At 56.1% G+C, this 128,704-nt stretch overlaps 16 protein-coding genes across 42 annotated transcripts in view; 8 read left to right on the top strand and 8 right to left on the bottom strand.

Moving 5' to 3' along the window:
• The window catches only part of DKC1 (dyskerin pseudouridine synthase 1), a 9,917-nt gene extending 9,030 nt beyond the window's left edge, over positions 1-887 (bottom strand). Inside the window, exons 1-3 of one of the 2 annotated variants that reach the window (XM_038184193.2) lie at positions 838-887; positions 491-552; positions 274-360 (exon numbers count right to left, since the gene is read on the bottom strand). Coding sequence is in view for 1 of the 2 variants with exons in the window: in XM_038184192.2 (XP_038040120.1) it covers positions 274-360; positions 491-552; positions 670-685 (165 nt within the window). In the remaining variant the exon portion in view is untranslated. Of the gene's footprint in view, positions 1-273; positions 361-490; positions 553-669; positions 768-837 lie in introns of those variants that run through there. The other variant, XM_038184192.2, reaches the window with a different exon arrangement.
• On the bottom strand, positions 866-2,070 carry LOC113844695 (40-kDa huntingtin-associated protein-like). Its single transcript, XM_027464896.3, has one exon. It carries the CDS (start codon positions 2,037-2,039, stop codon positions 975-977), a length of 1,065 nt encoding a protein of 354 aa, XP_027320697.1. The 5' UTR covers positions 2,040-2,070; the 3' UTR covers positions 866-974.
• Positions 2,071-2,204: 134 nt separating this feature from the next.
• Positions 2,205-9,030, top strand: LOC101799758 (probable G-protein coupled receptor 34). Of its 2 annotated transcripts, XM_005027827.6 has the most exons (2): positions 2,205-4,782; positions 5,853-9,030. In XM_005027827.6, exons 1-2 carry the CDS (start codon positions 4,426-4,428, stop codon positions 6,879-6,881), a joined length of 1,386 nt encoding a protein of 461 aa, XP_005027884.5. In that variant the 5' UTR covers positions 2,205-4,425; the 3' UTR covers positions 6,882-9,030. The 2 variants fall into 2 exon arrangements, with proteins under 2 accessions (XP_005027884.5, XP_071899164.1); XM_072043063.1 differs by lacking the exon at positions 2,205-4,782 and having other exon boundaries at positions 4,790-9,030.
• A 106-nt stretch (positions 9,031-9,136) lies between these two features.
• On the top strand, positions 9,137-16,364 carry TRMT2B (tRNA methyltransferase 2 homolog B). 9 transcript variants are annotated; one of them, XM_027464891.3, is made up of 12 exons: positions 9,139-9,375; positions 10,218-10,272; positions 10,803-10,922; positions 11,329-11,428; positions 12,002-12,072; positions 12,531-12,677; positions 13,122-13,216; positions 13,761-13,975; positions 14,105-14,206; positions 14,380-14,499; positions 15,174-15,273; positions 16,041-16,364. In XM_027464891.3, the coding sequence occupies exons 1-12, from the start codon at positions 9,209-9,211 to the stop codon at positions 16,273-16,275; spliced, it is 1,527 nt and encodes a 508-aa protein (XP_027320692.3). In that variant the 5' UTR covers positions 9,139-9,208; the 3' UTR covers positions 16,276-16,364. The 9 variants fall into 9 exon arrangements, with proteins under 9 accessions (XP_071899158.1, XP_027320692.3, XP_071899160.1 ...); XM_072043059.1 differs by having other exon boundaries at positions 9,140-9,375; positions 15,089-15,273; positions 16,100-16,328; XM_013107143.4 differs by having other exon boundaries at positions 9,142-9,375; positions 16,100-16,364.
• Positions 16,365-17,437: 1,073 nt separating this feature from the next.
• On the top strand, positions 17,438-20,388 carry TMEM35A (transmembrane protein 35A). The gene is made up of 2 exons (XM_013107148.5): positions 17,438-17,762; positions 19,855-20,388. The coding sequence occupies exons 1-2, from the start codon at positions 17,643-17,645 to the stop codon at positions 20,239-20,241; spliced, it is 507 nt and encodes a 168-aa protein (XP_012962602.2). The 5' UTR covers positions 17,438-17,642; the 3' UTR covers positions 20,242-20,388.
• Positions 20,389-22,519: 2,131 nt separating this feature from the next.
• Positions 22,520-40,851, top strand: CENPI (centromere protein I). 5 transcript variants are annotated; one of them, XM_027465227.3, is made up of 21 exons: positions 22,521-22,671; positions 24,036-24,354; positions 24,629-24,766; positions 25,705-25,823; positions 26,435-26,542; positions 27,759-27,807; positions 29,466-29,512; positions 30,252-30,341; positions 30,709-30,837; positions 31,337-31,486; positions 31,754-31,874; positions 32,080-32,171; positions 32,476-32,593; positions 32,692-32,756; positions 33,242-33,339; positions 33,758-33,893; positions 35,682-35,806; positions 37,036-37,084; positions 37,229-37,462; positions 38,900-38,941; positions 39,724-40,851. In XM_027465227.3, the coding sequence occupies exons 2-21, from the start codon at positions 24,165-24,167 to the stop codon at positions 39,853-39,855; spliced, it is 2,232 nt and encodes a 743-aa protein (XP_027321028.3). In that variant the 5' UTR covers positions 22,521-22,671; positions 24,036-24,164; the 3' UTR covers positions 39,856-40,851. The 5 variants fall into 5 exon arrangements, with proteins under 5 accessions (XP_071899156.1, XP_027321028.3, XP_027321029.3 ...); XM_027465228.3 differs by lacking the exon at positions 22,521-22,671 and adding an exon at positions 22,678-22,964; XM_013107146.5 differs by lacking the exon at positions 22,521-22,671 and adding an exon at positions 22,972-23,093.
• An 8,983-nt stretch (positions 40,852-49,834) lies between these two features.
• Positions 49,835-70,136, top strand: DRP2 (dystrophin related protein 2). Of its 8 annotated transcripts, none has more exons than XM_072043180.1 (24): positions 49,835-50,184; positions 57,192-57,345; positions 60,292-60,425; positions 61,081-61,237; positions 61,667-61,787; positions 62,024-62,292; positions 62,436-62,582; positions 62,832-62,910; positions 63,226-63,286; positions 63,393-63,454; positions 63,638-63,712; positions 64,139-64,340; positions 64,478-64,563; positions 65,131-65,288; positions 65,397-65,563; positions 65,707-65,818; positions 66,227-66,363; positions 66,583-66,648; positions 66,852-66,917; positions 67,194-67,337; positions 67,427-67,664; positions 67,761-67,881; positions 68,004-68,090; positions 68,214-70,136. In XM_072043180.1, exons 2-24 carry the CDS (start codon positions 57,238-57,240, stop codon positions 68,342-68,344), a joined length of 2,928 nt encoding a protein of 975 aa, XP_071899281.1. In that variant the 5' UTR covers positions 49,835-50,184; positions 57,192-57,237; the 3' UTR covers positions 68,345-70,136. The 8 variants fall into 8 exon arrangements, with proteins under 8 accessions (XP_071899281.1, XP_021133368.2, XP_071899285.1 ...); XM_021277693.4 differs by having other exon boundaries at positions 49,836-50,184; positions 68,691-70,136; XM_072043181.1 differs by lacking the exon at positions 49,835-50,184 and adding an exon at positions 56,249-56,339.
• Positions 70,137-70,150: 14 nt separating this feature from the next.
• LOC101801601 (uncharacterized) lies at positions 70,151-75,026 on the bottom strand. The gene is made up of 6 exons (XM_072043187.1): positions 74,453-75,026; positions 73,565-73,744; positions 73,212-73,400; positions 72,958-73,134; positions 72,707-72,848; positions 70,151-72,397 (listed from the first exon to the last, which is right to left on the bottom strand). The coding sequence occupies exons 1-6, from the start codon at positions 74,546-74,548 to the stop codon at positions 71,055-71,057; spliced, it is 2,127 nt and encodes a 708-aa protein (XP_071899288.1). The 5' UTR covers positions 74,549-75,026; the 3' UTR covers positions 70,151-71,054.
• Positions 75,027-75,159: 133 nt separating this feature from the next.
• On the bottom strand, positions 75,160-80,231 carry TAF7L (TATA-box binding protein associated factor 7 like). Its single transcript, XM_027464933.3, has 11 exons — positions 80,071-80,231; positions 79,763-79,841; positions 79,505-79,638; positions 79,005-79,131; positions 78,722-78,780; positions 77,631-77,703; positions 77,126-77,242; positions 76,581-76,769; positions 76,383-76,495; positions 76,053-76,112; positions 75,160-75,510 (listed from the first exon to the last, which is right to left on the bottom strand). The coding sequence occupies exons 1-11, from the start codon at positions 80,134-80,136 to the stop codon at positions 75,466-75,468; spliced, it is 1,062 nt and encodes a 353-aa protein (XP_027320734.1). The 5' UTR covers positions 80,137-80,231; the 3' UTR covers positions 75,160-75,465.
• Positions 80,161-83,841, top strand: LOC110354169 (magnesium transporter NIPA2). Of its 2 annotated transcripts, XM_027464929.3 has the most exons (6): positions 80,247-80,394; positions 80,862-80,918; positions 81,379-81,516; positions 81,612-81,702; positions 81,845-82,005; positions 82,496-83,841. In XM_027464929.3, exons 1-6 carry the CDS (start codon positions 80,247-80,249, stop codon positions 83,125-83,127), a joined length of 1,227 nt encoding a protein of 408 aa, XP_027320730.2. In that variant the 3' UTR covers positions 83,128-83,841. The 2 variants fall into 2 exon arrangements, with proteins under 2 accessions (XP_027320731.2, XP_027320730.2); XM_027464930.3 differs by lacking the exon at positions 81,379-81,516 and having other exon boundaries at positions 80,161-80,394.
• An 883-nt stretch (positions 83,842-84,724) lies between these two features.
• TIMM8A (translocase of inner mitochondrial membrane 8A) lies at positions 84,725-85,941 on the bottom strand. The gene is made up of 2 exons (XM_038184388.2): positions 85,767-85,941; positions 84,725-85,555 (listed from the first exon to the last, which is right to left on the bottom strand). Exons 1-2 carry the CDS (start codon positions 85,887-85,889, stop codon positions 85,394-85,396), a joined length of 285 nt encoding a protein of 94 aa, XP_038040316.1. The 5' UTR covers positions 85,890-85,941; the 3' UTR covers positions 84,725-85,393.
• Positions 85,942-86,037: 96 nt separating this feature from the next.
• BTK (Bruton tyrosine kinase) lies at positions 86,038-95,558 on the bottom strand. 2 transcript variants are annotated; one of them, XM_027464928.3, is made up of 20 exons: positions 95,491-95,558; positions 94,645-94,712; positions 93,433-93,615; positions 93,232-93,330; positions 93,052-93,120; positions 92,509-92,590; positions 91,047-91,175; positions 90,878-90,945; positions 90,255-90,436; positions 89,853-89,915; positions 89,660-89,714; positions 89,307-89,389; positions 89,080-89,207; positions 88,729-88,803; positions 88,152-88,323; positions 87,673-87,889; positions 87,182-87,246; positions 86,597-86,715; positions 86,323-86,480; positions 86,038-86,239 (listed from the first exon to the last, which is right to left on the bottom strand). In XM_027464928.3, the coding sequence occupies exons 3-20, from the start codon at positions 93,571-93,573 to the stop codon at positions 86,168-86,170; spliced, it is 1,977 nt and encodes a 658-aa protein (XP_027320729.1). In that variant the 5' UTR covers positions 93,574-93,615; positions 94,645-94,712; positions 95,491-95,558; the 3' UTR covers positions 86,038-86,167. The 2 variants fall into 2 exon arrangements, with proteins under 2 accessions (XP_027320729.1, XP_027320727.1); XM_027464926.3 differs by having other exon boundaries at positions 93,052-93,117.
• A 1,127-nt stretch (positions 95,559-96,685) lies between these two features.
• On the top strand, positions 96,686-99,196 carry RPL36A (ribosomal protein L36a). The gene is made up of 5 exons (XM_038184581.2): positions 96,686-96,809; positions 97,044-97,149; positions 97,268-97,335; positions 98,899-99,021; positions 99,132-99,196. The coding sequence occupies exons 1-5, from the start codon at positions 96,807-96,809 to the stop codon at positions 99,150-99,152; spliced, it is 321 nt and encodes a 106-aa protein (XP_038040509.1). The 5' UTR covers positions 96,686-96,806; the 3' UTR covers positions 99,153-99,196.
• A 1,373-nt stretch (positions 99,197-100,569) lies between these two features.
• On the bottom strand, positions 100,570-104,841 carry GLA (galactosidase alpha). Its single transcript, XM_027464924.3, has 7 exons — positions 104,645-104,841; positions 104,080-104,254; positions 103,801-103,978; positions 102,498-102,589; positions 101,765-101,926; positions 101,297-101,494; positions 100,570-101,112 (listed from the first exon to the last, which is right to left on the bottom strand). The coding sequence occupies exons 1-7, from the start codon at positions 104,803-104,805 to the stop codon at positions 100,849-100,851; spliced, it is 1,230 nt and encodes a 409-aa protein (XP_027320725.3). The 5' UTR covers positions 104,806-104,841; the 3' UTR covers positions 100,570-100,848.
• A 2,555-nt stretch (positions 104,842-107,396) lies between these two features.
• On the bottom strand, positions 107,397-114,536 carry LOC101800655 (glycine receptor subunit alpha-4). 3 transcript variants are annotated; one of them, XM_027465335.3, is made up of 10 exons: positions 114,199-114,536; positions 112,413-112,546; positions 112,141-112,208; positions 111,725-111,948; positions 111,523-111,605; positions 111,154-111,294; positions 110,855-111,069; positions 110,447-110,596; positions 109,885-109,989; positions 107,397-108,497 (listed from the first exon to the last, which is right to left on the bottom strand). In XM_027465335.3, the coding sequence occupies exons 1-10, from the start codon at positions 114,285-114,287 to the stop codon at positions 108,210-108,212; spliced, it is 1,497 nt and encodes a 498-aa protein (XP_027321136.2). In that variant the 5' UTR covers positions 114,288-114,536; the 3' UTR covers positions 107,397-108,209. The 3 variants fall into 3 exon arrangements, with proteins under 3 accessions (XP_027321136.2, XP_071899110.1, XP_027321137.2); XM_072043009.1 differs by lacking the exon at positions 114,199-114,536 and adding an exon at positions 112,649-113,647; XM_027465336.3 differs by lacking the exon at positions 109,885-109,989 and having other exon boundaries at positions 114,199-114,535.
• A 7,020-nt stretch (positions 114,537-121,556) lies between these two features.
• Positions 121,557-127,756, top strand: PLP1 (proteolipid protein 1). 2 transcript variants are annotated; one of them, XM_038184032.2, is made up of 7 exons: positions 121,557-121,714; positions 122,969-123,155; positions 123,661-123,817; positions 124,723-124,891; positions 125,057-125,130; positions 125,274-125,339; positions 125,757-127,756. In XM_038184032.2, the coding sequence occupies exons 1-7, from the start codon at positions 121,711-121,713 to the stop codon at positions 125,826-125,828; spliced, it is 729 nt and encodes a 242-aa protein (XP_038039960.1). In that variant the 5' UTR covers positions 121,557-121,710; the 3' UTR covers positions 125,829-127,756. The 2 variants fall into 2 exon arrangements, with proteins under 2 accessions (XP_038039960.1, XP_038039959.1); XM_038184031.2 differs by having other exon boundaries at positions 123,661-123,922.
• Positions 127,757-128,704: the final 948 nt, after the last annotated feature.

The raw sequence follows: 128,704 nt of genomic DNA, 5'->3' as shown, positions 1-128,704 counted from the left end.
ACACAGGAGCACAGGCCCCCATGAGACCGAAGTTAATTTAATGAAGTTTTTTTTACAAGTGCTTGCAGGAGGCGATGAGGTGAGAGCAGGCACCCAGACACCGCCACCAGCTCTGCAGCCCGATCCCTGCACGCACGTGGCGGGGCCCTGCCGCAAGCACCGCACGTGGCAGCGAGCAGAGCAGCGCCGTACCCGAGCACAGAGAGCTGGGGGCGGGCAGGCGGCCAGGCCAAGCCCTGATTTCCCCCCGTACCCCCCCCGTACCCCCCTTACCTTCAGCAGCAGCGGCCACTGCGACGTGTCCAGCTGGGCCACGCGGGACTCGGGCTTGATGAGGAACTCCTCGGTGTGCTGGATGTCCTGCGGGCACAGCAAGGGCTCAGCGGGCTGAGAGGGGCCCCCACACACACGCGTGGCCGCCCGGGGAGGCTCCCAGGGGGCTGCCCCCGGGGCTCTCCAGGCCCCGCCGCCGCCCCCACCCCGCACTCACCGCCACGTCCTGGTCCAGCAGCGGCCGCTTCTCCTTCTTGCGCTTCTTCTTGGCGCTGCCACCTGCGGGGCGGAGGCGCTCAGGGCAGGCCCAAGAGGGCCCCGCTCAGCCCCAACCCGGCCCCGCGCCCCCCCCAGGTCCCTCCCGGCCTCCCCCGCTCCCCCCCCCCCGTCCCGCACCGTCCCCGTCCGCCATGGCCGCGCCGCGTGCTGGACCCGCGCCGGAAGCCGAAAGGGCCGCGCATGCGCGGAGCCGTGGCCACGCCCCTCCCGTGCCCCCACCCCTCTGTAGCCCCGCCCCCTCCGCCCTAAGCCCCGCCCCCTCCGTTAACCCCTTCCCTCCCGTACCCCAAGAAGCGGGCAGCGCACACACGGGTTGGTGCAGCCAGCGCCAGCTTTAATACAGCCCCGCGCCGCGTCCCGGTCCGTGGAAAAAACAGGAGGAGGAGGAGGATGGGGAGCGCCTCGCAGCGTCCCGGCGGCGCTCACAGCCCCTGCCCCGCGGGGCTCAGCATGTCGTGCAGCACCAGGTGCAGCAGGTGGTTCTGCTCGGCGCTCAGCAGCGGCCACAGCTCGGCCTGCAGCGCCTGCAGCGCCGCCGCGTCCTTCTCCTGGCAGGCCAGCACGGCGGACTGCAGCAGCAGGAACAGCTCCGCCGGCAGGTAGCTCGCCGCCGCCGGCAGCCCGCCGCCCGCCGCGCCGCCCTCCGGCGCCTCCCAGCAGTACTGCTCCAGCGTGCGGGCGTGCTCCGGGGGCAGCTTGCCGGGCGGCGGCTGCAGGAGCAGCAGCAGCAGCACCCGCGACACCTCGCAGCGCACCAGCGCGTCCAGGAAGGCGCCGCCGGGCGCCGCCCCCCCGGGCCCGACCCCGGCCCCGGCCAGCGCCTGCGCCCGCGTCAGCGCCGCCAGGGCCCCGGCGTAGTCGCGGCCCAGCAGCAGGCAGGAGGCGCGCTCGGCCAGGCAGCGCAGAGCCTCGAGCGGCAGCCGCGCCGCCGCCAGCAGCTCGGCGGCCCGCTGGAAGTGCGCGGCGGCTCGGGCCGGCCGCCCGGTGTCGCGCAGCGCCGCCGCCAGCTCCAGGCACAGCCCGGCCGCCAGCGCCGGCTGCCCGCGCTCCAGGTGCAGGCGGGCGGCGAAGGCCCCGCAGCTCTGCGCCGCCGCCAGGTGCTCGCCGAAGCCGCCGCGCAGCGCCAGGCGCTGCCGCAGGTCCCGCTCCTGCCGCAGGAACAGCCGCGCCGCCTCGCCCAGCGCCGCCGCCTCGGCGGGGCCGTGGAACAGGCTCTGCGCGCAGCGCGCCACCGCCAGCTGGCACCAGGCCGCGTAGGGCAGGCTCTCCTGGGCGCGCAGCTCCCGCGCCAGCGCCGCGAACTGCTCCGCCGCCTCCGCCACGTTCGGCTTCCGCAGGAACCGGCGCCGCAGCTTGGCCGACACCAGCCGGTACCGCGACAGGAAGTCCCCGTCCCCGCTGCCACCACCGCCGCCACCGGGGCCCGGCCCGGGCCCGGAGCCGCCCGCCCCGCCGGGCCCGGAGCCTCCTGCCGCCGCCGCCAGCATCGCGTGCCGCCCGGAAGTGACGCGCACGCGCCGCGCCCCCGGGGCTGCTGCACGGCCGGCCAATCAGCGCCCGCTCCGGGGAAAGGGGGGCGTGGCCTCGAGGAAAGGAGGCGTGGTCTCGTGAAGGATGGGGCGTGGCCTCTGTTATGCCCCGCCCCTTTGTGGGCGTGTCCCCAGGAGGCCCCGCCCCCGAAGCCCCCCCCAGCCCCGACGGGGCGCGCAGCCCGGCCCCGCTGCCCGGGGGCACCCGGCGGGACCCCATGGCCGGGACCCCCGGGGCTCCTCGCTGCGGCTCCCCCGGGCCCCAGGGCAGCCCCGCAGCCCCTGCTGCCCTCGGGGAGAGCCCCATGGGGCCCTCCGTGCCCTCCTGCTGCCTCCCTGCCCCTGCACGTGGCGTCGCGGAGGTGCGATGGCAGCAGGCGCTCGGTGTTCTGCTGTCCCCATGAGCACGGTGCGGTGACACGAGTCCCGTGGGCACCCCGGTATTGGTCCCGTCCCGAGGGCAGCGCAGGTGTCATTGCCTGAAAGTGAAGTGAGAGCTCGGCGTCCCGTACGGCGCGTGCAATAAACACCCCGGGGTTCTAAGAAACCTCCCGCTCTCACCCCGCTCTCTCAGCTCAGCCGGCGCACCGCAAAGCCGGCGAGTGAAACCGCAATGCGATGGATACTGTAACTCATCCCTCTGCCGCGCTGCAGGGTGAGTCGAAAATTCCCCGAGGTGACGACGCTGTGACATAACGACCTGCGGCCTCCCCTGCAGGCCACCAAACCCACAAGGCTGCCAGCACCTCGCTGTGCTCTGAAGGTGCACGCCGTGCCTCCTGCACCTGTAACCACACAGGGGCCGTGGCGACCCCTCCCTCAGCACCGCAGACCCCATTTCTCTTCCCCGTCCCAGCAGCCCCCTCCGCCCTGCCAGCCTCCTTCCCCTCTTGCTGCAGCTCGAACCTGGCCGCGTTTCGCAGCCCCACAAGACAACTGGGGTTGTTTAAATGCCCGGCCACTCCAAAGGGCTGTGCAGGAATGGAGGATGTGCTTCCTGCCTGCGTGAGTGCTGTGACCTGCAGGTATGCCTTGCAGTGACTGACAGCAGCGAGCTGATACTGTCGAAATGCCCTTTCAGATCCCCGGGCTCTCTGCTTTACAGTCATTTCCCCACTCGCTGGCTGGCAGGTTGGGTTGGCTCCGTCTTGCGTAATTACTCAGCGAGGGCTGGAGGTGAGGCTGATGCAGCACAAGGCACCAAGGTGGGGAAACCTGGGGCTCAGCAGCCTCTGATTTCCACTCTCTGGGCTCTGGGATTCCCACGGCTGGAAACAGCTGCCCTCCTGACACATGTCCTGCTCCTGCCCAGGGCAACCACATTTCTTTCACCCCGTTGGGAAGGGACGATGCTGCAGCCAAGTGTCTGAGGAGCACAGCTGAGGGGTTTGGAGCCAAACACCACACACAAGCTGGTAAATCACACTGCATTTCATTCCTGTTTCCCAGAATTTGGGGTGCCAAGAAGCAAATTGATGCTGGGCTGGGGGATGGCATCGCTGCAGGAGGGTGGCTTGCCCTGGCAGTGCCTGCCCACAGGCTTTCCGCACGTGTCCCTTCCCAAGACGTGCACGTGTGACTCCCGTATGGTGGCTTCGGCTGCTGCTGAGGGGTCTGAACATCAGGGGATCCCTCGTGGTGGGTCTGTGGGAGCCCCGCACGGCTGACATTTGGCTGCCTGCAGCCTCAGGACTGAGTCACCCCTCAGGACCCGCTATGTGCATTGCCCTTTGAGGCTCACACCGAAACATGAGTGGTAGATGAAGAGACCTTGAGAGCAGGTCCCACCAGGCAGGCGCAGGGCTGAGGGGCACATGGAGCGGTGTGGTGATGGGGGACAGAAATATTTGCAGGAAGACATGCTGCTGGGGCCTGCTGTGGGGCTGGGAGCCGTGCACCGCTCCCTTTGCTCTCTCGGCCCCAGCCAGACCCCGCTGCAGCGGCTGCTGAAAGCTCACGGGAGGATTTCTCCTTTCCACTGCCATCCCCGGCCCCCTCCTCCCCTGCCCACCATGGCTATTTGCATCTGCGTGGGCGAACTTCGCGCTGCTTGCCGAGCTAAATCCAGTGGGGTGGAAACTTTTGCGGAACGACCTGCTGCGGGCACGTGGCAGCGGTGTCAGGGTGAGGGCTGGGGGACGAGCCGCCCGGACCCTCACCTCTCAGCCCCCATGGGCTGTCCCCACCACCCCAGCTGGGGTGGGAGACTTCACGCAGACAGTGCCAGGGTGGAAAAAACGGAATCTGGAGGCATTTATTTCAGCATCTGCCCACAGATCCTGACCCTGCAGGGGTAGGAGGAGGGCTCGGGGCATCTCCCCTGCTCCTGCCTGTGTGGGTGGTGATGTGGTGCTGTGCTCACCTCCGCTGGCACCCAGCATCCCTGCTGGTCCCGAGGGCAGTGGGTGCAGGTGCGTGGAGCCCTTTTGTGGGACGTTTTCACCCCTCCAGCACCAGAAGCCCCTTTCTGTCTGTCTCCGGTGCACCTGGGTGTGTTGCAGAGCCCGCACCAGCAGGAGCCCCCCAAAACACTCCCCTCACCCCTTCAAGGGGGGAAAACCCCGCGTGGGAGGAGCAGGGAGAGCGGGGTGACGCTTGTCACGGGTGGGAGGTGTGTCACCAGCCAAGGGCTTATAGGAGCGCCGGTGAGAGCAGGAACCTCCGTCACAGCAGCCGTAGGAGCAGAGGAGCGCCAGGCAAGGTGAGTGGCTGCGGGTGGCTTCTCTTCTCGCCGTCAGGCACTGGGGAAGCTCTGCTGCAGCTGCGAGCACGGGGGGCAGCGGGGCACCGAGGCAGCCAGCCGTCGGGGTGTGGGAGAGCTGGGGCTGAGCAGGGCGGTTGCTGTGCGGCGAGTGAGGAACGACAAACGCGAGGTACTCGAGCCGTGGTGGTTTTAAAGCGCTGCGAGTCGCAGGCAGCAAACCCAGAGAGCTCCGCTGCCTCCATACAAACCTGTCAGCTGCTGGGGTCGTGTGGAGGGAGCAGAGAAGTGCGTTAGGAAAGTAGTGGCTGTCCCTCAGCGTCATGGCAAGTGGGAAGGTGAGGATGACACCGGGACATGCACGAGCTCACGGGCGCATGAGGTACTTCTGCGGTCAGTCCCAGCAAGGCAGGTGCTGGTAAAGGATGTCCAAGCGCCTGGCACTGGGTCCCTGGTCAGCACAAGCTCAGCAGAGCTCTGCTGACCTGTGGCTGGTGTGAGAGCAGCAGTCTGGGGCTGGTTTCCCAGCCTCGGCGGGGTGGTGGGGAGCTCTGACCGATCCCATTAGCAATGCCAAGATACCTGTGAGCATCGTGCTGCCTTGTGGCCTGAATTCATGTTGGCTGTACCCATTTTGTCGCTCGGGGGCAATCAGAGAGGTGCTTTTCCCCGCAGAGGACTGCCAGGTGTTGCTGTGTAGCCCAGCACACCACAGACAAGCCCGGCCAGCAGCCTGTGAGGAGAGGACAGGAGCCACTTACTGGGGCAGGGGCTGGCTCTGCTTTTCCACCAGGGTTTAAGATCCCCAGTGGATATTTCCCTACAGGCTGGGGAGAAAGCAGTGCCTGCTCCTGGCCCAGAGCCAGTGACAGACCTGTGCAGGAGCCTGCTTCTAGCTCCCCAGCCCATTTTCCCTTTGTGTGACAGCCTGGGGGACCACAAGGTTGTGGTTTTGGTGACCTGGGGCACCCAGGAACCGCAGGGGGCTGTAATACCCACACACCCCAATGCCTGCAGGCCTCCAGCTCGTGCTAATGCCCGTTCCAACTCCCGTGCGTGTTTCATTCCAGGCCCGTGCGCTCGTGATGGACTCCCTGAGCACTGTCCTGCCCACCAGCGAGGTCACTGAGCACAGGCTGGGCAACTCCTGCTCCCAGATCCAAGATGAGTTCCTCTTCGTCACGCTCCCCGTGATGTACTCGCTGATCTTCATCGTCGGGCTGCTCAGCAACACCCTCGCGCTCTGGGTGTTCTCGTGCGGCACGCAGCGCAGGACCTCCATCACGGTGTACATGAGGAACCTGGCGCTCTCCGACCTCTTGCTCTCCCTCTGCCTGCCCTTCCGCATCGCCTTTCAGAACAAGAGCGAGCCCCGGATCTTCTGCAACGTGGTCGGGGCCTTCTTCTACCTCAACATGTACGTCAGCATCACCTTCCTCAGCCTGATCAGCCTGGACCGCTACCTGAAGATCATCCGGCCCCTCCAGAAATTCAAGATCCACACCGTGGCCTGCAGCACCGCGGCCTCTGGGTTGGTTTGGTTGGTGCACTTAGCCTTCATGATGCCTTTCTTTTTTGAGACCAGAGAAGAAGGGCCCTGTGAATATAAGTGCTTCCACTTCAGGAACAAAAGCACCACGGCAGCAGCCTTTAACATGACCGCAGTAGTGATTTTCTTTATCCTGCTGCTGCTCTTCCTCTACTTCTATGGCAAGATATTTGCCAAGCTCCACAGAGTCTCCTCGGTGAACGCTCAGCAGCTGAACAAGAAGACCAGCATGAGAGCCATCACCAAGACCTTTGTAGTCCTGATCATCTTCATCGTATGCTTCACCCCCTACCACATCGTCCGCGTCCCTTACATCCTCGCGCAAGTCGAGGTCATTTCTAGCCTGCCCTGGAAGCAGGGCCTCCACCTCGCTAACGAGCTCGTGCTCTGCATCTCAGCTCTCAACAGCTGCCTTGACCCAGTTGTCTTCTTTTTCTTGTCCAGCAGTTTCCGGAGGGCTGTGCTCTGCACCTTCCAGGGCAGGCTGAAGAGAGCTCTCATGAGGAACCAGGGCAGGCTGAACCACAGCAGGTCTGTGACAGAAATATAGGCTTTACAGCGGGGCCGAGGTTTTTCTCATGGGATTTTCTCATCACGGATTTGCTCTGGCTGATGGTGCTTATGGGACAAGGTTTGCTGGGAAGATGGAGGAAGAAACTGGAACTGCTTCATGTTTCTTCCCCTCACGCCAGCAGGGTTAGAGCATCATGGGGGGGGAAACAAAGAGGAAAGGATAACTGGGACCTTACTTTTTTCCTGCCCCGGCTCTGCTGGCATAGCTGAAGGACGTTTCCTAGGAAGAATGAAGCTGGAAGAGCCAAAGGAGAGCCAGTGTTGGCCGAGGATCTCCAGCCAGCCCAGGGAAGGGCAGGGGCAGAGCCCTGGGCAGAGACAGGCTCCTTCAGTGGAGGGAGCGGAGGGAGGGGAACAGGAACCTGCTGCGAGCCTTGTTAATACACATCACCTCCACACCAGAGAGACGAGAAAAGGGAAGGGGAGGGGAGACAATGCAGTGCAAAAGCATCAGGGAAAGGTGAGGGAGACACTCACCAGAGCATTATTTGTGCAGCGGGTGAATGGTTTGCTCCGCGACGGAGCCCAGCGGTGTGCAGCTTGTGTGACAGGCATGCCAGGAAACGTGCAGACCCTGTAACCCCAAACCATGGCAACGATAACCGTAACTCTCTTCTTACCACAGTCTGTGTAACTCCGGCTCGGCCTCACCTCTCTAGAGATTCAGACAGGCAGCTCCAGGCTTCCTTAGCTCTGTTTCTTTGCCCATTTCGCCAGCACGTTCACAGAGGGCTGGCAGCCTCACCCAGCCATAGCACAGCACCTGCTTGGCACTTGGACCATGCCAGGGTCATTGCTACAGGAAGGGGTCCAATGGGCAGAGAGGATGCAGCACAGAAGTGCCTGTGCCTCGTCTGAGACCCATGAGCCCCAAATGTGAGCTTCTGCCTCTGAGATCCTCAGCGCAAGCACTGCTATTTTGCATTGACTCTGAAAAAGGAACCTGCAAGGGATATGGAAGGTTTCCTGCTTTGATTAGTCTTCAGCATCCATTCCCTTCCTTCAGAAGAGATACTTCTCTGTATTTTTTTCCTTTTATGTGCTCTCACCACGTTTGTTCACTTATTCTTAGGAGACTGCAGGCTTGGAGCAGCAGCCTGCTGCACTCACTCCTCAGGTAGAAAAGCCCTGGCCATAAAAAGCCAGGAGGATTTTCATTCAGACTGTGAACTTCTTTAATTAACTGTGGAACTCAAATACTTGAATAATACTTGGGAGAATAAAATGTTTTCTTAAAGACTGAATACTCTTGTCTTTCTGGTCAAGGTGTGAGCAACCCCAAACCTCACGGTAGCTTTCTTGCTTTGTTGAAGGAGCACCTTAAGAACCAGAGGACACCCCTCGCTGTCCTCTTTTGTCTCTGCTACTGAGCACACTATGAGCAGGAGGAAAGGATATTTTTTTTTTAGCAGAGGTGGGGGGAAATACAGAAAGCCAAGCTCTTCCTGTGGAAAGCTGCACATAAATGTCACAAAACTGTTTTCCTTTTCCGATCAGTGCTGACAAGAGTCAAAGCAGAAATGCTGCGTGGTTCAGAAGCCTCAGCATCGAAAGGCCAGCATAAGTGTGTGCCACACAGCCTGCAGGAAGGCCCCCCCCAGTTTCCTGCAGGCAGTTTCCCCCGATGAAGCCCCATCCCTCGACGCCTCCCCGCGGGAGCAGCAGCACAGAGAGCAGAAACCCTCGCTGAGCACAACGCCAGCATCCCGTGGTGGGGGCAGAGGGCTGAAAGGGCTCAGCACAGGTTTCCCTGGGGGGTGAACGAGCCGGGTGAGGGTGCAGGAGGGAGACGGGGGCCCTGGGGTCCAGGAGGCAGGAGGAAGCGTGCGGGCTGACAGCGGAGCAGGCGGAAGCCTCCAGCCTGCACTAGAGAAAGCCGCAGGGCTGGCGGTGGCTGCGCTCACTTCTGAGAAGCAGGGGCCTGTGCCGTATCCTGTTCCCCCCGCGCTGGAGGCAGGCGGGTGGGCTTGAGGCGGGCGGCTGCTGCTCACCCCCTGCCCTTTTGGGGGGCAGCAGCCGGGCACGCTGCTCTGCCCATGCGGGGATGCGGGCAGAGGGCACCGCCACAGCCCTGATGCGGTGTGTGCATCCCTCACGGGGCTGCTGGTTGAATTTGGGGCTTGAAACAGAGCTCGGGGCAGTTACGGGGGTGCACAGCCCCAACAGCGGGGAGCGGGGATCGAACCCGCGACCCCAAGCACCGGGAGCCGGGATCGAACCCGCGGCCCCACGGCCCGGCCGCGCCCCCTCCGCCCGCTCCATGGCGCTGCCGCGGGGCATGGTGGGAGGGAGGGGGTGGGCGCCATGTCGGGGGGGCTGTGGTGTGTGCTGAGCCCCGTGTGTCGGCGCCTGGGGCTGGGCACGCAGCCCGTGCTCCCCAGCAGCCTGCTGACGGGGAGCACAACAGTAAAATGGAGAAAGGGAAATGCTGGAGAGGGCTGCAGCCTGCCGGGCTCCTCCTGGGGAGAGAGGTAGGGCTGCTCCCTTTGGTGCACGGTCATGAGAAGTAGCTGGGGGGGAGAAATCCCACTCAAAAACATCCCAGTGAGGAATAAAAGTAGCTTACCCAGCTGTGGGGTGAGTTTTCCTGAGCTCAGTGAGCAAGAAGTTGTTGGGTGCTTACAGTAGTTTGGATTATACCTACCTCACCCTGTATTCTCTGATTTCCTTTACAATAATTTGGGTTATATCCACCTCACCCTATATTCTCTGAGTTCCTTTAAAACGCAGATTTGGCATGTTTTTGGTCGTGCCTGCCTTGCTTTAGGTACAAGCAGTGATGATTTCCAAGGCTTATCCCTGAGCTGCCACTGGAGGGGCTGTAATTCCCTTTGTACTCACATAAACCGCATTTTATTGTGCTGAATTTAATCCAGCACAGCGTTAGATGTAACAGTGGCTGGAAATGTGAGCAGATGATGCGGGATGGAGACATCAAGTGATGAGAAAAGCGTCTTGCCCTTCTAGGGGAAACCTCCAGGGAGATGGAGCTGTTCCTGGCCCCGTCCTCTGAAGGGGACTCAGAAAGGCACCAGGGTTACTCAGGGCACCCAGGCAGTGCTGGCCAGCCCCCTGCCCCAGGCTCAGTGTCCTGTGGTTGTGGTTCCTGGGTCCTTCCAGCAACGAGTGCCCTGCTCAGGGAGTTTGAGCGGTCACAGCCAGTTCTGGTGCAGAGCCCATACCAGAACGCTCCTGCCCATGTGCAGCAGGCACACTGTGCTGTAAGGAACGTCTCGTTCCTCACGCAGACATGAGCCTGGTTGTTTCAGGAGGTGAGCAGCTCCGGGCACTAGCGCTGTGTTGTGCTTTCCAGGTTAGCAGACGCAGTGACACCATTGTGGAGACTTCCCTACCAGGAGCAGCTGCAGGTAGGATGTGCTGATGTGGACTTTTCTTTGTTGTGTTGCCCCAGCTGTCCCTACCACCCCCGTGAGCAAATACCCCCAGGATCCATCCCTTACTGCTACAGCCTGTTCTGACCCTATTTACCACTGCTATTTACCACTGCTTTCCTTCCGGAGTTATTCTGAAGGACAAAAGGTGCTCCGTGGTTCTCTGTGGGTGGTGTACGTGATAACGAGCAGCACGGGAGGGGTGTACTTACAAAGTGATCCTGTCCAGTGCAGGACAGCTGGGTAACTGGGCCTTCAGGGCCTCTGATGGTTCCTTTGGACCAAGAGCTTCAGACCTGTGCTTGGTGACCACAGACGCAGCTCCTCCTCTTTCTTATCATTGCTCCAAGCAACTGCAGTGTACAGCGTGATGAGACAGGTAGAGTTCCTCTAGGGCTGTGTCTCATTACAGTATTCACTCCTGCCTCGCATTGGCTGGGTGATGAACAGCTGCCCACTGCTGTGTGGTCCTGTGAGAGTGTTCCTGGCTTAGGACTCCTCTGCAGGTCAAGTACGAAAACCAGAGGAAGGTTTTACAGACACTGGCATCGCGTCTGCAGGAGCTGGGTGTAGATGTGCAGAAACCTGGTGAACTCTGCTGTCCTCTCCGTCCTGTAGTCCCTTCAGTGAGTATCTTGTGGGAATCCCATCAGCCCTGAACCCCCAGCAGTCCCTCACTTGGCTCACAAAAGCACTTAATGGGGATTAGTTGGTTCTAGAGAATGTCCCCAGAGCAGGCTCTGTGGCCCTTGCTACTTTCTGCTTTTCTGCCTGCCAGAGAGTGAAACAAACCCAGTGGTTAGGAACTCTTTCATGTCCTAGTCCTCCCTGATAAACCTTTTGTTGTTAGAGAACACTTTCTTCTTCCTAATGTAAAGTTTTGGGGTCTCATGCGCACACTGGGTTAATGAGCTTTCCGCACTTGTGTTTATCTTCCTGTGTTACCAGCAGAGCATCCAGACTGGGTTTTGGCTTTCCTCCATTACCTTTTTTCCTGTAATACAAGGCTTTATTTTTTCTTTTCTCCCTTAGCCTGTCATTAACGGCTACCGAAACAAATCTACTTTCTCTGTGAACCGAGGACCAGATGGAAACCCCAAAACTGTGGGATTGTACGTGGGAACTGGCAGAGGTCAGTGCAGGACAAGGAACTGGCTGGAGACCCGTTGCGGTGTGCAGGGTCCTGGGCAGTGCTCTGCTGGAACAGCTCCCACCTGAGCTGTGCAGCAAAGTGCCTGAATCCCATGGGATGCCAGCAGAAACACCATTAAATCTGGAGCAGCAATTTTAAAGCCTCAGTTCGTTACCTTCTTAATAAATGCCAGTTTGTAATTTACTAAATACAACAGTAAACAAAACAGCTCTGGTAGCAGCCCCCTGGAGATTTACCTTCTTTTTAATTTGCTGTTCCTGCATTTTCAGCCAGCTCCAGAAGCCTGTGCTGACCAGGGAGAGAGTGGGTGTTTGTGCACCTCTACAGGCAGCAAAGCATTCTGACAGGTCCCACAGAATGTGGTTACTTGAATATCACAGGGGCTAGTGGGGCACTTAAATACCTTTTTTCTTTTTTTCTTTCTATTTTTTTTTTTTTTTGCATGATGGGACAAGTCAGAGGAATGACTTTTCTACAGCTTGTCACGTCAGATGCTACGCTGTTTTACTGTACCCTGAAACGAAACAATTAAATACCTGTCTCTCTTTCCAGCAAGAAATATTGTCTGTGTGAGAGCTGACCATGTGAAGAATATACCCTCAAACCACAAGCACGTAGCCCAGGTAAAAAAAAAAAAAAAAAAAAAAAAAAGCCCTGTCTGTCTCTTGACTGGGGAATAGAAAGAGTGCCATAACTCTTACTTGGGAGAACATCATATTTATAGTTATGCTGGGTTTTCAAGTCCGTTTTGATGTTCTGAAGATTTTCAGGCCTGACTCTGGCTGATGGACTGGCATTTTTTAAGACTTAATGTTGGAACCTCGAAACTGTCCCCAAGGGTGAAGTTAATAGTTAAGTCCTAATTAATTCCGCAAATCTAGTAAAACACACAAAAATCACAAATCATCAAAATACCGTATTTTTCCAGAACTTGGAAGGAGCTTTTACTTGATATTTAAATGAAGTAGGAAAAAACAGTTGATGCTGGGGGAACAGTCGTCTGTTCGGGGTGCACAGCATCATGCTAAGATGAGGGCAGTTTTCCTTACCGTACTATGGGCTCCCTCTCCCCTCTTCTCAGTGCTACGAGGAGTTCATCCGTCGCTCCCCCCTGGACTCCTGCATTCTCTTCCACGAAGGTGGACACTGGCGGGAGCTTGTGGTACGCACCACCAGCCACGGCCACACCATGGCTATCGTCACCTTCCACCCCCAGCAGCTGGGCCAGGTGAGTGTGAGGAGAACAGGCCCCTAGAACAAGCACCTTGGGGATCTGGTCCTGTTAATTGCCTGACTGGAGATGTCAGTGAAGTGCAGCCTTTTACACAGAAGATTTCAAAGCCCTGTGGCTTTGAAGGCAGCTAACGCTGGCTCACTTCACCTGCATAAAAAGCTAATGCAAGGCAGTTTTGTATTCACAGGCCCCTGGACAAATCTGATACTGAGTGAGAGAAGTCAGTGTCAGGGTCCTCCAGCGTGACAGGGCACATGACACAAAGGAAATAATTGTAGTACCTGTCTAAGATCCCTAAAACCCCAGTTCAGCCTTGCACAGGGTTGTGATGGTGCCAGGCTATTGGTACACTTTTGGAGCTTGCTGGGTGTATTGCTAGGGAAAAGTGCCTGATCAGATTACCCAAACACTCCACTTTTCCTTTCTCTCTCTTAACAGGAGGCTCTGGCTACTCAGAAAGCATTGCTTAAGGAGTTCTTCGCTTCTGGACCTGGAGCAGGATGTGCCTTGACTTCACTTTACTTCCAAGAGAGGTATATGTGCTGACACTTGTAAAAATTGCACTGTGGTGTGGAGGAAAGGCCATGGGGAAGACTGAAAACAAAGCTTTTTCCTTTTTCTCACCCCTCTCTGATGAAACTCGAGTTGCTTCAAGAGAATGGCAGATGTTTGGATGTCTCTTGCAGACATGATTTTAAGGTAGTCACATCTTGTGTTTATCGTGAAGCTTCTGAAATACTTTAATACAGTATGGTTCTACCTAATGGGAATTTAGATCCTGGGAAACTACAGGAAAAAAATAAAGTGACTTTCCCAAGACAGTAAATCATGTTAGCAGCAAAAGCAAGAATACATTCTAGGGCTACTGCCTTGTACGAAGTCATTTTAATCCTATTATTATAGGTTGTGCAAGTTAAATATTCATTACAAAGAATCAAAATTCTTTCCATGGGCTTAAAATGCTTATTTGAAATAAAACCCAACAAACACACCAGGAATGCCAATGGCAGTCAGCTACCTCTTTGCAAACACTGCCTCCTAACAAGGTCTTTGTTTTATACATATATGTTCTTCTAGCACCATGACGCGCTGTTCCCATGAGCAGTCACCCTTCCAGCTCCTTTATGGAGAGCCACACATCTTTGAAGATTTGCTCGACCTGAAATTTCGCATCTCTCCAGATGCCTTTTTCCAAGTGAACACAAGTGGAGCAGAAACTCTGTACCGGGCAGTTGGGGAGCTGAGTCAGGCTGATGGAGACACCGTCCTCCTTGATGTCTGCTGCGGGACAGGTGAGCAGCAGCCATGCAAGCCAGGCTCTGACAGGGCTGGCATTTTGCATGCGGAAAACTATCCCTCCTGTATAAATGCTCATTTTTATGCATGGAAATACAGATTGGTTTTGTATCCTGGATTTCCAGGCACAATTGGTCTCTCTCTGGCTCGCCACGTGTCCAAGGTTATCGGTATCGAGATAGTGGAGAAGGCAATAGAGGACGCCAGGTGGAATGCTGCGTTTAATGGTGAGTTCAAACTCACTGTTGCAGAAGGTTTCAAAGTAACTGCTGAAAAACCTGAAGCAAAAGTGATGGGAGGGTTCTGAACAACCCCGTCCACTCAGCAAAGAGTGGTACATCTTGTTAGAACTAACATCTGAGACTGTTCTTAGTTCACGTGTTTGCTTTTTGCTTCACAGGAATTTCCAACTGTGAGTTTCACAGTGGAAAGGCAGAGGCTGTGTTACCACAACTGCTGTCCTCTTGGGAAGATACCCAACCCCTTGTTGCTGTGGTGAACCCATCTCGAGCTGGGATTCGTAAGAATTTTATTTATTTTAATCTGGAAAAGAGAATTTTGAACAAGTTTTGTGGGACCTGTTATGCTGGCTCCAAGCCCTCTGCTTGGTTTGTCTCTAGTTGCTCACGTTGTTGCTGACAGCAAGCAGAACCAGCAGTCTCAGAAGGGGTAAGAAATCCCGCAGTCAGCAAACTTGGCCTCAGTGCTGCACCGCACCGGGCTCCCTGTGCACTTGGGGAGAGTCTGGCCTTGCATAAGGCAGAAAGGCCAGCTGCCCTGCTCGTTGTATGTGCTGTGCTCCAGCCTTCTACCCACATCAGTGGCCTCTGCAGGGCTTGCATCAGTGTGTACTGGGAAGTCTCAAACTGGACATAGTGACCAGATGCTGTCTCGTGTGTGTAGAAGGTTTTTCATGCCTCTGCCTGACTGAGTGACAATTGTTCCTCTGTTTCTCAGCAGAATTAAGGATGAGAGAGAACTTTTCCCACTGTTCTACCCTGCCAGAATCAGCTGAGGCATTAGCAGTGTGGTTCACGTCCCCAGCCTGCTAAGACCTTGTGTCTGAGACAGGACATGGCAAAATGCATAGATTCTCTTTTTCCCTGCAGTTCAGTGCAATTCGGTGATGCTTGCTCAGCAGGAGAATTCGCTGAGGTGTAGATTGTTGGGAAAATGTGATGTCTGCTGTCGCAGATTACAGGGTTGTGCGAGCCATCCGAAACTGCAAGGCCATCCGAAGGCTGCTCTACGTCTCCTGCAAGCCAGAGGGTGAAGCCATGAGGAATTTTCTTGAGTGAGCACCTTCCTCTCTTCCTTTCCACTGACGTTGGTGATAGACACTATTGTGTGCCCTGAGGACAAGGACAAATAACTGGCCGTAGCTCAGGAAAGTTTTTGTTGTGACTGAATTTCACTGGGTTACTTCTGCAGGTGGGATCCAGGTCTAGTCAATGCATGATCAGAGGCGGTTCGTGCTTCTGTTCTACCTTGGGTGTACCCGCAAGCTGCACTCATTGGTTTGAGACAGCGGGTATTCCTTTGGCTTTATGAGCCAGCAGGATGCTTTTGTGCATCGTTAAGGGGTAGAAAATAATGCTGTTACAACACATCTGCATTGTGCACAACCCCTCCCCAACAAAACAGTGTCAGGGTGTGAAATACTGAGTCCTCTGGGTTCACTGCTGGAAGGTGGACCCCTAGCCAGCAAGCAGTCTGGTATTAGGATTAGCAGTCACCCTCTTAACTAGGTGTTAACCACCTAGTTAAGATCTTAACTGGGCAGGCCCACTTGGAGATGATAATAGGTAACCGACAAAGGCAGGTGCAAAATTGAGGATTATTTCCTAACGGTATTGTCTTTTTAGCCTGGATGGCTTGTGAGAATCAAAGCCTTAAGCCTGCCCACCGAGCTTTCAGCTTGCCCAGAGTGTTTCCAGGGCTGGTTTCTGATTCCGTGTAGGTGGTTCTAGATCTTGGTCAGTGTCATCTGCAGATGGATGTTAGCCAAACAAAAGATACCTCCTTAATGCATCCTCTGTGCTGTTGTGCTGATGATGACAGTGGGAAGGCTTCTGCTACTGGTCTACAGGATGCCCTTCAAACACAACTGCTTTCTACAGGCTGTGCTGTCCCCCTGACCCAGGGAAGAAGCTGGTCGGAGAGCCATTTGCCCCTGTGTTGGCCATACCTTTTGACCTGTTTCCTCATACTGTTCATTGTGAGCTGGTGCTGCTGTTCTCCCGCTGACAAGGAGGCAGGTATGCAAGCTCAGAGAGCTTGGAAAGCAACCTCCTAATGTCCTTAAGGCTGGAGTGGATGTAGTTATGTTTTTAATTTATTTTTATACAACTTTCAAGAAATAAATTATTTTCTTCTTGCTCTTGAGTTGCCTAACTTTTCTGTTCTGTATGGAAGCACTCAGATTTCTGGGGTGAAAAGGTTGTCTGTAGCATTTCATCAGCCTTCCCTCCCCTTCAAACCGTTCTGGGACGCTGATTAAATCTTCACACTTTGCTGGGAGAATGTTGACTGTGGTGGGGATGGGGGGATATTTCCTGTATGAACTTCAGTAGTAATACTGAATCCCTGTCAGTCACATAGACAAGTTAGATATATTTCTATAAAATGAAATGGGAAAAAAGAACAGATTTAAGTGTCTCTTCTTCCATAGCCACTTTCGTTGTCCCTGCTAACACTTGCTGATACCGAAATATGAATGGCCCTGTAAAAAAAGTCAGCAATAAGAAGTTTTCTCATCATGTTGCTCTGTGATAGATAAATAAATAAATAATACAAGGTATATTTTTTTATGTCATGCTATTCTCATTGGCTGGCAAGCTATAAACCTCAGTGCTGCATGAAATTCTCTCCAGGTCTGCAAAAAATGAAGCTGCTGCAAGCTGGAGGTAGGTCTTGGTCAGCAGAGTTCCTCATTTTGTGAACTCTGGAACTCCGCCTTGCTTTAGGGGCTTTTTTTTTTTTTTTAATTTTGTGTTCTGTTGAAGTTCCACTGAATAAAGGTGAATAAAGGGGCCAAACTCCTGAGGAAAGAGGAAGAGCTGCCTGTCCTGAAGTGCTCTAACCCCAGGCATTTTTCACAGCCGCGTAATGCGGGTGCTAAGAAGCCGTAAGCCTGGAACTACGCCAGCCACCACCAGTCAGTTTTTAGGCCCTGGGGGCTTAAAGTATATGGGGCTGGGGTGTGGGGGGCTTCTTGCAGCAGACGGGGTGCAGAGGTGAGGGGGAGATCCCTGGGGGGCACAGGGAGCCTCACCCTTCCCCTTCTACTGCCTGAGGCTTTTCACACCGACTGCCTCCCGTTCTGAGTGACGGGGGGGTGCACCTTTCCAGCATGGTTTTGTCGGCTCACAGCTGGACGGATTTGTGTGGTTCCAGCCCCGTTTTTACCCGAAACAGAGGCCAGAGGAGGGGGGGGATGAAGAGGCGAAGGCTCTGCAGCGGGGGCTGAGGCCGGGCGGGCGCTAGGACCCGGCGGCGCTGGGCGGAGGAGGCCGCGTCCTCCCGGCTGTCAGCGGCGCTGCCTCCGCAGCCTTCATCCCCCTCCTCCTCCTCCTCCTCCTCCTCCTCGCCCTCCATGGTCACCCGCTGCCTCCCTCCCGGGCCGGCAGCCGGAGCCAGGAGGCCTCGCTGAGGGGCGGCTCGATGGCGTCGCCGCGCACCATCACCATCGTCGCCCTCTCGGTGGCCCTGGGGCTCTTCTTCGTCTTCATGGGGACCATCAAGCTCACCCCGCGCCTCAGCAGGGACGCCTACAACGAGATGGTGAGGACGGAGGAGGGGAGAAGCCTCCAGCCGCGGGGTTCGGGGCCGTGAGGGGCGCGGAGGGGGATGGAGCCCTCATGGGGGTGTCCGTCACCCCCTCGCTCCCTCAGCGATGCCGCGTCCTGTCCCCCCCTGGTGATTCTCCTGCCCCCTCCATTCGTGTTGGGTATTTATTGTGAGGGTTCTCGGGCCCGTAAGGGATGGGGATGGAAGTTTCCAGCACATTCTGCCCTCTCCTGCCGCTGCACCTGCCCGCCTGCTGTGCCTTGCTGGCAAATGGCATCCATCTGGGTTGTGGTGACCACGGGGGGCTGGCAGGAGAACCGCAAAGCGGTCCGGGTGCGAGAGGTGAGGGGACAAAATGTCCAGAAAACAGAGCTCCCGAGCTTCTTAGCTATGAGCTTCTTTAGCTACGTAAGCTAAAGAAAAAAGCGCCGAGGCTTGAGGAGCATTGCAGAATCCTCTGTGTAGCGTTTTGCGTCTCCGTGCTCCCTGTCTGCTTTGCCAAGAATCAGGCCTTGAGGTAGGGGTGATTTCCATCTTTTATGGAAAAAAGCAGAGGCACAGCAACATCATTCCCAATACCTGATGTTGTACCGCATCCACAGCTCGTTAGGTTATGTTTTCACTGTGCTGCACACCAGGGTAGGCTGTAGCATAATGGAGACAGTGAGAGAAAGCTTGATCTCACCAATCGCTGAGTGTTATCTTATCTCGCCCCAAGCAAACAGAGCACCTCTGTTATCTACCCACAACACCAAACTTGCAGGGATTTTTTTTTCATTCAGCAAAAAAAGCATGCATGCTACTTTGTGTATTAAAACACTTGGAATACCAGAGTGCTGTAGGGCACACTACTAGTTACGTTTCTTTATAAAGCTGTGTCCTATGCATTTGGTTAAAAACTGCTGCTTTGAGGAGAGCTTTTATTCACTGGAGGTCTAGAGCGCATCCTTACAATGCACATACTTGGTATAAACATGTCATGGGATTTTCAGTAGCAAAAATGACTCTTTGACTACCTGTGAGGTGTCATCAGCTTTTCTTAGAAGGAAGGAGCAAAATTTACAAGGAAGTGGGAAAGTTCCGTGTGCCCATAACGCAGGTTTCCAGAATTACACGGGAAGTCAATCTGCAGTCTGATTAGTGCCTGTGAGAGCAGAACGACTCTGTGTGTGAGATTTGGTTTCCATTTCCCTCTCCTTGCTTAGGGAACACAAGGGCAAGAATACCTGCAGAGATAATATGCTCATGTGTAGATGGAAATAATTTCAGACATTCCAATAACTAGGAGCTTTATTATAATATAAAAGAAAAAAGGCAACACTTGACTGAAAAAGGAAAGAAACCACCACCAAAAACCCCAAACCTACCTATACCTAACTCTCAAATGCAAGAGCTTGATGTAAGGACAGGGTTTTCTTCCCTGAAACAAGGAGGCAGCTATGTAAGGAGGCTGTTTTGTAACTTACATTGCTTCTAAATCCAGCATAAACCAGAGAGCAAGGATGTCAGATGTCTACTTGCTTTTTCTGAGGAAAGAAAGGTTCATAAAGGTATGTAAGGACAGGAGTAGGGTTGGTAAATCTCAGCTTTGATATATTGTCCCATGCTATGATTGTACTGCTCATCAACCCCGGGGTATATCTAAATTGTTTTGAGATGGAAAGAGACTTCAGTTTCTACCTTCCGTGCTTTGGCTTTGCAAGGACTAGGTGTATTATTTAATTATAAAGGGCATGCTACTCTTAGAGAGGAACTTTTTAATTATTATTTTAACAGTGTGATTCTGCATTGTTAATTTTAGAGAGGAAAAGGTACACTTGGCTTGGCCATTGCTCAAAAGATGGGTGCTAGATTGCAGAATTGTCTTCCAGCAAGGAGATAATAGCTTGTAAAGGGGGAATTGCAGGTTGATGGTGTGTTAATATCTCTAACAGCAGCTTTAGGAGTACAGATTGGGTGTCATGCCAGAGGGGTCTATGAGGATTGAAGCGATCTTCATAACATATTACACGTTTATTGGTTTCAGTGACAGTAACGTTTGCCTTCTTACATTGTCATATTCTATGCTATTACTGCTTGATTTCAGAAACGAGCCTACAAAAGCTACGTGCGGGCCCTTCCCATGCTGAAGAAGATGGGAGTCAGCTCCATCCTTCTCCGCAAGAGCATTGGTGCCCTGGAAGTGGCGTGTGGCATTGTCATGACACTGGTGCCTGGTCGCCCCAAAGACGTGGCCAACTTTCTGCTGCTCCTGCTCGTGCTGGCTGTGCTCTTCTTCCACCAGCTAGTGGGGGATCCACTCAAGCGTTACGCCCACGCCCTGGTCTTTGGGATCCTGCTCACCTGTCGCCTGCTGATTGCCCGCCAGCCTGAGGAGCAGCCCCCAGAAAAGAGGATCCTGTCGGTAAATGGGGATGAGCAGCCACTCATCCATGAGGCGGCTCCTGAGAAAGGCAAAGTGAAGGTATCCTAGTTAGGTGCGTTTGAGGAATACGGACCCTCGAGGCAGCTCTCTCCAAAAGCACCCAGAAAATTTGGTGTTTTATTTTGTCGTTTTGTTTTTATTTAACTATTTATATTTTTTTGGCTGTCTAAATAAAGTTTCATGTGGGGTCTGAGAGACATGTGGTACGTCTACACTGTAGTCTTGCTTTTGCTGCTTCCCTGTAACATAGGAAAACACGAGCTAGCTTTAAACAGGACAGTTTGGAGGCAGATAGCACCTGGCTGGAATTAGCACTGGTCTCCTCACAGGAGCTGCAAAACCAGAGTGTGGGCAAAGACTCGGGCAGTTTGTCATGTTAGCTCGGCACTCTTGCAGCAGGGGGATTAGTCCCTGAGCACAAGACCCACATCCGAAAGGCAGTTTCACCCCAGCTGGATGCATTTCTGCTGCGTTGCAGCCTCTGCAACAGCTGCTGGGTAGAAAAGAACATCACTAGAGTGACCTTGTGCAGCCCCACTCCTAGAGCTACCCCAGCCACAAATGGAGGCTTTTTTTTTTTTTTTTTGCACAGTCAGGTGAAGAAAGGACTATACTGAGCATAATGCTACTTGTATTTGAGGGAAGGTCCCTTAGCTGTTGCTGCCTCTGTGACCGGTCTGTTTGGTGGACTGGTTATGCAGGGAAAACTGTGATACACTACTTGCATCTTCCTGGGTTACAAGTTTTGCAGAGGCTTTAAAACTGGGATAATGGCCTGCTAATGCAATTTTTTTTCCCATTTTGAAGCAATGGTATCTCTACCCCTCAGCAGAGAGTAAGGATCCCTGCTGAGGGGATGGGAAGCAAAACTGCCTGAAGAATTGTGTTTAGTCTGGTAATGAACCCCCATATTTCGAAATAGTTGTCTGCTGCTGGCAAAAAGCATCACACTACCTCTTTTCTTTCAAGAAAAAAAAATCCTTTTTCACAACTGCTGCAAATTCATGGAATCACTGGTTATTGCTAATGATGAAGGTTTGAACCTGCCCAGGTACCTCATGGTGCATCTCACATACAGCTTCAGTGAGCTGGGGGAAGTCCTCTCACAAGAGCCTGAATCCCTGTGTTATATCTGAAATCTTATGGAGTGTCATGAGAAGTGTGTTTTACCTCTGAGTTTTGTTTGTTTTTCTTGATGTTTGTCTGTTTTGAGTTTTTCCTTATTTTCTTAATTATTCATGAAAATAAACTTTTTGAAATTTGGAGAAAAATGTTGTGATAGAAACAAATTTCTTTTTTTTTTTTTTTTCCTATGCTCTAATACAGAAAAAGCCTAAAGGCAGGCAGAATCATGTTAGAGGAATGTCAGAGAAAGACAAGGTGATGCAGGATTGAAGCCATCTGAACAACATTGGGCCACACAGTGATAACTGCAAGCATTTGAAAATTTTCTTTAGGCAGTCTCAGATAAATTTTTGCTTCAGTACAATGTGGTGATGAGATAAGATAACCAAAACCTCAGTAAGATGTCAGTACTGTATCACTGCGAAAACTGATGATAGATGCTAACATGCGGTATATCCAGTTCTGATACTGTAGTTTTGTAGAGTCCTCACAAACTGTATCGTAGCAACCTTGTGGCCAGCTACCATTCCCATGTGTGTCTTATCTCCAATTCCCTAAAATTTTGGAAACAAGCATTAGTCTTTTGTACTTCCTTTACCAGAAGTCATATGGTTGCCATAATAATGAAATAACTGTAGAATATTTGGTACAGCAGAGACCATCCCTGTAAGTACTCCAGCTGCAGACTGTAAGGGAATTCTGAAGAACATCCCCATGTCCACCTTTCTTTATTGCAGCAGTATGGATTACTGCCCACAGCAGCAGCTACACATTGTGCATCCAAGAATTCTGTGTTGTATTATATTTATATATTATTATATAGAGAGATATTAAGAATATCTGTATTGGGTTGACCTCCATCGCTGACCCCCAGCATTACCAAGCTATTTTTGACACTCATCTTTGCTTGCTGGAGGCAGTGAGGTGGCAGGAGCTAACTGAATCCTTCCATAACACATTAGGCTAATACATTTTATTTTTAATTTTTCCCCTGCGCTTTTCTCCCTTCTTTTCAGAGCTCTTTTTCTCCAAGCCCCCACTCTCCCTCCAGCCGGTCTCATCCCACGGCTCCCCCACCAGGGGCCCTCCCGTGCCAGCCCCTCCAGCCGCAGGTGGCTGAGGGAGGGCAGCAGGGGGCTGCCTGGAGGCGCGGGGCCTCCCTGAGGCGCCGGCCGCCATCACCCCCCCCCTCAGCCCCCTCCCGCCCTCCAACGGCCCGCGGCGCACGCAGCCCGGGCGGGGCCACTGCGCATGCTCAGAGCCGCCAGGCGGAGGGGAGGGCGCGGGCGGCGGCGCGCATGCGCGGGATGCGGCGCGGAGGTTTGAACTGCGGGCGGTTGGAGCGGGCGGCAGGTAATGGCGGCGGGGGGCCGTAGCCATGGCAACCGGGGGGCTGCAGCCCTGGCAGCCGGGCCCTGAGGCCTGCACCCGCTTCTCCCCCAGCGGGCCCGGCCTCCGGGGGTGCTGCGGAAGGGCCCTGTCGGGTTGTTGTGGGCTCTGGTGGCGTCCTGCTTCCTCCCCGGCCCCTCTGCTGCGTGAGGGGAAGGGCGTTGTGAGGGGGCTGCGTGTGGCAGCTGGCGCCTGTTAGCTCAGGCCTCATCCCAATCCGTGGCTCGGGGTGCAAGCAGGGTGCCGGGACACTCGGGGTAAGGTCACCACCAGCTGCTTTCGCTGCTTCAGAACATCTCGGTTAGTGTCTGTCACCTCCCTGCATCTCTGCGAGCTGTGATTGCCTTGGGGGTGTCACCTGAACCTACACAGCTCTGCTGGAGCTGGTAGGTTTTATTTGTAAGCGTTGTGTGTGCCTCGGTAAGTACCATGGTACTGCAGAAGAGATCTTAACGTAGCTAGCCAGAAATTTGGTTTTGCTGTACTGGTCACAGAAGTTTATGTCAAACAAAGCTAAAGGGAAACAGGAAAGGTTCTAACGTCTTGAGTAAGTGAGAGCATGAGCTGAAAATCTTTCTGTTTTCTTGCGATGGGAAAGCTGGGAAGCAAAAACAATTGCTCCAGCAGTTCAGGGGTATGCACGTGCACTCTGCAAAACCCAGGAACTTGTAGCAACATTTCACGTTTTGGGGGTAGAAGTTTGATTTCTCTAACACGCAGAGAAAGTGTCACTTCTCATGACTGTGTTTCAGCCAGGGCTAGGCAGCTTGACAGTATTAGTAGCTCTTGTGCTTCACGTGGAAATTTACCAAAACATATATTTTAAATCTTAGCTACTAGGTAGAAATAGATTATATAGGAATCTAACTCTGTAAAATAGGAAGAAAACTGTTTTTATGGTCCTGTAAAATCTGAGCATTACCCCCACATAAAATTGTGACCTGTTGACTGATTACATTGATGTATACAGCACAAGTAACAGAACTGATAAAGAATAAAATAGACAGCAAAGGAAATTGTTGATTGCGTACTGTTGGCTTTCTGGTTATGTTCATTTGGATCAAAATACTATATAAAATTTTATCAGACAAGTTTTATTTTGAAAGGAGTTGGTTTTGGTTCTTACTTTTGATTTTTTTTTCTTCCCTTTTTTAATGTAAGAGAGAATTGAATTTCTCAATTCATAGCACAACTGTATGCACAGCTTCTGAGCATATTGTCTGATTGTTTAGGGGCAGACGGCTGTAAATGACTTGCTGTGAAGTTACTCTGTTGCCTTATGTTGCCTAAAGTCTGTTTGTCAGAAAAGTAATTTTTTTCTTTTGCAGGAAACTGTCTCTCTGATGTTCTTCATCAATTGGAGGGTCATCTATTTTCTTCCATCATTGTAATGAGGGACTGGAACTCACATGACAAATGAATGAAATTCTCCAGTATCAGCTGGCAGTCTGAAAAAAATGCAGCGAAGACAGAGTTCTAAGCACTCAAAGCAGCCTCTCCGTGTTCACGATAGCAATCAAACCGATCTCTCTGCATGGCGAAAAGAAGGGAGTATTAACACTGAAAAAACTGTACAAAATCAGCAGTCTCCAAGTGATGACAGCAAGCACAACTCCCTTGAGCAAGCTGTGAAATTCTTTGAGAAAGGTAAGAGGACAGTTTTAAGGTTAACGAACTAGGTTTGAAAGGATTATCAATATCTTTAACAATAAAAAATCAAATTTCACCTGCCGTTTTCTCTCCTCTAATGTCTGAGCTTTGTGGTAACTCCTTAGTGTCTTGAAAGCTTTTCTGCTTTCTATTGCTATGTAAAGAACCCAAAAAGATGGACTATGTATGGGAAAAGTTCAGAGAAGTTTAAAATAATTCAGTATCAGTTCACAAGTTGTTTCATCACTGTCATCTATTTTTTTTCCCCTAGTTCAAGACCGGGTTTCATTGAAAAAGAGTGAAGGTTTGCAGAAACATTTGTCTACTGTGGAAAGCATTGGCCTGGAAAGAGGGTTACCCCCTGAAGTGTTTGATACGTTACTAACCGTGGCACTCAGTGGCAAACTTGGTAAAATGCTTACTGCTAACAAGTCTTCTGTGAACTTCTCCTTTCCCTCTAATCAAACCTGCTTGAGATAATGTGTTTATGGCAACTGTATTGTTAGGCAATTTCACATAAAATTAATCTTTCTGGCATGCTCCAGTGTAAACTGAGTTCATGCTAAAAATAACTTCAGTTCTTGTTACAGGTGAGTGATATAGGGAAGAATGTTATGGCTTGTTACAAAGCTTTTCAAAAAAGCTTATTTCCTTCGTTCTTAATTGCAGATCTTTAAACGCTTGAACTGTGTCCTTAGCAACCATTATATTTTTTTCCTTCTTGTAACTATTTCCATAGGTTTCTTCTTCCCAGCATCAAAATAATTGAACAAACTGTCATAGTTGTATTGTGAAACTTGATAAAATTAGTGTCATACTAGCAATCAGTTCATGCTGCTTTCTTTGAAATGGTGGCCATCACCTAAATTTTGAAACTAATGAAATATTCAATTAAAAAAAAATAAACCTTTCACTCCCTCTAATCTAAGAGGATATTACAGGATTCTTTCCCCGTTATACAAGCAATTCAATTCTTTTCTTGGTTTAAATTTGTTGGCTTATCTCCAAGACACTAATCTGCCAATATTTGGCTGATAATCACATGCTCATTTGTTGAAGTAATTGGTTGTTAATATTACCATAAATTTGTGTTACTGTTGGTTGTCTTGCCAAGAGCCTAAAGGCTATTTCAGTACTGGAATAATACATATGCCATTTTCTTTAACCTGGAAAGAAATATTTCTCATATTTTTTAGATAAGTCCCTACTGGTTTCTTGTGTGCTGTTCCTGTAAGCAATAAAGCTCTGAATAATCTTGTCCAGAGGGGATTTTAACCTGAACTTCCAAACCGTGTCAAAGAACCTGGTTTGTGAGCAGCATCCAATTTTAAAATGTTTGTTTTCCAGCTGATACAGTGAATACTCGTTTATTGAAGAGCTTAGTTCCAGCCTCAGTAATACCAGAAAGTTCTGTTGTTTCATCTGTATCTTGGCTCTGCGTCAGCAAATGTACAAGCAATGTCCAGGTAACTCCAAAAAATGTTTGTGGTGTAGTTACTGCTTCAGCACAGGAATGATGAGGACAGATTATCTGCAGGAAGCAGAAAACCTGGGGTTTTGACGTGCAAGGTTCTTGCTTAAGTTGCTGTTTTTTAGAAAGACTGGCAGAGAAACCTGTACATGGAAAGGGAGTGGAAGCTGAGATTGTGAGGATTGTGAGTGGGAATTTGCACGGTTACAGAACAGGAAGGTTCTCTGGTGGAGAAGCCTCTCCTAAGGAATTCATTTCTGTGAATGACTTGAGCTGTGTGAGGCGTTATTCATCCACCTCAGCAAGATATCACCTAAGTTCTGTGTGCCTTGGCATCATAATTTAAGATTAGTGAAATGGTCTTTTTGGTCTTCATGTAGATGGCTGAAAGGTTTACATCATATTTGGGGGTTATCACGTGTTTGGAACAGGACTGGAATTCCATGCTGTACGGCATGGAATTTGGAGCTCTTCTCAGGCTTATCTTGTAGCTATCTGGTTGTCTTTAGTGTCCTTTAATGACGATGTCTCTTAAACTGGCTAGTGACTGCTCTGTCTTGGTTTTGTCTATTACTTGATGTAAGATGACTCTCTGTCTGTCTGCAGCTGCTTTTTCTAAGATGGCTGATCACAATGTTTGACTTCATTGATTGCAAGGAACAACTTCATGCCCTTTATGGCTTCTTCTTTTCCTTCATTCACGATGAGAAGCTGGTAAGGAGAGATGAAGAATATACAGAATTCACAAAATAAACCTAAATGTTCATTAGTAGTGTGTGTATTGGTGCTAAAAATTAGTCTGAGATAGCTGTGTATTAGAGACAATTTTATGGTGGAACTTAGTGTCCTTTTTTTCTTTTTGAGTTCTAAGATTGCTGGATAATTCTGATTCGGAAATGGGAAAGTACTGTTGGATTATTTTAGTGTGAGTACTGTGATCTGTTTGGTTGAACATGTTTCCAAGCATTGACACTCTGTAACATCTGAACAGATAGACAGTGTTTTTCATGTAAATTCCTAAGAGATGCTGTGACACTGCAGTGCCTGAAATTACCTTTGATGTGACGTCAGCAGGTGTAGTCCTCTGTCCCTGAGAAGAAACTGACTTGCATATCTTGGGCAAAAAGAAAAAACCTTTAGGAGCAGTGTTTATAGAATGATTAAAAACTCAAAATCCTGTTCTACTTAATTTATTTGAAATGTAGCTTAAAACAGGGCAAACATTCAGGAGTTTTGTGCTATATGATATCTGTAAAATCTGGGCACTGGAATGTTGAAATAGATTCAATTCAGATTAAGATCCAGTTGGCAATCATGGTAGATAGGTATGAAATTGTTGATATTCTTTCAGTTCAGACTATTTTGTGGTCAAGACATAATTTCTGAAGTTCTGAGCTATGTTTCCTGCAAAGTTTTGGATGGGTTAACATTAGTTATAATCTTTTTCCATAAAACTGGATTTAAGTTCTGTAGCATATTCAGGTGTGATGGGCCAATTGGAAAACACAGCTGTACCCAATTTAAGACCCTTGCAGCCTCACTGTAGTTAGAAGCTCTAATATTTTGATTCAAGGGTATATTTGCTTTGGAAAATGTTACTGCCCTTTCACTGCTGATCTCTGAAATATGTAGACCATGTTCCCCAAAACAAGACGAAAGTTCATTGAATAGCTTTATTACTATAAGGACAGCTAGTAATGTAGATAATGTATCTACTGAAAATTGATATAAGTGACGTGTAAAAACAGGCTGCTTGCTATGAGAAGTAAGGTATGCTCAGCCCTAGTGGGGATGCCATGATGACTCGAGGCAGCCAACTGAATGAAGCAATATCAGCTTGTGAAGCCTTTCTGGAAGGGTGTCGCTTTTGATGTATCATAGTTAGCAGTCTGTATCGGCAGGGTAGCTCACTGCTGCTTTTTCTTTGTAGTGCCCCTACGTCTGCCACCTGCTCTACCTGCTGACCAAGAAAGAAAATGGTAAGTGTATCCAATTGTATGAGTTAAAAAAGCCTTTTGTTTTTTCTGTTTCCCGGTGCTGCCATTTCTTCCAATGGAGCTACTACAATGACTAGGCAAGGCGATGCTGTTGCGTTAAAGGGGTGTAGCTGATTAACCGTTACGGGCCCGTTTGGATTCAGAGTACTGAACCAGTCGGACATTCACCAAAACTGGGGGTCCGTTCGGACATTCACCAAAAACGTAATAACCACCTGGGGGTCCGCTCAGACATTCACCAAAAACGTATTAACCACCTGGGGGTCCGTTCAGACATTCACCAACAATGCATCAACCGTCTGGGGGTCTGGTTAGATTCAGAACACTGAACTATCACGGATAACCACCCTCACCCTAGTTGCATTAATGAGAGCTATCACAATGCAATCAAGTATGGTTTATTACAGCAACAGATAATCAGGTTCTTTTGGATTGCCGGTGATAGTGACTATCTGCAAAAGCAAGCTAGTATGCATGAAATACACAGGTGTTACAGGTGTTCGAGGTGTGGGTTCGAGGTGTGGGTTCGAGGTGTGGGTTCGAGGTGTGGGTTCGAGGTGTGGGTTCGAGGTGTGGGTTCGAGGTGTGGGTTCTAGGTGTTAGAGGTGTGTGTTAGAGGTGTTAGAGGTGTGTGTTAGAGGTGTTAGAGGTGTTAGAGGTGCGCAGCCTAGAAATAAACGCGTTAAAAGGATCAAAGACTCTATAGAGATTTATAAGCAAATATTCAGATCTCACCCAAAGGCGTCCCAATGGGGGGGGAAGAGAGGCTCAGCCCGTCGACTGATCCCAGGAGTCAGGAGGTCCTAAGGATGTTGTATGTCCTCGGGATGGTATCTCCCCTGACGATGGTATCTTCCCTAACATCCCCTCTCTCTTGGGCCAATTTATCTTATTTTCTATCTTTTCGGTGGAGCTTGAGTGGCTCTAGTCAAGCATATCTTAGTTATGATTGGTGTAAAGTTTTCCCGTCTCCGTTTAAAGTAATAGGCTCCGAGAAATTCAGAGCGCATGCTCGGTGAGGGGTGGTCGCACCTTGGAGGCGGGTAGCTTTTGGGATGGAGGTGTGTTTTGGTATTATAATGATATTATAATGAGCAAAAAGTACACTAGGGTACAGCATTTGTCAAAACATGACAGGTCTTTGGCTTAGGGTGGCAAAAAGTGCAGCTTTGTGCACAAGAACAATCGAGGCCCCACCTGATTACAGAGCCTAGCCGTGGTGTCTCCACTCCACTCTACGCTCCGTGGTGTTCCTTAGAGCTAGCACACCAAGTTTCCCCAGCGCGATAGCATCTAAGGTTGGGAGCCTAGGGAATGCTCAGATAATGCAGTTATGCCCTACCCTGAAAGCCTCTTCAATGCTGTACCTTTTCCTTAAAAGTGTGAATGTTAGTTTTATTTTCCTAGTTACTTCAGGCATTTACACCATAGATGCTTTTAGGGCAAGGAAGCCTAAGTGGCAGTTCAGTCGGGTTTGTGCAATATATCCTGAATCAGAAACCCGTATTAGCACAGAAATAAGACTACTTGCTTCTGCTTGCTTTGTCATGACTTCCTACAATAAAAGTGATATTTCATTTTCTCTTGAATGTTAAATAATGTATTTTTTAAACTCATGATGTTCTGAACTGTTTTTCCAGTCAAGCCTTTTCGAGTCAGGAGACTGCTTGACCTCCAAGCAAAAACGGCAAGTTCATTTCTAATTTTGTAGAATTTGAACAATGGTTAATGTTGCAGCTTATAACTGTCCTTACAAGGTGGAGGAGAGGCTAGCAGCTCAGGATGGGGTTAGACTTGGAAATGTAGGTTGTAGTCTTTGTAACATCTGAGCTGGTATATCTTGCATGTGCATCTTGAATTCTCATGTGTTAATTTGTGAGCATGTGCAGTGACATGAAAAAAACACCTTTATGTTTTATAGACTGATATGGTGAAATCTCTGAAGTAAAGAGCAGCTTCTTTTAAATTTTCTATTACTTTCTTTAATTTTATTCCTCCTTTTTCAAGCAGTATCAAAAATGACTGGAAAATAAAAGCATGTATGGGATCTTGCTGCCTTTTCTATAAGGAAAAAAATACAGTCACAGGTAGTAAGTTCTAAGTTGCTAGAGAAATATAGATGGAGCTATGTAGTTAGAGTAACACATTTTTTGGAGCATTTAGTCAGTGGAGAACTGTATTTTTAATGGCTTTGATTGTTAAATTTCTTTTTATTAGAGTTATGATTGCGGGAAGTTTGTTCTTCAATCCCTTCCCCATGCTGTTCTTGTTGACAATTTTTCTTTTGCTCATTTTGCATCTCTGGTTGCTTACTGACATGTATTTCTGAAAGCTTTTAGTAATCCTTTTTTCTTTGTGAATATAGCCTTCAATATGTATATTAAAAATATATCATACATGTTGTTACTTGTTCTGTTATTTGACAGGGAATGCAGCCTCATTTGCAGGCTCTGCTATCGCTTTACAAGGTCTTCCGTCCCGAGCTCATGTCCATAACCCTTCCTGGGAAGATGAAGGTAAGGAGTTAAATTTAATCTACTTGGAACTGGTATTTATGACACTATTTGTGATGAGCTTTCTGTTTAAACAATAGCATGATTAAGCAGTGAAGATGAATTCTATTGCCTCTTTTCACTGAGTAAAATCAGGATTAGAGGAGGATTCCTTGCCTTGCATTTTTTTCTCTTCGTCACTCTGAGATGATTTGAAATGGAACGATCTTCCTTTATCCTTATGAGGATTACCTATATCCTCCTGTTGATGTGCTTTCTGGTTTTAACTGTTTTCACACACATCACTCATGTTTACTGGAATAGAAACTGGTCTTTCTGTCACTTTATCCTACTTTGGCTTCTTGCATATGTGTCTGATTTATGTTTACAGACTTACTTCAAGAATTCAGAGGCTCCATGGAAAGCAGCAATCAACGCTGTAAGGCGAAGAAACCAGGCAAATTCTCCAATTTCCCAAGCACTGTGTTTAGGCACAGCTCAACCTCAGTCACGAAAAAGAGTAGGTTATGGGCCTCAAGACTCTAGAATCATAAAATCAATTAGGTTGGAAAAGACCTCTAAGATCATCAAGTCCAACCATTAACTAGCGCTGCCAAGTTCTACCACTAAACCATGCCCCTCAGCACCGCCGTACTTGCATGTCTGTTAAATACCTTCAGGGATGGTGAGTCAGCCACTTCCCTGGGCAGCCTGTTCCGATTCTTCATAACCCTTTCAGTGAATAAATGTTTTTCCAGTATCCAACCTAAACCTCCCCTGGTACCAGAAGGTGCCAAACAGCTGTTTTCATGTTGATTAACGGCAAGTAATGAGAGCTGAGCTTTATTTCAGCACTGGGAGGGATGGGATAGCTATATGGAAACAGCATTCCCGTTATAATGAAAGCCTAGATGCTTTTTTTGTTCAAAGTGGAGTCTTTATGGGAATGTTGGTCACAAGCATACTTGTTTGCATTGGAAGCTGAGTCACTGCTGTTCATTTGTGTTTCTTTTCTACAGAAATGGAATGCCCAGTTGATTATACCTGCAAGCAGTGCCAACGCACAAAATTTAGTAGGGAACAGTGAAAAGAACAGTGCAAATGATTTTTTTCCAGTGGAGCAGCTGCAGGCCTTTACCCAGCTTGTAGAAAATATCCATTGTTTAGAGGTGAGTGGCAGGAAGGTCTCAACAAGCTCACCGAAGGATTTGGAGAGATCAAATGATTTTTGTCTATGCCCTGTTTATATGTGAGTAGCATGTGGGTTACCTAATTCTGACAAAGCATATAGTCCTACCTGAGGGCGATGAGTGTGACTCCTGGAGATGTTCCTGTTGCTAATAAAAGGGTTGGACAACTCTGATAGTATGAGATTCTCTAGCACTATTTAGACTTAAACACAGAATAACTATTTTTCTTTTTTTTTTTTCTTGCAGTTTCCTTCCCAGATGGGTTCAGTGTTAACAAACCCATTATTGCTTCATTACATGAATTGCAACAAAGATGAATCTATTTACCTGAGGCTCTACTACTGGATGGGACAGACTCTTCAGGAAGGTAAGAACTTAACATAACCACCATAGCATGGTGTGGAGGTAAAAGACTGAACTTTTCACCATTCAGTAATGGCACTTTGCTATTCAGATTTATAGGGGTAATCATATAGCATTAAAAGAAACACCAAAGAAGAGTTGAATTTTGCTTTTAATCGTACTTATTCTTGCTATACTTGTGTTCAAACGCAGTCTTCTCTCCTGTTTAGAGTGTACCTGGTGTGTGGTTGAAAATAGCCAATATGAAGAAGAATTCAAGGACTTCCTGGAAATTATCTACAAGGCAGAATGTTTCTTGCAGGTGAGGGCCTATTTTGTGGAAACGAAAGATTTCATGAATTCTTCCCTTAAAGTGCATTTGGGACTTGCATGTTTCCTGCAGTATCTCTTAAAAATTGCGGTGTCTCAGATAGACAAAAGAATAATAAATGTACATTTTCCAATATTCTGGACATGGCCCTGGTTTCTGCAGGAATGATAACTTGAGTGTCCTGGAGAATTGCATGTCAGGAAGCAGGCGTAAGCCTCTTCTCCAGGGTGAATTGAGCATGGCAAAGTTCAGGCATGTGAGATGAATTTTTGAATGTTCACCTTCTGCTCTGCAGGAAGGATTTTCTTCTTGTGAGGAGTTCCTGTGCAGGAGCCTTCCTCTCTGGGATGGCTCCTGCTGCCGATCACAAATCCTCAGACTCGTGAGTTGGATCCCCCTCAGCAGCTTCTCTGGTATGGGTTGCAGATCCTTTGGATAAAGTTGGGCAGTGTCTGATCTTGGGGGGAAGAATTTGTGCTCAGATATCATGCTGCTTTCTTGTTTATTTCAGAAATGAAATCACATATCTGTGATCCCCTGGCACAGCTCTTTTTCACATCCTCACTTTATTTTAAGGTAATTTAAGTGAGTACAGTGGCTGTTTACTTCTAATTGGTACTGTTATCTGCACTTGTATAAGGTACAACAATTTGGGGGGTTGTATAGGGGACTTCTTTTGGGGGAGTCTGTGCTGAAGTGAGGGTAAAATATGTACTTATGATGTTACTTCTTGGGGAATTTGAGTGCCTTCAAGATACTTTCTTTTTTTGACTGGAATTAAGCAGAAGCACTGGATTAACATAGAACTATGTAATAGCACAGAAGACAACAGTTTTTTATTGCACTTTTAAGTCACTATTTGAAGCTTGCATTCTCCAGCAAAAACTATGTAATGTATATATTTGGTTTAAGTGGATACTGCAATTATCTAAATGCTCTTTGTGGTCCTGAGAAACTCTTCATATGTTTCCTTGCATGCTTTAATTCTCATGGCATTTTTTGTTTAGTATCATTCACTTACGTAAATTGTCAACAACCTGTTTTCTTTTTGACTCTTACAGTGCAGTGTTCTTGAGTGTTTGAAAGAACTGTTGCAGAACTGGTTGAACTGGCATGTGGTTCGGCTGGATTCAGAGTCCGACTATCAATTTCGTTCTCTGTAAGTTTGTCCAAAATGACTATAATGTGGTGTTTTGTACACTGTTCACAAGTGTATTTAGATATGCCTGTTTACCTACCATGAAGACCAGTCAGTAATGCCGTAATGTTTCTGCTATGATGCAAGCTACCTTTTCAATCCTACTCTTACCCTTAGTTTAAAAATATTTCTATTGACACTGAAAAGGTCTGAAGTCAAGATTCTTGAGACTAACAGCTGGGTCGTTTTTGTAATAATGTTGGTAACAATGTAATACTGGATATATTCAAGACCAAATACATGTTGCTGAATGCTTGAGGGTGGTGGGGCAGAAGGATAACTTCTAGTTTCTGTTTTTACCATGGCTTTTTACAATGTTTCCTCTTTAGCATTTATGAAGAGGTATATATGCTAATGTTGTGTCTGTCTATTACTGCAGGAATACCACCCTTTCTGGACTAGTGGATGGGATAGCTGAACTAATCCACTTTGTTGGATGGATCTCTACAGTTGCATTGCGTTTAGAAAACAATTGTACCTTCTTGTTGTACTTCGTCCTGGACTTCTATGAAGTCGTATGTATTCCATTTGTTTTGGCTTTCAAAATCCCATTTCCCTGAGGCCAACTGCATTTTTTTCAGCTATAGCATGGAATCACCTTCCTTGTTATAGTTTACAGAACTTTGTGATTAAATGCCAGAATGTTCCAAATATCTGCTAGATCTACAAGTGGTAGCTACTGCTATTGCATCCCTAGGCAGAAATAAATGTTACCAGTGAGTGCTTACTCTTAAGTCAGAGTTGCATTGCTCATGGAGAAGTAAAAATGTGGCATAACATAACAGATAATGCTTTTTTAATACTAATTATAGAAAAAAATGTTTAGTTCAATTTCAAACAACGTATCCTGACTTCTTCCTTATGTCCCTTTAAAAAAAATCATTTTTTTTCCTAGTTTATCCTATAGATAAAGCAGTGTCAAATAGGCATACGCCTACTCTCTAGTTTCCCTAAATCAACTCTGTAGATGTGTTTACTGCTATGTGAACTCTAGCCATGCTTCTCCTACAATTTGGATGAAATTATGAAGTGTTAAAAAAGCAGTGATAGTGCTGGGAACTACTTGTAACTAAAATGTCCATTAAAAATGCACAAAACTAACAGGCAACAACATTTGCATAAGATAGTGTGTTTAAAATAAGTAAATGATCATTTTAGGGGAATATACCAAGAATCATCTACCCTTAGGTTACTGGTGTTCTAGCATGCAACTAAGATGTTTTTATTTACACTTCACTGATGTGTTCAGAACTCGTCAGTTTTATAGAGATCTCTAAAATCATGCAGCTGAGATACTAAGTAAAGAGTCTAAATATTTGAAAATACGAGTAACCCAATTACATACAGATATCTACCTATATCTATGTGGTATTTGCTGTAGTGAGGGCAAGAGGAAATGTGAAGGCCTCACAAATAGTCTTTAATGAAAATTTTTTTTATGGTATTAGAGCAGAGGAACCTTAAAACAATGGTGCCTAATTGAATACAATTTAAGTAGTATCTATTTTCTGTCTGCTGGGCTGTCACAGCTTAATTGCCTATGATCTGAGTTGTAGTTACTAGATCTTAGGACACTAATCTTCTGAGAACAATGCGTATCTTCTTGAAGAGAAGTATAACAGCCTATGCTTGGGAATATTAGTGTGGCTGAGCAATAGAGGACAGTAATGCGTAAAGTTACAGCAATATTGCTTTGTATTATTTACCCATACTTTAAGGCTGTCATTTTAGCTGAAGATCTCATTAAATCTGCAAAAATTTTAAAATGCTTTTTTTACTTGAAGCTCAACCTTAAATTCTAAATTAGCCTGATAATAAATTTGTGGTTTATGTCCATATAATCTTTTCTTAGAGCAAAGCTTTATCATGTGGTCATGAAATTCCAGCCAGGTCAAAAAGAAAGAATAAATTTCCCAATTGGATGAGTTTGGCTTGCTATTTATCAGCAAACTTAGGCTAGGAACAAGGTCTGATCAAGTGTAAGCCAAGCTACATACTTAGTAATGATCCAAAAAAAAATAATCAGAGTTCACAAAAAAAAAAAAGGCAGGATCTGGATATATTTGACCCAGAATGTAACCAAATACCAATGTAATGGTATACCCAAAATTGTTGAAATATACCGAGATGTGAGCTGTCTTGTAATGAGCAGGAAACAAATAGAATTGCTTCAACCTGGTCTTAGCTCCTAGATGAAGCTGATAGAAGTGGCTGGAATGAAATATCACGCTCTTTTGCTCTTAAATGTTTGGATGTTTGTGAATGGCAGTAATAATATTCCTAGATTTGCTTCATTCTTGCAGGTGTGTGACATGTATCTGAAGTACAATCTGCCTCTGTTGATAATGCCTCCTGCTGGAGTTTTCTACCCAGCATTGCTTAGTATGGATTCTGTCAGCTTGAATCAGCTCTGCTACATTATGTACAGGTACTACAAATGGTGTGGGTTGTGGGGAATCCTCTTGTCTTTTGTTTTGATCTTTTGGATCAATTTTGGAAATTACTTTGTAAAACCTGAATTTGAAATCTATACTTTCTCTTATTGCATAAGGCAAAGGTGAAATGTTCCAGCTGTGCCAAGCATTCTTGATACAGTGTTTTATAGCTGTAGTTCATTTTTTTTTTTCCACTCTGTTATTCCAAATGGCAAGATTCTGACATCTTTCCTTTTATTATTTCCATAGCTTTGATAGGTGAAAGAAGGATTTCACATATTTTGAGAGAATTTAAGTCACCTAGCAACAAAGAGCTGGAATCATTAGTAGTTTAGATGTAGAGCTTAGGGATATGGTTTAGTGGGGACTGTTCGTGTTAGGTTAGAGGTTGGACTCGATGATCTTGAGGTCTCTTCCAACCTAGAAATTCTGTGATTCTGTGATTAACCATTAAACTTCTCAGTTTTGTGCTCTGACCACCAGACTTAAGCTTTTCCTTGCAAATTCTGTAATGTGCTGAGTAGGAAGCACTTCTGCCACCCCCCATCCCTGTGGGAATTTGGGACTGCCTTGTGCTGCCTGCAGGTCCAAAGACAGCACTGTTTAGCTCTCAGCAGGATCCACCAACATGTCTGCTGTTCTTGGCCTTGTTAGTTCCAGTGGCTGCATCTGAGAAGAGTAGCCAATTGCTGACAGCTGGCGTAGGGCTCTCCATGTGGTTATTCCTCTAAGGAGTCTGCAGGGTAATTAACATGACAAGACGGTCCCTGGGAAATGAGAGGAGCTAGTGCTTATTATATAGAATGACTGTCAAGTTGTGTTACTTCCAGTGGCTTCCGTTTCTCTGCTTAGTGAATGAAAGTCTCCCTTCTTAAAGATATACAGCACTTTTCTGCTGATTTCAACCCTGTGTGCCAATTCTTGCATATAGCCTTTATGAAGGTTACCGTACCAGGTAAGCTGGTCGTGTGCTCATCCAAGACACAAATCTTATCAGACTCATCCACCCTTCCCCAGCAAAAACATGTCAAGTGATTAAGTCCTTTTGAATTAATTTTTCTGCCTCTCTTTTTTTAAAAGAGGAGAAAAGTTTGATGGTCTCTCTTGTTGAAAATAAAAGTTTTCGTAATATCCTTTGTAAACATTCTTCCAGTGTTTGTCAGCACTGGTAGGTCGTAACATTTTCAGACATCTAACTTTCTCTTTTCTTTGTTTTTTTGAGGTATCGAACCAACTTGGTAGCTGCGAAAGAAAATGAGCTGACTAAAAAGGTAACTACTATGTGCTAGAGTGGACTTTAGAAAGGAACTGGGTTGAATGGAGGCAAGGTGTTTTGATAGCTCTTTTTTAAGGACTGGAAAGAACATAATGGCTTTGAAGGTGCTATTTACTGATTTTATTTTCTTATCCCTCAGAAAAAGCAGCAATTCAAATTCAGTAGCCAGACATACCAAGAATACAACCAGTACATAATAGCTATGGTGGGTTGTCTGTGGACATCCAACGTGTTCCAGAAGGATAACCATCCTCAGGGTGTTCGTCTGGATGATGAATTGCTGAAGAAAACCGGAGTGCAGGAATTCAAAAACAGCTTTAACATTGTCTACCACCCAGCTATGATGGGCTATGCTATCCACTTCCTGCAGCAGGTAATGGTGTAGGCCTTTGGCAGCCCCAGATGTTTTATATTGACAGTTTCTCTAAAGAAGTGTCTTTCAGTGAGTAAAGTCTACTCAGTGTCTGAGTAAAACGGTTCTAGATGTGAATTTGTGCTTATCGTTTTGAGAACAGAACTAAAATAGTTGATTTTCTCATTATTTAGCTAATTCAGTAAAAGCTTTCCAATAGTACATTCCGCCTTATAGAATACAGTGCATGACCTAAACTTTTAAACTTCTGCACATGAAGAAATGCATAGTTAAGTTGTATTCAGGTGCCCATAGCAGAACTTCTAGCAGAATACTTTTTGAGAATCACTTATTAAAAAGAAATACAAGTAGCTATTTCAAGTACAGAAGTAGGATATCATGGTGTATTGTATTGTCCAATGAGTTCTGCTAGTAGCTGAAGGTTCCAAGTGCTCTCGTTTTTGGTGCAGCTACTGAACAGTGGAGGGAGCAGCTTACCAGAGTTGTTATTGTTCAAGATGTGCATACTGCTCTGAGAAATTAGCTTTTGTAGGCTATCCAAGAGGTGCACAAAGCTGCCATTTTGTTACAAGGATTGCTGGCAGACAGCAAGAATGGTCTTGGAATGAAACCTAGGAAAACTGATGTGAAAGGTGAAAGAATGCTGGTTAGGAACACTTCACAAATCTGCCTTGGCTTATGTACTTAGTGTCTTGAATCTAGGTACTTTGTAACTGCTGACTTAAACTCAAGTTTTGCCTTTGCCAGAAGAAACTATTTTATTTTTGTTAAATGCAACTTTTCTTTGGTCTTTCTGCTGTGATAGCAGAATTAGTTCTTCATATCTTTTGTCTAGGTCCTTTTTGTTCTCATGCTTCCTGATAGCTTACTGACACTGCCTTGTAGCTTTTAAGTTTAAAAAAAGCCTGGAGATTTCTTGCATTCTTCCCACTGCGGCACCAGGAAAGATTTTGCTTAGTAGCTACCACTGATGTATATTAAGATAAGAGAACATAATTACCTGCAGTTCCATCTTTTCATGAACACCTCATTGGTGAGCGCCAGAGGGCACTGCTCTGCAGCACACTATGAGAACACGAGCAGTAAACTAAATGTCAGTATGTTCTCTTCTTTCTCTGTCTAGTTGGGAATTATCTGATGTTTTGAAGGGATGGCTTTTACTCTGTGGAGATACAGTTGCTAAGGGTATCTATACATTTTCTCTGTTGCTATCCAGTAATGTTGCAGCACAGGGCAAGGCTGTCTCCCCCTTGTCTTGCCATTTGTTTTTTTGGCCAAGTATAATGCTGGAAACTTGTTCTGAAATACGATTAAATATCTTTGAATTTATTTGCGCACCTACAATTCCTGATTTAGGAGGTGACTAAGTAGAGGCTCAGTAATGGATGGACTTTTTTTTTATTTGACTTGACGTTGTTTTTATTTCTTCTCATTAAGGCCTGTCCAGATGATCCCACCTTCAACTTCAGTTTAATTAAGGTAAGATTGCATGTTTCAGTGAAAACAGGCAATTTTCAATAGACGAGGAGAAACAAGGTGGTAGTATTCACACAGAAAAAAAATTGAAAATTCCAGCTCTGCTTAGGTTCAGTCTTTCAACAGGGCCAAACATGAGCACGTCAAACATTTGAGAAATTATGCCACCTGTGGTTAGTGATCTGGATTTTTATATATTTCCTCCAGGAGTCAGTGCAGTATCAGGACAAGGCTGTTTGCTGTGCAGACTACAGGAAAAAAAATTGTTTTGTAGTACTAGAAGCAGAATTCCAATTATCAAGGAATTCAGTATTATTATTCTGAGGTGAATGTGTAGCTTTTTTTACAGCTTTGAACAGCGGTCCTCCACTGAGCAATTGCTGTGGCAATTTTTTCTCTTTCCTGTATCAAAGTGCACATATAGCCTGATCTGGAAGAATCACTCGGTGATGGAAGGAAGACTTCAATATCCACATTCATTCAATCTTTGATGTCTTTGTTGTTGATCCGATAGACTTTTCTGTCTTAGAATTGGGATTTATAAAGCTCTTCAGTACTAAAAATGATCATGATTTGTTATATTTATCATGGTTTGTCAAGCTAAGAACATGTAATATATAAGTTTGTGTGTCTGGGTGCAGAATGGGACCCCTGTATGTCTGGGTATTTGTGGACTGGGATGGCTGTTGTCAAACTGTGGCAGGTGATATTTGCAGACCTTTTCAGATTGCTTCAAGGAAGACAAAGCTATGCCTTGCACATCTGATTACTCTTTCTTTTTATAGGGAAAGAAGTGGAACTGGTATCTGGATTATCTCTATGCACAAGGTTTAGAAGGCCTGAAGCTCTTTGTTGAAAGCAGTATCAATCGTGTTTCCCAGGCCTCTCAAAATAAAGCAAGGAATGTGGAAGTGTGACCCTGGGACTCATTGGAGCCTTTGAATCTTCTGGAACAGAAAAGCAGAATATAATGGACTGTGTTGCTAATCCTTCCTCGGTGGAAAGAAACAGAGCAATTACCCTTGCCTGCATTTTCTTACTGGCATCTGTGTTAGGAAAGTGAAGATACAGAAGGAATGCTTAGGCTGGCTTGGTTCACTAACACTGACCACTATTTCTGCCTTCTGCTGAACTTCTTTGGTCTGAGGCTGCTGAGCTCATATCATATGCTGCGTAGCATCCTTGTTTTAATTTGTTGGAATATCTGCTTTGATTGAGGAACAAACGTTCTGCGTTTGAAACTGCACGAAGCACTGCTCCTTCAAATACATAGTGTTGATCCATGACCTCCTTTGCTTTCCTTGACAGCAAGAGACAGTTTAATCTGCCTTTCAGGGACACTGTATATATACTGGACTGAAGGACTACAAGCTTTCCCTGTTGTAGCACATACATACTGGCTCTTAACGGGGTGGCCAAATTGATCTTCCTGAACTTCATTTTCATTATGAAGGTTCTAGAAGAGACATTCTTGATAGCTTTGCTTATAATTCTCTTTTAACTTAGCTGGAAAACTTAGTGCTCAGTTCATGGTTTATTGATAATTTGAGCATCTGAACAGTGTTGCCACCTGTTCCCTATTTTCTATTAATAAGTTCATGTGGCTTGCCTTTTTGTTTTAGCTCTGTACATGTTGTATATTACATGTGTACATATGTATAATTTATATTCTGTAAAAATTCTTCCAACTGTCATTTTGAAGGAACTGCTATAAAAAGTTTCTTCTGTCACTTTGTTTTAACACTGAGTAAAAGTTGGGAGAAGCTGAACAAGGGTCTTCAACACTTGAGTGAACGTTGTCTCTCTGCTATGAAATGAAGTTGCAAATGTTCAACAGGTGGGACAATATAATGAATTATGCGTTGTGAATCTGTACTTTGATCCAGTAAAGGAATTGCATCAGTCCTGAGTGACTCCAGAGTCCCTAAGGATGTGTGTTGGTTTCTTCATTGTCTCAAAATCAGACTGCTTCTAGGTTTTGTAGCCTATTGATTTTTTAAGTTCAGCTAGGTGATCTGATTTATGTATGTGTGTGTGTGCGTATGTTTTTTCCTCCAGAGAATAAGAAAGTCTTTCTAAGACTATGAAAGAAAAAGACTTGCAAAGAGATCTTCTCAGAATAAAGTATTGCCCTTTCTCTTCTGCCTGCGCTATTCCAGCTGGTGTAGTGCTGCTTGCTTAGTTTCTGTCAAGAGAAATGTATTTTCAGAAATCCTGATTACTTTCTTGTGATAGTGGAAACTCAATAGCTTACAAACTCTTCCAAGTGAGTATGTTTCAAGAGGTGGTGCTAATGTAACTAGTTACCTCCGTCAGAAGCTGTGACTGTAGTTTTGGACCAGCTCAGCTTGGTGGTTTGTGCTTCTCCTAACTCTCACCTCCTAACACCACTGGCTGGCAGTCCTTATCCTAGTGTCACTTGTTATGCTCCTGGAGGGTTTTATGTTCCTGTTTCAGTTTAGGATTAAAGGAGGAGCGCTACAGTCCTTAGCTGAGTAAAAGAGGAGAGTTAGCAGTCCTTGGCTGTTTTTTATAATTTCTCTGTTAAACAGTCTTCTTTTCAGAAAGGTATTAAAAATGTCAGTACTTATTCTGGGAGGTCTGTGTACTACACTTCTTAGAGACAGCTTAATCCCTCGCCTTTGTCCTTCATAGAAGCCTGGTCAACATCAGAAGATAATTGTATTTTTGCATTGTTAACTGAGATACCGTTTAGGAATAGGGCTGGAGGGATTGAGAGCCCTGGGAAAATCTGGGAGACTCGGTTCTAGATCTGTGTGGCAGGCTGGTTCAGTGAGGAAGGGAACAAACAGAACATCTCCAAGGAGCACTTAGATCTAGCCAAGGAGAAGGACTGCTTGTTACCTGGGTGCTCTCAGGAGTTTGTGGAAGGAGCAGAGCTCTGTAGTGTTCTGGTGAGACTGGAAGGTGCCTACGTTCTTAATGTGTGATGTATGTAGATTTATTTAAAGATGCTCATAGCAGAATGCTATATGATACGCTGAATGTTGTACATGTATAGTTATTGGTCCCCAAGATCAGTTTTTCTTTGAGCTTGGTGTTTGCTTCAGAAATGACAGAATCATGTTAGGGAAGACTACTATTGCATGACCAGTTTTTTGTGTTGAGTCTAAACAAACTGTACAATTTTGTTATTCAAGTACATGGGATTGACATTTAGAGGTGCAGGAGAAAAGTAACAGGGCGAATAACTTTCCTTTAGGGGCAGCTTTGTCAGTAAAGACAGCTGTTTAAAATCCTCTCTATATAGCAGTGATATGCCTCGTGCTGCTGGCATTTGGGATGACTTAACATCTCAATGCCTTGGACATTCTTTTCTTTCACATCTGGACTTTTCAGACATCTGATTTTTTGTCTACTGACATTCCTCTTGCATGGAAGAACGGTCATTTTAGGGAAAAAAGTGCCGCTGTACCTCCTCTTTTCCCCAACTCTTTCTTTATTATCTACCACAGTAAATTTTGCAGACAATTGTCTGTTACGAGCATGTACTCAAAGTCTTGGCTGACCATAGCATCTGCTGTGAAGACTGCAATGGAGAGAGTCAAGCCCTATCAGTTTCCTGGTAAGTGACAAAAGAAATCAGCGATTTGTCCCTAGTGCCTTTTTCTGCCTGTTACAAGGTGTGTGTTGTATGTACACACTGCGAAAGAATACCAGCAACAACTGTCTTGTGGTACCGTGTGATAGGAAGAATGCAGGATGAAAAGTTTAAGCTTTGTATTCAACTTCCTAGTAGCCTGGTTAGCTGCTTCTAAAAAGGGAGATATTTCCCTTCAGAAAAGTCTCTGGGCACTAGATAAGGGCTTCAGAGTACAGAGGGCCAGAGCCCTGTCTGAGGTAAGCAGGCTTAGCTCCACCGCTTCCTAACGGCGCTGTGGTGAGTTGCACCAGCTGAACATCTGGTCCACAGCTCACAGAACCACTGCCATTAACTCCTACCCCGTCAGATGCATTGGCCTGAGCATTATGCATCTGAAAATGCAAATGCCTCGGGCTCAAGTTAAGCTCAATTCCTCTTCTGAAGCTGTTTGCTTTGTGTTTCTACTAATCAAGATTTTTCTTTGTAGGAAGAGAAGCATTTGTACATCTTTATGCATCAGGAAGTGTTGTTCTTTCAGAAAGAGTCAACTTGCTCTGAAGGAGTTAACAATTTCAACCTGTTTTCAGCTGGAATGAGGAAACTGGTTCCTCTGTGTCCCTGCTTTCTATTCTCTTGTTGGCCTACTTCCCTCTGCTTGCATTTTGCATTCCTAATGCCATGAATAAATCAGGACCCAAGGATTTAGAAGGTGGTACAGCTGTAGCCACTCAGAAAACTGAACCTCTGAGGCTTGTATTGCAGCTTTTACAACTGCCAATATGTATGTCTGAATCCCACTAATAGCATTTAACTGGTACCAAAAATAAAATTTGCTTCTGCGCCCTTTCCCAATAACGTGTAACTGTTTGTACTTCTTTCTACCCAGCCTCTCCTCACTTAGCTTCCTTTGTCTCCAAGTTGAAGCTCAGTTGTAAGTGCAGGGCGATCTCCTGGCCGTGGTGACAAAAGGGTTTATCACAAATCTTTACCCAGAGGACAAAAGAATAGGGAAACTGAGGACTCTGACCTGGCTAAGAGTTCATCTTCTCTACCGCATCTGAGCACAGTGGAACTCCTCTCTCTGGCGGTGATCCCAGATCCTCTGATAACAGGTCATTAATAATGCACACTGGCCTGCTTTTATTTGTAGCGCGGTGGTTCCTGAGGGAGTTGTGAGGGAGCTCTTTACATGCTCTTTAGTCAGAGGAGGCGTCCAGTCTGGGAGAACAACAACAGGTATCGGTAACAAGCTTGCTCTGGAAGTCTCCAAATATTTAATTCCAGGAAAGCTGATTTCTGGTTTACTAACGGTTCCTCATTGCAGCTCTGCTTTTCGGAGTAAAAGTAGTGATTCTGGTCTGACGGTGGTTTGATTCTGCCAAATTTTGCTTTGGTCATAAGATCATAAAGTCATGTGGGTTTATACACAGGATTCCTCCTAGAGCTGTCAAGGCAGGCACTGAAGTAATAATATTGGTGGCTTTAGTAAAGAGCATGCCTTGTGATACTGCTTTATTTCTCTCCTTCTCAATTTCCTGTCTTTACGAGTAAGAAGCCTTCACAGCAGAGGGCAAGATATCTTTAAAAATGCCTTAATATGGACTCTCAGTTGCATTTTCAAGCTCACTACAGTCTTGCACAAACAAGTTCAAATAGCCAGTCCTCAAAAAAAGCTGCAGGTACCTTACACAGGCTCAAGACACTACTTTAACCTTGGCAGCATTTAGAAACCTGTAGGCTTAGACGTGATCCCGTTCTGCAGCCTAATGAATTAACGTTCATCAGCCAAGCTTGGTGCCTATCAGAAACGTGGCACGAAATGTGCTCTGGTGCCGGCTGGGATATGAAAGGCACGAGAACACCGCCAAGTTCCCGAGCCTCGGGCACTGGGTTTGGATGCAGATTGGAACAGATACTCCTGAAAATTTTATTGTCTGTCAAAATCGTTTGGGCTCTTCCCTTAAGGAGCAGTGGTAAGCTTTGTGTGTGTGTATAAATATATTTTTAGCCTGTAAGCTGCATCCTCATGCCGTTTGACTCTCTTTTCTCCGATGCCTGTACTGCCTGTAAGTCCTGAGGGTGATCTCCCCGGGAAGAGGTTTCTCTTTGCAGGTTTTTTCTCTCTTTAGACTTTCCAGGCCTGCACACTCCCACTGTGGCTCATTGTACACGGATCACTAAGCGGTTTCCTTTCTCTCAGGGCACCTCTGTTCTGCGTCTAAGTGAATCTCCAGCAGCTCTTGCATGATCTCCTTCCTGCTCCTTTGTGTGCAGAGCCCAGTGAGTAGGGAGGGGGATGGAAAGCATGGCGTAAACGTGTTGACAGCCTTTGAAGAACAAAAAAGCCCCTGAAAACTGCTTGTCTGCCTTCCCTCTCTCTCCTTCATGTTTTTTGCATTTTTTTTCTCTCATTTTCTCCTTTGTCTCTTTCCTTTGCCTCTTCATCCTTCCCTCAAGTTCTTCTACTCTCTTTTTGACACCCACCACTCATCCTTTCGGTGCTCATGCTCTGGAAAGCTTTCCTCTCCCCCTGTGACCTTTCTCCTTGGGGCAGGACTGTCTCGGGCCCCGTTGCAGGAACAAGCAAGAAGGGGGATTCGTTCTGAGTGCACGGCAGCTGCCTGCCTGTATCAGTTCCCTCCCTATTCTTCCTCCTCACCCCAGGTGTCATGCTTTTAGAAACTACCCTGCTGTTTTTCTAAACACTTTAGGCAGCGTAGAGTCTGTGCTTGGAAGATTTCTCTGCTCATTGATGCTAGCGAAGGAGGCAGTTATTTACTTGACATGGGTTATTTAAACAGACGAAGGAACAATGCGGTATGATGGCTGGGTAATCGTTCTTAGCTTCGTCTCAAGCCGAATTTAGGGCCCCTGGTTCTAGTTTTATTGAAAAAAGGCTCTTTGTGCTCTACTCCCAAGTATGCTTGGCTGTGTAATGTGCCGGAATTGACAGGCAGCTCCGTCCCTTTGTGCGGGATCTGTTCCTCCTGGCTCTCGCTCTGCAGGTAGGCGCAGCACAACCACTCTGATCAACGATCCTGCATCAAACGCACCTTACTGTTTGGAAATGTATGGCTGTGGCAAAATTCAGCCTCATCTGTTGTTTCAATTAAGCGGAGACCCAGATGAGGGAGCCCTGCGTCTCAGGAAAGCAGGGCTGTAGGCTCTTGGGAGGAGACAGGATTTCTTGGAGCCATCAGGGATGTTTTCCCCGCTCTCGAGCCTTTCACCAAACCCTTCTTCAGCAGCAGGATCCACAAATACGTTGTCAGTGTTTGGCCCAACAGCTTCTCCAGCCCTAGGTTGGGAATTAAGCCCCATCGGGCTGCACCGTCTGCCTCTCCACACAAAATATCACGCGGGTGCCTTCTCAGAGGTAACTTGAAAAAATTCCCTGTGCTTTGTGAAAGGCAGAGATGGGTTGAACACAGGCGTACAAACGTGCTCTAATCTGCTGTCTTCCTTGCTGCTGCGGCATTGTGCTTCCCGCAGCCTTGTTTCACTATTCTCTGTGTTTAAGTACTGCTCTTTATGAGGGATTTCGGAGAATTTATTCCTCGCCAGTGAATTGTAATCTTCCTTACGCGATCCACTCTATAGGTTCCTAGATAAAGCATCGTTCTCCAAAATACTTTAATCGGGATAAATCATGATCCCAAACTTCTCTGTCACTCTAATACTCCAAATCAGCCCATTTCTCTGTAGGCAATCTGAATCAGCATCACTCACCTGGATGGCTTCTAGACCTCTCTAGACCACTTGGTGTAACAGGTGCTTCCTCGGCTGTGTAGCATATGTTTGGCTTAAATAAATGGGTTATCTGGGTGAGCTGGCATATCTGAGGAACAGTTTCAGGTTAGCTGAATGAATAAATTCTTGAAGCAGCGGTACCTAGCTCTTGCACAGTGCTTTCGTCAATAGATCCCGGAGCACACGGGAAATGCTGCTTACAAAAGTTAGTCCCAGCTCACAGATCAGGAGGCAGGGAGGAGGTTTTGTGATCTGTCCTAGCTGACTCAGCAGCCCAATGGCAGAGCCACAAACTCAGTTGGCTTCTGATCCCCAGCCTGGTCTTTCATTAAGGTAGGTGGGAGCCAAAGAAGAATACGTGAATTTTGAAGAGGGTCTTAGATTTCAGTAGTAATAAAACAAAGGGAAAATACTTGTAACTACTATGGAAACATGGGCGTAGGAACAGACATCTGTTCTGAGGATATTGCTCTTAGTGGGAAGAAGGATTATTTTGAAGGAACTTTGTCTAATCCATACAATAAAAATTTTGAGTGGAAAGAAATTCCGAGTTTTACGTGGGGAAATAATAATAAAAAAGCTTACAGAGGATGGTAACAGCATTTCTTCTTCTATACAAGAGAGAAAATGTTCCTCTTCTTTCAGGAGATATGAGATTTCAGAGGAAGAAAGACACAGAGTTTGAGGACAGTGAGTGAGCACACGTTTCAGGAAGCAATTCTGAGATGAGGGACATTTTAGAAGAGGTATTTAACAGGTGAGGGTTATGGGAAGCAAAACAGTGAAAATAATAACCTTGAACTATATCAGCATCTGAAGTACCCTGATGAAAAAGCAGATGCTAGAACTTCGGTTAATGTTTTGATTGGTTCGTAACACACGGTACTTAGTGTTAGGGAAGTTCCATCTTCCGAGTAATTCAGCCAAATTAATATTGATTTCGAATAAAGAGCTAGTAGTAAAAGCTTTGGGGTCACACCAGACACAGCTCTTATTTCTAGCTTTAAAAAAAATTCAAACTAAAAGTAGTTTTAATAGATCTCCATAGAGCTCAATTTTCACCAGTCATTTTCAGCAAATGCATTTGTATTCAGGGCGTTCGGTATTTTGTGGCTTTGTATATTTAGCCCGTGTGGCTGATTCCAATTTCACAAGTGTAAATCAGAATCTGTTTCACTGATTTAAACTGATTTACACTTCAATGTTTTAAATGGAGTGTTACTGGTATAAATCAGAATCCGATTTCACTTTTGTGCTTGTGTCTTATAAAATCCACCTCAATTTTATCTATTGTATGTTTGTATGTTTTATTTAGGATTGTGCACATCCCTTCAGAGAGGTGGAGGTGCCTAATTTTGCTAGCAAGGTACATCTTTGCCATTTAGTAGGACATGAATGTCTGAAATATTCTCTTGGGGAAAGGCGTGTGGTAGGTACCAACGTGTCTTCTGGAAGCTGGGTTCTTGGAGTTCCTTGAGAGATTTTTTTGGAGGTTATCTGCAGAACTTAAAGCACATCAAATTGAGCGTTTCTTCTAATATTTTTTCCCATATACTCCACACAGTTGTGATGCTGATATGAAAGGCTGGGCTTATGGCAAATCAGAGTTTGTCTCCTTGATTCCCTTTGAGTTCTGAATTGCTGGGCTGTTTGTCCTAATTATGTCCTTAAAGCACAAGGTACTTGGGGGACCTAGGATGATGCTCCCAGCCATAGAAGCAAGTCTTTCACCAGAGATCCTGCTTTGTCTCAAAATTTAAGTTAAACTGACACAAGAGATTTCCTCCCGCTGCATTTTGCCGTCCCTAAACTATCAATAATTTAGGATGCGTGTACTGCAAAGTACCTTATTTGCGTGGCTCCAGCTGTCTGTTCGTGTCTCCGTGCTGACGCCTGTCTCGTGTGCATGTGTACCTCGGCCTGATGCGTGCTCACTGTGTTTATCCGAGCTGTCACGTTCCTCACCGTGTCGGTGACGGACACTCTGTGGTTTGGGTCGGTCGCGGCTCTGCAGGGCGGTGTGCTCCGGCTGCCTGGGCAGCCCTTCAGGCACTCTGCTCTCTCCTTCCCCTCGGTCTCCTTAGTTAACCCAGGAGTTATTTGTGTGTGTGTGCACAAAAATAGCCCGGTAGAGAGACAGTTCTATTCCGCTTTCCTATCCGTGTCTATTTCTTTGGGTCTAAATACAGCTTTTCAGAACAAGTTGTGTTGCATCACTGTGGCTGTTGTGGAAGTGGAAGCTATTGAAAAGGCTTTTGAAAGCAGGAGGTGTGGAGTGCGTACCCATTCTCAGGTTGGTACTTGAAGGATGCCGTGTTGCTCCTTTTGGAACCAGCTACAGGAAAGATGCTACTTAAAAATACTCCTCTGCTCCGTGTAGCTACATGAGGTGTCTGTGCACCTCGCCTCGCTGTGTGCCTGACCCGGGGCTCACCTGGATGGGAGCTCTGCAGAGTCGGCCACCCCCGTGCCAGAGGCTCCCACTGGAACCACTGTGAGGATCGTGCTGGTTTCCTGAGGACTCTCTTGAATGCATTTTGCCGTAGATCAGCTGTATTTTGACCTCTCCAGATTGCAGTTGGTAACCTGGTAAAGCTTTATATCCATTCATATCCACCTTCCAACAGTGTCATGGGATTAGTTAGAAAGTCAGGCCCCCGGATGGACTGACAGGTAACCTTGATGTCCCAGCAGGTGGGCGGCTAAGGCCAGTGGCCGTTCCTTCACCAACCTTCATCTGCACACAGCCCACCAAAAGCCCTGCAAGGAGAGAGGCTGAGGCTCCTTGGAGATTGTTCTGACAAGGACCAGACCTTAGTGCTGTCTGAGCTTAAATGTTCTCAGGGACAGGCTGAGACACTCTGGCAGCTACAGCGTGGGACTAGGGTCAGGTCTGAATGACCAAGTTACTGATCTCTTGTTTCTGCTCGTGTAATGTGGGCATAGCATCACTGACATCTTGAGCAGAGTTCAGGATCTTTGGGTGGGAAGATCCAAAGAATTACAGACTGTTTGTTACGTATGGACTAAAATCCAAATTCCAGGTTTGCTCATGTCCTCAGCCAAGTTAGCAGCCCAAACCCTTCTGTCTCAGACAAAATACCCTGACATTTAAAAAATCTTGGATGAGGCTTTCTCTGCAGCTTGGAGAACTGGCTCTTCCTTTACTTATTTTTCTTTTCTAAGGAGAATAGGAAGCATATCTGAATTTACGTGCTTGTCTTATTTTTGCTTCTTGACTTAAAAATAGCCCATTTTAAAATTAAACTTATTAAATCTTACGCCAGACATCCAAATTGCGGTTAAGAAACAAGGTGAATGTGTCTGGCATTTTCCAGCACACACACACACGGCCGTATGTAACCTAAAATGAGAGCTGTCACTCCCAAAAAGCGGCGGGGAGACATCGGCAAGCGTCGGGAAGCGTGTCCGAGCCCAGCAGCCCGTGGCAGGTCCCCGGAGGTCAGCCCACGGCTCCTTTTGTGTGCTAGTGGAAATACACCCCCCCTCCTTTTTCCTTCCCCCCCCACCTTCTCTCTCCATGTGTGTTTTGTCTCCTCCTCCCGCGCTCGTGTCTGCCTTTGCATCTCCACTCCTCTCCCTCCTCTCCTTGGGGCCGATCGCCAAGGGAGCTCCAAGGGTCTCGGGGTCGTCCTTGTTCCCCCCCGGCGTGCGGAGCCAGGGGTACCTCTTGTTGCGGGCAGAGATGCTGCTCCTCCCGGGGATGTGATCGCATAGCAACACAGCAGCGGGGCGCTGGAGGAGGCGAGGCGGCGGGCGCAGCGCTCAGCCTCAGCATGCATCCCTGGCACTGGCACCTCTCTGCTGATTCACAGCCCCTGCTCCCGACGCACGGCTGCTGCCCGCGGTTCAGACCTGGCGCACTCGGAAGGTAGGCCAAGGCAGGATTTGCCTCCCGCTTGCTGCCCGGCCGTGCTGGGAAGGGGGAAATATCCAGATGGCTAACCTCGGAAATACACCCCAGTGCGTGTGTGTGTGTCCCTGCACAGCGGTGCTGTCCGTGTGCGTGCGGGCGAGGAAACTTGCCGAGAAGAAAAGACGGGTGGCAGGGGGACATGGGCAGAGAGAAGGGCAGCCAAGGGTGCTGGCATGGGGGAGAGACCAGGGAGCGGTAAGAGATGCGGATGCCCAAGGCAAACAATAGCAGCAAGCATCCCTTCCACGAGCCCTGGTTCTTTTCATGCTGAAGGCTCCTTCACCCTGGCAGTGTTTTCGGCTGGGCTGAAGGACCGCTCGGCGCAGGGTGTGTGCTGGCCTTCCAGCCTTCTCCTGCAAGGCTCTGGCTGCAGGGCAAGGCAGAGTGGGGAACGTCTCCGAGCAGCAGGCTGCGATCAGGCTCTCGTCCCAGCTCTGTCCTTTTTGTTCACTGCCTTGCCCGGTGCAGCCTTGTTTCTTTTATGTCTCAACCCTCCCTCTCCCAGCTTCCCCCCAGTCCCTTCCACCTCCTCCTCCTCCCTCCAGGCCCTGTGTTTTCACTCCTGACCTCCCCGGTGATGTGGGCAGAGCCACCCGGGGCTGGCAGGATGCTGCTGGCTCCCCGGGGCTGGGCACCGTGCATCCTGCTCCCCGAGGGGCAGGGTGACCACAAGTGAGTGCTCGGCTCGGCAGGCTGTTGCTGGTGCCCAGCACGGTCCCTCGAGCTTCTCCTTCTGCACGGCACCACCGGTGTGTGGTGAAATCACCAGCACTGCCCTCGCAGGGGCTCTGCGCTGGGATTGCCTGAGTTCTGCCACATGGGGGTGAAGCCACTGCCCCATGCTGGCCGTGGGACAAAGGGATGGCTCGGATGGATTTTGGTTTTTATCACTGAAAAAATGATCTAGCCAAATCTCCGTGCGTCCGTGTTTTATCTGTGCCCTAATACGAGGTCCTTTGTACTCCCTGAGCCGTCTGCTACTTGCTCATCTCTCCGGAGCCATGAGAGCTGTTGTGTGATTATTCTTTTTGGTGGTCTTTGTTGCCTGACCAGAGTCCCCTACAACACCCTACCACGCAAACTCCCAGCTGCAAGGTCTGGCTGCAGCAGGAGGGTTTCCTTTTTTTGCCAGTTGTGTATGTGCGTTTTTGATTTAGAGTCCATCTCACATTGCCACCTGCCAGCTCCCCACTCTGCAAGGTGACAAGTAGGTAATGGCACTCCTGAATGGGAGAAAAATGATAATTCCAGGTGAAAATTAAGATGAGGATAGAACCTCTCTAATTAACACCTGAGACAGACATATCACACTCACTGTGATTGTCCAGGGCTGTGCCTGGAAGTGGGGTTGCTCAGGGCAGAGCGACTCTTTTCAAAATTAAACAAAGTGAGATAGTGAAGGGATTAAATGGATGGGTTCAAACAAAAGGCCTGCCTTCTTGAGACATACGGTGAATTTGTGATTATAATACCGTCTTGAGCAGTATGTTCAAGGCCTCTGCTTTAGGCTGGATGCCTGTGATAAACGTATGAAAGTGGAATTACAAATCCCATGAGCTAAGACATCCTCAGCAGGACGAATTCACTCTTCCAAAAACCTCATTTTCACAGGTGTATAGAGATCAAGCGGGGCTCTTCAGAGTTGAGCCAAAATAGCTCCATCTCGATGTTCCTCCTAGCATAAAAATGAGGTAGCTCCGATCCATCCTGGGGAAGGGATGGAAGGAAAGGGACTCATGGCACTCGGTCCATGCCTTGCCTCGGACGGCTGGAGAGCTCACAAGGACCAGCCCGTGGGGTGGAGGCAGAGTATTCAGGTGGTTTTCTAACACTGGGAATGAGAAACAAAGCATCAAGGAAGCTGAGAGTTAGCACAGCCTTGCCTGGGTTTTTGCTGGGTGCGTTTTTCACACTGCAGCAAGGCTCATTCCTCCGCTGACAGCGGGGAAGGGAAGGCTCGGGTTGTCAGAGGCAGACAAAGAGAAGCCTCGGGGTTTTCAGTGGGTTTAAATAGCCAGGCTTCGAGGCTGCGGAGCACGACCGAGTCTCTGAAGAATTAGGTTAGGTTTTTAAGGTTGTTGCAACCTTCTCTTGCCATTAAGCAAGTTATTACCCCCTGCTGGCCCTTCTGTGGGTGGGGGCGATGCTGGCTTCTTCCCCCGCTCCTTTTGTCTGTCAGGTCAGTCAGACAGCAACTTCTGTGTCCAGCACAGCGGGGCTGCGTGCCTACAGCTGGCTTTCAAGGTGCAAGGGCAATCGCATGTAGTGCTGCCTAATCGGAGGAAGAGGAGGAGGAGAGACGGGAAGAATTCCTCAGCAAAGCGAGTTTTGGAGAGAGCAGCTCAAAACCCAGCTGCGAGCCGGGAAGGGCATGTGACAGAAATTCAGATTTCTGTCTTCCTGAATTGCCACGAGTTGTTTTTACACAGAGGAACAGCCAGTTCTGCGTGGCCGTGCTGTGGGCATGCACCCACGCTCACCTCGTTGGCCGGGGACATCGGGGTCCTGATCCCCTGGCCGAGGAATGTAACTGGGGACATTTTCCAGCCTGAGCTTTTGTGAGTGTGCACGTGTATTCTGCTGGGGAAAATGGAGAGGGAGTGAGCCAGCAGAAGAGACCCCGCTGATTTATTAGGACCTGTGTCACCTGCTTATCCCCTGAATTTAAAGAACGTGTTGGTTGTGAGTGCAAAATCTGAGCGGTCATTTCAGTACGCGGCTTGTGAGGTGGGAGAGCGCCCGCTTCACCCACGCCTGCTGAATCAGGTCTCTTCTGTGCCACGTGCTCACCACCTGGTACGCCAGAGATTTCCTTCTACTTCTTAAGAAGAGCTGCTTAACTGAGGGGCCCTTTGCTGTAATTAAGGAGGGGACCTGGTGGTGAGGTGGAGGAGCCCCGTGGGGTCCTGCTGCGGGGGCAGAGGGTCGGTGCGGTGTCCTACCTGCAGCGCCAGCCCGAGCTGCAGCTTTGGGGTCTGGGTTTGGAGCCATGGGACTGAGAACGCCTTCAGGGTCTGCCTGTATGGGAGACTGCTGCTGGCCCTTTCCTTGTACACCCGAAAATTTGGGAATCAGGAGGCTGCGGGGTGGTCTTGAAGCAGCGTGTTCAGGTATCTGCTCCTGGTGTGTACAGAGAGATGAAGGGAGAGGGGTTGTCCTTAAGCTCGGTCCCAGTGGGACGAGGATTTCTCTTCCTTCTCTCTCACCAAAGCTTGACCTAGTGGGGTCTTGGGAAGTCGGTCTGCTGGCCCTAGATCTCAGATGTAAGCTATCTACTCGCAGATGCAGAAAACAACTTTTGCTGGAACAGGATGTGCTGCTGCACCACCGAGGGAGTCCTGCTGCCTGCCAGCTTGGGAACGCTCCCTTTGTCAGCGTGTGGATGGGAGCTGAACTTTGAAACATCCGCAAGCCTCCCACCTTTCCCCTTAAAGGACACTGAGCATGCTGAGCTAAAATGTTATTACTTCTCTTGTACAGTAAGTTAAACAACAACAAAGCCATTAACATTTCCAGCAGCAGGGAGTGTGTTTGTATTTCCATCCCCCTCGTGAGATAAAGGCTGAGCTGCCTTGCCTCAAAATGTTGCCATATTTTTTCCTGATAGGCCAGGATATGAAGTGGAAAGTTTCAGCCCGGGAAGAATGTCTTGGAGGAAATTAGCAATTCAAAGCGTGAGCCTTGTGATGGAGAGACCTCCTGCCCTGCTTGCTGTCCTTGTGTGCAGGAGGGAGCTGCGAACCCAACATCTGCATGGAGCTGCAGCTTCCAGGGCAGCCTCCTGTCCTGCAGAGATAAGGGACAGCGGCAGCACAGCCCTGATGTCTGGGGGAGTTTGGGTCTGGGTTTCTAAATAACAGCAGAGTAAAGCTGTTGGATGCTGGTGCCCGCAGGTGTGAGGGTTTGCTGGTGCCTGGGATGGAGAGGAGCTGCTGCAGGACCCAGGGCACGAGCTGTGGAGCAGCCAGACAGCTCCGCTGCTGCTTGGGGTGAGGCTGGGCAAAGGCTGCCACAGCTGCCTCCCCAGGAGAGCAGTGCGGGTTTTGTAGCAGGTACAGCTCATCCAGGGAGAGGAAAAAGGCAGCAGTTCTGTTCTGAATAGACCCGAACGCAGCTGCATTCAGCTGGTGAAGTGTAGCGTCGAGATTTGGGGCTTTTTCTTTTTCCTAGAGGAACATCGCTGTCTCAAGCTAGGCTAAAGCATTGTGGCTTGGTTCCTGAAGTGTTTGGTGGCTGTAACTCAGCGCAGTGAGATGCATACCAAAAGCAGAGGCAAGTGCTGGGAGTTCTCATGGGGGAGGATGCAAAAAAAACCTTGTGTAAGGAGGCTGCACCCGATCCTCCTCAGGGTCCATCACCTTTGTGCCCAGAGGGGGTACCTCCAGCCAAGACCAGGTCCGGCTGTGTGGGACACACCGGCACAGTTTCACTCCTTGCTCCTGAAATGGAAGGGTGCAGTGCCCTGGTGCCCCACCAGGCAGCTTCTCGTGATGTCTTCACGTGCAATTTTCACCTGCTGCTGCTTGCAGGGGGCTTGATGTTTCCCTTCTTGCACAGAAATGTTCCCGGGGGTCAGCCTGGCTTTAGTTCTGGTTGGACTGCCTGACCACATGGCTCCTGAGGGTTGCAGAGGGCCAGGAGGAGCATTTCTCATGCCTCAACACCTTCACAAATGGGTGCTTGCAATGGGCTGTGGGAACTGCAGCTCTGGAGCTGTGGGGCTGCTTCTTGCAGCAGGCGGGTATGGGCACTGATAAGTGGCTGTTGTAGGGGGAGCATCACGTCCTGGGGCCTCCCTCCAGCTGGTGGGAAGGCCCAGAGCTGGCCACAGCCCCTGGGAGCCCCTGGGATGCTTTTGCAGTGCCCCAGGGCTGATGTGGGATGGGGCAGCTCCAGGCTCCTTACCATCCCCTTGTGCTCCCACAGAGTGGCATCAGCCGTCCTGCACGGACTGCAGCTCAGTTCTTGCATCCCAGCCCTGCTCCAGCTCCTGGGAGAGGCTTCTGCGTCTCACCCCGTGGCAGCAGTGCCTTTAGTGACACCCCTCCTGTGCCGTGCCCTCTGCCTCCCCTCTGAATGCCTGCATTTGTTCCACATGCATTTTGAGCCAGGCTGGCTCAGCTGCCAACGTTTCTGTGACTGGTCGTGTCGCTTGGCTGTAGCACACCCGAGGTGAATGCTGGTGGGGGAGAGGTGAGGGGGGTCACAGCCCTGGAGCTAGGGAAGCACCAGCAGCAAGCATTTAGCCCAGAAGCATCCGTACAACCTGCTGCCCATGCTGCAGTGCCTGACGGTGCCTGGCGGCACCGCTACACCACAAGTGCGAGAGCTGGAGTTACTGTGTGCCACAGCAAAGCAGCAGAGCAGGAGCATTTCTCCCTCTCCTGTAATCGCTGGGGATTTGGCAAAGTGATCATATGTTGGTTTGCTCGCAGCCGAGCCTCACCGTCTGGTCGTCTCTCCCCTTGAATGTCTGCCTTTGTGCTGGCTGCTGTACAGCTGAGCTATTTCCAGATTATCTCGGGCTCTCCGCATCTGGGTTTTGCTGCCTTGGACGGGCTCCTTTCCCTTGCGCCATGGCTCTGTGTCCTCAAGAACCTTGTCTTTGCTGAAGGAGGTCAGGCCCGGCACCTGGAGGTGCCTAAAGGGCTTTTCTTCTTCTGGTGAGAGCCACCTGCCCTACACATGGGCACCTGTAGGACAAGGCTTCCCTTCTCCAGAACTGCACCAACCCTGTGCACGGAGACTTTTCCTTGAGCAGAATGCAGAAAGGCCCACCAAGAGCACAAGCATTGGGGTAATAGGATATATTCCCTCCTGTCGAAGGCAGAAATCATCCCCCACACCCTTGGCGTTGCATAAGGGGGTCTCTGTGGACCCTGCAATTTGTAAGCGCTGCTGTGCCGTGATAACCCTGCCAGCCCTGGGACAGGAGCAGAGGGTGCTGCGGTGCACGGTCCGCGATGCTCATCTCTGCAGGTGGCAGGAAGGGGAGAGCGCAGGGCCCTGGATTATCGGCGTATTGGAGAGCTCAGCACAGGCTGTTCTGCCGGAGACGGAGAGCATTACGGCGGTAGAAATTGCTCAGGGATTAACAAAATCATAGCAGGGTAAGCTGTTCTCTTAGCGTGTGCCATGGAGGAGGGAAGGCAGTGGAAGCTCGGGCGAGGGAGCGAGGGGTGTGGAAGCAGAGCGTGCGTGTGCTCGGCTCCTCTGCGGGCTCTGGCCGCACGTAGAGCTCTGGGATCGTGCTTCTGTGGTGGGAAATCGCTTGGTTCTGGTAAATCATTGCCATGCACCTTTCCCTCTGGGCTTTGTTTTCTCGTGGCTCTGTGTAAATTGGAATTGGTGCTGGCGATGGGAAAAATCGCTGTTTTGGCTCAGACTCCAAACAGCAAAAAAAGAAACCAGCCAGATGACCAGGGGTTTTACTGAGGTCTGTGGAACAGACGAAGGGGACACTGCTCACTGGTTTTCTGGGTCTTACGGTTTTTAAAACTGAATAAAAATGGGACTTTTGTAATTCATAACGAGGAAGAACACATAGAAAGGTAGCTGGCTATATGAGATGCATATGTGAGGGACTGAGGTGCTAGAAAAATTTGTTTCTGAATATGAAAGGAAAAAATATTGTGTTGGAAGATATTGCCTGTTGTTGGGATTTGTTTTTTTATGTCCAAACAGAAGTGGTTGTGACAGTGTCCGGAGTGCAGAGGCTCTCTGCCCTCTGCTTTTAAACTCGGTGCATCCCCTGCCCTGCAGGAAACCCAGCCCTAAGGCGCAGCTGTGGGACTCACGCACACGGGACGTTGTTACAGCAAATTGTATAACTGATGCAAAAAAGAGTTGGACTTGCATGAAAAGAGACGGCAGCATCAGTGCAAAGAACCGCATGTAGCCTCCAGGGGTGCGCGCTGAGGATGGGGAGGTGCTGACCCCAAACCTCTCCCGCTGCCTTCCAGGTGCTGGCGCCCGAGGCCGTCTCCATCCCCATGAGCATCGGCTCTGATGCAGCCCCTGGTGATGCAGGAATGGCCTTACGTCCTCCCACCATGTCCTGAGTGGCACGGCGCGGCCCCGGCGCGGCACAGCGGCGCTGCCCACCCGCTGCCTCAGGTAAGGTCTGCTCTGGCTGCCCTCCTCCTGTGGCTGTGCGGGGCTGGGGAGCATGCCGGGACCTCGGCTCCTGCTGGGGGAAAGCTCTTAGCCTCAGCACCCCGTTGTCTGGCGCTTAATGAGGACGTTAGCTCTCCTCCAGCGCTCTGGCTGCAAAGCGTTTCCCGAAGTAGAGCACGGCAGGCAACCCGCAGAGCTGGGTTGCAGGATAAAGAACACGAGGCTGCCGCCCGCAGCTCTGGCTTATCTGCTCGGGTTTGCTTTTTCCTGGAAACGTGGAGGAATGTCAGCTTTTGCTGAAAGGTTTGCGGCTCATCTTTCTGGTTGCGGAGCAGAGCTCAGAAGGAAGGCCTCGGTGAAAGCCAAGGCTGAGATGCTGCGAGGCAGAGGAGCCTGGCCTCCTCCTGGGCTGGTTTGCTCGAGGAACGGAGGGTGCTCACCTATCGGTTCCCCCCCCCTCTTCCCTGGGTGTTTCTGCACAGGCTGCTCACCTTCACGGGGCGGAGAGGGGAAGGCTCTGCACCCCTTGGGGCTGGGGGCTGGGGACGTGGAGGGGACGGGGTGGTGGGAGGGGAGGCTGGCGCTGCCGGCCCCGGGGACACCAGCGGTCAGATGTGCAGGGAGGGAGAGGCAGGGAGACAGGGAGCTTTTCATTCCCTCCCGTAGGTGGAGGAGAGCATGGGAACAATGCTGGCCGGCAGCGCTGTGGGGGACACGGGGAGCCAGCCCGGAGCCTGCTGGCAAAAACAAACTCTTTGCACCCAGTCCGGACGGGCAGGAGAAGCCGTGCTGGCACCAAGGGCTGGGATGGGGCGAGGAGGGCACCGTGGGCTCCTTGGGGTCACGTCTCAAGGACAGGTTTACCTTTAGGGTAGCCAAAGCTTGCTGGGACCAGTCTCTGGGTAAAGCCCATCCCTGAGAGCCCACCCTGCAGGGCACCCGAGGGCAAGGGGCTCCGCAGCAGCGGCACCCCCGGGGTTAAGGCAGGTTGGAGGCCGCAGGAATGCCGCGGGACAAAGCTGGGATTGAGGCCGGGAGGAGGCACGGCCGCCCCCCTGCAGATTCCTGGGGGGTCAGTGCCGGGGCCAGCCCCGAGCCCTGCTCACAGCAGCGCTTGCTGCCTGCCGGCCGGTGCTGCACAGCGGGCAGGAGGCGATGCCCGCTCCACCGGCTGCTCCGAGCAGCCCTGCTGCACCGAGGACAGGTGGAAAGGAGCCCGCGTGAGTGTCCTGGGCCCGAAAATAAACCTGCTGAGGGTGGAGGGGGTCGGATCCAGGCTGCCACCGCTGCAGCCCTGGGGACGGGATGGGCAGGGGATGCTCGGGGGGACGGTGCTGCTCTTGCTCCCTGCCACTCGCAGCGTGGCAGGTGTTCAATGCCTGGCCCGTGCTTGGCCACCATCAGGTGTTCAATGCCTGGCCCGTGCTTGGCCACCATCCCTGGCTTGTCTGCAGGTGATAGTCCATGGGCTGTGGGCTTTTAGCATCGTCTTAAACTGGGCTGGGAAGGCTGTTCTGTGCTGAGCTCAATCCTCTCCTTGGCACCCCCAGGCACGGAGCAGGGAGCCGGGCGCTCCTGGGCAGTGCTGTGGGGCTAACCTACTTGGGTGGCATGAGGAGCTGCACACGCAGACTGTGGGGTTTTATTTATTTTCTCCTAAGTGCGAGCAGCAGTTTTAGCTTGAGTGATTCATTATTCATGGCCCCGAGATTCCTGTGAACTCTGTGGGCGATGGTTTTCTCTGTTTTCCTGATGCTCCTGGAGCGGCAGGGTGTGTGGGGGGCAGCGAACAGCCTGCCGTTAGATGTTTTTAGATGAAGAAGACTTAGCAGCACTCGCTGAGCGTTTGACTCCTCCCTGGGAGCCAGCACGGGGTGGGCATCGTTCCACTTGCACGGCCAAATTCTGGGTCTGGTTTCCTCCTGCCTGCTGCTTCCCTGCGCCTGTCCTGGGGTGCTCGGGCAGCCCGTGGGTAGGCAGCGAGCTGCGTCTGCTCCTTCCCTTCCCCGGCAAAGGCTGCCTGTTGCATGTACTGTTTAGAAAGTGCTAATGCAGTTAATTACGGTTGATTAATCACCTGGGGATAATTACCCCAAATGAGCTCTAATATCAAAGCAGCATTAGAGTGAAACACTGCCTGTTCCTCAGCAGAGCGCATCCCACTTGGCATTACGATGTGTTTGTGCTTGGTGCACCGGGCTGCTCTGCTGGAGAGGAGATCCCCAAGTCCTGTGTGCGATGCTCTCAGCCCTGCCAGTGTGTTGGTGAGGCCGGCAAGCACCGTGCCTTCACTGCCTCTGCAAGGGGGAACAAGCGCGATGCAGCGCAAGAGGCTTAGGACAGGATTCCCCACCCACCAAGGGTTCATTGCTCAGTAATTAGCACGCATTTTTCCAGGCACCTGGGGGTGTCTGGCTCAGCTGCTGGCTGGGCAGGGCAGGGCTGGAGGTGCTCACACTGCACAGGGACCGGCTCAGGTTTGGCTGCCGGCTGCTCCCCAGCCCTTCAGAGCATCCTTCGTGCCACTGCTGGTTCCGGGGAGGTGCGGAGGAGAAGCAGCATCTGCGGGGATCAGCTCAGATCCGCGGTGCAGGCAGAGAATATAGCCTGGTGCTTCTGCAGGGGAGCAGGTGGCAGCCACAGAGCTGCAGGTGGCATAGCAGAGGCTGGCAGGTCCCCTTGGTCACTAGAAACAGTGGAGCCTGCTGCACCCACCTCTTCTCAAAGCGTGGAAACGCCACCTTTACTCGCAGTGCTGCTGTAGCCAGCACTGTGCCCCTTCTCCAGCCATGGCCACGAGCTCCCCAGAGCAGCCAGCAGCCCCCTGCTCAGTGGTGCAGCACCCAGAGAGCTGAAAAGTCAGGGATGGTGATGGCAGAGGGGATGGTGCAGGCAGGTGGGTGCCTGAGCACTGGCAGCGTTTCAGCTCTGTCTGTTTCTGCCCAGGTTAAAGGCTCTCAGGATGGTGCGGGACCTTCGTGTGTAAGCCCCCGGGCTCCCAGCAGTGTTGCTGGGCCCCAGAACCCCCTGGAGATGAATCTTTGTTGGAACGAGATCAAAAAGAAATCCCACAGCCTTCGGTAAGAGTCCCCGCCCGGGGCAAGCTCCTGGCCTGCCAGCCTGGTGGGCCGCGCATGCTTGTTGGAGGTGGCTGAGCTCGTCCCTGCCTTACCCACAGCGACCCTGGCTTTGTCTCTCCTCTTCTGCACAGACTTCTGAGCCTTCTCCATGCACTGCATCCTCCCTATGCCCACCCCTCCCTTCCTTTTCCCCCTCCCATCCTCATCCCTGCTCACTGCTGCCTTCTCCATCCTCCCCGCTGCCACCTCCATGTCTCGCCTCTTTTCCCCCCACCTCCGTGCTTGCCCTTTTGCTGGGAGCCCTCTCCAGCTGAGCAGAGGAATGGGCTCTCCAGACCCTCAGAGGTCGCAGCTGCAGCGGTGGCAGCATGACAGAGAGCTTAACTGGGGCATGTTAATTGTCTCTTGCCTCAACGCTGGCTGCTGGAAGCCGCCAAGCCACGCAGCCACGGAGCCAAGCCCCCCGTGCTACCCAGAGCACAGCCCAGACCGACCTGGGTGCACGCAGAGCGGCTCCATCCCTGCTGCTGGCTGCGAGCTTCGGGGTGTTTGTGGCACTCCCTCTGCCTGGCACCTCCCTGCCTGCATCTGGGATGGCTGCAGGTTCCCCTGGTTCCCCCTGAGCACCCCTGTGCTGTCCCCGCTCTCGTGCCAGGGCTCGGCTGGAGGCCTTCTCCGACCACAGCGGGAAGCTGCAGGTGCCCCTGCAGGAGATCATCGACTGGCTGGGGCAGAAGGATGAGGAGCTGTCGGCGCAGCTGCCCCTGCGCGGGGACGTGCTGCTGGTGCAGCAGGAGAAGGAGACGCACGCGGTACGTCCCCCTCGTTCCCCTGTGCCCTGCTCATGGTTGCTGTCCCTCGTCCTCACCGGCACCAGCCGCTTCCCGGAGCACAGAGCCCTGACCCAGCAGGCAGCACCACAGAGGCTGCAGCTGGTGGAGCAGGAGAGGGCACCCCAACCCCAAACCCAACCCCAACCAGCTGTGAATGGGCTTTGGGGCACCCTGCTGCTCCCCTCCTCGTTCCCCCTGCACTGCAGAAATGTTTCTCTGTTAACTCCTCTCTGCGTTTCCAGCAAGGGCTGGGTACTTTCCTCTGGCAGCGTTTCCCTGATGTCACCGTGGGTGGTTCGTTTGGGCACTGGATGAGTAAATCACGGCAGCCCTCGGCGAAAGGGCAGCAGGACGTAATTCTCCAGCCCAGCCTGTCGTCTCCTCTCTGTGCTCTGCTCTCCTCTCCAGGCTTTCATGGAAGAAGTGAAGTCCCGGGGGCCGTATATTTACTCTGTCCTGGAGTCAGCACAGGCTTTCCTTTCCCAGCATCCGTTTGAGGAACTGGAAGAGCCAAGTTCAGAAAGCAAAGGTCTGTTGAGTTCCCCCTCCAATTCCCCCTTCAATTCCCCCTTCCTCGTCCTCCCATGGCTCCTCCTGGGCTGGTTTGGGGGGGGATGGAGCAGGCGGCTGGTGTGGCCCAGCAGTGCTCGGCCTCTTGCCATAACACACCGGGTTGTGCGCAGCCCTTGGGAAGAAGACGGGACCAGCACAGAGCTGTGCTTCTGCCCCAGGCTCTCATTTCTGCTCGTTGCTTTGCCTTCACAGATGTCTCTCCCCGGCACCGCATCCAGAACATCAGCCGCTTCGTCTGGAAGCAGGCGAACGTGGCCAGCGAGCTGTGGGAGAAGCTGACGGCCCGCTGCGTGGACCAGCACCGGCACATCGAGCGGACGCTGGAGCAGCTGCTGGAGATCAAAGGGGCCATGGAGGAGCTCAGCACCACGCTGGACCAGGCTGAAAGCGTGCGTGAGACCTGGGAGCCCATCGGGGACCTCTTCATCGACTCCTTGCCAGAGCACATCCAGTCCACCAAGGTACTTGTGGCTCCCAGCTTCGGGGACGGGCACAGCCCACCCCAAACTGTAGCAGAGGGCTCGCAGCTGGGCACCGACACCTTTCTTGTTCCTTCTCCTCCTCCCCCTGCCCTGTGCCTGCTCCCCTGGGCACGGGGCTGCAGCTCTTCAAGGACGAGCTGTCTCCCATGAAGGACGGGGTGAAAGTGGTCAATGACCTGGCACACCAGCTCGCCATCTCGGACGTCCACCTCTCCATGGAGAACTCCCGCACCCTGGAGCACATCAACACGCGCTGGAAGCAGCTGCAGGTGGGGAAGGGTCGGGGCCCTGCCAACACCCCGCAGGGAAGGGGGTGAAGGGGAAGAGCTGAACCTCGGGGATGATTTATTAAGGCTTGGCCAGGCAGGAGCTGTCTGGGCAATGCAAATCCAAGGGAGGGAGCGGACCTGGGTGGCTGGGGCGCCTCCGAGTCCATCCACAGGCCTTCCCGAAGGGGGCTGTGATCCGAAATGCTCGATGGAAATGCTGCCACTGCGTTCTGCTGTCCCCTCCTGCAGGCCTCCATCAACGAACGCCTGAAGCAGCTCCAGGATGCCCACCGGGACTTCGGGCCGGGCTCGCAGCACTTCCTCTCCTGTACGTGACGGGTGCCTGCGGGCTGCCTGCCCTCCCACAAGCTGGGGCAGTGCCTGTGGTGGTGCACGATGCTCAGGGACTGCAGCTGCGATGCTTGCAGCAGCAGCCGGGTGGCCCTGGGACAGTGCCAGCCTCGGGGACAGGGTGGGCAAGGCAGGGAAAGGCAGTGCCCCAGGTGTAGGGTTTGTTGGTCCCGGTGTCCCTGCAGCCCTGCTCCTCCACCTGAGAGCAGTGGAAGCATTTCCAGCTGCCCGTGGCGAGGGAAAATTGCTGAGGGCCACCGGGGGCTTCTGACCTCTGCTCCTCTCCTCGCAGCCTCGGTCCAGGTGCCCTGGGAGCGAGCCATCTCCCCCAACAAAGTGCCCTACTACATCAAGTGAGTGTGCTGCCCCGCACGGATGGGGCTCAGGCCTGCCCGACGGCGGGCACGCGGCTGGAAGGGATTCCCCAGCCTGACGCCAGGTTTCCTTCCCTCCTCCCAGCCACCAGGCCCAGACAACGTGCTGGGACCACCCCAAGATGACAGAGCTGTACCAGACGCTGGGTGAGGAGGCTGCCACAAAACCTCTTTTTTTTGGGGTGCAGCGTGAGATGCCCCCAGCCCCAAAAGGGGCCTCTCTGTGCTTTCCCCCCAAAGGGTCCAAACCCCAGCTGGGGGCAGCAGCTGCTTCCTGCCCTGCAGATAAGGGCGTTCAGCTGCGGTTTTCTTCTCGTTCTGTTATTGCAGCGGATTTGAACAACATCAAGTTCTCGGCGTACAGGACGGCGATGAAGCTGCGGCGGGTGCAGAAAGCCCTGAGATGTGAGTGTTGGAAGCACGGCCCTCCCGCTGGGGCTCCCTGGGTAGAGGCATTAAGTGAGCACAGCCTTTCATCAGCACATCAGAGGCAGGAGCCCACCGGGGAAGCGCTGAGCCCCTGGCTGAAAAGCAGCAAATTCACTGCCTCTGGGTTAGGGTGGAACTGCTGCAGGGCAGCTGTGAGTCAAAGCCATCAGAGAGCAAAGGGACAAAGCAGAATTACAAACCTCGGGAGCAGCCAGGAGCTCACCCGGCAGCAACGGGGGAGGCTGGAGGAGCTGTGACAGTGACCCAGAGCAGAAAGCAGGCGGGTTGGCGGGGGCAGGAGGGGATCCAGTGCTTACAGAGACAAAGGGGAGCTGAAAACCCAGCTTCAGGGCTAGGGAGGGATGCTGCGGAGCCGCGTGCAGGTATCTGCTTTCCTCCCAGTGGACATGGTGACCCTGGCCACGGCCCTGGAGATCTTCAACGAGCACGACCTGCAGCCCAGCGACCGGGCGATGGACGTGGTGGAGGTGATCCACTGCCTGACCGCCCTGTACGAGCGGCTGGAGGAGGAGCGGGGCATCCTGGTCAACGTGCCGCTCTGCGTCGACATGAGCCTCAACTGGCTGCTCAACGTCTTCGACAGGTACCGGCCCCGTGGTGCTGTGCTCGGGGGGGAAAACCTCGGCGCCCCGGCCGCTCGGGATGAGGTGGCTGGTGCCAGCTTGCCTTGCTGACCCCCCACCAAATAAAACCACCCCTGTGCTGTATCTCGCCTTGCAGCGGCCGCAGCGGGAAGATGAGGGCCCTCTCCTTCAAGACGGGCATTGCATGTCTGTGCGGGACGGAGGTCAAGGAGAAATTCCAGTGTGAGTCCCCCGCACAGAGCCACCTGGGGAGTGTTTTCACTTCCCAGCTTCGCCCTCCTTTGCCCGGCAGGATTGGAGAAGCAGCTTTCGTGTGGTGACTAATCTGCTCGCATCGCCACCCCTCCCTCCCTCCCCCAGCCCACGCCGCCTAAATTAGAAGGCATTTTGGCAGTGACTGCTGCTGCGGGGGTCCTGCTTGCATGGCACTGCCAGGGGCGGGGTGGTGAAGGCAAAGGGGCAGCAGCTGCTCGGTGCTTCTCCAGGAAAGCCCTGGGGGTGTGTGGCGGGGCAGTCAGGGTCAGACAAATTAAAGGAAGCCCCTTTTGCTGTGTTTTAAGCCACAGGGTGCTGGGGGCGGGGGTGCTGATCACCCAGGGATTAAATAAGAGTGCTGTCACCATAACCTCTGGCTCGGGAAGGCTCTAAACTGCTGCTTTAGGGAGCTGGAAGGATGCCGGTGATGGTTATTTAACCTCAGCTCAGTGTTTTCCCCCTGGTTTAAGCTGCCCCCCGTGCAGGCACCAGCCGTGTGTCTGAGGGGCTGTCTCCCTGTCCATCCCACCGCAGACCTCTTCAGCCAAGTGGCGAATGCCGGGGGCCTGTGTGACCAGCGGCACCTGGGCGTCCTGCTCCACGAGGCCATCCAGGTCCCGCGGCAGCTCGGGGAGGTGGCAGCCTTCGGGGGCAGCAACGTGGAGCCCAGCATCCGCAGCTGCTTCCGATTCGTGAGTACCGCGGTGACCCCTCCGTGGCCATGTCTGCAGCGAAGAACAAGCGTCCCGAGGCGGTGGGGTCCTGCTCTGAGCCTCTCCTCCTGTCCCTCCCTGTCCCAGAGCCACGGCAAGTCTGCCATCGAGGCGTCCCAGTTCCTGGAGTGGGCCAACCTGGAGCCGCAGTCCATGGTGTGGCTGGCCGTGCTGCACCGCGTCACCATGGCCGAGCAGGTGAAGCACCAGACCAAGTGCTCCGTCTGCCGGCAGTGCCCCATCAAGGGCTTCAGGTAGGGGACGCGGGGACTTCAGCCACCAGCACCGCGGGGTCAGCGGGGCGCGAGAGCCACACAAACCTCTCCGTCCCCTGCACTCCGAGACACGGCAGCTCTGCCAACTCTCCCTTCTCCCTCTGGCCTCCCGCTCTCCGCAGGTATCGGAGCCTGAAGCAGTTCAACGTGGATATCTGCCAGACCTGCTTCCTCACCGGGCGAGCCAGCAAGGGCAACAAGCTGCACTACCCCATCATGGAGTACTACACCCCGGTACGGGGCCGGGCGGCGCTTGGCTATCGAGGGCAGTGGCCTCGCGGTGCTGGGGCTGCCCCAGGGTGGCTGCTTTGCGTGTGTTTGTTCCCCTCTGCGTGCTGGGGGCTGTTGGTGTCCCTGCTGGGGGCTGTTGGTGTCCCTGCTGGGGGCTGTCGGTGTCCCTGCTGGGGGCTGTCGGTGTCCCTGCTGCTCTGGGGCTCGTGGTCAGCAGGATGTGGCATCCATAGCATGCCCAGCCTGGCTCGTGCTGCTGGAGCAGCCGCGTGCCCCCCTCGCTCCCCCACTTGTCTCTGCTGATGGAGGGCTTGTGCCCGGCCTGAAGGGAGCTTCACAGGTCCCAGGAGGCCACCCTGTGATCCCCCACTCTGCCCACCACCAGGGCAATGGTTCTCTCTCTCTCTGCAGACCACCTCCAGTGAGAACATGCGGGACTTTGCCACCACGCTGAAGAACAAGTTTCGCTCCAAGCAGTACTTCAGCAAGCACCCGCAGAGGGGCTACCTGCCCGTGCAGTCCGTGCTGGAGGCTGACTTCTCCGAGACGTGAGTGCCCCGACCCTGTCTGAGGTGTGGGCTCCCCGGCTGGAAGCAGCACCCCCAGGGATGCTGCCTGGAGGCAGCTTGCTCAGGGCTGACAGCACCGAGTGTTTGGGGGAGCAGATTTCAGCCTCCCTGACAGCCGGGGTGGGCAGGGCAGCCCCTCCAAGCCCTAGTTTTGGGTGAGGACCACAATCCTCGCTGACCAGTGTGCGTCTCTTGCAGCCCAGCCTCCTCCCCGATGCTGCCGCACGCTGACACCCACTCCCGGATCGAGCACTTTGCCAGCAGGTAGCGGCACCGGGCACTGCCGGGGGCTGTGGGGAGAGGGGTCTGGGGACAGGCACTTCCCAGCACGCTGTGTGGCTGCCACGGGGTCTTGCAGAGAGGTCTTAAAGGGCTGCTGCATTTTGGGTGCGCTGAGCAGACATTCAGGGTGCCTCCGAACGTCTCAGGGTGCCTCTTGTGTCTCAAGCCAGCTCTCTTTCCTCCAGGCTTGCAGAGATGGAAAACCAGAACTGTTCCTTCTTCAGTGACAGCTTGTCCCCTGATGACAGCCTGTGAGTTCTGCCTCCTTCCCCTGCTTCTCTGCAGCCAGGTTCCTGTGGCTCCCTCCCCACCTACCCAGGGCATCCCTGCTCTCCCTCCCAGCCCTTGGAGCCTGAGGCTCCCGGGCACCCCCAGCTACCTGGGATGCTGGAGCCACCTCTGAGCTCCACGACCTGGAGCAGCTGTGGGGAACTCCCCCACAAAACCACCTCCCTCCAGCCCCAAGGACCCAGCAGTCCCCATCCTGACGTTCCTCCCTGCTGTGTTTCCTCCACCTGCTGCAACAGGGACGAGGACCAGTACCTGCTGCGCCACTCCAGCCCCATCACCGACCGAGAGCCCGCGGGCAGCCAGCAGGTCCCAGGAAGCCTGCCCATGGACGACAAGGGGGAGCTGGAGCGCATCCTGGCGCACCTGGAGGATGAAAACAGGTGGACAGCTCTGAAAGTGGGGGCTCTGAGTCAGCCACCGGGCGGTCTCCAGAAAGGAGACGGTGGTGCTGACCCAGGCTGTCCCGCAGGATCCTGCAGGGAGAGCTGAGGCGTTTGAAATGGCAGCACGACGAGGCCGTGGAGTCCCCGAGCTTGGCTACAGGCTCCCCCGAACTGGTGCCAGACCCCCGCAACGAGGAGCTCCTGGCGGAAGCGCGCATCCTCCGGCAGCACAAGAGCCGCCTGGAGACCCGCATGCAGATCCTGGAGGACCACAACAAGCAGCTGGAGTCCCAGCTGCACCGGCTCAGAGAGCTGCTGCTGCAGGTACGGAGCAAATAACAAGGGAGGGGGGCGGGAAGGGGTGGCCAGAGGGTGCAGGACAAGGACAGAGGACCGCGACAAGCCCCCCTCTCTCTCCAGCCGCCGGCAGAGTCAGATGGCAACGGCTCAGCAGCATCTTCCCTGGCTTCATCCCCGCACCAGTCCGAAGGCAGCCAAGCAAAGGAGAAGGAGCACGACACCCCCGACACCGAAACTGCAGGTGAGGGAGGGTCGGATGGGGGCTGAGCTCCGGGATGGCAGCTCTGGGAGGCCGCCTGTCCCCCCGGCCCCCGGTTTAGCCGGGTGCACGCCCCACTCACCCCAGCCCTGTGCCCGCTGCAGATGAGGTGGAGGCCAAGACGCAAGAGGTCAGCGTGTGCCTGGAGGACATCATGGAGAAGCTGCGGAGCGCCTTCCCCAGCTCTCGAGGTACTCGAGCGAAATCCCCCTCTCTGGCCTCCTACTGCTCCCTCAGATGAGGTTTCCTGGCGGAGCCCTGCCCCGATCCCTCCCTCCCCGCGATGGCTGATCCCCCCCGGCACCCACGGCCAGGAGCGCGGCGGCTGCAGGCACTGGTGAGGATGAGGAGGTGCTCTCCTACCTGCAAGGACAGGCGGCCAGAGCTGCGCAGAGGACAGAGCAGCTCAGTCCTGGATGAGCTCCCTGCTGCGAAGACAGACTGATGGCAGCAAGGCTGCAGCCACCGCCGTGAGCCCCCTCTGCCCATCTCCGGGGAGGTGGAGGCCCCGCTTACCCGGCAGAGCAGCAGCAGTGGTGTGAGCTCTCCTGGCTGCTTGTGGATGGCTCATCCCACATGGATGGTGACCGGGGATGCTCTGTGACAATGTGCTCAGCGCCATCCCTCACCCATGTGTGCACCCAGGGCGCTGTCACCTGGTGCTAGCTCTACCCCAGGCTCTGGCCCTCTCCCACCCAGCCCCTCGCCCGCTTTCTGCCACCCCTGAGCAGTCCCCTTCTAACCAGCTGGCCCCAGGCGCTGTTCTGCTGACCTCTCCGTCTCTCTTCCAGGTATGACCTCCCTTATCTAACACCTCCCGTGAGCCAGAGGCTTTTCCTAACCAGCTGCCTGGCTGCTTCCCCTCCTCCTCCTCTCCCCGCCGTGCTCCCCGTGCCGCGGCAGGCTCCCTCGCTCAGGCAGGACGCTTGCCAGCTCCAGGAGATCTCAGGGGAACATTGGCCAGGTGGGAGCGGGGCTGTGGGCTCCCCGGGGGCCGGCTGGGTTGCTCAGCTGCAGCATCCAGGCTTGGACTCATTGGACTGCACAGAAAGGCTCGGAAGAAAGAGCTGAAGTGGTGGAAGCTGCGTGTGTCCCCTGGCACCCATGGGGCGCAGAGCTCAGCATCCCGCTCCTCTCCAGTTCTGCCCAGGGTCCTCCAGGGCACTGAAATGTTTCTGCAGCCACCAAAAGGCCTCCTGGGGTGTAAAGGAACTCCTTCTGACAGCGCCCAGCTGCCCGCCTTATGGTTTGGATGCTGCTGCCGGCTGGGCACGCGCTGCCGGGGGGAGAGACTGCCAGGTTGGTGGGGTCGGGGCGAGTCCACACCAGAGCTTCAGCCCAGCTGGTAGCCTTATCCTGAGAGGATCTTTATAACAGAGCCTTATCGTTTAATTTGCATATATTTCTATATATTATATATATATTCTGTACTGAAATACTCTCACGGACTCACGCCATTAAACCCTAACACGAAGTGTAGTTGCACTTCCCTTCCAGCCCAGCCCGGCTCCCTCTCCTGCGGGATCCTTCCCCGCGCTGCCCTGGAGCAGGGCTGGTGGCGGTGGCTCCGGGTCCCTCAGGCTCCCTCGGGCTGGCTGTCTCAGGCTGCGTTACGTCGAGAAAGCTTCGGAGTCAGGTGCTGTGGGTGCCCTGGGGCACAAAAAGGGCTGGCACTGCCCCGCTGCTGCTCCGGGGCGGCGGAGAGAGGAGATGCCCACACCGCTGGGCACGGCAGGGTGCAGGGAAGGCTGTGTCTGTGTGTCCCGAGCTGCAGGGACAGGGCTGTTGGCTGTGTGCTGGTGAGCTCTTTGGGGAGGCTGGGACCAGGGAGATGTTTGCCACGATGGCAGTGGTGCCCGTATCACGGAGTGCTCAATGTGCTTGGTGCCAGGGCCCCGTGCCGGTGTGTGGGGTGCCATCCTTGCCATCCTGGTGGCGGTGGTGGTGGCATTAGGGAGGGGACGCTGTCCTGAGTGGGTAAGCACTGCAGGAGCACGGTGACTGCATGAGATTAGGAAGAAAAAGGCAGGATTGGGGCAAATTGGTGCAGGTCCTCGCTGTGGGGAGTGGCAGTGGCTGAGCTGTGTGCCCAGGCAGGCTGGGGCTGTGCTGGGAGGTGGCCGGGAGGGGAGCGGGCTGGCTGATGCTCTGGTAACCATGTACTGCGGTGCTGCTGCCCTGGCTGCTTCTCTCCACCTCTGCTCTGGAAAGAGAATAAATTGGTATTTATACTGGGACCCCCGTGGGTGCGCTGGTCTCTTCTTTCCGTGCTCTTTTCCTGTTGGCCATCCTTCGGCTGGTTGCTGCCACCTCTTGCTGTGGGGACAAGGACATTCCCCGTGGTGTTGCCCTGGGTGCAGCTGCATGCCCTGACCGTCCTCTGCATTCATCCTCTTCCAGCAAGGTCTGCTCAGGTCTGTGTGGCAGCTAGGAGGCTGGCTGTGCAGGGACAGGCCCTCTGCCTTGTCAGGGAGCTCCTGCAGCCCGGAGAGGAGAGGATGGCAGCAGGATGCCCCGCAGGCAGGCCTCTCCCTCCCCTTTTTCAGGTTGCAGCCCCTCTCGGTGGTGCTCCATCACACCTGCTGCCCATGGTCCCTGTGTCTGTGCTGCAGCGAGGGCCCAGCCCTGGCAGGCAGTGAAAAACCGATGTGTGCAGGGCTGGGCTGTGGCAGGGAGTGCTGGGGCAGCTCTCAGCCCAGAGCGGTGACACCTGAAAGGGGAAATCCAGCCCCTGTGCCTCCCCGTCCCAAGGGCAGGGTGACCACCCTGTCCCCATCCCGGTGCTGTGGGCTCCAGGGCAGGGTAGGAGCTGCAAGCTGCGATCAGGGATGCCAGGCACGTCCAGGAACGGATCCAGCACATGGTGCCAGGGAAGAGCTTTTTATTTCTCAGCCAGCAGAGCTCAGCGTGGCCCGGCTGGGAGCCGCTGGAGCCGGTGAGGCGAGGCAGGGGAGGCAGCAGGAGCACTGCACAGCGGGGCTGCCCGGCCTGGTGGCGGAGGGACAAGGACAGCATCGTTCCCGTGTCACTGCCCAGGCCCCAGCTGCTGGGAGCCGGGGCCCTGGGGCTTGTTCTGAGGGCACTGCAGCCCCTCTGCCCACCAGGCTGTGCCCCCACACAGGCAGCCCTGCACCCTGTTCCGCATCCAGCCCTGCTCAGGGCTGCCCGTGCCCCAGTGTGGTGGCCCTGAGCTCCCTGCTCTCCCTGCACTGCCCCAGGGGTGCCCCAGCCCCTTCCCCAGCTGGTGTGGGGCAGGGAGGCACTTCTGCCCCCCCTGCCAGCTCCTGGTCTGCCTCCAAGGGCCCAGCATAAAGCACTTCCCCAGCAGTGATGGCTGGGGGGGAGCCGCCTCTGCCTGCTCGGTGCCCCCCACAGCTCCCCTGTCCCTGCTCCTCCTGGGATGTTCCCTGGTCCAGAAATGTGGGCCCCAGCTCTGAAGCTCTGCTTGGCTTGTCCCCAGCCATGCTCCCTGCACCACTTTGTTCTGCCTCCCCAGCTCCCTGCTCCAGCCCTTGTACCAGCCCTGCTTCCTCTGCTGCCCCCTGATGCCCCACAGAGAGCTTTTCCAGCTCTGCTGCTGGGTTCTCTTCCTCTTCCACTTCTTCCTCCTCTTCTTCCTCCTCCTCTTCTACTTTTTCTTCTTCCTCCTCCATTGTCTCATTCTCCCCTTCTTCTTTCCCTGCCACTGTCCCTTTCTCCCCTTCTTCTTCCTCCACCACAACCACCTCTTTCTCTTCCTCCTCCACCACAACTACCTTCTTTTCCATTGTCTCTTTCTCCCTTTCTTTCTCCTCCTCTACCACCACCACCTCTTCTACTGTCCCTTTCTCCCCTTCATCCTCCTCCACCCCCACCACCTTCTCTTCCACTGCCTCTTTCTCCCCTTCTTCCTGTTCCACCACCACCTCCTCCTCCTCTTCCACTGTCTCCTTGCCTTCCTTCTCCTCCTCTTCCTCCTCCGCTGTCTCCTTGTCTTCCTCTCCTGTCCCCCTCCCTGCCCCACAGCTCCCTGGCTCTGCCCTGCAGGTGCCCAGGTTTTCTTCCCCTCCCTGCCCCATTCCATCCCTCACCTCTACAGGCTCCCCCGGGGCCATGTCTCCTTCTGGTGCTTCTTCTTCATGCCCATCCCCATGGTTCCCTTGCTCTCCTTTATCAGCCCCTGATGGCCCCACTCCTGTGCCCTGCTCCCCTTCCCCTGTCTCCAGGACCCCAACCTCCCCCTGCTGCCTCTCCCCTTCCCCCTCCTGCCCCCCGCTGCCCTCTGCAGCCCCTTTGCCAGCCCTGGGCCCCTGGGGCTGCTGGAAGAGCCCCTGGTAGCGCTTGCGATCCTCCACGTGCTTCTTCCTCATCCTCTCCCCCAGCTGCTTCAGCTCCTTCTTCACAGCGGCCGCCATGGCGGGGTCAAGGTGGGCCACGCGTAGGAAATCCTCCCGCGCCTCCCGCTCGTTCCACACGGCAGCGTGGGCCTTGGCCCGCTTGAAATACGCCTTGGCGTTGTCTGTGGGAGAGGACAGCCCCCACCGGGGTGCTGCAGCTGCAGCCGGAGCCCAGCAGGTACCATCAGGTACAGAGGGCTGGGTATCAGGTACTGCGGTGGGCAAGGGACTCGAGGGACATGGGGTGGGTGCTGCTGGGGGATGGGGGACCAGGGGACACGGGGTGCAGGTGTCATCGTGGGCAGGGGGAAACCAAGGATGTGGGCAATACTATAGGCAGGGGCAGCTGGGACACGGATGGGCAGGGGGATCCGGGTGACGGTGACACAGGGACGTGGGACGAGCAGCACTGTGGAGGCAGGGCACGGTACCTTTGTGCTTCTGGAGGAGCTCTGTCGTGTGCTCCAGCACCTCGTAGTACTCGCCCAGCTCCAGCTGGCACTGGCAGTAGTTGAGCACCAGCGGCGTGACCAGGCTCTCCAGCTTCAGCCAGCCCTCCTCCCACGGCTTCTCCTGCCCCACAGAGCGGGGGGATCATGGCTGTGGCCGCCCCTTCAGAGCACCCAGCGCCCATGGGAGGAACCCCAGCAGGGACGGCAGGAGGTGGCCGGGCCCCGCTCACCTTAGCCTGCAGGTTCCTGAGGCAGATGACGGCCTCCTGGTATTTCTCCGCGGCCTGCCGAAACTCCTTGCGGAGCACGAGGCGGTTGCCCTCGCTGTGCAGCACGGGCACGGCAGCCAGCTTCTCCTCCTTGCTCATGGCCCAGGTGTCGCGCTTGTATGCCGAGGGCTCCTCCACCTGCGTGGGCAGCGGGTCCTGAGCCGGCTGCCCCGGCCCTCCCTGGGCCGACAGCCATCCCCATGGTCCCCTCTTACCCGGAACAGCTCCATGATGAAGATGAGGGGCTGTGGCGTCCGCTGCAGCTCGTCCAGGTCGTCGTAGCCCGTGCTGTGGTAGTCGAACATGTTGCCCATGCCGCAGCGGTGCTTCTGCCCTTCCAGGGGGTCCCGGCCCTCTGCAATCCTCCGCATGCCCTTGGACACCAGGGCGTACATGCCGGTGTGCTGCAAGGGGAGCGCCCCGCTCAGCCATGTGGGGCCAGCCTGCACCCCCTCCTCTGGGGCAGCCCCCGGGGTGCCACGGCTGTGTGACACCATGAAGGGGACAGCCAGCAGCTCATCCTGTACCCCTGCACTTGCATGTGGGGCCTGCAAAGCCCCTCACTCACGATGGCGTCGCACCAGAACTCCGCCACCTCCCCGGCCCTCATGGAGCTGAGCAGCGTCTCCCAGATCTCCATCTTGAACATCTTGCCCACGATGATCTCCATGGGGATGCCGGCCTCCCGGCTGTCATCGATCACCGTCCTCTCGAAGTTGTCCTTCAGCGTCTGGAAGTGGAAGGTGATCTGCCCCAGAGAAAGAGCAGTGTCCAGGGCAGGCACGTGTGGTCGGAGCCCTCAGTCCCCTCGCCAACCCCAAACCCCCTTTGCCACAGGGCCAGGACATGGGGATGAGCCCGCTCCCAGCAAGGTGCGGGCTGGGTTGGCAGCTCTCCATCTGCAGCAGGGAGACTGTGCCTCCTGCCAGTTCGTCTTAGACAGAAAGCAGATGGCGGAGCGTCTTAACGCCCATCGCTGCTATATCTGGCTGCTCTCTTTGAAAACCCCTTTATAGCCCAGGACAGAGAGCACTCCCATGTGAGGGCCTCGTGGTACCCACACCGATCTGTCCATAGCTGTGGTCTGGGGACCTCAGAAACCCCACGGTGCTCCCCATTGGCACCTCCAATCATGTTTGACACGTCAGGAAAGGGAGGAGGATTTCCAGCAACCCAGCACAGCTGCTGAGCTCCACTGTGCCTTGAAGAGCAGAGGGAAGAGGCAGGGAACAGCATTGACGTCGGATGAATGAAGCAGGCAATGTGGCTGCCTGTGTCCGAAGCAGCCCCACCTGCACCCACCTCACAAGGGATCTGCTGGGGATGGGATCTCCCTGTAGCCTGGAGCACGGCTCACGAGCAGAGAATCTAATCCTCAGGTAACGGGCAAGGAGGGAGGTGTCAGACCCGTTCCCCTCTCTCTCGGGGTTCTGGGGTAACTACCACCACAATTTACCTTGCTCCCATCCTGGAATTTCGGCAGCTCCCCTTGGCCTCCGTGCAGGATCTTCTTTTTGACCCCTTCCACGTTCAGCAGGTACGTTTCCTCCATGGCTGCTCCTGCCGGCCCTCAGGAGCGGGTCATGCACTCATACACAAGCACGTACTCCAGCCTTTCCTCAGCTCGGTGTTGTCCTCAGGACATCTACCTCTCTGGACTATATGGACACACATATCATCTCCCAGGGCTGCTGCTCACCTTTTGCCTTCCATGCCAGGTGCCCCCAAGCCCTGGCAGCACTTGGAAGCCCTTTCCCTTTCTTCTGCTCCTCAGGTTCTGAGACAGGTTCCCCCTGTGGCACACCCCTGCTGAAGCCCGTGATGCCTTTCTGTTGTGTTCTGCCAGTCGCTGACTGGAACTGCCTTTCTAATCCTCTTCCCACCCTGCCAGGTTAATCTGGGATTTGCCTGCCTAGCCTGTGAGGAATTAAAGAAGCTCCCTAATCAGGAGAGCCTCGTTCCTTCCGCAGCCTGAGAGCGTGCGGGGTCCCCTTCTCACGCAGTATCCCTTTGACCCAGCCATGCCAGGAGCATTTCAGCAGAAGGAGCCCAGTTACACTGGCATGAGTTGACAAGAGGCAGCACTACCCTGTCCCCTGGAGAACGTGGAGGAACAGAAAAGGGTTGGAAATAGAACATGGAGGACATACACAGAGCAGTACATGGAGGAAACAGAAGAGGGTACTTTATTGAGCCTGGTTTGCAGACACAAGCATTTCCCAAACACAGGGACAAGTTCCCACCAGGCCACAGCCCATCAAGTCCAAGACTCAATGAGATGCAGAGAGCTGGCCCAGGGAGAACCAATTCCCTCAGGGAGCGTGGTCCCAAATATTTACAGTAAATCCCAGTGTTTTCATTACTCTCACAGGCGTAGTCTAATTCTTTTCTCAAACGTCAGCATGGGGATGAACACTTTCAGCCCTGCTCGTATGCACAAAGACCCACTGCTGAGGCCGGGCCCGCTTCTCACTTCTCCATGAGGGACTCCAGCTGCTCCTGCAGAGACGTCATCTGGGAAGAGGGAGTAAGGTGTCACAGTAAGGCACAGCTGGGACTGCATTTCAAGCCCAAGCACTTCTGAGTTGCTGCGGATCTTCCACCTACACTGGTGGCTGCTTTGCCTACACACCGCAGGGAGCTGTGCCAGGGCAATATGGGCCTGCTTTCAAGAGCTAGATTGGCAGACAGCTGCCTTGCAGCCACCTCTGGGGCAGAACTGAGCACTGCCCTCACTGTGAAGCAAGAGAGGGAATCTGGGAGTGGGAACTTCCTGCCCTGGTACCTGGCTGAAACTCCACAGAGCTGCCCAGGAAAATCTGCCAAGAACCCATAGCCACTACCCTTCTTATATGTGGGTGCCAGTGGTTTTTCATGTCACGTTTTACCCCCAACAGGGAGGAGGTACAGCTCACACCTGACCTGTAGCACTGGGCTTTGAAGCAGGTGGCATGGTACAATATTCAGAACTTTGTCAGAGGCCAGCCCTAGAACTGTCTTTAACAACTAAGCCTCGTGCCCCAGTCCTTTGTCCTCCACTGTGGGAGCTTACTCACCTGCTGCTTCTCTCGCTCTTCCTGCTGCTTGAATTCATCCAGCACAGCTTGTAGTCGGGTCTGCAGAGACAAACACACCAGACAACAATTACCAGTACATTCTCAGATAATAGCTGCCAGTACAGTATGTCAAATGGTGCAGCAAACTCTGAACCGCACTGACTCTTATCTCCTGCAGTTTCACCTCCACAGGGAAATGCTGGAGAGTATGGTCACACCAAATTTATTTTTAACCCAGCATGCAAAGACGTGGATTTTCCAGGGCAGCAGCTGAATCTGCTGGATCTAATGGCAAGCCAGTTCTAAGCACAAGACTAGAGGAGCTCTCACCTTGAGGGCTAGATTCTCTACTTTCATGATAAGATCTTCCTGGCGCTTCCTCCTGTCCTGGGTCTCCTGGAGTTTACTCTTCAGGTTGTCGATCTGTTTCTGGATCCCCATGACTGGAAGAGAGAGTGAGCTGAGACCTACAGCAGCAGCAGAGGTTTTTACCCCTGCGATTTTGCAGCATTCTGCCACCCAATTCACCTATCTGGTTGGACCCCTCGTTCTCCTGCTGCTGCCCATCAGACTCATTCAGCTTGTCCTGCAGCTGCCTCTCCAAGTCCTCCTCGGTGTCCATAATGTTCAGGTCTTCATCATCGTGATGATCCCGCTCATCTTCATCCTCACTGCTGCTGCTGATGTCATTAAATATCTCCCGCAGCTCGTCATGTTCTGAAGGGTGCAAAGGGAAGAGGAAAACCACATGTGATGAACCACCCAGCACCCTGTGCCCACTAGGGAGGGAGCTGTGAATACAGGGTGCCTGTCTCAACACTGCCCTCTCTCCCTCAGGCACTGCCACCCCAACTTGCTGCAGCATGTGCAGTGTCTTCTTTGCAGCTGGGATCTTTTGCTATGGCAAACGGGTTCCCGTTTCAGCACTGTGACACACTGGCCCCTATTTACACCCAAGCCAACGCAGTTCAGCTTCCATTTGTGGAATCTCTGGTTAGGGCTTACCCCGCAGAGAACAGGCCCACCTGATTACTCAGGAGCTAGAAAGAAGGAAAAAACCTTCCCCACCGTACCCGAGGATCCGTGGCCTTGCTTATGTCCCGACATCCCTGGGGAGGAGATGTCCAGGCTCGTGAGTGAACCATGGTTGTCTACTTCTTTTGTTTCATCTTCAGCAATGACTTCCCAGCCTGACAGTAGGAACAGATGAGTCAAGGGAAAAAGAGGAGCATGAAAGGTGCAGTACAACGACAGAAAGGTAAAAACTGCAGGAGATCACTGCCCCCTCTAATAAGTACAGCCTTGCAGGTATGGATATCAACGACAAACCACCCCAGATCCCTTTTTTGAAGACCAGCCCTTTACTGTTACTTACATTCCTGTTCACCATGAAGAAACAATAAGCTTTGAAAAAGGCAAAGATAAAGCTCTAAAACTTTAGTGTCTCTCACGTGCTTATCTCCCAACCTCTCACACCCCCACGTGCAGCTGAGCTCACCTCTCCTCTCCACAACCCCCAGATCATGCATACTGACTTGTTCCCAATTTGAGCTTTTTTTTTTTCTCTTAAAAGGATACGGACACTGACAGCTTCAGCATCTGTGCTCAGGAGACGCTTCACCTCTTTCTCCACATCGGGAGACTCAATGTACTGGGACGGAGAGGGGAAAGAGAACAGACAACCTGTTAGATGACTTGCGCGGGTAAGCTCTCATCCTCAACCTCTGCACAGAGCCCTATCTCAAGCATCTCTTCTCTTATTCTTTCTGCTTGGTCTTTGCTCATGCTCCGCCCAAAAAGTAATTTATGCACCTCCAGAAAGCGATCCGTCTTTTTCTGCACAGAGCTCCCTGGTGGTTTGTATGCTCTCGCTTTTCTACCACTCTGGCACCCATCAATAGTGCTCATGAAATAGGACTTTCTTTCTGTGTACTGAAAGCGCTCAAGGTGTCATTCACTGATGGATGGTCAATTGAAATCTTTCCCATCTCACGCAAAAGGAGGTTTCATTTTTCACTTTTAAATTAGCCATGGATCTTAAGGCAGTGACATCTAATCTCTCCTGTGGGCTATGAGACCGTCTGAAATAATTTGTCTCCCAAATGTCATGCAAAATATCACTCCACCGTGTTCTCAGAAACTGCAAAGCAGAGAAGAACAGATCTTCCCCGCCTCACGGTGCTGCATCTCCCCAACACCTTTCCTGGCTTAAGCATTTCCACAGAGACAGAGCCTCTGAGCTCCATCTGTTGTCACTCCCCCAGCTGAAATAACAGTTATTCTATTTGTAGTGTTGCTTGTTGGGGATGTGAGCGGGCCATGCAGAGAGAGATTTCAGCTGGGAAAGCAGGAACGAGTGGTCTCATTTCCACACGACCCTTTCGTCTCTGTGAGCAGGAAGAGATGCTCTACAACAAAGCAACCACAAGTCCAGCAGTTCTCAGTGTAGGTCACATTTCCACCTTAGGAGCATTTTGAAAAACATGGAAGAAGCACTCATGGAAGTGTTTAAAGCTACTAACCTCCCTTCTCCCCCACCTCTGGCAAGGAAACACGTAAAGCTTTGTTAAGACACCCTGTTTTCAGGACTGATAGTTACAGCTCTAATGTCCCTGCCTTCTGATCCCTTTGTTACTGCATCTCCACAGCATGAGGGAGAAACAACTCACCTTCTTCTTAGCTGTCTTCCGGAATCGTCTCTTTCGTACATTTTTCAGGGGAAGAGTAACTGTGACAGAGGAAACAGATTGCATGTGTCAGGCAGATGGCCTAATGGGGGAGCTGGGTCTGCCAAACCCAACCTGCCAAGGGGGAGAAGTTCCCTCCAGGAACACAGAGAGCACTAAAAGCAGAGCAACAACACAGCCAGGACACGGCAGCGGTGAGTGCCCTGCACAGCTGTGGGGACACTGGGGTGGTGGGATGGAGGGGACTGGCAGAGCCTCTACTCACTGCCATGGTTCCAGATGAATTTCTTCTCTCTGTCCTTGTCTTTTTTCTTGTTTGCCTTGGGGTCAGTGCTCACAGTTTGCTCTTCCAAAGGGGGGTAGAGATCACCATCCACGGTGCAAACGAGCATCTGAAACCCCCACATAGTCACAAAGGTTGCTTATTGCAATGCAAGAACAAAAGGCTGTGAAAGCTTTTCTGGTAAATGGACAGTGACCGCCTACTGCATGCAGTTAGCCAGAGGGATTCACAGGCACAGGGTATCAGAAATGTGATGTTTGACACCCAGCTCAGTTTGTACCTAAACACACATCAAACTCTGTGCTTCAAAAGAGGGATTTCCAACCACCAAGCAGAGGTAGGGAATTTTAAGCTGCCGATATCACAATACAGAAATTGGCCACGTTATACCAGGTGCCAGGCTGCCAAAGCGTACGAGGGTTTTCCTGGAGAGGGGGGCGAGCAAAGGAGCTGCTGGGGCAGGCAAGAAGAACAGCCCATACCTGGCAGATATCTGCTGTCTTATAGAAGGTCTTCTTATCGATGGTTTTTAAGCTTTCGATGATGCAGGGCAGATCCACCAGCTTGGCTGCCAGCGGCACCCGGTCAACGCGGACGATCCCATGGCGCCCATCCGCTGCGGGAAGAGATGGGGCAGGTCAGTGCTGCAGAGGAGCCTGCCCGGCTGCTGCCAAACAGCCAAAGCAGGCCACACGCGAGTCCTGTGGACGATCAGCGGGGTTTTAGGGGTACACGCTCACCGTGCAGCTCGATGGTCAGCCTGTCCTTCAGGTTGACGCTCCCGGACTGCACCGCTCTGCGCACGGTGGAGGCGTACTCCTGGGGAGGGGGGACACGCTCACAACAGGCCTCCCCCAGCTTCACACCCCAAATATCACCCCGGGGTGGAAAACCCACTGCGAAAACCCCTCTCAACCTGCAACCCGCCCCCTGAGCACCCTGCACGGAGCACTCCTGAAGGGAATGGGACTACACAGGGTGGCAGCCACCCCTCCTGCTCCCCCCACCGGCCCCCCCAAACCCCTTCTCCCGACCCCCGAGCCCCCACCGGCGGCAGCCTGAGCACGAACTGGCTCTCCAGCTCGTGGGGGGCGTCATCCTTGCTCTTGCTCATCCTCGCTGCCCAGCCCGGGGCCGTACGGAAGGGGCCGGCCCGGTGCAGCCGCCGCCGGCTCCCCGCTCCCCGCGGCCCCGCCGCTGCGTTCCGCCCGCTGCCGGGCCGCCATGGGGGGGGGGGAGGCGGCGGGCGGCCGGCCCGGCTTCTACCTGGGGCTGGGGCTCGCCCTGGCCTCCAGCGCCTTCATCGGAGGCAGCTTCGTGCTGAAGAAGAAGGGGCTGCTCCGCCTGGGCCGCCGCGGCCAAGCCAGGGCAGGTACCGGCGGCAGGGAGCGGGGGGAGCACCGGGGGGAACCGGGGGAGACCCGGGGGGAGCCCTCGGGGGGCGCCGGGCCCGGCCCGTTCGGTTTGGGGTCGTCCGAGGCAAACCCGGGATGGTTTCGGTCGGTTCTGGGCCGAGGGGTGAGAGCAGGGCGTGTTTTATCCCTGGTGTGCTTTTTGGCTCTAAGTGGAATTTCTCCCAGCCAAAAAGTGGCAAAAAGCGGTAAAAAGCGGTGTTTCTGTGCCTGCTCGCGTGTGTCCTGGAGCTGCCAAGAAGCAGGGATAAAGGCTTTGGTACACGAACCTGCTCCTGCTGTCATGCCACGTCTGGGGCAGGCCAGCTTGCAACAGGGCCAGCAGGACCCAGGCAGCTCCCACCCGCTTCTCAGAGGCATTTCTGGCAGCATTACCGAGCCTTTTTATGTGGTTTCACCTGAATTTTCCCATTACTTTCTCCCCCAGGGCAAGGAGGACACGCGTACCTGCGAGAGTGGCTGTGGTGGGCAGGGCTGCTGTGCAGTAAGTACATGTAGCTGCTCCCCAACTGCAGCAGGGTGCTTCAGGATGTGTTTGTCGTTGTTTCCAGTTGCTTTCACGCTTTATTATGGTGATGGTTGTTGTTTAACGGCTGGATTTAATCACAACTCTGCAATATTCTGAAGTTTCGAGCATCGCCAGGCTCCTCTGCCATGTAGGGATTGAGGAACTGGTCTGACTGGGTCGGGTTAAGCACTTCTGAAATGGCCTGCCCGGACACCACAGGCAGATAACGCCGTGTCCAGCAGGGAGGGCGTACAGCACTTTCAGAGGTTCTACTGTACACTTTTCAAATGTGACATTAGTAAGTAATTGTACTCAATTTACCCTGTAAAAAGCTGTAAAGCCTGTTCTAGGAGAAAATATTAACTTAGAAATATGTCTAAACTTCTCTTGGCTTTAAGAAAACATAAATATTTTTATGTTGTTGCTGCTTAACTAGATAGCCACGTAGGACTAAGGATAACCACGTGTAACCACAAGCCTTCTCATTCCAAGAAGGAAAGGCTTCTGCTTCTTCTTGCTGACACTGTCCTCTCCTGGTTGCACAACATACCTCAGAGAAACATGGGACACTTAGGTGGTGATCAAGGCTCTCATCTCCCTGCACTCAAGCTAGTGTTGTGCTGAATTGCTCCTCGCTTTGATGCTTACCTGTCAGAGTTTCTCTTGCAGTGGGAGTTGGAGAAGCAGCAAATTTTGCCGCCTATGCCTTTGCCCCTGCAACGCTGGTAACTCCGCTGGGTGCTCTAAGTGTCCTTGTTAGGTAAGCGGCCTCAGAAATATACCTTATCTTTCACCCTAAATGGTGGAAGCAGTTGCTCTGCTTTCCTCTGTCCCATCCCTCAGATACTCCATATCTTGGCCTAAATGATATATATATATATATATTTATTATTATTTTCCAGTGCAGTTCTCTCTTCCACCTTCCTGAATGAGCAGCTGAATGTTCATGGCAAGATTGGCTGCCTCCTAAGTATTCTGGGCTCCACGGTGATGGTAATCCACGCTCCCCAGGAAGAAGAGGTTTCCAGCCTGGAGTCAATGGCAGAGAAGCTGAAAGATCCAGGTACTTAAATAAAAGGGGCTCTGTCAATTTCAGGCTTGGAAATGGCAGTAGAAGGTAGGATACAGCTTGGATAGGACTGAACTCTGAAGCAGTTCTTTCTTCCTTATCCCACCACAACCTGCTGAGTTCAGTTAGTGCTTCCCAACCTTTCTGCTGCCCTCCTGCAGAGCTCTGCCCCCTCTTCTTTGTGGGTATCTGGCCCCACCTCCAATACTTTAGACCCTGGTTGTGCCACAGACATCTGTATGCTTCTGACAGGCAGACTTGTGGGGCAGTGCTGATCAGCACTGTAGAGAACTGCTCGCGTCGGCAGCTTTTCTCAGGCTGGAGACCCCCTCTGCTTCCCAGCCCAGGTCCCTACAGCTAAAAAGAGGGACCGACAGGGCAGTTGCCTGCCTGTCCTCCGTCCCTACTTGCTGTTTAGTTATGTCTGTCACTGGTGCTACTGTTCTCCATTCTGACAGAGCCCTTAATTCTTCTTTCTCCAAAGGATTTATTGTGTTTGCTGTGTGTGTCCTGGTGAGCTCCCTTCTGCTTATCTTTGTGGCTGGACCCCGTTACGGACGGAGCAACGTCCTGGTTTATGTCTTGGTCTGCTCCGCCATCGGCTCGCTTTCTGTATCCTGTGTCAAAGGCTTGGGGATTGCCCTGAAAGAACTGTTTGCCGGGAAGCCCGTCCTGAAAGAACCACTGGGCTGGGTACTCCTGGTGTGCCTGGTGATCTGCATCAGCGTCCAGATCAACTACCTGAACAAAGCCCTGGACATCTTCAACACGTCCGTGGTCACGCCTATTTACTACGTGCTGTTCACCACAGCGGTCATGACTTGTTCTGCCATCCTCTTCAAGGAGTGGCAGCACATGGTGCTAGACAACATCATCGGCACCATCAGCGGCTTCCTCACCATCGTGTCCGGCATCTTCCTCCTGCACGCCTTCAGGGACGTGCCCTTCACCCCTGACCTCCTGCCCCTCTTCCTGCAGCAAGGCAGGGCAGACGTGCGCACGTCGTGGAGGAGCGCAGACAGGCATCAGTCCTGCCAGCACCGGCCTCTTCTGCCCTCCGAGGACAAAGACTCTCAGAGTGCAGAAGAGGAAGAGGAGGAAGGTGAAAGCGTGTGAGGAAGCCTCCGAAGTGCTGGCTTTGTGCTCCCACCAGCGAGCAGCTCCACCGGGCAAGGGTGAACTTGCTGCATCAGATGCTGCTAGTTATTGTGCTTGTGGGAGTCAGCAGTGACCTTCTACCTGCCTGGGGCACATGATCAGTGACTTCTCACTGCTGGGAGGCTGACGGGGACAGCAGCCTCCTGCAGCCACAGACACAAGCTCTGGGAACAGCCCCACTGTCAGGATCTAGTGCCTCTTACCTGCTCTTTTATATGAAGAATCAATCTGCCCTGGTCAGGGCACAGGCTTTGATTGTGCAGAGGTCTGCGGCACTGACACAGTGCTGACCCTTACTGAATGCAAAGGCCACATGCTAGGGGAGGCCTCGGAGCATTTTTTTTAAAGAATACTTAGAAAATTAACAGTTACAAAGTAATCTAACATGGTGCTAAGATTACATAGGGCCAGACAGCTGTCTTCTCTCTAAAGGTGATGTAGCCAGAGTACTAATTCAAAAATTCTTCCGTAAAAGTACTCGTTCTGCTCACTCTCCTAGAATTTATTTACAGATTCACATCCAAGAACAGAATACAGCCAAAACTGGAAAACTTCAATGGTGCTGCCATGTGCTGCTGTGGCGCTTACAGAGGGACCAACCTCTTTGTGCAATGTCTGTTGTGCAGGTCGATGAAGCACCTGCGTACAGTATTAAAAACAGATTATTTGTTACCAAGCTGCTATTGGTGTGTTTGTACTGAGAGCTGGGCCAGCGCTGAGAGGTACGAAGGATTGCAGCAATACAAGCACAGTGTGGGTGCCCAAGAGAAATGCAAGGCAGGGACAGGAGGGGCAATGGCTCGTGGTGAGAACAGGAGTGACCTAACAGTCCTTAGCTATTGAGGTAAACTTCTGAAAGATAGCTAGATAGCTGCGCCCTCGCTTACACAGGTTTGTATACACATAGCTCTATTTCACATGTCCTGAACTTATTTCCAGGAAGGCTGCTGGCTCCAAGACATCCGTGTTAGGCACCCCACATGCCCCGTCCAACCTCCCACAGCATTGTTGTGTGCAGAACCAATTCACCAGGTTTCTCTAGAGGGCTCCAAGCCACCACAGGTTCATAAGGTGGGTCACTCCGTGCTTCCCAGAGCCATGCCCTATTGCTGAAATGCTACACTGTGTTTCAGGGGGTGGATTAGTAGCCGTTTGTTGTTTTTCCAGTTAAAAGCTCCACACCGTTTCCTAAGGGCAAAAGTCCAGAAGACATGGCCACAGGCCTCCCTCCAGTGATCACAGATAAGGGTGCAGCTGGTTATAAAGTAGCTGGCTACATTTATTCTGCAATTTTAGTCTCTCTGAAGAAACTAGTCCCGTTCAGGAAAGTAGGTGCCATTCCCGTTTGGGGAAGAGGAACAAAGGCCTCAAACATGAGGTTTGATTCATGGAACCAAATTCACTGAGCTACAAATCAGAATTCACAGCAGGCTGTCTAGTCAGAAGATAACTACTCCCCCTTCCCTTCTGATTTTGCAATAAATAGAATCACTGGGAACGAACAAAGCGGCCAGATTTTCATTTCCCAGCGGTCTGAACAAAGGAGAACCTCATATTAAAAATTGACCCAGTTAACATTTATTACATCGTCTAGGGGAAAGCAGTGAACGGAGCAAGTCAGTTTTGAGAGAGCTGTGCTGCAATTTGAAACTTTGCCACTCGGCCGCATGAAGGACTTTACCCTGCAGAAGCCTTGAAATGTTTTCCAGTAGTGTTGCTGCCCGGGGTATTGGCTATACCCAGGAAGCTCTCCGGGCTGGGGGTGTCCGTGCTGGTGCAGTCCTGCTGCTCTCCTTCCAGTCGCAGCGCACGGCCATGGGAAGCGCGAGGCTCGTTAGCACCTAGCGAGGAAGCCGAGTCCTGTGCCACCAACGCGGGTGCAGCACCGTTTAAGGCAGCGGTCGCAGGCTCGCCTCGCTCTGCGGTAAGGTTCCCCTCAGCGCTGGGAGCAGCCCTGGGGTGAGCATCGCCACCCCTCCTTCTAGGCGTCCCCACCGCCCGGACCTCGTGCGCTGCATCCGCGTCCCGGTGCGAGGATCCTTCCCGGCGGCCGGGGACGGGAGCAGCACGACACCGTGCGGAGGAGCAGCGTGCGTACCTGTGACGGGCTCTCATCTGGCTGCACCTTTCCCAAGACGATCTCCTAACCCCCCAGAGGTGACCTGGGCTCGTTGGGGATGGCCGGCTCGCACCGTGGAGCCGCACGGGGGGCGGCGGGCGGCGCTCAGTCGGACAGGCTCTCCGAGAAGGCCGACTTGGACTTCTGCGTCTGCTCCAGCCGGTTGAGGATGAACTGGCTGGTGTCGATGAAGCGCTCCACGCAGTTGACGAAGCACGTCTCGGCCCGGCTGTCCAGCTTCGGCCCCGGCTTGTCCATGCACTTCTCCTGCAGAGCGGAGCGGAGCGGGGGCCGCCCTTGGTTCTCGGGGGGCACCGCGACCCCGGGGGCATCCCCCCCGCACCCCCCGTGCTCGACGGGACCCCCCCCATCCCCCTTCATCCCCTTCACCCCCTTCACCTCCTTCACCTCCTTCATCTCCTTCACCCCCTTCACCTCCTTCACCCCCTTCACCCTCCTCCTCCTCCCCGCGCCGTACCCAGCACAGCTCGGTCATTTGGTGCACCAGCTGCTGGAAGCGCTGCTTCTGCGTCTCCACCTCGATGAAGCGCTGCAGCTGCGGGTCGGCCCCCCCCAGCCCGCCGCCTCCCGGCGCCTCCATGCCGCGACCTTCGCGTGGTGCCGCCGCCCGCCCCTTCCCTTCCTTTCCTCCCCTTCCTTCCCCAGCCCCGGCCCCTTCCGCGAGCACTGCGCAGGCCCCGCCGCCATCTTATGGCGGGGCGGCAGGGAGGGAGGCGGGGAGGAGGAGCTGAGGGGGGCTTCGCGGCGCTGCCGCCGTTTATTGTGCACTGAGGGGGCTGTGGGGTGATGGAAGGCGTCGTGGTGGTCGTGGTGATGGTGATGGTGGTGGTGGGGGAGCGGGGCCAGCCCGCCCGGCGCTCACGGCTCCTCATCTGTGATGTCCAGGATGCCGGCCAGCAGCGCGGTGAACGTGGGGCGCTCCTCGGCTTTCTGTGGGGCGACACGGCAGCTGTGGGGTGCTGCCCCGCCGCCCCCGGGAGCTGCGGGGTGAGGGGGCATGGAGGTAACCTCACCTCGTGCCAGCAGCTGTACATGATGGCGTAGACCCGCTCCGACGCCTGCTGCGGGCGGTAGAGGCGCAGGCCCTGGATGACGTGCTCCGTCGTCTCGCTGTTGTTGAACCGCTCGTAGGGCATCTTCCCCAGAGAGTACACCTCCCACATCAGCACGCCTGTGGTGGCAAACGGGGGACGCCTCAGGGCACGGCCACATCTGTGCCTGATGTTGGTTTGTGGAGGAGCTCGCTGGTTTTGGGCCGCCCCTGAGTCATTAGTGCTGCGCTCTTACCAAAAGCCCAGACGTCGGATTTGCTGCTGAACTTGCTGTACAGAAGCACTTCGGGAGGGGACCACCGAACTGGGAACTTTGTCCCCATGGAGCTTGTGTACTCATCGTCTAGAACGTATCTGCAGCAGACAAACGGGTCAGGGCAGCCGTCCTGATTCCCCAGTTTCACTTGTCTGCATGCAACCAATCGACCCCAAAAGGAATCTACGGCTTTCAGAGTTTGTGCTCTGCGTGGGTTTCAGCAGGCGAAAGTGTCCCTTCGCAAACAAGCACGTGTTAGTCGAGGCTGGGGAAGGGCTCCAGTGACACAGCATCACAAGAGGCAGAACTGGGATGTGGGATGTGGCTGCAGCCAGGAGATTAGAGGCGGGGGAAAGAAGTGGCAAGAAGGGGAACGGGGATGAGGGAAGTAAGAAAGGGATGTTGGAAAGGGGGGAGGCGGAAGGTTGAGCCAGGTAGATGAAAGCTGGGAGAAAGCAGAGGAAAAGCAGAGCTGGAGAATGGTGGGGGAGAAAGACTAAAGTGCAGAGGAGACTGGAGATGTAGAATTGAGACAGGAAAGTGACACAGACATGGCTACCGGACCTGGAAAGGCCAAAATCTGAGACTTTCACAATCCCTTGGTCATTCACCAAACAGTTGCGAGCAGCCTGTGGGTGGAGAGATGGAGGCAGTCACTGCTGTGCTGGGTCTGGCTGGGATGGAGGTAACTTTCCCTGCACTGGCCCAAACAGTGCCGTGCTCTGCACTGGGAGCGAGAACAGCACTGCTATCACACCAGTGTTTTGTCTACTGCTGAGCAGTGCTGGCACAGCACCAGGACTCCCTCCAACACCCCACAGAGCAGCACCGCAATCTGGCAGTGCCAGCCAGAGGCTTGACAAACCAGGCTCAGCTTTTCATGAGGTTGAAGTGCCCCCTCTCCACATCTGAGCCAGGGATGCTGCCTGATGCAAAGCCCTGCCCTAGCTAAAAATGCATTTCCAGTCCCCTGGAAAGCTGCCCAGTCCTGCCCTGTCTAGAACGTGCTGTGGCTCCCACTGAGCTGGAGACGTGTCCTTCAGCCACATCCCTACCAGGTCTCGGTGCAGGAACTGCTTGGACTCCAGGTACTCCATAGCCTCACAGACGTCTTTGCACATCTCCAGCAGCTCGGCAGGCTGGAAGCGCCGCCGCGTTTCCCTCAGGAAGTTCAGGAGGCAGCCGTTGGCCATGTACTCGGTGATGATGAAGATGGGGCGCTGCTTCGTGCACACCCCGTAGAGCTGCACCAGCTTCTCATGAGACAGGTTCCTGTGTTGGGGGCAAGAAGGGCACTCCTGAGCATCCGCAGGGCCAAGCCGCAAAAGCATCGCTGGGTAAGGAGAGGGAGAGCTTGGCAAAGTGCTCCTGCCCCAGCTGCCGGTGGAAAGCTCAGTGGCAAACGAGCACAAAAGGAGAAATCTCTCGCAGTGTGGGTGCATTTCGGTGTGCGAGGCTGCCCAGTGCTGTCCCTCCAAACCAGGCACCCTGACAGGACACATCCTGCGCCCCCCTGGGGGCTGCTCACACTTACATCATGACTTTGGCTTCGTCGATAAACTCGTCCTCTGACATGGAGCCCTCCCTGATCATCTTGATGGCCACGTCGTACTGGCCTCTCCACTTCCCGTACTTCACCACGCCAAACTGCCCCGTCCCCAGTTCCTTCAGGAAGGTCAGGTCCTTGGGGTCAATCTCCCACGACCCTAGGACAGAGCGTGAGGGTGAGGGGGGTGCAGGTGCCCTCCCCGCAGCATGTTCCCGGTCATCTCATCTAACTGGTCCAGGAGGAGCTCACAGACGCGTGCTGCCCCCCAAAAAATCACCCTGAAAAATCACAAGCATGCCTGAAAAAAACATCAGAGAAAATCCCTAACATGCAGGACGTGTTCCTCCAGGGGATGGGGAGCAAAGCAGCCTGCACGTCTCCCGGTACTGACCCCAGAGGGCCAGTGGGAGCAGGGAAGGGATCCCTGGGGATGCTGCGGGCCCTGCTGCGAGGGGACAGCCGGGATCCCAGCCCTGACAGGTTACAGAAGGAAGGGAGCCCGTGCTGGGTGCCCCTCGGGCCCCACGGGCAGGGAAGCAGGAGGTAGCCCGGGGCAGCTTACCGTAGCCCAGGCCAGCTGTGGAAGGGGCACTTTTCCGGTGCTGAGACACGGGATGCTTCAGCCTGGATATGAGCCCTGAAACACAGAAAGGTGTCTGTAAAAGCACTGGTGGCCTCGCTCTGGCCCTGTTCTCTCTCTGAGACTGTCACAGCTTGGAAGATTCTTGTTCCAGCTTTCCCTGGGCTGCACCCTGCTCTCCTTCTGCCCTGCCTGAGAGGTGCTATCAGCTGGGAACCCATGCCGGTGGGTGGCTTACAAGGGATATGCTCATGTTTTGCTTTTGTCCAGATCAATAAAAAGGAACAAGGTTGCTCCCAGCTGCCAGCTCTGCCCGTGCCCACGGGCGCTCACCGGCGGAGTTGTGCTGATGGTACGTGATGAGCTCCGGGATGGTGTTGAAGAGGTGCTTTTCGGCCAGGTAGTACTGATTCTGCGGGGTGCAGCACACGACGTAGTGGCGGATCATGCCCTGGAGGTCTCTGGGGAGACAGCGTGCGGGGTTGGAGGGCAGGCAGAGGGCGAGAGGTGCCTGGAGAGGCCCTCCCAGGCAGGAACGAGCTATTCCGACGTCCACTTACACAGAGGACTTGGCGTAGACGGACACGGTGTATTTCCCTGTCTTGCTGGTAGAGTCTCGGACAATGAAGCCCCCTTCCTTACCCTAAAAGAGAGAGAGGGGACGGGTATTTGTAAGGGGGTGATTGCAGGAGGTGGGACTTAAAATAGAGGGACAACCACAGCGTGTCTGGAGGTGGTGCAATGAGTTAAAGGAGTCCTACTTCCAGCTCCTGCCCGGGGAACACCTACTGGCGTGCCCCCCAAGTCATTCTGGGCCAGAGCTCCCCAGCTCTGTCCTTGTCAGCTGCAGTGGAAGGGCTGAGAGCAGCCCACGGAGGCCACGTGTGTGACAGCCCTACGAGCCAACACTTACCTCCTGCTTCAGCAGCTGCTCCGCTTGGCTCCGGGTGATGTTCTTGGAGTACCACCTGGGGCAGGGACACAGCCGTCAGGGACGTGCCCCAGCCACCGCTGTCCCCAGCCCGGCTGATCCTGGCCCAGAACTGAACGTAGAAAGGCCCTGACCCAGCACAACTTGCCACGGCCCCGTGCCTTCCCCTACTCACTCAAAGATCTCCAGGGAATTGCTGGTTTCGGTGACGTAGTTGCTGGGGATGTATCCTTCCCTCCTGCAGGAGGAAAAAGGGTTGGTCATGCACCGATGGAGGAGGTTCCAGCCCCAGAAATCTGAGCAGAAAAGCTCAAAAACCTCAGCACAAAGCCTGTGGTGTTCATGCTTGGGGATGGCTGGTACCAGCACACCCCGCTGTGCCTCCTTTCCCCTCCTCACATGCCAGCTGGTGCAGGAGCCCAGCGTGCAGGCAGGCAGCCTGTCTGAGCCCGTGGAGCGAAAAACCAGCCAGTCTGAGAGCCTGGGACCAGTCTGGGATCCCCAGTGCCAGGTGGGGGTCCCTGGGGCCACCCCAGGGGCGACGCTGGGATGGGACACAAGGTGCTGGAGCCCTTACCCGTTCTTGTCACGGGCTTTCCACCAGGGCAGGTGGCTCTCCTCCAGGATGAAGTACTCCTCGCCCTTCTGCAGCTGCAGGTCCTGCGCGTTCATCGGCAGGTAGTCGTACAGGGCCACCACCTTCTTCATCTCGCCCGCCGTGACGGGGGCTGGCTCGGGAGGCAGGGGCTTCATCACCATCTTCCCCAGGGAAAGGGAGAGCAGGGCACAGGGTGAGGCAGGCAGGCACGCTGTTTGCAGGCTGAGGCTGGCCGGGTCAGCACAGCGTTTGTCTCAGCTCCCACACATAACTCCACCAGGAGATCGATCCACCCCACTGCTTTTATTGCAACAATTCCTCCTTGGAGGCGTCTTCACCAAAGGTAATTTTTTTCTCTGTACCTTTGGGTTTAACCCGTGACTCCCCCACCCTATATCAGGGTTTCTCTCTCTCCCTAGCTCCCCTGGGGGTGCGATCATTTGACTTTCCTCTAGGTCTTTGGGCTCCATCTCCTGGTTCAAGCTCCTTCCCCTTCCATCTCTCTCCAGAGCCAATTCCCAGCCTGCAAACCTCTGAGCCACGCTGTGTTGGCTTTTCCCAGGCTGACCTCTCCTTCAACACCCACGTTTGATGGCCCTTACCTCGTCCTCCTCAGGAGTAGGGGGAAGAGGCTTCTTTGTTTTGCGATGTGACCGCCCAACTTTTAAACCTTCACAACACAAGAACCATGAAGGTGAGAGCTGTGTCGGGCAGTGGGGAGGTGGTCCCCGGGGCTGGGGCCAGGCAAGGGGAGGGTGCCCGGTGCCTTACTGCCGTTCCTGCTCTCCAGGATCTTGCAGCCCATGGCGTTCTTGGCGGTCTGGGAGCAGCACAGGTACTGGCCGTCGATCCAGAAGCAGGGGTGGTATTTCTGCACCAGGTCGCTGTTGTACCGGATCACTGTGGCAGAGGAGGGGAGCTGTGTGTGACCCAGCGCTCCGTCCCCAGCCCACTGCTGAGAGTTTTGTGCTCCCCCAGTGCAGACGATCAGCCCCAATAAATCATTTCACCCGCTGCTCTGCCCCTGATACGCAGCCGTGTGGCTCTGCTGCTCGGGTTTCCCTCAGTGCACTGCTTTTGTCTCGGTGCCACGGCAATGCAAGCCCTGTGACACCAACCTCCTAGTGAGGGAGGGCCAGCCCTTTCCTCCCAGATTTGATCAAAGCTCTTTGGCAGCCCTACAAAGGGACGCAAACGCGCTCAGAGTGCCAGCTCCTGCTGCGACCAGTCCTCCTGCCAGCTGAAATGTGCCCTGGGCTGTCGAGGCTTGTGGTCTGCAGCATTTTGAGGCCCAGTTTTCAAAAGCGATGGAGCTGGCTTGCCTGTGGGCAGAGCTGGATGCCACCACCGTCCCCTGCCCGCTCGGGGACCTCCCTTGCTGGGTGGCTGCTCCCTCGCCAGGCTTCAGCAGCCGCAGCCCCCCCCTCCTTGAGCAGGGAAGTGTGGCCGGGGCCGGCTGCTGGGGCAGAGCAAGGCTGGCATGAAATAACTGACTTCCCCGTTATCAGCCTGCTCTGCTTCCGCCTCGCTCGGGCAAACTTCCCCGTGTCAATTCGAGCAGCTAATCTAACCCCGGCAGCACGAAGCCGCAGGAGATACGCATGCATCGAGAGGCACACACGGGTAGCTCCATCAGATTTTGTCCGACCGCAAGCACCCCAGCCCCTCTGTTGCCTTGGCGTGCTCCCAGCTCGAGGGGAGAGCAGCCCTGCAGCTCAGCAGCAGCTCAGCAGCACCGTGCGAGGCTCGGGACGGGCTGGGAAATGCTCCCAAGCCCCCACTCAGGCTTTTCATCCTCGTTTCCTTCCTAAAGCACCGAGGGCTCTACCTCCCCCTCATGTGCTGGTGTGGCCACATCTGCCATTTCCTCCTGCCCTCAGCAACTTCTGAGGCTGCTCGAGCTGATTTGGAGCAGGTTTGTGGGAAGGCAAGGCGCCTCGCTCAGCGTGGCTGTGGTGCTGCAGGGATCGGCAGGCGGCAGAGGCGAGCGCCCAGCTCCTCGGGGGGCAGCTCGTGCCAACGTGGGGACGTTACCAACCCTGCACGTAGGGCACGGCCTCGTGACTGCGCTCGTCATGGGAGCAGCTTCTGATAGAGCTCGCTCTTCCGCAGATATGGGATAAAGTAACCACGAGGCAGCGAGCCCCCGGAAACCCAGAGTCTGAGTCACGCTGCACGCGCAGCCGGCAGCTCCCGATCGCTCGCACGGGGAGCCGGGGCAGCCCGGACTCACCGCTCTTCAGCTGGTGGATCCAGCGTTTGCGCAGCTCCTCCGTCGGGGAGAAGACGTAGAGGGGGCCCTCGTCGTACACCACCTGCGGGCAACACACGTCCACGGGGCTGGGGGCTCACAGGGCAGCAGGGGCTCGCGGGCAGCCGGTGCAGAGCACGAGCCGTGCCGGTGTGCGCGGGCCCCATGGTGCTCGCGGGACCATGACAGGGAGGTTATAAATAAGCCCCCTCCCCCGAGACTTTCCACTTCCTTCTCTGACTTTCGGTGTGCTGGGGTGCCAGCGAGGGCGGGCAGCTGGGCTGGGGGCTGAGCGAGCAGCGGGCAGGGAGCATCCCTCCAGCATCAGCCAGGGAACTGAAAGCTGCGGGATGAAGCTCGGAGATGCTTCCCATCGCCCCTTCAAGAGAGCTGCCCAATTCCAGCCTGCCCGACGCGGGATGTGGGCATCCCCAAAATGACGCTGTGCTTGTCCCCATGTCCTCACCCCGGTGCAGTGCCAGCCCCGCGGAGCAGGCCGGTGAAGGGGGCATGACGAGGACTCACCTGAAAGGGGTAGGGGAACCGCTCGATGATGGAGATCTGCTCCATGTTGTTGTAATCCTCCCCCTTCTTCTGGAAGAGACAGGCAGAGACGATCACTGTCCCCAGCTCCCGTCACCCCCAGGCCGGGCTGCTGCCCACCTCCCCAGCCAGAGGACGGGGGACACAAGCGGGGACCCTCACCGGGACCTGCCGCTCGGGGGGGGGGTTGTTTTCGGGCACCACCGTCTCCACGCAGGTGATCTTCTCGATGTCCACCGAGCCCTTCTTGCTGCCTCGGCGCTGCGAGAGACGGGCTGGGTTCGAGCAACCTCCAAGAGCTGCTGAGCCCCCGGCCCTCGTCCCACCCCTCGTCCTGGCGAGGGACAGTCCTGGCAGACTCACCCCGCGCTCGAAGTCGTACTCGTAGTAGGACAGCTTGCTCTCCGTCAGCAGGAACAGGCGCTTCTTGAAGTTGAGGGGCGACGTCTTCTTCTTCTGCTGCGAGCGCTTCAGGAAGATGCTCTCCAGGATGACGCTGGCCATGTCGGCCACCCCGGCTGCCTCGACGCCGTGCTCCCCGGGGTGCTGCGTGCAGGGTGACACCGACACGGCGCTTGCTCAGCCGAAAACCTGCCCACGGCCAGACCTCACGCACGTTCGGGGTGTTTATAGGGTGACCTCTGGCTGTCACTGCCCCCCTCGAGGGGCCATGCCACGGAGTCAGCCGCCACCCGGCAGGCTCCAGCTCCAGCGGGGTGCCGGAGGGGTCCCCGCGGCTGGCTGGACGGAGAGGGAGGGAGCTGGGGAGGCTGTGAGAAACATCGCCTCGGGGAGGAGCGTGGAGCCCAGCAGCGACACCCAGCACCCTGCCTCCTCCCCTCAGCACCGCGGTGTTTGTGGGGGCCGTTTCCTCCCGCTGCTCACCCGGGCTCTGCCTGCTGTGGCCGTGCCGCCTTGGCAGCGCGTGAGGGCCAGCTGTGGGGGCAGGATCCTAAAAGCCCAGGCTCTGAAGTCCTGAAAGCCCTAAAAAGCCCTGAATGCCCGCAGTGCTGTGCTGCTGAGAGCACGGGGTGGCCCTACAGCCACCTTCCCCCGTGCCCGTGGAGCTGCAGGAGCACGCAGACATCACTGAGCTCCCTTCCCCGTGTCAGCAGCTCTCGGTGGGGGCCAGGCTCAAGGCGCTGCCCCCAGCCAGCACCCAGAGGTGCCTGAATCCCCCTGAACCTCCCCAGGGATGGGTCCGGACCTTTCCAACACCCCTCGAGGCTGTGACAGCCCCGGTCCTGCCTGCACCTCGCGGGGGGCACGGAAACCTCCTGCTCCTCCTTCAGCTCCCTTCATCCCGGAGCAGCGGGGTCAAGCCCCGTGCTGCCCACCCGGGCACCAAACCCGCTCCCGGCAGGGACCAAAGGTGCTGTGAGCGGCCCTACTTGCTGGATCCTTTTGGGCTGTTTGGGTGGTTTATACAGAACACCACAGAAATGCTGAATTTTCGGAGCCTCCCAGGAGAACCAGCAGCCTCTGGCTGAGCCGGGAATGGGGGCGAAGGGAATTGGGGCCGGGGCAGGTGCTTGTGGCAGGGGTGCTGAGCTGTGGGGGCGCGGGGAGCCTTACCTTGGGCCGCAGCAGCTGCGTCACCGCCAGCAGTGGGGGGCAGAGGGGGCAGCTCCTCACCACGTCCTCTGAGGCGGGCGGGAAAGGACGGTGAGCGCCACAGGGGGATGCCTCCATGTCCCCATGTCCCACCTGGATCCCTGCCCGGCTCATCCCAGCCCGGCGGGGCTCACCGGGCTCACCTACCTCCCCACTCGGCCATCGCTGCCTCGTTGGGGCAGCCGAGGGGGTGAGTGGGTGGCTGCGAGCGTCCCCCCCCCCCCCGTCCCCGTCCCCGGTGTGACTTCCTGCCATTGTCACACCTCGGCCAGGCGTGCTGTGACACTCACACACCCCGCACCCGGTGCCGCCGGGCCTGCCCGAGCTCTGCGCTGTGCCCCCCGGCCCGACGGGCAGCCCGACGGCCACCACGGGTGGCCACGGGGCGGGCTGGGAACGTCCCTGTCGCTGTAGGGCACAGGGGAAGGGGCCTGGGGTGTCCTTGCCCCCAAACCAGGGCTGGTGACACCAACCCCTCATTTCGGGCACAGCCCAGAGGGTGACAAAAATGAAGGTTGGGAGGCGGAGGAGGGATCGTGGACGGCAGCACCCCCACACCTCCCCAGCGCCCTGCCCCAGCGCCACGAGCACCCATCCAGCGCCCCAACACCGTGCTCCAGCACAACCCCAAGCCCCCCAGCACCCCAAACCCCCCCCGGCACCCCTCTCAGCGCAACCCCACACCCCCAGCACCTCCCCGCTGCCCGATGGCGGAGGCGTGAGGCCGGGAGCCCTCGTGCCACCCTCGCCGGCTGTCCCCGTGCCACGCGGCAGTAGGGCCGTGCCGCCCCGACACCCCACACTTACCGAGCCCTACAGCCAGCCCTACAGCCGGACGGGGTCCCGCTGCGCCCACTGCCCCGCGCCCGCCCCGAGCGGCCCAGCCCCGCGGCTCGGCTCGGGTCGGGGCGGCTGGGACACGACGCAGGGATGGTGGGGTCGGCCGCGCAGGGAGGAAGGACGCGGCCGGCCAACCCCACCCTTTCGGTTCCCCTTTTTTTTTTTTTTTTTTTTTTTTTTTTGGGGTTTCTCACTCAGAGCAGCAGCTGCGTTTCCTCCTGGAGATGGCCGGGGCCACCTCCACAGAGCCAGCAGCAGCAGCAGCAGCAGGGCGGCTGCACGGAGGGGCGGCGGGGCTGGATTTGGGGTCTGGGAGAAGGGGCTGAGGTTGGTGGCATGGGGCTGGGGTGTGGGGCTGGGATTTGGGGTGGGCAGCGGGGTGACATGCACGAACAGCAGGCGGGGGCCTCCTCCTGCCCACCTTGTCCCTGCACCCCATGTCCCCGGCCACCCATGTCCCCATGCACCCTGCACCCCATGTCTCCATGTCCTCTTGCCCCATATCCCCACACCCCATGGCCCTATGTCCCTGTACCCCATGTCCCTATGGTCCTATGTCCCCATATCCCTGCACCCCATGACCCTATGTCCCCATGTCCCTGTACCCCATGTCCCCATGGCCCTAAGTCCCCATATCTCTGCACCCAATGTCCCTATGTCCTCATGTCCCTGTACCCCATGTCCCCATATCCCCATATCCCTACATCCCATGTCCCCATGTGTCCATATCCCCGCACCCCATGTCCTTATGTCCCCATGTCCCTGTACCCCATGTCCCTATGTCCTCATGTCCTCATATCCCTGTACCCCATGGCCCTATGTCCTCATATCCCTGTACCCCATGGCTCTATGGCCCTATTTCCCCATATCCCTGCACCCCATGTCCCCATATCTCTGTACCCCATGGCCCTATGTCTCCATGTCCCTGTACTCCATGTCCCTATGGTCCTATGTCCCCATGTCCCTGTACCCCATGGCCCCATGGCCCTAAGTCCCCATATCCCTGCACCCCATGTCCCCATATCGCTGCACACAATGTCCCTATGTCCTCATGTCTCTGCACCCGTGTCCCTATGTCCTCATGTCCCCATATCACTGCACACCATGTCCCCATGTCCCTGCACCCCATTTCCCTTTGCCCCCATGCCCCCATGTCCCCCCGCCCCCTCCCCCTCCCTCCAGCAGGGGGCGCTCTCTCCCCGCTCCCCTCCTCTCTATGGTTCCCCCCCTCCCATCTCCTTCCGCTTCCGGCCCGCTCTTTCTCCTCGGGTGCCGCCGCCAAGATGGTGGGTGCGGGCGGCCGGGGGCGGGGGGCCCGGCTCCATCCGCCGCCATCCGCCCCCGCCGCGCCTCGGAGCGGCCGCGGGGGGCCCTGCCCGAGCTGGGGGCCGCTCGGGGAAGCGGCGGCGGGGGGAGGCGGCGGCCGCGGGGCCTGTCCCGGCGGGATGGGGACGGGGTTTATGGGGGGGGGAGGCCAGGCCGGGCCGTGCTGACCGCCCGGCCTCTCCCCGCTGCCGCAGGTGAACGTGCCCAAGACCCGCCGGACCTACTGCAAGAAGTGCGGCAAGCACCAGCCGCACAAGGTCACGCAGTACAAGAAGGGCAAGGACTCGCTGTACGCCCAGGGTGAGCCCGGGGACGGCTGGGGTGGGAGCGGGGCTGCTGGAGGCTGCGGTTGGCAGCTGGGGTGGGAGCGGGGCTGGGGTGCTTGTGGTTGGCTCAATGTGCTTGTTTCCCCCTGTAGGCAAGAGGCGCTACGATAGGAAGCAGAGCGGCTATGGCGGCCAGACGAAGCCCATCTTCCGCAAGAAGGTCAGTGCGGCTTCTCTGAGCCGTGGCATCTTCACAGTCCTCACGCCCTGCTGAAGCAGGACACGTCTGCCTCCTTGCCATGGGCTGGTTGTGTGCTCGAGCAGTGCTACAGCAGCTCTGCGCTGGTAGTGGTGTCTAAGGAGTGTAAGAACACAATTCCCACCCCTGTCTGCTGTTTGCCCCAGCTGCTCTGTCTCATTTAGACATTCCTTGATCATGCTGGAGCGATGCAGCCTGTGTTTGTGGAGCAGCTGCTGCAGGGATCCTGCTGCTTGAGGACAGCATGGCCTTCATGGGAGTGGTGCTTTTAATGAAAGGAGTGTTGTCCCCCTTGCTAAAGGATATGATAAAGGGAAAGAAAGCCTGCTGTTAGCTTTCCAGATGTTCTCAAAGCATTGTTAGTTTGTCTTTGGAACTTGTTCTCCAGGTGTGTGAGGCTCTGCACAGCCAGGCTGCCTTCACTGGCAAGGGTACAATGGGGTGAAGAGCTCCCAGCTCCTGGGGGTACTGCAGAACGCAGAATGCTTTCCTTGCAGGCTGCTCTCCAAAGAAATCCGTATCACTGAGCCAGCAAATCACAGCTGCTGTTCTCCTGAGAGTCTCAAAGCAGCAGTGGAAAGCGTGGTGCATTCTGTTAGCGGTGCATTAGAGCGATGTGCTGCTGCCATCCTCCCTCTGCAGGTTACGGGGTACCTGGAATTGTAGACCTCCTGCATGTTTCCCCTCTGTGTGCCCCTTCTGCTAGGAGATGGGGGACAAAAACCTTGAAATTTACAGCAGGGAAGCAAAACCTGACAGATTTATAAAAGTTCTTGTGCTAACTGTAGCTGTGCTTACAGAGCCACTTGGCTAGCTGCTGGGAAGCCCTGGTGTTCTGCTGGAGGCTTCCAGGAAGTCTTCCAGCAGGAAGAAAAAAGGGTGGTGTTTTTTTAAGCTGGGAGAGTTGGCAGGAGATGCTCCTGCAAGCAGGGTACCTGAAGCAGCAGCACTGCTCCCAGCTTGGCACCCCGCTGCACGCTGCCGTCCCCGTTTGTTTCCTTCCAGCCAGCACTGGGGGTGAGCAGCTGGGGTTTGTCACTAGGCTGCGGCTCTGTCCCGCTGCTCCAGCGGCCTCACAGCTTCGGGTTCTTCCCTCCGCAGCCTTCCGAGCCTCAGCTCTTGTCAGTAGCTGCAGGTCTGCGTTCAGCATGTCACATCACTGCTCCTGCAGGGGGAGGTTTGCCAGCTTTTGGGTGTTTCTTCTGGTGGGCGCTCTGCCAAACTCCCTGAATGCTGCCGGGGCTGTCATCCTGCACCCTGAACAAGGGGCTGCTCCTCGGTGCTTTCTAAACACAGAACACCACAGCAGGTGAAGGCACAGATCACTAAGTTCTCTTACTGGTGTTCTAAGGTACCTGGCTGTGTTTAACGGAGGCAGCCAGGCTGCGTTGCTGGTTTCCTCTTTATATTTGAGGAATCAGCTGGTGAATCTAAAGCAGCACAGGTAACGGGCTGTCCCCAGGAGCTGCTGTCACCCACTTCTGGGCACTTCTCACTGATAACCCGCTGCTCTTCTCCTCCCAGGCCAAGACCACAAAGAAAATTGTGCTGAGGCTGGAGTGCGTGGAGCCCAACTGCAGGTCCAAGCGGATGCTGGCGATTAAGAGGTGCAAGCACTTTGAGCTGGGAGGAGACAAGAAGAGAAAGGTACGTTGGGGTACCCCAAATGTGGGTGTACCCTGAATGGGAGAGCATTGTCAGAGCTGGGGGAGGGTAGATGCAGTGGGAGTAAACTCATGGTCTCTTCCTTTTTGCAGGGCCAGGTGATCCAGTTCTAAGCTCCATCCCCCAGTTTGGACTATATTAAAGGAATTGGAAGAGATCTGTTGCTTGTCTGTCTGTGTCTCCTGCTTTTGGGGGGGGCGGGACTTGCCTTAACCCAGCTGGAAGGCGTTCGGAACAAAGCTGAGCAGTTGGATTTGATTGCTTAGGAAGGGTTTTGAAGAAACCTTGCCCACAGCTGGCACCTCCTCAGGGTGTTCCAGGAGGTACATAAAGCATGGCTGAGCCCGAGGCTCTGCAGATTCGTACACCAGCAGCGTCTGGGGGTGCTCCTCGGGCTGACACGAGGACCTCTGGCAGAACGCTGCCTTCAGCAGGGCTGCTTTAAACTTCTGCAGCTCGTCTCCTGTAAATAGTTTGTGCCTCTATCACAGCAGTTGTGTTTCAGGAGTACTTTAAGCCTCTGCGGTGAGTCTGAATTGTTGGTAGGTGAAGCAATATTTGGGAAAAGGCTTTAAAATGCCTGTTGCAGTTGTGTAGCTCCCCGATAGGCCTTTTTTGAGTGCTGGGCCTGGAGGGGAGGCAGGCGAGATTCCTTGCAGCAGTGATGTTGTGTTTTTTTTTTGACCCAGGAAGAACTGGGGTAACTTGAGCTCCCCTGAGCAGCCCTCACGCTTCTCACAAGCAGCTGGGCTGTGTTGCAGCCAGCGGCTAGCACCAGGGGCTGTGTTTGAGGAAGCATCCTGTGCACCGCCAGGCAGCGGTTACTCACCGCAGCTCAGCTCCGAGCTGCCTGTGGAGGCTGCGAGCTGCGTGGCCGTGCAGAGCGATGGCTGATCCATGTACGTTGGCTCCCCCAGCTGGGTGTTGTGCTGGAAGGAGGTGCTGGCACAGCAGGCTTCAGCTGCCTGCCTCCCATCTCGCTGAGTTATCTTCCTTACAAGAAAAATCCCGAGCACAGCACGTCAGCATCAAGTGAGGGGTGACTGCTGAGCAGCAGAGTGTGGTGTGCTTTAGGACAGGCTGTCCTGCACTCTGGCAGCAACCCACTCACAGGAGAACTATGAAAAACCTTCACCCTTTTTAGGGAACACTTTAATTGGAGTTTGTAATCACAACCAGAACAAATCAAGGCATCTGCATCGTGTGGCAGGCAGAGAGAGCACACATACATGGTAGTTGCATAAGAACCTGCGTACCTTTAGCCTAAAGACTGCTGCCAGCAGCAAAAGAAGGGCAGTGCTGTTGGGAAGGAGCCCCCAGGGGCCCTGTGAGGAGTGGGGAGGGGAGCTGCTGTCTAGAGGGAAGCTCCAGCCACAGGTAGGGGGCTCCTGGGGTAAGGAGCAGCCCTCAACGCTGAGAGCAGACAGCAACAACTGCAGCGAGCCAGGCCAGTCCCTGAGTTCAGTGATAACCACTCTCTGAGGAGGGGGTGGGCTTTCTTTGGCAGCTTTTCTGTGTTTTTTTTTGGGGGGGCTGAGTGTCCCTGTAGAGCCCAGCTCGCAAAGCAGCAGCAAGGCAGCTGGGCTGCATTTCCCCGCTGAGCCTGGAGAGCTGTAGGACACCACATCTGTCCTTAGTGTCTTCAGGCAGGGGCTGTCAGTGCTGGGAGCAGCACTGGACAGGGGGAGTTAGGTGAGATACCACAGAAAGGGTAAATAGGAGAGGAGCAGCCCTTGGAGAAGCAGTTGAGTGGAGAATGAGGACAGAACAGAGGCACCCCGCTCAGAGGCTGTTGTGTCTGCGTGCCTCCTACAGCGCATCCACCCTGAGCAGCACGGTGCCCGTGGGGTTCACCTCCACGCTGAGCGAGGACACCCAGCTGTGCACACCCCAGTCCCTGCTGCTGGGCAGCACCTGCCGCACGGAGCAGGCGGGGTTGCAGGCCAGCCCGTTACCCAGGAAGGCGAGGGAGAAGGAGAAGTTCTGCGGCCCCCCGATCTCCTGCTGGTACAGCACCGCCACCGCGTAGGCGCTGCCTGACAGCGGCCGCTCCCAGAGCTCGAAGTTTTTGTCCTGCCGAGGAGGGAACAAACCCCGAGGCGTGTGTTAGGGGAGGGAGAACTGACGGGCTTCAGGAAGAAATGGGCTCACCAGGCTCCTGCTGCCAAGCCCTGAGCACTTCTCCGTGCCACACACCCCTGCTGGCTGCTCTTGGAGGTGGCCAGCAGCCTGTGCACCCAAAACAGCTCGGCCGTACCTTGGTGATGCGATATCCCTGCTTGCCCAGCGGATCCTGGTTGATGGCGATCACCTCTTTGTTCTGCAGCAGCCACTTGGCCTCGGGGCTGATGCGCCGCAGGTCGTTGGACATGAAGAGGGGAGCAGCCATGATGGCCCACATCGCCATCTGCGTCACCGCCTGGTCCCAGCTCAGCCCGAAGTTCCCGATCACCAGCTGTGACGGGAAATTAAAAAGGTGCCCGGTGATGCTACCTGCCCAGGAGAAACTGGGCCGCCACACTCAGCACCTGTAAATGACAGGATGCTGAGGGTGGGACAGGTTAGATAGGCCAGGAGCCAGACCAGCCCATTGTGTGGCAATTCTCTCAGCAGGTGCTCGATCCCAGGGCCCCCTCAGAGCCTTTTACCCCAGTATTTCTCCCTCAAATCCTTCCCTCTGCCCGCAGCCGAGGAAAGGAGTTTGTGCTGGTGCTGCCCTACTTGCCATGTCAGGGTCGTTCCAGCCCCCCGGCCCAGCTATCTTCACAATGCTGTCCTGGTGAAGCGCTGTCCACTCCACGATGCTCTTGATGCTGTTCCAAGAGTCGTAGACATCAAAGAAGTTCCTCCAGTGGTTGCAGTACTGTTTGATCTCCGTGTAATTGGGCTGCCAAAACAACGAGTGTCATTAGCCAGAGAGCTTGTCTGCGCAAGGTCAGGAACGTACACAGAGCATCAGCAACATTTTGGGGCAGAACCATATATTTTTGGTGGCAGAACCACCGAGCTCTGTCAGAAAATCCCCTCAGACTTCACCAAAGGTGGGATGGGAGCAGTGGCACTAAGGTGTGACATCCTACTAATTATTGCAGTGTCTCGGGTTTACACCCTTCAGTGACTAACGCGTTTATCTCTGTGGGAGGGATGGCCACATCCTGTCCTGGCAGCTGTGGGTGGAGAGCAAAGCATCAGCCACGGACCCCGGCTGGCAAAAACGTGTTCATAACCACCACGGAGGATTCCTATGAAATAGGCTGCCCTGTTCAGGATCCTGCTGAATGCTCAGCAGAGCAGTGACTGGCCTCAGGTGCGCCTCTGGGAAAAACCCAGAGTTTTTCCTCCACCTTGCAGTCCTGCTCCCTGTCAGAGCAGAGAGCTCCCTGGGAGGCTGCTCTGCACTCTCAGCACTTTCCTGTTCCTCCCACCGCGCGATGCCAGCCCCGAGACACGCTCCTCACCTGCTGCATGGGCCTCAGGTAGAAGGGCCATTCGCAGGAGTACACGATGGGTCTGCCAGTCTTGTTCAGGGCCAGAGACATCCTCCTGTAACCTGAGGGAAGAGAGCGGACACGTTACACAATCCCCTGGGTCATGGAGAACTGAGCCAGTGTCACAGGTTTGGGTTTCAGTTCAACTCTTGCAAAATCAAGGCTGAAGGAGGCAGCCAGCCTCCTGCCTCGCAGGGAAAGGCGAGCTTCAGTGCCTTGCTGCTCTGTGACTGATCACTTTGTCTCCTGGTTTTGGCTGGGATAGAGCCCCGGGGAGAAGCTGCAGTTTTGCTGTGTGGTGTTTTTTTCCTGGGAAATACACATTGGTATCTATCAAGCTGCTGGGCACAGCTGCAGTGGTCAATGTTGCAGGAAAATGTCCTTAGGAAGGACTTGTGCCATATGGGCTGGGCAGGAATGCAAAGCCGCCAGTTTCGTCCTGTCCTTGTCCCCAGACGGCCCTGTTACATCCCTTTTAATCAGCAGAGAGGGGATGAAGAGCCCGCTCTCTCTCCTGGAACCACTTCAGGATCGCACCTGGGTTACACACAGCAGCCAACAACAGCTTCCAGCCTAGCTGCTGCCTGCGGTGCTGAGCTGAGCTCCTGGCCCCAGCAGCCAGCGTACACCCGACCAGCTGGCTGTGACGGGATCGTCACTCGGGCAGGTTCCTGCTGCCAGACCCAGCCAGGACCGTAGGGCTCCTGCTGCCAACGCTGTGGTGCTGACTGTGCCAGCAGGGAGAGCCCCGTCAACAGAAAACCATCTTCCAAGCCCCAGGAGGTTTTTCACGCCAGGACTCTCTTCAATTTTTGCTGTTAAAAGCCCTGATAACTGCCTTTCTGCAGCTGACGCAAGCTGTTCTGGCGTGCAGCTGATCCATTACGGCACGGCCTCGCCGAGGGACTAAGGGCTAAGTGTGTGAAGTGTTTTGAGCTCTCCATTGAAGGCATTCCAGAAGGGCAAAGCCTCTGTGGTGCTAAGAGCTGATGCAGCACTCTGCACAGAGCCCCCAGAGCACGCAGCCCCTGGTGTGAGGCAGCTGCTGCCTCAAGCCCTGCCTGCGAGCAAAGCTCCAGGAGGGGGGAGGCTGAGCAGCCAAAAATCACTTGGGCCAGCAAAACTCACGGCCTTGGAGAGAGCAACCTTGAGCTCGGGCACACAGCCTCCTACCTGCTTCTGTAAGCAAATCCCTCAAACGAGCAAGCTTGGGGAGAAAAGCAGATCCCCAGAGGCTCAGGACTGCCGCTGAGCACCTTGCCCATGCACCCACCTTCTGCCAGCAGCTCCAGCGAGCCGGAGTTGCAGCCGTCGAACTTGAGCAGGTCCACGCCCCACGAGGCGAAGGTCTGGGCGTCCAGCTCGTAGTGCCCGTAGCTGCCGGGGAAGCCGGCGCACGTCTGGTTCCCGACGTCGCTGTAGATCCCCAGCTTCAGCCCCCGCGCGTGCACCTGGGCTCGGGAGCAGACAGAGGCCAGGGCTTGGGGTGCCGGCCCCGAGGCCGCTTCCCCCCCGGCCTCCCGGTCCCGTCGCGCTCCCGGCGCTCACTCACGTAGTCCGCCAGCCGCTGGATGCCCCCGGGGAAGCGGCGGGGGTCTGCCCGCAGCCTGCCGCGCTCATCCCGCGTGGGGGCCGCCCAGCAGTCGTCGATGCACAGGTACTGGTAGCCTGCATCCCGCCAGCCCTCCGCGGCCATCATGTCGGCCATCTCGGTGAACAGCTGCTCGCTGCGGGCAGGAGCATGGTGGGGCTTGGGACTGGGACACCGGGACAGCACCCCCGGGACACCGGGCACCCCCGGGACTAAGACACCGGGACACCAGCACCCCGGGCACCCCGGGACCGGGACACCGGGCACCTCTGGCACCCCGGAACCCCCGGGACACCGAGACCCCATCACACCGGGACCCCCGGGACCGGGACCCTGGGACACCGGGCACCCCCGGGACCCCCAGGACACCGGCATAGTCACACCGGACCCCCTGGACTGGAACCCCTGGACCCCAGCACCCTCGGGACCGGGACCCCGGGCCCCCAGCACCCCGGGCACCCCCTGGACCCCGGTCCCGGGACCCCGTCACCCCCGCTCCCCCTCCCACCACCCCCCGTGTCCGTACCTGACGCAGCGGCGGGGCTGCGCGCTGCAGTCGGTGGCGCAGAGGAAGCGCTCCCAGTGCAGCCAGCCCATGGGCGGCGTCCTGGCCACGCCGTTGTCCAGCGCCGCCGCCGCCGCCGCCAGCAGCAGGGCCCGGAGCAGCCCCGGCACGGCCGCCGCCATGATGGAGCCGCGCGGTCACGTGACGCGGGGGAGGGGGTCACGTGGGACGAAGGCCGGCGATGTCCGCCCCCCCCCCCAGTTCCCCCCCCCCCCCCCTCCCGCCAGGGGGCGCCGCTGCCCCGTGTGGGGCCTCGCGGCCATGGCGGGGCCGGGCAGTGCCAGGCGCGGGGCCTGAGGCGAGCTGAGCGCTCGGATCCTCGCCTTGTTGTAAAAACAGTCCCAAAGTCACACAGTCACACAAATGCAGGGGCTGGGAGGGACCCCCAGGCACCACCACGTCCCGCAGCCCGCCATGTTTTAACACCTCCAGAGGCGCCCCCACAGCCTCCCCGCACAGCAGTCCCGCCGCCCTCACGGTCCTGTTTCTGTCCCGTTTGCTGCGGAGCTTCCTGGGCTCCATTCTGTGCCCATCGCCCCTTGTCCTGTCCCCGCTGACGGAGCTTGGCCACATCCCGCTGTGCCCCACACAACCGCCCCCCGCTCCAGACCCGGTGCCTCGACCATGCCCCGCAGGTGTGGTCAGCCTGTCCCAAAAGCCGTCTGTCTGTCCCCGCCAGCCCCCATGCCTGACACCCGTCCCCATCCCGCAGCCCACAGCTCCCTGTTGTGGTCACACACCCCTGGTCCCCTGTGTGACCGCTCCTCGCTGTCCTGGGACCATCCCCGCAGCGAGGTGGGTGGCTGGGTGGGTGCTGTGGGTCCAGCAGGGTTCCCCAGCCCCTTTTTGGGGTGAGGATCAACAAAAGAGCAGAGCCAAGCACCACGCGGTGCTGCCGGGCCTCCTGCAGGGTGCTGGGCCCTGGGGGCTGGCGGGGAGCAGGGCAGGAGGAGGCAGCACCCATGGGTGCAGAGGGGCAGGAGGAGGCAGGTCGCACGAGGCTGCGGGGCCGTAAGCGCTGCGCTGGCAGGCAGGCAGGGAGCTGCCGGCACCCATTGTGCTGATTTTAATATCTGGGAGTCACGTTAACCTGGTGTAACTCCATTAACTTCAATTTACACCGGCAATTAACTCAGCCACGGCTGCTGGTCCTGTGCCCACGGCTGCCTCCTGCGGCAGCCAGGACGTGTCCCGAACGTGCAGCACCGTGCAGGGAAGGGAAAAACGGCCCCAGAGGAGGTCTGTGGGCTTTCTGCGGGATGGAGCCTCCTGGGCTGGCTGCTGCCCACGCTGCACCCCCAGCCTGGACACTGCTGCTGCCCCCAGGCCCAGGGACACACCAGAGCAGCAGTGCGGGTGTCCCGGTGGCTCCTGGCTCAAGCTGGGAGCACTGGGCAGGGGCTGAGGGCTGCTGCTGGCCCCAAAAAGGCTCCTGGGGTGCCCGTGGGGCCGTGGGGTGGCAGTGCTCCCCTAAATGTTCACCACCATGGTGCCAAAAGCGAGGGTCCCCTCTGCTTGGCTGCAACCAGAGTCGATGCAGTTTATCTTGCGGTGTCAGATTTTTACTCTTTCCATTTTTCTGGGAAGCACCAGTTCTTGGAATCAGGGTGCTTTAGGGCTGACCCCAGCTTTTCTACCCAAACAGAGCCCATGTGCCCTGACCTGCTGCTCGGTAAAGGAGAGCAGCGAGGCCAGGCAGGGAGGAACACGGGAGCATCGCAGGTTTGGTTTCTCCTAGCAGAACAACCCGGGCTCCCAGCCCGTCTGCCTGCGCCTTGCCTGCTCCCCTCCCCACTGCAGAAACCCTCTCTGGGGGCCGTTGGGGCGATGGGGCTGCGAGGTACGGGGTGCCCAACAGAGCCGATCTGTGCAACTTGGCCGGGAGCACAGAGGGAGATTGATGCTTGCTTGCGAGCTCGGCCGTCAGCTGCGAGCTCTGCCTGCCCCCACGCCAGCTGGGGACAGAAGCGCTGGCCCGGGGTGGCACCGCGGGGCTGGCGTAAGCCCCCGGCACAGCTGGCAGCGCTCTGAGGCTGGCACCGGCCCAGGACACGCAGGGAGGCTGGGACACTCGATGTATTGGGGTGTCCGAGCTCCACCGTGGAGCTGGAGACCCCCCCGCCCCCGTATCTGTCCCCACACACACACCTGGGGTCCCGTCCCGCAGGCAGACCCCCAGCAGACAAATCACCCATGGGGGTAACAAGGTCTGGGCAGAATTGCAGGGCTGGAGCATCCTCGTCCCTGCATCCCTCCCGCGGCCGGGAGCTGGAGCCGGATCAGGCCACGGGGGTCTGGGCGGAGAGAAACCCCCAGCACACCGCTGAAAATCCCAGGAAGGGTTTATTTGTGCAGGAAGACCGAGCCTGTTTAAAAACCCACGGGTTCTGGAGCTCGGGTTGGCCACCAGGCACCTGCGGGTGCTGCCCACGTGCTGGCATCACCTCCCGATGGGCTCCCCCCAAAAAACAAGTCTCTGAAGGCTGCCTGAGGTGGGGCAGCAGCAGGGGGGGCACCCAGCAGTGGCGATGGGCTGGAGCCATCCCAGCCCGTCCTGGTGGGCTCTGCCCTGCCTGTGCCCTGCTCCTGGCGCTGCGGGGGGATGGATGCCGGGGGGCTGCAGCAAACCACCCCACAGAGGACACGAGCCCCGCCTGGGTTTGCTGTGAGCAGGGGGAAAGGAGAGCAGCAACACATTTCTCACGGCGGGACCTACAGAAACGTTGCCTACTGCTTTTATTTCCAGCTAAGCACGGAGGACACCCGGGTTCGGAGGGCTGGAAGCCTTGCTGGATTTGGAAGTCGAGGGTTTGGGTGCTCTCCAGTGGAGGAGCAGCCGGGGTGAACCACACCTGGGGGGTGGACTGGGGCTGGGGGAGAGCAACTGGGGGCCGGGGTCAGCAAGGCTGGGGCGATTTCACCTCCTGCTCTCTGCAGCTGGCACCGTGGTGACGTGCCACCGCCTCCTCCTGAGCAGCACGGCCGTGTCCTGTGGTGGCAGCCACTGCAGAGATGCCACCATGGCTCTACTCCTCCAAAGGGGGTCAGCCGAGCTGCCCCCACACTTCCGACCCCAAAAAACCCCCCTCAGCATCCTGCCCGGGGTGCTGAGCAGCTCCTGCCATGGGCTGTGTGTGCCACCCGCCTTCCTTCTCCATCCATGGGGGCCCTGGCAGGGCGGGTGGCAGTCGGGGACGGGGAAGGACGTCACAGACATCGCTCCTGGGACACGTGCCCTAGAATAGGGACAGCGCTGGGCTCTGCAGCAGGACAGCTGCCTGGCCCCGACCCTTCACTGTGGGGCTGGGAGGGGGCCAGAAGGGCCCTGGCCATGGCCAGGATGGGCTGGGGGCTGGGGGCTGGGGGCTACCCCCAGCTGGTCCCCTCCCTCAGCACCCAGAGGGACCCGGGGGCTGCCGCGTGTCCTCGCTCCGAGCCCCGGCCTGGCTGTGACAGACACAAACGTGGCTCTGGCTCCAGGCACGCAGCGGGGCCTGGCCCTGAGGCAGTCCCTCATTTTCGGGCCTCAGGGCACCGGGTGGATGTCCTCCGAGCGCAGCACTTTGTAGACGACCCAGTAGAAGATATTGAAGACCAGGAAGGTGAAGGGGAAGACGGCTCGGGAGATGGTGTCGATTCGCTTGGCGCGGTCGACGTAGCGCCGGCGGAGGGTGTCCCCTTCCCGCAGCAGCGCGCTGCCCGGGGGGGGGCTGTAGATGCCGGGACCCTCCCCGGGACCCTCCTTCGCCTGCAGGCAGTGGCCCAGCCCGTAGCCTCGCAAGTAGAAGCGGCTCTCGCGGACGAGCTCTTCCTCCTGGCGGGGGAAAGCGCCGTCAGCCAGGCAGCAAACGCAGCGGGTGTGAGCAGGGGATGGATGCCCCGTGTGTGTGTGCCAGCCCCGTGTGTGCCAGCCCCGCTGCACGCCCCTGTGGTTGCCTTGAGCGTGCAGACAGAAGCACGGGGCTGGCAGGGGTACCCAGGGGTGTGGGGGATCACGGAGCACCCACGGAGCCTTCCAGGTGCACCCACCAGCCCTGGCAGCCCAGCACGGGGACCCCCAGAGCCCACCCGGGTGCCTGGGCAGCCCGGCTCTCGGCACAAAGGTACTGGGGTGAACTGGGGGAGGTGGAGTCCCAGCCAGCAGCACCCGCACTCCTCCCCGACAGCCGTGCTTCATTAGTGAGCTGCTTCATTAGCAAGCCACGCCAGCCTGCTCGTTCACCCTTTGTGGGGCTTTGCGTGTGGCTCTCCACAGAGCCCCATCCTCGCTCCGTGCCCGCACAACGTGGGTGCCACCTCCGAGCAGCGCTGCCCTCCGAAGGGCAGCACCCGGCCTGCGTGGGCACCCGGCCGGCCAGGGGGGCTCTCATGCGGAGAGCCAGCGGCCACGGATCTTTATTTATCTCTGCAATCTGCCGGCTAAGCAAGATTTCCCGGTGGGAAGAGCAGCAGAGGCTTAAATCGCTGAGACGAGTCCTCGTGTGCAGCTGAGGTGTGTGCGCTCCCCTGATGGATGGAGCCGCCTGCCCCGTGCCCCTGGGGGGCCGCAGCCATTCCCCGACCCCAACGGGACCAGCACGGGGGCTTCACCCCTGCTGCGTCTGCAGGGGTGTGGGGCTGGCCGTGGGGAGGCTCAGAGGGGGCTGGGGCAGCTCCAGACTGGATGTCCTTGTCCCCAAGTGTCCTACCACAAGCCCGGGAGCCTGCCCTGTGGCCCTGCCCCTGCCTGGTCTCCTCCCCACGTCTCCGGCTGCCAAGTGCCCGTGTGGCCCGAGCACACACACACAGAGGGGTCACTGCAGGGAGGAAACGCCCCGAATCTGCCTGCACTGGGTGCCCTGCCCTGGGGGCTGGCAGGGAGCCGAGGAGCAGCCCAGGACCGGCTCCCTCCATCACCCAGCCTGGTTCACATCACTGCATTTCACAGAAATTTTACAGAAGGGGAAACTGAGGCACGGAGCTGGGTGTCCCCAGGGAGCCGGCAAAATCTGCCACGTCCCCTCCCTCTCAGCTCTGCTTTCAGCCCCGGGACGGGTGTCTCCATCCCACGGCCACGTGCCCTGCGTGGATCACGGCCCTGCTCCTTCCTCGCACCCCCGCCGGCAGGCAGAGCTCCCCGGGGGGCTCCTTTTGGGGCAGTGAGGGGGCGGTGGGGTTGCGCTGCGCTGCCCGGGGGGGGCTGCCCGAGGGTTGTGCTTTACCCTGGAGCTGGAGAGCTGCGAGAGCGTCGCGTAGGTGTGCTCGCCGCTGTGCTGGCTGCTCAGCTGCTGCAGGGACTCGAGGCTGGCCGTCCCGCTGCTCAGGCCCTTTTGGTGCGCACCAAACAGAAATAAGGACAGCGGGTGACCCATGGCCCTGCCCCGGCCACGGGGACGCGAGGGGCAGAGGAAGCCCCCGGAGCGGGAGGGCTCGTGCCTAGCGGTGCCACCAAGGGCGTGCCAGGAGGGTGCCGCCTGCCTTCCCTGAGCGGGGCACAGGGCGGGTGCCCGAACCCACACAGCCTGGCCCCGGGTGCCCTGTCCCCGGGCAGCACAGCCCCGGTGCCACCGGGTCCTGCTGCTGCTTCCCTGCCCTGCCTCTGCTGCCTGCCCCCGGGGGAGCTCGGCGTGCCTCTGCCCCACGGGGCAGGGAAATGCTCGGGGGTCTGCGGGCGGGCAGAGGGGCTCCATGCCCACGGGGCGGCGAGGTGCCGGAGGGGACGGCCCCACAGGCACGGGGACAGCAGCCCCGGGGATGTGGTGGCAGCGGCGGGGAGGTGCTCACCATCCTCTGGCGCCGCTGGCGCCGCCGCAGGCGCATGAACTCCTTGTGCTGCCGGGACACGAAGTTGACGGCGGCGTACTCCAGCAGGGCGGCGAAGACAAAGAGCAGGCAGACGGCCATCCAGATGTCGATGGCCTTCACGTAGGAGACCTGCGAGGGGACGGGGGGTCAGAAATGGGGGTGTCCCCATGGCCTGGCCACTGCTCCTGCCTCCCCCGTGCCCTCCTCGCTGGGTAACGCCATGCCCAGCTTTCGGAGGCCGTCCCCTGCAGCTGCATGCCCAGAAATTCGGGGGAACGTGGCTGGGGGTTTTGGCTTGCAGCCGGCGAGGCTTTGGGGACCCCTCCCCAGGACACGGCTGTCCCCACCCTGGGGCTGTGGGGCCGCCAGCGTGTCCCCAGCGCTCACCTTGGGCAGGGAGGCGCGGGAGCCGGCGCTCTGCGTGGTCATGGTGAGCACGGTGGTGATGCCCAGGCCCACCCGCGCCGGCGCCGCGTCCATGTTGATCCAGAAGGAGACCCAGGAGAGGATGACGATGAGCAGGCTGGGGATGTACATCTGGATCAGGTAGTAGCCCATCTGCCTCTCCAGGTGGAACTTCACCTCGATGCAGGTGAACTTGCCTGTGGGGGAACAGACGGCCCCGATGGGCGAGGGGGGCCCCGTGCCGTGCCGGGGGGTGGCAGGGGGGTCCCCGGGGCGCTGACCTGTGTTGTAGTACTTGGTGCAGTAGCCCAGGTCCTTCTCGTCCCTGAGGATGAACTGCGGCAGCGTCAAGCCCTCCGCCACCTGCACGGCCTCCTGCTCCTCCAGCCACTCGAAGATCAGGTCGTTCATGGTGTAGCCAACTGGGGAGGCGATGGAGGGAGCCGTGGGGCAGGGGGACGTGCACCCATCCACCCCCGCCCCAAATGGCCCCTCCTGCACCCTCACCTCCCCCAGAAGTAGGGAGATGGGGTGGGATGGGATGGGATGGGATGGGATGGGATGGGATGGGATGGGATGGGATGGGATGGGATGGGATGGGATGGGATGGGATGGGATGGGGTGAATCACGCTTTGAACCAGGTGCTCACAGCTCTCCAGCTGCATCGTGCACGTCTGGATGTCCATGGGGAAGTTCTTGAGGTCCATGGGGCAGGACAGGATCAGCGTCAGCCTGGAGGGGGCAGACCAAAGGAGGGGCTCGCTGAAAGCTGCCTGACGGGGGGCAAGAGGAAAGCTTCTCCTCTCTCCCTTGAGCCCTGCACCAAAGGAGAGGGGCTGAGCCCGCGGCACCTGATGCTGTAGAGCACGTTGCCGTTCTTGAAGATGCGCAGCAGCTTGTTGTCGGTGGTGACCTCGTGGAAATTGGCCCCTTTCTCGTTGGCGAAGAACAGGTCGGGCTTCCAGATGGAGTCGAGCATGGAGGGGTCGAGGTCGAGGGAGTCGTCGGGGTACTCGCGGTAGGCCAGGCGGGGGTCGTTCCACTGCTGCCGCAGGAAGACGTTCACCCGGTAGTCCTGGGGCAGAGGCACGGCGTCAGCAGGGCACGAGGAGGAGGAGGAGGAGGAGGAGGAGGAGGAGGAGGAGGAGGAAGGAGGGGAGGAGGAGGAGCGGCGAGGCATCGCCTGCAGCACTCCCTGTGAGCACCGGGCCCCGTGCGCTCCCCGGGAGAGCACCCCGGGGAGAGGAGCCCCCGGCGAGCCCCTCACCATGGTGGTCTCGGTGACGGAGCCGAAGCTGTTGATGAAGATGTTGCACGTCACGTTGACGGGCGGGCCTGGAAAACAAGCAGGCGGCGAGCAACCTCCCGCGGCTGGCACGGAGAGCCCAGCACCACGGGGACGCGGGCAGGGACCCCACACCCTGTGGGGACCCCCACAGCCCACCGGGGACAGCCCCCGGGGTCCGTGCCCGTCCCCTGGGGCTGGGCGGCTGCATGGGAGTGGCCATCGGGTCTGGAAGCCCCCCACCCTGCCCTTACCTTTGAAGTTGGGTCGAATCCGGGCATCATACCCCGATGTTCGCCCCATGAGCTTGTCCAGGAAATCAGAGGGTGACATGGGCTGGGGCGAGCTGCGGGAGGCAGCTTTGATCTCCTCCCTCCCCGAAACCAGCCTGCGGGGCGGAGGAGGCCGCTCAGACGTTTCTCACCCATGTCCTGGGGTGCCCCAAAGAGGCAGGAGCCCCCGGGAAGGCTGTTTGGGGCCGGGTGCCCACGGTGGGGATGGGGCACGGCGGCGATGGCCCCGTGCCGTGGGCTCTGGGCGCTGGGAAGAGCCTCTGGGATCCCTTCGGATCGAGCTGGGGCCAGGAGGAGCAGCACGAGGAGCTGCCAGGAGCTCTCCCACGCATCTCCCGGGGATGATGGAGGCTTATTGAAGCTGACCTTGGAGGGGATATTTTGGCGGACGCCTCGCCGCCTGCCAGCTTCCCTCCTTCCATCAGTCTCCACCGATCATTTCAAGGAACAATGCGAGAGACAAGCCGCTCACCACATGGCCGGGCATGCGGCTGTGCTGGGGAGGAATGAGCTGGAGACCTCCGGACACAAAGGGAGCTTTCAGAGAGCTGCTGGTGTGTCCTGCTCCTGCTCGGGGCTACGCACCCCTTACCACAAGCACGGCACCGTGCTGGGGGCCGGGAACCTCTGGGATCATGGGCAGGGTAAACCCACACCGTGCTCCTACCTCTGCTCGGGGGAGCAGGGGGCATCCCGAGGGGCTTGTGTGCAGCCTTGCTGGCCAAAAACAGCCACGACAGCAACCCCAAAATGAGCTGGCCGTGCAGGTTTTCCCGTACTTAATTGGGGACGGGCGGTGGGGAGTGCCTGGGTCTGGGCTTGGGCCAGAGCAAAAGGCTGGGAGAAATTGTGCCTGCAGCAGCTCGGAGCCTCTGGGGCAGGGAGAGGAGGAGGGCTGCAGGAGGACAGGTAGCAAGGAGTTAAGCCACATGGCCATGAGCCGTGTCCTCCTCCGCTGGGGAGGAAGATGAGGGCTCTCCCTGGAGCTCCCCTGGGCACCGCGCTGGGATTTTGGGGCACTGCCTCCCCCGGGGACGCTGCTGCTGACCCGGCAGGGCACTGCCAGGCCCCGCAGCTCAGCACCTCCGTGCTGGGGGGGCTGGAGAAGGCTCACAGCCGCCCAGGAACATCCTGATCCCAGCAATTTGTGCCTGTGCAGCGCTGACATGTGGATACAGCCCCCCCTCCCCGCCACAAGCACTGCAGTCCCCCCCGTGCTGCTCTGGCTGTACTGGGACGGGGTCCGTGTGCTGGGATGGGGAGTGGGCTCAGCCCTGGGGGCACCGCAGCCCCCCCAGCCCGTTCCCTGCTCCCCAGGGACACGGGGCCCCTGGCAGCCCCCTGCCCGTCCCACCCTGTCCCGGTGGCACCCGGCTTGGCGGTGAGGGGACAAAAGGATTTGGGGACCTGGGGGGCTGCTCCCGCACCCATGGGCACCCACTGGCCTGGGCCACCTGGGGGCTGAGGCAGGACCACCCCGAGCCTCCCCCCAAATAAAAAACCCCAAAGCGATGCACCAGGGCTGTGCCCGGCTCCAGGGGGACGGGGGCTTGGCTGCTTTCGGGGGGCCCCGCGGGAAGGGTCCGGTGGCGGGGGTGTCCCCAGGGGTGTCCCGGGGGACATCCAGCTCCCGGGCTGGGGACGTGGCTGCGGGTCCCGGCGGGGAAAGCCCGGAGGGGGGGGTCCCGGCGGAGAACCGGGCTCCCGGGGGGGGACACCGGGGAGGGGGGGGGCGCACGGGGCTCACCTGAGCGGGCCGCGCCGGGGCAGGAGGCAGCCGAGGAGGAGGAGGAGGAGGAGGAGGAAGGCGAGACCGCCGGCCCGGAGCGCTCCCATCCCGCAGCCCGCAGCAGCCCCTCCGCCCCGGGCGCACGGGCATGACCCGGCCGGCGGCGGCGGCGGCGGCGGCTCCCCCGCTCCCGATCCCGCAGCACCGGGGTCGCCGCCGCCTCCTCCTCCTCCTCCTCTTCCTCCTCCTCCTCCTCCTCTTTTCCCCGGCCGGCCCCGCTCCTCATAGTCCGGGGCGAGCGGGGTGGGCGCCGGCCGGCTGCGGCCACCGGGAGCCGGGCGGAGCTTCCCCGGTGCGGCGGGGGAGGAGGCGGGCACGGCGGTGGGGAGCCGCCCGCCCCCCCCCCGGCCCCCCTCCAGCGTTTTTTGCGGGGCTCCGAGCCCGAAGCCCACCCCCGCGCCCCCTCTCCGCCCGTCCCGGAGCTCGGGGAAGCGCCGCCGGGCACCGGCACCGGCACCCGACGGGGCGGTCCTGGGGGAAAGGAGGGTGGGGGGAGTCCTCCCCTGGGACCCCCGGGGCTGGGGGGAGAGGAGCCGGGCCCCCGGGGTGCGGGGTCGGGAGCTGGGGGTCGTGGTGGGGTGTCCCGGGGACCAGCAGCGGGATGGGACCGAGGGATGGGATGGGGATGGGGGGGTCCGGCTGAGCGTCCTGCCCCCTGCCCCGATGTGGGGAGCCTTTTTAGGGGCTGGTCCAGCTCTCCCCTGCCCCACAAAGGCTGGGACCCCCGAGGGGCTCAGCACCCTTCACTGGGTGCCCAGTGCCTGCTTTTTCCAGAGGCCCAGCACATGGGAGCCCCATCCCTCGGTGAGCTTTGGGAGGCGATGCGGGCAGGGGGGTGTGCGTGGCTGGGGGCCTGCGGTGCCTGCGGGATGAGGGAAACTGAGGCAGGGGCTGGGGAGCTGCTGGCCCACCCGGCTGGCATCGCCCGGGGCTCGCTGCGGAGCCGCAGAGCCTTGCCCCTGGGCCCAGGCAGCCTGTGATTAACGTGCGGGGAAGCAAATGGGATTTCAGAAGGGAAAAGCGCAGAATAAATGATTCCCGGCGGACACGCCGCTCAGGTTTCCCTTCGCCCCACCGCGCCTGGCTCGTCTCATTTATTCGTATTAATTACACCGTGGGAATGGCCAGGAGCTGCCGTACGAAGCCCTCGCTGCGGGGACCCGTGCAGGACAGCCAGCCACGTCCCCAAGGAGAGGTGTGGGGTCCCCCCAGGGCGAGAGGGGGGCCCTGCATTTTGGCATCGCCTTGCTGGGCTCTGCGTTGCCTTCTCAGGAAGCTGGCGCAGGCTCTCGGGAGCTCCCCGCCGAGCGAGGAAACGTGGCTGAGGCAGCAGGGGCTGGGGGGGGGATGCTCCAGTAAAGGGGGGGATGAGGGCAGGGGGGCACGGCAGCCCTCCTGCCCGCAGCTGGGCGCAGTCTCCTCCGATTACCGTTGCCATTAACGTGTGCGGGGCCGCGGTGCTGGGAGCCACAATCAGGATCCGGAGCCCGGGGGGCCGAGCAAGAGCTCGCCGCACGCCAGCTCCTGTTCCAGAGGCTGTCCTGGCTAACCCGAGCTGACACCGGCTGCGGGGGGGCAGCCAAACCTCTCACCCCACGGGGAAACTGAGGCACCCGCGCAGCGTGCCCGCGTCCCTTATTCCCCAGAGCAGCCCACGAGGTGGTTTTGCTGCCAGCAGTGAGGATGCTGCGCACATCCAGCCCCGGAGGCAGGGTGCAGGGACCTCAGCAGCCTGGTGCAGAGCGGGGGCTGGCAGCAGGGTGCTCCCCGGGGATGCCCCGTCCCTGCCCCGTCCCCGTCACGCTGCGGTGGCTGCCGGGGACGGTGTCAGGCTCTGCTGATGGCACAGACGCAGGCAGCAGGGGTTGGGGCTGCTAGGAAAGGAGGAAAACATGTTTTTTTTTTTTTTTAATTAATTTATTTATTTTTGATTCCTTCTCCTCCCCCGTCTCTGAGCCCACGTCAAACTGTTCCCCCGGGGCCCAACTCCTGCCCGCAGCAAATGCGCCTGGGTCCAGAGCCTCCAGGGGGGCTCTGCCAGCACCCCCCGCCTGCACCCCGACCCCTCGCTGCTGCTCGGCCCCCGGGCTGCCACCTATTTCATGTATTTTTGTGTTTAATCCTGCCTGATAAATGTCGTCCTGGCTTCCCAGCCAGCACCATTTCGAGTGGCTGAGTGATTAAACTCCTTGAAAACATCTTTATTTATTTTTTTCACAGGAAAGGTTGACAGGCGCTTCAGCTCAATCCTGGGACAAACAATCGCCTCTAGGATCAATTTTGTGCCACCAGTGCCATGGGGAGGAGCATGAGGGAGGCAGGTGAAGGAGGTGATTTGCTCTGGGAACACGGCCCCAAATAATCCCCGGGGTGCATGAAATACGAGGGGCAGGAGCTTCGGGGGGACACAACCTGCTGCAGCTCCCCTGCTGCTTGAGGGGCTCCAGGAGGGAGGATTCTCCCTGAAGCCCCCTCTGGGCTGCTACACGACCACGTGGACACCTTGGGGAGCTCCGGACCTGTCCCTCCCTGCTGCTGTAGGTCTGGAAATTTACTGCAGGAGCGAAGATGTCCCCGGGCTGGACACGGGCAGCTGCCCGCTGCGCAGACGTTTGGAGGCATCTGATCGGGGCTGAGATCACTGCTGCAGAAAATACCTTCCCGAGCCTGCCTGCGCATGGCTGCCAGCCCGCTGCTTGCCCCGGCGGCCAGCGTGTGCCCAGCTGGGGGCTCGGGGCTTGGTCCAGCTTCCCGGAGCCACACCGGTCCCCACGTGTCCCACAGAGGCCGGGAGCGCTTTCCTGGCCGAGGCGCTGGGATTCTCCTCCAGTGCTGCTGAACACGGGGCCCTGGGGCTGTTTACGTGGCTCAAAAAAGTCAAAATTTGGCCGTTTCGGCCACATCACTCTATTTTATTTTATTTTTGTAGGGGAAGATGCCATGTGGTGGTTCAAAATGCGCCCTAATTTCAGGACTTTAAGCCAAACATCCTGCCTTTGGAACAGCCAGAAGAGACGCTTGCAGCGGGACGCACGCCTGGAGCCGAACCCTTTTGGTTTTGGGGGAAAGCCCGACACGATTCCCGTTCACCCGGCTGTGTGAGCACTGGGACGGGGGCTGGCGGGCAGCCCGGCAGTGCCACCGGGACGCTGCGCCCCAGAGGAGATTGCAAGGTGACCCGGGACGTCGGCCCGAACTCCAGCGAGCGTCGCTCTCCAGCTCCGTGGCGCTTGTCCAAGCTAAAAATACCCCTGCTGCCGGCACGGCGTGGGGCGGGCGCTGCAGGTGGCGGCTGCAGAGGGATGCTCAGCACCACCGGACCCGCCAAGGGCATGGGGCTGGGCTCCCGCTCCCCGAGCAGCTCCTGGCACCTCGCCGGGCTGCGCTCCCAAAACGTCCCGCTGGAGAGCACGGGGATGGGGGATTTGGGATGGGGGATTTGCCGCCAGGGACAATGGGAAGCGTGGCTGGGGCTCCTTCCATCCCGCTTCCATCTCCCAGCCCCGTGCACCTCCACCAGGCTGGGGACTGTCTGCAGGTGGAGCAGCCGAGGAGGGAGGTGCAGACAGCCCGAAGGCTGGATCAACCTCACCAGACGATCCCGATCCCGTCACCTTGGCGAGCTGGGCGCGCTGAAAGGGGAGATTTAATTTAGATAAGTGTCAAACCAGGCTCCCGGGGCCAGGAGCAAAGCCTGGCGCTGGTGCCAAAGCCCTCAGCAGGCTCCTCACCACCCCAGGGTGACCTGGCCCATGCCCGTTTTTGTGTCTCTTCTCCTCGCCCATGGGTCACCCTGTTGCTGCCTGCCTCGTCCCCGAATTGCTGGGGAAGCGAGGGGAGGCTGCTTTGGCTGGGGCATGCCCGTGGCCTCCTGGTGAGGATGCTCCCATCCCTGCTCCCATCACCTGCAGCGTTTCCAGCCATGTAGGGGAAAATCTGCCGGATTTTCACACCACCAGACTCCCCAGCCTCTGCCCCGTGCCTCCCCCCGTCCCCAATCCCCCGTGGCTTCTGCGCCTGTGAAGGAGCAGCTGTGGAAAATCGATGCCTTGGCCAGCGCCGGGTGCCGTGCTGCTGTACAGGGACAGGCTGGGGGCACTGTGGCCCCCTTCACCTCCCCGTTTTGGGGTGCCCTCCCCTGTGCATCCCAGCCGCAGTTGCCATGGCGATGAGCATCCCACGAGCTCCGGCTCTTTCCTCGCCTCCGCATCGCTCCTGCCCTCGGCCCCAGCGGTCCCCGAGCACGAGAGCAGCGGGAGCAGAGCGCACGGCGTGGCGCTCACCATTAACCACAGGCTGCCCGGCTCGGCCGAGCTGCGCGGGGTTATTTTTATTTGCCAGAGCCCCCCCGGAGGGATGGGTTTGGAAGGCGAAGCGTTACACAGCTGCGGCATCAGGCGGGGAGCGAAGGAAGGAGAACTCGGCCCCCCTCCCCCTGCTCCGTGCCCCCCCTGCTGCTCCCCTGCCTGGCACGGCTGCCGCCGAGGAGATGAAGGATTTGTTTAATTAGACGGCAAAGCTTCCTGCTGCTGCACCGAGGCAAACAGCAGCAGCTCGGGCAGCGCCTGCGTCCCGGGGGATCGGGGCTGCCCCGGTGGCACCGGTGTCCTGCGGAGCCCAGCGGGGTCATGGTGTGGGCTGGGGGGCGGCGTGCTGGGTGCTGCTTCTCTGGGGCTGCCGGGGATGGGGCACGGGGAGCGTGGGGACCCCTGCTTTGTGTCCCTGGCCTGCCCTCTGCTTCTTCTTGCTCTGGCAAAGGCAGCTCTTCTCTGCGTTTTGGCACCTCGGTGTCCCCAGGGAGTGGTGGTGATGGTCCCAGTGCAGCTGCTGGCACAGAGGGGTCCCTGCACGGGGACGTGGTGCCCAGAGCTGCTGGCAGGGCCAGCCGGGGCTGCCTCTGCCCTGCCCAGGCTCCGTCAGCTCCTCCGTGTCCGTCTTTGGCTCCCCAGGTTTGCCGAGAGGTAACCGAGCAGCGCTCAGTTGGAGCAGCTCGACCCTGCGGAGGGCAGAGCGGGAGAGTAATGAGCAGCCTGGGGAGCCGGGCGGCTCTTTGCCCTCCTTCGTGAAGCAGAATCAAGGAGAAAGTCAGGAGACGTGAAAGGCAAAGCTGCTGGAAAGCCAGCCGGGGGAACAAGCTCCAGCTCCTCGCCAAAGCCCCAGGCCTGAGCCTCGTGCCCATCGCTCCCCCTTGGCGAGGATCCTGCCCAGCTCCTCTCGGCGAGCGCAGCCAGCCCGGGAGAGCAGGGCCAGCTCCAGGCACTGTCCCTGGCACTGCCGGGGGGAGGCAGCTGCAGGGCTGGATGCTGCTCCTCTCTGCTTGGACGGGGGATTTGGCACGGCAGGAAAATCCCTGGGCATCCCTGGCTGCCACGGGCAGCTCCAGGTCCCGTTTGGGGCTGCCCAGCCCAGGGGGTTCCCACCCTGCAATGGGGGAAGCGAGGCAGCTGAGGACGGGAGGTTGAAACCAGCAGCAATTCAGCCTGGCCGGGGAAGCGGCTGCCTAAAAATAGCATCCAGGCTCTGCGCTGTGACAGCACACACCGGTGTTCCTCCCGCTGCCCTATGTATAATGGATCAGGCGCTGCACGCGCTGTTGCCGGCTCCTTTCGGGTGCATCGAGGCCGTGAACCTCGGAGATGTTGGACCTGCACCCCCCGGCCGGGCTGCTCGGGGGGGGGATCCTCCTCCTGGGGCTGTGTTCACGGAGCCAGGCAGCCAACTCGCCCCCTGGGAGATGCTTCAGGCCAGCTGGCTGCCAAAGCAGGGCCAGAACAAATCGCAGCACAACCCATGTTGATTTATAAGCACGTTTATTTTTACCTGGCCAAACGGGGCAGCGTCCCCCGTTCCCTGCCCAGCAGCAGCGCGTCCTCGGGCAGGGAGGGAGCCAGGGAGGGGACCGGGGGCAGCAGCAGCAGCAGCACGCCGTGCTCGGGGCCTCATCCAGGGCAGGGATGCGCCGAGCCTGCACAGGGAGAAGGTCTCACGGGGTTTTTAGGTGGAGAGCAGAGGGGTGGGTGAAACGAAGCCAGCCACGGGGGTTTGCCGGGCGAGCAGCTGCTCAGCCCCAGGGTGGGGGCACACGGGGGGAGAGCTCGTTAACGAGCAGCTACCAATTACCCGGGGTTTGGAGGCGCTTTGTGCAGGAATCACGGCCCCCTTCATTGCTCGCACCCTCCCCGGCAGCATGAAGCTGCTGCTTCCCCCTGGGGTGTTCACAAAACAGGAAAGCTCGAATGCCTGCGGACAGAAGCAGCAGGGATTTTATTCCTCCCCTCCCCAGCACTGTTTTTCCCTTTGGTGCCTCAATCCCTAGCAGGGAGGTGAGCTTCAGTGTCAGGAGATGATTTTTAGAAGCGTTTTCTTCCTGCAGATAACCTGAGGGAACCACAGCCCTCCCCGTGCCCCCTGGCATGGCACCACCACATCCCCCTCCCTCGGTCCCGCTGACCCCGGGGGCGCAGCGGCCGGGTCCCTTTGCGGTACCCTGGGGACCTGCCCGAGGATGCTGCCCGCAGCGGTGGCCGAGCAGCCTCCCGTGGTGCGGGGACCCCCCCCAACAGTGTCCCCATCCCTGGGGACGGCCAGGCCCTGCCACCTCGCCGCCTGGCACGACGCGGGGCATTGAGGACACAGCGCGGCTTTGTCCGCCCCGCGCCCGCCGGGCAGGGACCTGTTGCCCTCTGCAGGCTTCCCCAGCCCTGCGCCAGCTCCAGAGCTGCAGCACCCATGGGGAATGGGGTCCCCAGGGAGCTGGGGGCACCTGGAGGAGCTGGGGACACCCGGGGGAGCTGGGGACACTTGGGGGAGTTGGGGACCCCCAGGGGAGCTGGCCCCACCTGGATCCCTCGGCATCATTTGGGGACCCCTCTGCAGGCCCCCTCCTGGGGGCCATGCCCGCTGGAGCCCTGTCCCCCGTCCCACACACGGGACATTGCCCCTGCCAGCAGGATTCCCACCCAAACAGAGCAAACACCCGGAGCACCGAGGCTGGAAGCAGGTGCCTGGGCCGGGGGGGCCAGGAGGAGGCAGAGGGACACCCCCCCATCACCTCCCTCACCGCTGCGGGGCTCAGCCAGCAGCAACCTCAGCCCAGGTGGGCTTGGGGGTCCCCAGAGCCACCGCAGAGGGGCCACCCATCACCCCCTACACCCCCCCAAGCTGCTTTTTTCCTATTGCAAAGCCTCCCCCCCCCGCCAGCCCTGCGCGCCGCTGCCGTGCCCACGCAGCACCGAGGGGCTGGCAGCCAAGGGGTGCTGCTGGGGGGGCCGGGGCGGGGAGGGACGGGGGCTTGTCCCTTTAAGGGGGGTGGCTGTCACGCAGAGAGCCCTTTTCTTTGCTGGAGAGGGGGACAGGCACCCAGAGGGCACGGTACAGGGCGAGGGACTGCCAGGAGAGGCGAGGGCTGGTCCCAGCTGCAGACAGAGCCCAGGCAGCTGAGCGCACGGGGAGCGGACCGAGTCCGGCACCATGGGTGAGTATGGGGGGACAGGGGGGGCTGCACATGGGGACAGCTGCCACACGGTGCGGGTGGCACGCTCCTGGAGCAGAAAGGCACCACCAAACCCGCCCCCGGCACCAGCAGGCCACGGGCACGCAGGTCCCCGCGGGTGGCAACCTGCGGGGAAGAAGCCTCCGGGTGGTGGGGACGGCACCTTGCTTCCCCACACCGATTCCCGGCCCCGTTCTGCCTCCCGGGACACGTCCCACCACCCCTGCAGCCCCAGGTTGGAGAGCTGAGAGCTCCCGCCCGGGCTGAGCCCTGCCACAACTCGTGCTGCTTGTGTGCCTGCAGCCCTGGGGCGCTGGGGTCCCCCCATTAACACCAGAGGCAATAATTATGGCTCGTCCCCATCCCTGTGGGTACCCTGTGGCCCCACAGCGGCTGAGCCAAGGCACAGGACCCGGGATTGTGCCGCACAAGTGCCCTTTCTCTCCTCCCTTCCCCTCCTTTCCCTTCCCCATCACAGCAGCAGCTTCCCGCAGCCTGCGGGGCCGGGGCTTTTTTGGGGGGGGAGCCCTGCCAGGCCCTGCCACATCCGTGGGGCCGCTCGCCAGCCCCAGCCCCGGGGCACCTGCCTGCCTCGATGTTCCCTGGCTGGCATTTAGGCTGGAAAAAAAAAAGGAAAAAGGGAAAAAAAGAAAAAAAAAAGGAAAAGGAAAAGGTTGGTTGGTGCCAGCACAGCCCTCCCCACGGACCCGATGAAATTCAGGGAGCATCACCGTGGGAAGAGCTGGGGCTGACAGCGGGACCCCCCCCCTTGGTCCCGCCGTGCCCACGCCTGCCCCGTCCAAGGCAAACAGGCGGGGGGGGTCCCAGCGCCCCCACAGCGCTGCCTTTGTTCCCTGTTTGCTCTCGGCCCGGGGTGGCCGCAGGGGGGGCCGTGCCGGGACAATTCCCCATTGTCCTCGGTGCCACCGCGCGACCTTGCTCTGCGCGGAGGGGAGGGCATCGCTGCGGGGCCCAAGGCTCCCTTGTCCTCGAGGGAAGGGAGAGCTGCTGCGGGGTCTGGGGAGGGGGGGGAGCGTGGGTTTGGGAACGCTTCCAGCGGTGCCGGGCTGGGGGGGGGCAGGCACCCGAGCGCCTTTTTGGCATTCGAGGCACAAGCAGGGAGTGGGGGGGGTACAAACCTGAGCCTGCTCCCCAGCACCACAAGGCGGCATTTCTGCTCCATCCCTTTATCATCCCCGCGCCTGCTGTCCTCCAAAACCCCTCTCCCTCCGGCAGGTCTGCTGGAGTGCTGCGCACGATGCCTCATCGGGGCACCCTTCGCCTCGCTGGTGGCCACCGGCCTGTGCTTCTTCGGGGTAGCGCTGTTCTGCGGCTGCGGGCACGAAGCCCTGACGGGCACCGAGCAGCTGATCGAGACCTACTTCTCCAAAAACTACCAGGACTATGAGTATCTCATCGATGTGTAAGTACCCTGCCCGCCGCCTCGCGGGGCTCCTCGCGTCTCCGTCGTGCTCCGTGCCGCGAGGAGGCGGCCGGGGCTCCGCTCGCTGCTGTCACCCTCTGGGCTGTGGCCGGTGCCACTGCTGGACACCCCGGGCTGTGTTTGCCCCGGGGCAGCCTCACACCGGTGCCGTGGCTGCAGGGCAGGGCTCCACGGCCGCTCGTTTCCTTTTCACCCCTGTTCTTATCTGACCTCGCTAGGTGCCACGGCACGGGCAGGACGGCCGCACCGGGTAGGTATGGAGGGCACGGGGGGGCTGGTGCTGCTCTGCAGCCCCCTGTGGATGGCTCTGCCCCAGCTCACCCCTCTCACTGTCCCTTTGGGGACAGCGGCTTCACCCCTGGGGCGTCACGGGGTGTGTGGCCACAGTGCTCGGGGAGGGTAAGTGGCGGTGTGCAGGCTGCCCCGCCTGGGTCGGGCACCCCGGCACTGCCTGAGCGCCCCTGCCCGCTCCTCTCCCCGGCAGCATCCACGCTTTTCAGTATGTCATCTACGGCACGGCCTCCTTCTTCTTCCTCTACGGAGCCCTGCTGCTGGCCGAAGGCTTCTACACCACCGGTGCCGTGCGGCAAATCTTCGGGGACTACAAGACCACCATCTGCGGCAAGGGCCTCAGCGCAACGGTAACCGGGGGCCCGAAAGGGAGGGGAGCGCGAGGCCCCCAGCGAGCTCACTCTTTGCAGCGGGTGTGTCAGTGTTTGGGAAAGTGGCTAGGACATCCTGACAAGGTGATCTTAACCGGGGTTCGGCACCCCTTCGCGCGCCCACAGCGGCTTCGCCGCGCTCGGCACGGCCGAAGGGCAGGAGACGGCGGCCGCCTGGGTTTCGGGGCATCCCGAAGGGAAGCACAGCCCGACTGCCCTCCCTCAGGCTGGGAGCGTCCCCCGGGGACCGAAGCAGCTGACACGGCTGCAGATTTTGCCGGCAAACAAACCTCTCGGTGTTTACGCACCGGCTGAGAGAGCCGTGAGCATCCCCTACAAGGGTTGGGGCGTGCTGGCAGCCCCAGGCTCTCCAGCCCCGCTGTGCGTGGTGTCCCCAGGGCCGTCCTGTCCGCAGGGAGCTGTGACAAAGTTGGCAGGGGCAGCCCGTGGCCTCGGGGAGCGGAGGGGGACGGCTGCGGTTCCCTTCGGGGACGGTCGGGGTGGCGCGGCGGAGGGAGGGCAGGAGAGCCGTGTTGCCCAGCCCAGGGGTGTGCAGCTGCGCTCCCGCAGAGGCCGAGCCCCGCTGGCACGTGGCTGTGGGATTCCCTCGGCACGGGAAGCGGCGGCTGTCCCGCTGCCACCGGTCACCCCCACGTGCGTGTGACCGTCCCCGAGAGCCAGCCAGGCTCGGGCCGGTGCTCCATGGGGTGCAGGGGGATGCGCCGGGCTCGGCGGGCGGTGCAGAGCCAGGCACTGGCAGCGTCCCGCTCCCTCGCCCGCCCCGCGCCCTCCCCTCCTGCCTGGGGACCCTCGCGCTCCCCTGTCCCCATCCCCGGCCGCACGGTGACGGCGGCCGTGCCCCCGGCTTGTCCTGCCCCTTGCAGTTTGTGGGCATCACCTACGTCCTGACCATCGTCTGGCTGCTGGTCTTCGCCTGCTCCGCGGTGCCGGTCTACATCTACTTCAACACCTGGACCACCTGCCAGTCCATCGCCAACCCCAGCAAGACCTCGGCCAGCATCGGCACCCTGTGTGCGGACGCCAGGATGTACGGTGAGTGCTGCCTTCGCTGCCCCGGGGGCTGCGCTGCTCCCCCCGCACCCTTCCCATGGCACCGCGAGGGAACGGGGCTGCCAGGAGGGACGCAGAGCGGAGAGGGGACGGAGAGGGCCTGTGGGGTCCGTGCCCCGGCTCACCCCGCTCCCCGCGGCTCCCCAGGCGTCCTGCCCTGGAACGCTTTCCCCGGGAAGGTGTGCGGCTCCAACCTGCTCTCCATCTGCAAGACCAGCGAGGTGAGCACCTGCCCAGCACCCTCCCAAGCCCCCCGTGGGGCTGAGCAGACCCGCAGGCGGCACGGGGATGGTGGCAGCCTCTGCGCTCCCGTCCCCGGCTGGCGAGCGGCAGCCCGGGAGCTCACCGCTGTGTTCCCTTGCAGTTCCAAATGACTTTCCACCTCTTCATCGCGGCCTTTGTGGGGGCTGCAGCCACGCTGGTCTCACTGGTGAGTCGGTGCTCCCCCTGCCCGGCCGTTCTCCTCCGCCCGGCGAGGATTTGGGGGCAGAGGACGTCAGAGGTGGTGGGCAAGGACGTGACAGAGCCCGTGCTCGTGTCGTTTGCGTCTGGCACATAAGTGCAGGCGGCGAGCTCAGGTGATAAGGAGGTGGCAGGAGGGGGCCTGGAGGGGCTTTAGGAGGCGAGGAGAGGGGAGAGGTCCTGCTGCCGTGCACCAAGCCCTGTGCCTTCCCCTGATTGTCCCACAAATGGCACTGCGGTGTCCCAGCGGTGCGGCAGGGCCCCGGGGCACTGTGCCGAGGGGGTGCTGGTGCTGGGCGCAGGGGTGCGCAGGGGGCTCCCCCCGGCTCCCAGGCTGGAGCGAGCCTCTCCTCCTTCCCCTCGCTCACTCTCCTCCTGCCTGCAGCTCACCTTCATGATCGCCGCCACCTACAACTTCGCCGTCCTCAAGCTGATGGGCCGAGGCACCAAGTTCTAGGCCGCGAGGTGGAGCCCAGCTAGCCAAACGCCCCCTCTTTTCTCTAACCCCGAGGCTTTAACACTGCAGCCGCCCGACACCAGGTCTCCTGCGTTAACTCTGCCTTCGCCGCTGACTCCCCTCCTCTTCCTCCCTCGCATCCATCGTGCTGAGCGTGACCAAGAAGGAGAGCTTCCCACCAATGGACCCCCCTTCGTGCACTTTTCTCTCTGCGCTCATCATCGGTAACCGGTTCGCTCTGGGGCCAAGCCCTTCGAAACCAGCAAGGGAAGAGGAGGGACTCACTCCAGTGTCCCTGGGATGAGCCAAAGCCTTCGTGCTCCCGGGAGGCAGAAATCCCCGTAGGTTGCTCTAAGAGTAGCAAGAAAGAGGCTAGAGAGAAAAGGAAGTTGGCCAAGTCTCGGTACCATTGCTAGAGACTCTCCTGGAGCTGACTGCCGGCACCTCTCATGGATGGAGGATGAGAACAATTTTATTTTCCACTAGTAAAGAAAGATGAATTTACCCCAAAGTGCCTGCTGCAGCCAAGGCAAAGGGCGTTTAGGGCAAGGATCTTCCCGTTGCGGAGAAGAGAGCGCTGACCCCGATGCTGATCAAGCCCGTGCCCCTAACCCAGCTGCCCCTATTAAACCTGAAGGAGTTTGGTGCCTGTGGACGAGGGGGACTCTGAGCTTTACGCTCCAGCACCTCCAGGGCCCCCAGCACGGGGCAGGGCAGCAGGAGGCGGCAGGTAGGTGTGAGGGGGGCTGCCCTGAGAGCGTAAGGCCAGAGCAGTCCCTTTTGTAGGACAGGACACCCCTCAGGGCCGCTCGTCCCCCTGCGCCTCGCCGCCTCCCAGCTGCGCACGCCAGACGCGGTGGTTCCTTCACAATGGTGCTCTTCGCTCGGGGTGACGTCTGCTTCCCTACCGTTTGCTGCGGCAAAGATCTCGATTTGTTTCTCACCTGTGCCAAACGTAACGCCCCCTCCTCCTGCCCCCACTCTGCCCCTCACTTTTTGTCCTTTTATTTTTTTTATTTTTTCCTGCGAGTCAGGACGGCCGTCTCGTGGCTAGCCACGCCGGGAAGGACTGGCAGCACCTCGGCTCCAGTCGAAACCCACGAAGAAGGGCAGGAGGCCGCTCCCCGCACCCCAGACCCCGCTGGCTTCCCCAGGGCAGGGCGAGGAGCCAGGGGAGAAGACCTTTCCCGCAGCAGCCCGAGGGAAGCCCCCCGGCCAGGTGGTGTGGGTCCATCCCTCGCTGCCAAAACGCAGCTCCCAGTCCTCCCCGACAGCCGGCGTTTTGTTTCGTCCTCCCCCCGCCTCGCCTTAACGCTACGCTTCGTGTTTATTTATCGGAGAAACTACTTTCAGTAGCAGACCGTAGCTCCACCTCGCACGGATTTATTTTGTATTTTTTGGTGTCTGTATTATCGATGTTTTTCTAAGTGCCGGTTTCAGCAGGGGCAAGGATAAAGGGGCCGATCTGCTGAGCAGAGCGTTCGAAGGATCCTTGCTGCTGGCTGCTGAACGAGGTTGGCCAGGCTACCGACGCACACGGGCTGGGGAGGGGGAGATGCCAGCTGGGGCCGCGGGGTGGGGAGAAACCAGGCAAGATCTGGGAATTCACTTCAACGCCATCTCTCTTGGGGGTTTGCTGGTTCGTTTATTTTATTTTTTTTTTCTTTCGTATTGATTTAACAACAAATAACCAGACCCTCCTTCCCACCCTCGTCCCCAGACCCCAAGCACACACACGCACGCACACACACACACAAGCACACAAAAAGAGCGTTAATCAACTGAAAGTGTTTCCTTCATTTCTGATCTAGAATTTCAACTTGCTAACAAGCAATAAAAAGGAGCAAGTTTTTAAAGACTTATCTTACAAGATGTATTTTATAAAAATTAAAGAAAATAAATTAAAATTAAGAACATTCTGAACAAGGTACCTGTCTGCTTCTGTCTGTTGCTCTGGTCTCCGTCTCCCCCGTCCCCCAGGGAGGGAAGGGGAGCACTTGGCCACTCCATGTGTGCGCCCACAGCCCAATTTCGTCCAGGGGGGCCACGTCCCCAACCCTGCGTCCAGTCCCTTTGTTCCCTTATCACTGCTGTCTCTCCTCCAGACCCCCAGAGGTCTTTCAAGAAGCCCTGAAAGCTGGGGTCTCTCAGGAAGCCCTTGCTTTTGGGGCAAGGTGAGGAGCTGCTGCCCTTCAATGCCCTGCTTACACAGTGCCAGCCTCTGCCATGTCCCCTAAGGTGGCATCCGTAGCACGGACACCACAAAACAAATCAGCACGGCTCAAGCACACAGCTTGCAGCACACAATGCACTTGGCACAAGCACATCAGAGCCCCTCAGGACGAGCAGTTCTCGCTTGCAGAGAGCCCTGGCTGAAAGAAGGCGACCTCAGCCAGGCACAGGGGCAGAGGTGACAATTTCAGGATCCTATAAACCCAGGTCCTGTGCTCTGCGGGCAGCCGGCGGGACATTTGCTGCCAGACCGTGAGCAGTTTGTGTGCAGGTTTCAAAAATAACAGACTCAAACCCTGCTCTTCTCAGAAATCGCCCCCAAAACACCCTGTTTCGGGTCATTCCCTCCAGGAGCAGTGCTGTGAGGCCGTGGAGTGATGCTCCCAGCCTGGGTCCCACCCCGGCTGGCAGAAACCCTTGGGGCCGTGGCTGGCATCAAGGGGGCCCTTTGTTCCCTGCGCTCCCAGCTGCCAGCACCCTCCTCTCCCCACGCTGAAAGGGCCCTGTGTGAGCGGGATGGGAACAACACCACGGCTCTTTGCGGGGAGCGGGGCTGCCCTGAGCGGGGTGGGAGGCTTGGGGACGGTGCGAGGCGGTGTGTGCATGGCCAGGAGATGGGCAAGGAGCCGGCCCCGAGGTCCCTG

The sequence above is a fragment of the Anas platyrhynchos genome, chromosome 10 (genome assembly GCF_047663525.1).
Source record: "Anas platyrhynchos isolate ZD024472 breed Pekin duck chromosome 10, IASCAAS_PekinDuck_T2T, whole genome shotgun sequence".
Classification (NCBI taxonomy): domain Eukaryota; kingdom Metazoa; phylum Chordata; class Aves; order Anseriformes; family Anatidae; genus Anas; species Anas platyrhynchos.
Note: the sequence above shows the minus strand (reverse complement) of the source record. Positions and strands in the feature narration are given on the sequence as shown.

Excerpts from the sequence above, each read along its gene's own strand:
- LOC113844695 (XM_027464896.3), bottom strand. The coding sequence starts at position 2,039 with ATGCTGGCGGCGGCGGCAGGAGGCTCCGGGCCCGGCGGGGCGGGCGGC.
- LOC101799758 (XM_005027827.6), top strand. The coding sequence starts at position 4,426 with ATGTGGTGCTGTGCTCACCTCCGCTGGCACCCAGCATCCCTGCTGGTC. Across the intron at positions 4,783-5,852 it reads GCAGAGGAGCGCCAGGCAAG|GCCCGTGCGCTCGTGATGGA; the intron begins GTGAGTGGCTGC and ends GTTTCATTCCAG.
- TRMT2B (XM_027464891.3), top strand. The coding sequence starts at position 9,209 with ATGTCGGGGGGGCTGTGGTGTGTGCTGAGCCCCGTGTGTCGGCGCCTG. Across the intron at positions 10,923-11,328 it reads TCCGTCCTGTAGTCCCTTCA|CCTGTCATTAACGGCTACCG; the intron begins GTGAGTATCTTG and ends TTTCTCCCTTAG. Across the intron at positions 14,500-15,173 it reads CCCATCTCGAGCTGGGATTC|ATTACAGGGTTGTGCGAGCC; the intron begins GTAAGAATTTTA and ends CTGCTGTCGCAG.
- TMEM35A (XM_013107148.5), top strand. The coding sequence starts at position 17,643 with ATGGCGTCGCCGCGCACCATCACCATCGTCGCCCTCTCGGTGGCCCTG. Across the intron at positions 17,763-19,854 it reads GGGACGCCTACAACGAGATG|AAACGAGCCTACAAAAGCTA; the intron begins GTGAGGACGGAG and ends GCTTGATTTCAG.
- CENPI (XM_027465227.3), top strand. The coding sequence starts at position 24,165 with ATGCAGCGAAGACAGAGTTCTAAGCACTCAAAGCAGCCTCTCCGTGTT. Across the intron at positions 31,875-32,079 it reads GGGACAGACTCTTCAGGAAG|AGTGTACCTGGTGTGTGGTT; the intron begins GTAAGAACTTAA and ends TCTCCTGTTTAG. Across the intron at positions 38,942-39,723 it reads TCAACTTCAGTTTAATTAAG|GGAAAGAAGTGGAACTGGTA; the intron begins GTAAGATTGCAT and ends TTCTTTTTATAG.
- DRP2 (XM_072043180.1), top strand. The coding sequence starts at position 57,238 with ATGCAGCCCCTGGTGATGCAGGAATGGCCTTACGTCCTCCCACCATGT. Across the intron at positions 63,713-64,138 it reads GGTGCAGAAAGCCCTGAGAT|TGGACATGGTGACCCTGGCC; the intron begins GTGAGTGTTGGA and ends CTTTCCTCCCAG. Across the intron at positions 66,649-66,851 it reads ATCGAGCACTTTGCCAGCAG|GCTTGCAGAGATGGAAAACC; the intron begins GTAGCGGCACCG and ends TCTTTCCTCCAG.
- LOC101801601 (XM_072043187.1), bottom strand. The coding sequence starts at position 74,548 with ATGGAGGAAACGTACCTGCTGAACGTGGAAGGGGTCAAAAAGAAGATC. Across the intron at positions 73,401-73,564 it reads AGTTCTGGTGCGACGCCATC|CACACCGGCATGTACGCCCT; the intron begins GTGAGTGAGGGG and ends CTCCCCTTGCAG. Across the intron at positions 72,849-72,957 it reads TCAGGAACCTGCAGGCTAAG|GAGAAGCCGTGGGAGGAGGG; the intron begins GTGAGCGGGGCC and ends TCTGTGGGGCAG.
- TAF7L (XM_027464933.3), bottom strand. The coding sequence starts at position 80,136 with ATGAGCAAGAGCAAGGATGACGCCCCCCACGAGCTGGAGAGCCAGTTC. Across the intron at positions 78,781-79,004 it reads ATTCATCTGGAACCATGGCA|TTACTCTTCCCCTGAAAAAT; the intron begins GTGAGTAGAGGC and ends CCTCTGTCACAG. Across the intron at positions 76,496-76,580 it reads CGAGGGGTCCAACCAGATAG|TCATGGGGATCCAGAAACAG; the intron begins GTGAATTGGGTG and ends TCTCTCTTCCAG.
- LOC110354169 (XM_027464929.3), top strand. The coding sequence starts at position 80,247 with ATGGGGGGGGGGGAGGCGGCGGGCGGCCGGCCCGGCTTCTACCTGGGG. Across the intron at positions 81,703-81,844 it reads GCTCTAAGTGTCCTTGTTAG|TGCAGTTCTCTCTTCCACCT; the intron begins GTAAGCGGCCTC and ends ATTATTTTCCAG. Across the intron at positions 82,006-82,495 it reads AGAGAAGCTGAAAGATCCAG|GATTTATTGTGTTTGCTGTG; the intron begins GTACTTAAATAA and ends CTTTCTCCAAAG.
- TIMM8A (XM_038184388.2), bottom strand. The coding sequence starts at position 85,889 with ATGGAGGCGCCGGGAGGCGGCGGGCTGGGGGGGGCCGACCCGCAGCTG. Across the intron at positions 85,556-85,766 it reads AAATGACCGAGCTGTGCTGG|GAGAAGTGCATGGACAAGCC; the intron begins GTACGGCGCGGG and ends TCCGCTCTGCAG.
- BTK (XM_027464928.3), bottom strand. The coding sequence starts at position 93,573 with ATGGCCAGCGTCATCCTGGAGAGCATCTTCCTGAAGCGCTCGCAGCAG. Across the intron at positions 90,946-91,046 it reads CCTGGAGAGCAGGAACGGCA|GTTTAAAAGTTGGGCGGTCA; the intron begins GTAAGGCACCGG and ends TGTGTTGTGAAG. Across the intron at positions 89,916-90,254 it reads AAAGCCCGTGACAAGAACGG|GAGGGAAGGATACATCCCCA; the intron begins GTAAGGGCTCCA and ends TTCCTCCTGCAG.
- RPL36A (XM_038184581.2), top strand. Across the intron at positions 97,150-97,267 it reads GGACTCGCTGTACGCCCAGG|GCAAGAGGCGCTACGATAGG; the intron begins GTGAGCCCGGGG and ends TTCCCCCTGTAG. Across the intron at positions 97,336-98,898 it reads AGCCCATCTTCCGCAAGAAG|GCCAAGACCACAAAGAAAAT; the intron begins GTCAGTGCGGCT and ends TTCTCCTCCCAG.
- GLA (XM_027464924.3), bottom strand. The coding sequence starts at position 104,805 with ATGGCGGCGGCCGTGCCGGGGCTGCTCCGGGCCCTGCTGCTGGCGGCG. Across the intron at positions 101,927-102,497 it reads ACCTGAGGCCCATGCAGCAG|CCCAATTACACGGAGATCAA; the intron begins GTGAGGAGCGTG and ends TTGTTTTGGCAG. Across the intron at positions 101,495-101,764 it reads GCTGGAACGACCCTGACATG|CTGGTGATCGGGAACTTCGG; the intron begins GCAAGTAGGGCA and ends TTCCCGTCACAG.
- LOC101800655 (XM_027465335.3), bottom strand. The coding sequence starts at position 114,287 with ATGGGAGCGCTCCGGGCCGGCGGTCTCGCCTTCCTCCTCCTCCTCCTC. Across the intron at positions 112,209-112,412 it reads GATTCGACCCAACTTCAAAG|GCCCGCCCGTCAACGTGACG; the intron begins GTAAGGGCAGGG and ends CTTGTTTTCCAG. Across the intron at positions 111,949-112,140 it reads CCGTCACCGAGACCACCATG|GACTACCGGGTGAACGTCTT; the intron begins GTGAGGGGCTCG and ends CCTCTGCCCCAG.
- PLP1 (XM_038184031.2), top strand. Across the intron at positions 123,923-124,722 it reads GGCTAGGACATCCTGACAAG|TTTGTGGGCATCACCTACGT; the intron begins GTGATCTTAACC and ends TGCCCCTTGCAG. Across the intron at positions 124,892-125,056 it reads TGCGGACGCCAGGATGTACG|GCGTCCTGCCCTGGAACGCT; the intron begins GTGAGTGCTGCC and ends GCGGCTCCCCAG.